Source organism: Limanda limanda, chromosome 1 (genome assembly GCF_963576545.1).
Source record: "Limanda limanda chromosome 1, fLimLim1.1, whole genome shotgun sequence".
Classification (NCBI taxonomy): Eukaryota; Metazoa; Chordata; class Actinopteri; order Pleuronectiformes; family Pleuronectidae; genus Limanda; species Limanda limanda.
The window spans coordinates 36656108-36782866 of NC_083636.1; the positions used below are offsets into that span (position 1 = coordinate 36656108).

Here is a 126759-nt window from a genome sequence, read left to right on the forward strand (position 1 = left end):
TTTGGTGCGCATGTGCACTGATGTCAGAAGAGGAAGTGAGATGGATTTGACATGAAGATCGCAGTAGTTACTCTGGGGTAAATCCCACAGCAGTGACTCACATCAGTGAAACTGCTGTTATTCTTCAGGTCTTATGCAATAAAAACACTGAAAGCTCAGTTAGGTTGTCAGTAAAAAACATAATTTTATCATTTTTTTATTTAGAATGTTTGTGTATTGACACACTTGACTGAGTATCACAGTAAACACGAACAATGAAGCCTTAAGTGTCTCATGAGCACTACAGTAACAAGCAGAAGTATCAGCAGCAGGAAGAGGAAAAACAAACTTCATGGTCAAATAACTCATTGTGAAATGTTGATGTTAACCTTTTATCCCACGAAGGCATCACAGACAGGACTCCTAATGTTTTAAATATAGTTTTATCTGTCATCTTTGAGAACTATTTAGTATCCTCCAGCTTTTGAGTTATACTGTTACAAAATGTGAAATGTTTAGAAGAAGAGAAGAGAAGAGAAGAGAAGAGAAGAGAAGAGAAGAGAAGAGAAGAGAAGAGAAGAGAAGAGAAGAGAAGAGAAGAGAAGAGAAGAGAAGAGAAGAGAAGAGAAGAGAAGAGGAGGGGTTGAAGTTGTTATGGACAGAACAGTTCATACTGTAAATACTAAAGCACTCAAGGACCAACAATGCCCTTAAATGGAATCAAGCTAAGACATTCCAGTCCGTACAACCAAAATTGAATGAGTCCTTCCTCAACCCATACTCCATCCTTTCACCAAGTTTAGTGGTAATAAAGCCTCTTTTTGGGGAATTGTGTGAAAGAAATAATGCAGATATAATGCTGAAAAAGAATCTGACATATTTAGGAAGCTGGTTTCAATGAGTGTGTGCAGATTGATTTAATTTACATGGACCATTGGGCCTTGACAGGATATGAGTCAACTCAAACAATGGTGAAGCAAAGTAAAGATAATTAAGACATGCAGTCATCTCGGTGCATCTTGTTTTCTTGGGACATTCGGACAAGATGATTCATCTAGAAACTATTTTTGCGTCACCGGTGATGTTTAAAATCAGAGAAGGGAGAAACACCGTTCATTGAGATATAAAACAAAATAAAAACAATTATAAAGTCAATTACTTTACATTAATTTACAAAGAACAATCTCTTAATCCAAATAAAGGATTCCACAGCACAAGGTCATTGATGACTGACGGTCACACCCTTTATGGTTTTCTCTCTTGTGCGTGGCCAGAGCCATATCTCCACCGATCTGTCTCTGTGTGCTGCGGGATTTTTATCTCCTTCCTCTCAGCTTGCTACCTCCTTTTGTTTTTATGTCGGCTCGCTTGGGGGCGGTTCTTCCTCCTTGTCTCCCAGGTCACAGATACCTCAGTAAATACCTGCTACATGAGAGCATTTTACTGCCAGCCATGAATGCTGATCGACAACTGACAGTAGGCTGAGGGATGAACGCATCAGACTGAGGGGAAGACGGGGAACGAGCCAAATGCAGCAAAACACAGAAAACACTGTTGACACCAGGAAGAGAGACAAAGAGAGAGAGAGAGTGACAGGGAGAAATGAAGGCAGGTTACATCAGGTGTCAGAATGATGAATATTGTGTCCCATGACCATTCTCAATTCCTCATGTGGTCAAAAGTATGTGGACACTTATTTCCGGGGGGCTAGTTTTGACTCATCCCCTTAGTTCAAATTAGGTAATAGCTGAATATTTGTTCTGACTAAAAGTCTGACTTCCTACTTTGTGTCAGCAGTTTGACGTGGCCCCTTTGTGGTTTCATCTTTCCGACCCCGTGCACAAAGCCGTATCCATAAAGAAACAATCAAAGAAATGTTCCATCTTCATCATACTTTTAGCCAAATAAACTTAAAAGTAACTGACTATAATAGTTGAGGGAAATAAACTTGTAAAATATGACTTTCCGGTAGTTTGTTGTTTTGCAGGATTACCTAAAAACTACTCAACCAGTCTCCTTGAAACTTGACTTCTTTTTTTTTTCATTTTCTTTAGGATTGCAAGTTGGGTGTTTTTCAACGTTTTGAGTCTTGATGATACAAATGTTTAGAGGACTAATATTTATGAGTGTGTGTAATTTGGCGCAGATTCAAATCTGGATCTAGTGAATTTAAATGTAGTTTCACCAGGAGACTGTTGGATTTATGAACTCTCTGAGTTATTGGGTCAGGCCATTGAGTTTTTTTGAGTTTTTTTTCTGAACATTAGGTTTTTCTAGTTACACAAAGTGGCTGAAAGCGGCTGAACGAAAGGCAGATTTAGACCAAAGGGGACGGACTCAGACAGTGGGATATAGAGTGAGACACTTTTATTTTATAGAATTTTCTGGAACGCTGACAGGTTGAGAGAAGAGATCCAGATTTGCTGGTTGGACTGGAAAGGCCGGAGGGGGCGTCGGCTGCCTCGCAAAGCTCGACAGGTGTGGTGAGAGACAAACAAAGAGCAGACAGACTCAGCGGAGAGAAGAGGCTTGACTGCTGTGTCTGAAGAGGGAGAGGTATTGAAAATACGCACTACAGTTGGAGTGACGACAAAGCCAGAGTGACCACCACTCCTGTGTGAGTATGGCCAGTTTCATCAAACCCTGGAGGGAGTGACGTGTGTGGAGAGAAAGCACGAGGCTGCAAAAAGTTAAGGATCTAAACTTTACATTTACAGTCAAAATCTTTGCATCAACAGTGTCAGAAACAAATCCGGGAGAGGAGAGGTGGACGTTACCAGGCAGAGAGGAAAAGACAGAAACAGAGAAAGAAAGATGGCCGAGGCCCCGAAGATTGAACTCTTCGTTAAGGTAAGAACCGAAGTACTTGATATGTGACATGCGTTTAAAAGAACTTGCTTTAAATACGCACAACAGAGCAGAATAGGGTAGTTTAGATGCAGTAATTGTATTACTTGTATTATGTATTAATTTCTGATTATCACTCATCATTATCTCAAATATATGTCTTGATATTGTGCGAGACTTTAAAAAAAGTGTGTTTAATAAATAATCAGTGCCTAGAAACTCATAACACATATTTCGCAGTACACAGGTGTAGGCAGCTGAGCGCTGTGGCCTCTGTATTGAGTGCAATTTTAAAGTGTCCTGTTTCAGAATGCATCAGCTTTCAAAGTCCATAATATGCACTGTATATATACACATATCCATAAGTACATATACAGGTGATCTGATATGACGTAGCTGAGGAAGCAAACACCATGTAAATACTGAGATTCTTAATCTGGGTGGAAAAGCAGCCTCAACCCTCCATTTAAAATTCCTGTCAGAGCAGAGCAGGCTTGACAAGAATACCTGTGCAGGCATACGCAGTTTGGTTAGATGCGTTACACCACTGAAACCAACCAGTGGGCCATGTTTAACATGTGTTTCCCTTGTTTGCGAGGAATGCAACCGGTTTCATTTTGGTTCCTTGTCTGTTATTGTGTTTTTCTAGCCAGTTTCCTCTTTCACGTGCATTCTTTCAATCCCTAAGTTGCCAGAATGTTGTTCGATGAACGCATGTTTCTTTGCATTCATCTCTCCCTTATGTGCAAGTTGAACTTTGTTGCCACTTTGCTGTGTTTTTGGATTCTGCTTACACCCGACTGCCACGTCCGGCCTCGGCACTCTGCCAACCCCGTCCCCTTTCTCCCGCCTTGGGGTCCTTCACCTGTGTTTTGCAGTGGTTGTAATTCTTCATCATCTGTTTTTCCATCAGGCCAGTGTGGACGCGGAGAGTGTGGGCAACTGCCCTTTCTGTCAGAGACTCTTCATGATTCTTTGGATGAAAGGGGCCCAATTCACCATCACCACCGTGGACATGAAGAGGTGAGAGCACTAACTTCCCTCCTTCCCTTCATGGCACATATACAGTATAATAAAAATCATTATTTTACCATGGACCTAACTTTCTTTCTGATGAGATCTCAGCAAACTTTTGAAGCTTCTCGGTTGCATTCATGGCCGTACATGTTCTACTGGGGTTCATCTTATTGGCCCCGACCCTTGCATGACATAACAAAGAGTTGTGGGTGTGAAGGAAAGAACCTGAGGTTTAGACATTTTTGTCATAACCTCAGTGTTGCTCAATGCAGGGCTGCAAGGGGAAGCCATATGAAAGAATGCTTTGACTGCAGCGCATCGACAGACAGCCGCTTCATCAGTGATACAGTTTCCATTCAGATAAACTTACCCACAGGCCTTTTTAGACTGAGGAAGATAAGAGGCATTCCTGTCCAGCAAGATCAAACCCTACAGGAACTACCGGCTCTCTATCACCACGCATAAGACAAAAGAGTAATGACAAAATGATAATAATGATACTAATCATCATCAGTAAATAGAATCTACAGGTGATGGAAATGGTGAAAAATATGCTTTTAACAAAACGTCTTCCTACTCACAGTCCTATGGGAAAGTAAATTATAAATGGATTGTATTCATTTAGATTTTTTCTTACAAGCCACATGCACACACACATTCATACAGTGCTACTATTTACTGTGCGTCTGTCACACACCACCTGCAAAGCCTTCATGCACAATTTGTGGTCGGTTTCTTGCCCAACAACACTTTGGCATGTGGACGGGAGGAGCCAGGGATTCAACTATCAATCTTCTGCCACAGCCAGCACCGCAAGTGGCAGCTGGAAAAAAAAATGAATCCACTGGGGTTTGAGAAAGTTATGATTCATGTACTCATAGACATAATTTGACTTATTGGAGTTGGATTTGGGAACAGATTTCCATCAGAGTTATTTGGCAGGAAACTTTAAATGACATTTGAGAGCCAGAGGTCAATTGGCTGGGTCATCATGGAATTAGGTTTTTGGATTTGAAGAGTCTTGACCATCTGGAGAACCATCATGATGAGTGTTCTGGGAGGACGGGTCAGGCCGGATTTATTTGGTGATTGTTTTGTTCCTTTAGAGAGGTAAGTAAAATACATGACTTGGACACTGTGTTGTGTGTAACTGTACTCTCTCTCTCTGCTTGTACAAAAAGAAAAAAAGTCCCTTTCATTATTTATTGATTAATATTAGGGGGTAAGATTATTTATTAACCTCCTGTACTTGGGAATGAGGAAGTGAAACTAAAAAACAAAAGGGGAAGTTTCAGGTAGTGGTTCTTGAAGTACAGCGTCAGGGTTGTTTTGTTGGTTTTGGCTTCCGTTTGGTTAAAGGTCAGGACGTTTGTTGTTATCTGATGGATGCTGATGAGTTAAACCTGGTTTGTTTCCTGTTTCCAGGACACCTGAGGCGCTGAAGGCTCTGGCTCCAGGCTCTCAGCCTCCATTCCTCATCTACAACGACGAGGTCAAAACGGACAACAACAAGATTGAGGAGTTCCTGGAGGCGACGTTGGCTCCACCAGAGTGAGTGGACTGCATCCGGTTCATTCAAGCACATTGATGATTGCTAAATACATTAGTCCATCTCCGGGGGTTTTCAACCGGGGGTCCGCGGCCCCCTGGTGGTCCTCGACAGTATTGCAGGGGGTCTGCGAAATTCGCTTTGACATTTCAACACATTTCCAGATTACTCTTGAATATCGTGAATAATATCTAAAATAAGAAAAATGTCTAAAACAATATAAAGGTCATCATGAGGTTAAACTTAAGTAGGCCTCAATTGTTTGTGTGATATTGTATGATTTTCATTTGTGACATATTCTGCATTACTTTGTCATCTTCCCTCTTCAGTTGTAGCCCCAGTTTATGTTGATTGTTATTGATCAACGTTACTTTAACGTTCTCTCAACATGTCAGTTACATGTCTGTACATTTAAGTCATGAACGTTATATATTGATGTACATATGGTGCTGAGATGCAGTACAACTACAAAATACATTATTTTTGTTTTCAATTCTTAAGCCCTGAAAATCAACCATTTTTGTTGTTTTTTCACAGATTTTTCTAGATTTGTTTGAGGTTAAGTAGATATATCTAGATTTGTTTGAGGTTTTTAAATAAAACCAACATGGAAAACCAAATGTTAAAACTTCTTTCTATCCACACGCACGCACGCACACACACACGTAGGCACATCAATGGGCCGCGGATTACTTTCTAGTCAGAATGGTGGTCCCTGGGACAAAACCAGTTGAAAACCCGTGGTCTATCTGGTATTCTTCAGTTCTTTGAAACGCATTGACTATTCCATCTGCTTTTCTCTAAACGGCAGGTTTCCAAAATTGTGCTGTCGATACAAGGAGTCCAACGGCGCTGGAGAGGACATCTTCCTAAAATTCTCAGCATATATAAAGAATGCTGATCCTGGAAAAAATGACTGTGAGGGCATTAGTTCAAAGATGGATTTGTTGAATTTATTGTGTTTTTTTTTATATGCAGGAGATTTGAACACTTGACTTTCTTTCAGCACTAGAGAAGAAATTTCTATCGACTCTGGTGAAGCTGAACATGAACCTGGAGACGCCTCTTCCTCATGAGCTGCAACAGAACCCGGATGCCACTGAGTCGACCCGTCTCTACCTGGATGGCGACTCCCTCACCTTGGCGGACTGTAACCTGCTCCCCAAACTCAACATTGTGAAGGTGAGCAGAGTTCAACGGTGCTCTGTGTATAAAAAAAACATTATTTACACAATCTCCATTATTATCGCAATGGTAAAGATTAGTTCAAAGAGTTAATGAGCCATTCCTGGTTTTAAAGATTTAAAGTTCCTTCTAGTTATGTATTGAAATTCCTCTGTTTTTACAAATAATAAAATCAGAAAACCCTTCTTCCTCCAGGCAGTGTGTAAGAAGTACCGTGATTTTGCCATCCCCACGGCACTGAAAGGTCTGACACGTTACCTGGAAAACGCCTACAAACAGGATGTGTTTCGTTACACCTGCCCAAACGACACAGAGATCCTCCTCGCCTACAAGTCTGTGGCCAAGTACCTGAAAAAATAGATCAAGAGGGGGAAAACGAATGAAAATGAAAACCAACGACAGAGAAAAGGCGACAAAAAGCCTCAAAACTGCACATGATTTAAGTTTTTTGCCAAAATAATGGAAAAGATAATATTTTCTTGCATTGACATGTTCAATAATTAGCTGCTGTTGTTACTCTAAAGTTGCTTAAAATTTGTATTTGTAGATATTGTCTGTTCTGTTGCATTCTCTTGTACTGATGTGGATTTCTTCTTAAGCCCCTGTAGAGTGAGAAAGCACTGTAAATCCCATCGAATGTTTGTGTAATGTCTTATAGTGCATGCATCTATTATGTCTAAGAATTTATTCGATGCCGATTGCATTATAATCATATACAATTTTATGCAAAAAAACTCAAATTTTAGTCGATTTTAAATATTCATGAAGTTTAAATCAACTAAATAAGCCCGATACAGAGTTTAACGTTTTTAAACTGTCAACATGATATAGAGATAAGAGTATATATAAAAAACCATGATGCAAATAATGATAGAATAATTGAGTACCGTCCGATTGTAACGTTATTTTTGCATGGTGGAATAAAATAAAAAAGGAAGTACAAACATCTTATTGTTGTTTTTATAATATCTAGTTTGTTGCAAGAAAAGGAGCAACACTGTATATTTGAGTGATTGCCAATGTGTATATTTATAGGCTGTATTATATTATTGGATTATCATAACAGGTTTAAGCAGCATTGTTACTGGTCATGGTGGCGCTAATCTAAACTACGTTATATATGCTGTTGGGTAGTTTGTTTTACTGTATAATGTAAATAAAACATTTTATTGTTGACATGATTGTTTGTTTTTTTTAAGCAAAAAAGTTATAATAAATAAAATAACGATACAACTTTGTATAGCAGTGTGCTTCACAATGTGCTTTACAAATCACATTGGGAATAAAACAACACAGAAGAAAACAAGACAAGAGAACAAAAGTGACTTTTATTATTCAGACTCAGGGTCCAGATCAAAGACATCAAAGATTAAATCATATACAAAAGCATAAACTATGATTATAGGAATAATACTCTCATAACATAAAGACAACTATGACATTGTCCCAACAGTTTGGATTGTTAGCATATGCTAACCTCCTAACATTCAGGTGAAATTAGCCTAAAATGCCCGTCTAAGGCATAACACCCAATGTAAGTTGAAAGCTGTTCTTGAAATATTTGGAGTACATACTAACATTTTGAAAGGTAACATTCTAAATTCTTTCCCCCAACAGTCAGAATCACTGTAGGTACTACTGCCATTGAGTAGATAGATAGATAGATAGATAGATAGATAGATAGATAGATAGATAGATAGATAGATAGATAGATAGATAGATAGATAGATAGATAGATAGATAGATAGATAGATAGATAGATAGATAGATAGATAGATAGATAGATAGATAGATAGATAGATAGATAGATAGATAGATAGATAGAGTACTTTATTCATCCCCGAAGGGAAATTAAGTTGTCATAGCAGCCGGTATATTTGAATACAATAAAATACAATACAATAGAATAAAATAAAAAATATTGAGGTAGAAAGAATAAAAAACAGAAGCACAAGATAAAATAAAATAGGCAGATAAAGTGCAGTGGCAAGATGATGTTAATAGTACTGATGATATGATGGTAATGTTATTGTTAGACAGTATATAAGAATAGTACAGTATATATAGTATATATAAAAAACAAATAGAAGGTTTTCATTTCCGCCTGAATATTTCTTTGGTAAACAGATGCCTGCAGATGACTCTAGCTGGGACTTATGAGCTGCACCATAGCATGAAGTCTTTACCTAGCCCAAGTTCAAATTCGTATACCAACAATACCACCGAAAATGAATAGTTTACACATGTTTTTCTAAGGGTATGTCTAAGTGTTTTCCAAAAAAGGCCATGTGGAGACTCCAAAGGACCCTTGGAAACCATGGTCACACACATATACAGTGAAAGAAAAGGGGGGCACACACACACACACACACACACACACACACACACACACACACACACACACACACACACACACACACACACACATACACACACACACACATACACACACACACACGAGATGATACCATTTTTAGATTCAATAAAAGTTGTAGAGCTAGAATCACATGTCGAGTAGCAGAGGTATAAAGTGCTACAGATGCACCTCAGTATTTTACTCAGTACTCCAGGAAGTCCAGGAAGCGCCTAGCCGGCTCCTGATTGGACGAATGCTCTGAGCGCTACCAAGGCAACAACAGAAATCAAGCACCCCATTGGCGGACGGCGGGGGGTAGTGGGCGGGACCTAGCGAGTGGCAGCACACAGAAAACTTTGTTAGCTTCTTCGCTAACATCACAACATCGTCTTCTGAGACATGACGGCAGCGTGAAGCGACATGTCAAGAACCATGGAGAGGTCAGACCTGCGTGCTCGGTCCCGTACGCATGCCATTACGCTTTTTAACGTGAAGCTGACGTCGGTTGTTTTACGTTTAACTGGCAAAGACGGCTAGCTAGTGTAGCCGAGGCTAATGTGATGCTATGGCTAACGTTGAGAGAGTGTTGACTAACCAATTGAATTCAACGCCAGCTGATGATGTTACTGTGTCGTGGGCTAAACACCGTAGCTCGACTTGTTGTGTCGTGTTGTTTGACTCAGACAGGAAGTCAGAATATGAAGGTGTTTGTCGTAATGCTGCTAATTTACTGAGTTCTTGTTTTCAGAGTTTCCTCTTTTCCCTACAACCCCCCTCCTCCTCCTCCTCCTCATCCTCCTCCATCTCCTCCATGAAATGCTACCCTCAGTTGTATACCTGTATAAAAAAGCAGTGTCCTATTTCAGGATGGGCTGCCAAGGCGACGATGATGGAGACATGTGCAAATGGGCCACTTCAGTAAGTCAATCCTGTGAGAACCAGCAGACAATGAATACAGAACCCTGTGGTGCCTCACAGCTTTTAAATCTCTGTTAAATCACACATTTCACTTGATAACACTCAATACGTTAATGCTTTCCACTTGAGATGATGATAATAGTTCAATAACTTGCTTGAATGAAATATGAGTTTTACATTTCACATTTTATCTGTAGAGCCCATATCCCCAAATCACAACTTGTCTCACAGGGCTTAAAGTGTGACATCCTCTGTTCTTAACCCTCAGTAAGAGAAAGGAAAAACTACCAAAATAACTATTAACAGGGATAACAAACATAGAAACCTCAGAAAGGGTCACGTGGGAGGGATCCCTCTCCCAGGATGGACAGAAGTGAAGTAGATACAACTGAGAACATCAAGATAAAAGTTATTGACCACATTGATTAGAAGAAACAGTTTGTAACATAATGGAAAAGTGTGTCAATGTTTGAAGTATTTCTACATAAGAAAATTTCCAGTAGAGATGAAGGGAGCAGCAATGACAAATTCATTGAAGGCCTTTGTACACAGAATGCAAACTAAATGTTTCACATAATGTGACCTTCAGCAGCAACTTAATCAGAATGCTGACGAGGGCTATTGTACATGTCCTGAATGAACAATTGCTTTGTTAGTAAAGTCAATAACAATTAGCTTTAGGAAATGTCTAAGGAGGCCACTACAATTAGTATGGGCTGTCTCGATATTTAACTAAATGTTCTTGAAGGCTGATGTGTTCCTTTGGAAAAAGAAAGCTGTTTTTATGACTTTTCTTTTGAGATATGTGCTTCTCAAAGACAGCCATGCTACAAACATATGATAGAATACAGAATAGGATGCAATTAACACAACCTCTACAGCAGTTAAATGCAACACACACATTCATGCAGCTGTGATATTAATCCAAACACAACATAAAACCCTGACTAGGACCATTTGTCTGCATAACCAATACTGTTTGTTTTTATACTATAAGGATATAATGTATTGTAATGCTATACTGCTTGAGCACCCATAAAAGGGCCTCAAATTATTGTTTGGATTCAAGAAATTGTGCCAACCCAACCTTGTGTTTGTAGGTGCTACTGAACAGCAAACATGAAATCAGCGCTCGAGTGCAGCAGTTTGTGGAAGAGAGGATGCAGACTACCATGGTATGGAATACTCTAATTATTGAATGTTTGTTTTCAGTCAGCTGGAGTGTGACCTGAGGGGTGAGGAAAGGATGGTCGATTAGTAAAGACGCATTATATCCCCTGTACAGTTTGCTGTGTGGCACATGTTGACTGATCCAACATATTGGCCCATGCCTCTGATTAGTTAGAGTCAAGCAGGTTTTATTGTTCTATGACTGATAGCTGAAGACCGTCAAGATCAAGTTTCATTTTATTGCACGACCGACTATTGTGTTTTACTATTTTTCAAATTCAAACAAGCCTTTGGCATAACCCAGAGGTAAAATGTGATCTGTTCATATTTTGTAAGTGAGGACTTTAAACATTGATAATATGTTTTTCAGTGTTGTAACTATGGTTTTGAGTTTCAGTCGACTTTGGCAAAGCAGCCTGCGTTTGTCTTTTAAATAGAGCAGGAGAAGTGGTTTCCTGTCAAGGGCCTTTACAAGTTTTTATAACATCCTTTAAGGGCCATACTCTCATACTAGAAATAATTTATCACACTCACTTCTCTAATGTGTTTACTGGAACTGCTTCTCTTCTGGTCATTAAGGACATTGCTGCTGTTGGTTGTTCTTAGTACGGAGCTTTTTGTGCTTTGCAGCTCAGAGGTTTTGTGTTGAAAGTTTTCTGGCAAATCAGCGGTTTTCACATGAAACGGCTTAATAAACAGATTCAGTTCCTTTTGTGTACTTTTCATGTCCTGATCGCTCTCGAGAAGTGGTTAAGGGTGTACTGTGATTTTTGTCATCATTTGTAAACCTACAACTTGCACAAAACCTGCTTAGAATTATTACATCATATCTAACAGGGACCCAGCTTTGGATGTTGAATGATTATTAAACCAGCAGCTCTAATGTTCTGTGTGCAACTCCACTGCATTCCCCTATCATGTGACCATACTGTGGTTGTGATGCTCTTATCTGTCTTTTAGCTCACTGGTGTGCTGATAGGAGCTGCAGTTGCCGTCTCAATGATTGGCATCGTGGTCCTCTTCCTGTACAGGAGATACAAGCTTGGCCGTGAGTCTTTCAAACTAATTGTTCGTTTCTAAGCCTGGTAAAACTGAAACTCCTCCACCCTTATTGTGATGTTTTGCTGTATCATCAAATGCCAATTTGGTGGCTGGACATCTCCCCACCCTAGCTGCTATATTTATTTTGTGTCTTTTGTACTTCAAGTGATGAGACTCTTTAGGGAAATGTGTGTGTGTGTGTATCTATATCGTCTTCAGTTTTCTTCAAAATGTGATCTTAACACATCTATATGCATTTTCCGTCACAAGGTAAACAACAGCCTGGTGTTCCTCAGTATCGCTTCAGGAAACGAGATAAAGTGCTCTTCTATGGAAGGAAGATCATACGAAAGGTTTTCTCCATTTCCTTTTTTGGCTTACACACACTCACAAACACTTGCAGTCTGATAGATTCACATTTTATGTAAATACAGTCGACCTTTATGGTCACTAGACGTGCTGTATGAATCCAAATTTTCTCTCCATAAAACTAAATGTAATGTTTTTTTCCCCCATGGCAGAGTAGTGTTATCTTGCATGAAATTAAGTCTCCTTTCTCCACCGGCCCTATTTCAATATTTAACATAAATGTCATTCACACTAATACAGAAAGACGGACCATCTAAGCGTAGTATTGAGCACAGATCCTCATATTAACATTATCTTCCTTAAATCAAGTTTTCTATATACCCAAAATGTTTGTTTGTCTGCAATAAATGTGATTTTAAATGTTTGTTTTTGTTTGTAAGGTCCAGACGTTGTCGTTGATTCCCCCCCCCACCTCCACCTCAGTATCAAAGCAGCCGCAGCGCATTCGCAAACGAACCAAAGTCCTAAGCATAGCTCGCAAGTATGTATATCAATCCTTATTTAAAATTGTCCACGTGCAACTAAAGAAAATTTAGCATTTTGATTATTGGAATTAATTTTTTATTTTTTTTTTCATTTCAACAGAATCCTTCGGATCCGTAAAGACCCTCCCATCCTGCAGCCCAAGGAACCCCCTCCCTCACTGCTGGAGGCTGATCTCACAGAGTTTGATGTGCAGAGCTCCAACCTGCCCTCTGAGGTCCTCTACATGCTGAAGAATGTCAGGTAGAGTAACAAAACCTTTGCCACAGATTTAGCCTCTTCAGAGGGTTTTTCATAACCTTTTTTTTTTCTACAACTTGCTGTAGGGTCTTGGGACATTTTGAGAAGCCCCTGTTCCTGGAGCTGTGTCGACACATGGTGTCAATCGAGCTGCAGGAAGGCGAAGGTCTGTTCAGGCCGGGAGACGATGACGACAGCATCTACGTGGTGCAGAATGGACGACTCGAGCTCTGTATCCAGGAGAGCGTATGTACATCGCATGCTTTTCAGTTAACCTTATCAAACCAAATTCATTGGGTTTTGGGTCATATTGTGGTTCTTTCACTTTATACATTGGGTCCCATTGTGTATGATAAGAATGTATAACTGAGACATGTTTAATAGTTTGTTGTTGTACACTAGGATGATCAGTAGTGAGAAGGATAGACATGCAGGAAGTACAGAATTTAAGAATCCAGTGTGTGCAGTCTTTTTAATGGTGGGATTTATATGCTGTACATGTTGCTGCTGATTGGGCAAAACCAAACGAGAGAAAACATACTTGGAAGCTTGTTGTACAACTGACCCAGATGTCACCAAGAAGAAGACTCAGGTGACATCAATCTCTGCTCCTTGAAGGAACTCTCAATTGAACTTGTAGAAAACTATTAATCAAATGCACCCTCTCAAAAGGCATAAAAATGAAAACACAAAGATTGATAGCAGAGTTGAAGAAAAGGTAAACGTTCCTCCTCTTTGGAACTGACTCTATTACAGCAGAAAACATTATCCTTCTTAAAGGGTCACGCAGGTCAGGGAGTTAAAGTCTCCTACAGAAGAAAAACTGTGTGGACACAAAGACACAAGCGTTTCTCCGACACTAAGATCATGGCTGATGATAAAAGCTAATCGGGTTAGTGAGAGGAATGTGAACCTTCCTCTCAGCATACATACCAACACTGACTCAACATAGTTACATAATGGGATTCGAGGAAGTTGGGCCCCATGAACTTAAGTTTGGATCAATCCTGTTGTTGGTGTAATTTCTTGTATTTGTGTATTTTCTTCAGGATGGTACAGAGCCAGTTGTGAAGGATGTGCATCCAGGAGACAGTGTCCACAGCCTGCTCAGCATCCTGGACATCATCACTGTGAGCTCTTTATTTCTCCTCCATCTTCACATCCGGCAACTTCATCTCCTTCCGTCATCTGATCTGTCTTGCGTCACTACTCCGTCTCTTCTCTCCACAGCTTATACTTCCACCCATGCATCTCAATCGGATTAATTTGAATTCTTTTGTTTATGTATTGCCCTCACATTCTGCTCAGGGGCTGCATTGTTAGGTTTCAATTTCCTGTTCAGTCACACTGTCCTTTGTTCAGCCATTTCGATGACAAGTTTTGAAGCTGCCTCTTTCAGGAACAGAACAGACACACGTTTTGCTGACATCGTACTTCACTCTAATAATTCCATTTTTATATATATGATTAAATTTGAGAGGTAAAACTGTCTCAGTCCAAATGATTACTCCATGTGCAAATCCAATAAGGTGTTGATCAACAGTTACAAAGTTTAAGTGACTGTGCTTATTTTCGAACTGTTTTTCTCTTGTGTTTTTTCAGGGTTATCCAGCTCCATATAAGACTGTGTCAGCCCGAGCTGCAACCCACTCCACCATATTACGTTTACCTGCGTCTGCCTTTGAGTCAGTTTTCAAGAAATACCCAGAGACGCTCGTGCGCGTCATTCAGGTAACTGGTTGCATTAACATGGATGACCAGTGTGCAGCATTTTATTTTGCACTGAGACGAAACTCTCTTTAACCTGTCGCTAAATAAAACACCAATATTTTAATCTCATTTAGATGTAACCACAGTTTGATGTATATGTTCTGCTCTGTTTATCTGGGTGTGTTGCAGATAATAATGGTGCGCCTGCAGAGAGTCACCTTCTTGGCGTTGCATAACTATCTGGGCCTGACAACTGAGCTCTTCAATCCGGTAGGAGGGAAGTTAATTAGTACACAGGAATTTGTGGGTATTCGCACACTGTCACACAGAGAGGCTCTTGTTGAATACCAAAGCACCAGTCATTATAAATTTGTACATAAACAAGCACAGGAGGACACAAACACTTGGCCACACACATGCAAGCTAATTTCACACAACATTAAGCACAGCATCATAACTCAGTCCTTCATAAAGACTCAGTGAAAATTAATATAAATGATTAGAACCCCTCCACAGAAAACAGGAGGACAGCAGCTTTCTCTGACTTTATTATCAGCAAAAATATTCTTTCATGTTGTCATTTTTGGGAAAATGTCAAACTTCACTTTTCCTTTTTTTTGAGGCTTTACAATTATTCATTTTGAATGTTTGTAGTTATAAGTTTCCTAACATCCTGAAATATGTAATACATTAAATACCATTTAATGTTAACATGAATGTAATGTCATCATCTGGAGGGTATCACTGATCTGTTGTTATGAGCACAACTGGCACCAATTTATTTATTTTATTCAAACCAAACCACCATCTCCCATACCTATTCTTTCTAGAAATGTGTAATGTGGCCAAAACCCAGTGAACTTAATGTTTCGGCCTCCTTATGATTCTGTTCTATTGCCTTTATTGTGTATATACATATGTATTGTTTGACTGCAAATGTAACTGTAGGCCAGAACTAACTGAAATGTGGACCTTTAACTGATTTGTTTTGTTGCCTAATCAACAGGACAACCAGGCAGTGCCCTTATGCAACATAAACAGTGTTATGGCTGAGGCAAATTCTGGGAAGATGACTCGTCGGGTTCACATTCAGGACGAGTTACCTGCTGGGACCATGGAAGGCACTGCAGAATCAGGTCCTGCAGTCACACACACGCATATCATTTAAAACGTATACTAAACGCACACCTAAAGCTGTGCTCTGTGTTGTGCTGAAATTGATCCAATGTTGGTGTGTCACTTAACATTAAACAGATGGTGGGAAAGAAAGCCCATCAAACAGCTACAGGAGGCAGCGGGCCATCAGCATGCCCACCGACTGCACAGGTGAGACACTGTCTGGGGCAGAAACAATCACTAAATGTCATCTGTGTTCATTTCCTGCACAAATGTATCACCGTCGCTGATCTGAAAATAAGGACCCACACAGATATGCTTACTCATAACCCTCCTGCTCACAGGCAATGACCTGAACATGGCTTGTGAACGAGCTCGAGTCACGATAGATGAGCCTCCATCCAGTCCTGTGACTCAGAAGGTAAGTCCCGCTGCCATGACGGCAGAGTTTAGAATTGAAGATGGAACATCATATCCCAGCATGCACTGCATCCTGTGCTGCTTGTCTTGTTCATCTTCATTAGTCTCGCTCCTATGTCTGTGTCTCTAGTCCAGTCTGAAGAAGAGGGTGACGATGCTGCCCACGCCCTCTGCAGTGTTTCACTACACAGACAGTGGGGGGCAGTCTGATGCCATCCACCTCAGTAAGAGCAGCACAATCCTCCAGGCCGCTAAGAGAGACCTGCTGGGAATCATGCAGCTGCAGGTGGGAGGTTGATCGCAGAGAATTCATATCAACTGGTATAAATATGCCAGGGATTACATCATTGCAAAAACAAAGATCATATTCATTCTGCTTGTACAGTATGTTGAGCAATGTGACACATTCCGATGGCAGCGCTACACCAATAGAGAGCAGTGTATTTTTGCCAATAAGAAGCACATATTCTGAATATATTTTTCCTTTTGCAGGATCCGACTCTGCTCGAGGGCAGAGTCACGCTTCAACAAGTCAAAGCAGGTTCTGTGGTGGCTCGTCAGGGAGACCAGGTCAGAACCACGTCAAGAGTGTTTCAGTTGTTTCTCAACACATTTTTCGCTATTGGTTATTGATACTTGTTAGTACTGACGGCAGGCTTTGATAATGATTGTTTATTACATTTGACGTTTCTCTCCTCTGCGCTTTAGGAGGTGAGCATCCAGTTTGTGATTTCCGGAATGCTCCACGTTTACCAGCGGATGATTGACCGCGAAGAAGAGACGTGTCTGTTTGTGACGCACCCTGGGGAGCTTGTTGGCCAACTAGCTGTCCTGACAGGAGAGCCCCTCATATTCACTGTCAAAACTCAGCGAGACTGCAGCTTCCTCTCCATTTCCAAAACCCACTTCTATGAGTCAGTCGGGCCCACACTCATCCATGCAAAACACTGTCGGATTAAGATGACAAAACCGTAAAAGAACAATTATAACGGTCTGTTGGGTTTCTTTTACCCCCTTTTTACTCTTGACTCTTGTCTCTTCCTCAGGATAATGCGTGTGGAGCCAAAAGTTGTGCTGAATGTTGCTCACACAGTGGTGAAGAGGATGTCGTCTTTTGTCAGACAAATAGATTTCGCTCTCGACTGGATGGCCGTGGAGGCTGGCAGGGCTGTCTACAGGTATTCTGCTGATGGCGTTGTAAAAATGTTCTTTCACAAAACACGGACAACTTTAAAAACACTACTGCATTCATGTAGGAGCAGGAGTTTTTTATTATATCCATTCTAAATGGGTCAACAGTGGAGGCAGCTAAAGTCTGGTTTTGGGTCACAAGCTTGTTTACAGATATACGGTGGATTCAAGTTGTCTTTTTTTTCAGGCAGGGAGAGAAATCCGACAGTACGTTCATAGTACTGAGTGGCCGACTTCGCTCTGTAATCATGAAAGAGGACGGCAAGAAGGAGCTGATACAAGAGTATGGACGCGGTGACCTTTTTGGAGAGGTAAGGACCATGGAGGGCAAAGGACAGATGGTGGAAAGCGGGTGGAAGACTATGAATATCTACCTCTAGTATCCTCATAAATGTTGATGACAGATCAGCAATAACAGTGCTGACTTTTGATTGTGTATAACAGAAGGTTTTTTAATTAACAGTAGTTGGTCATTACTTTCAAAGCATTTGCTACTGCCAGTAAATAAATCATCCATCCATTATCTGAGGCCCTTATTCTGTGAGCGTCGCAGGGGTGAGCTTGAGCCAATCCCAGCTGACATGAGGAGGGGTACATCCTGGAAAGGTCACCAGCGTATCGCAGGGCCGAACCTACAGGAACAACAATTCATGGTCACACTCACACCTACAGGCAATTTAGAGTCTCCAATTAACCGAACCCCAGTCTGCATGTGCTTGGACTGTGGAAGGAAGCGGGAATTTCCGGAGTAGACCAGCACAGACAGGAGCAGTAAATGAAACACATTGAATGAAACACCTACATAAGACTGCATTAACAAAGTCACCTTACATATATTATTCTTAAATAATGTTTTTACATTCCAGTCTGTTAGAGGGAGTGTGAGTTTGCAAACAGCAGCGGTCTCCTCATTTCTGGTCTTTCGTCTTGTAAGACGAAATTCTGTTTATCTGTCTGTTTCTGTTATAACATATTTAACACTTGAACATATACTTCCCAATGCTGGTCCTTAAAGGGTTTACATCTAAAAATACCTACTGGTTTGCCAGTTTGAATAAACCACGTGAAACAGTCACTGTTGCTCTTCCTCCACCGGCTGGTCTCTGCCACAACGTCTGCAATAAAAGCGAGGTTGCTGGATGCTATGGTTACTGTTACCTGGAGAAGGGAACCAGTCGTCGTGACTTCTGTGGGAGAAAGGTTGTTAGAAAGGTGTCTCATATGCAGAGACATATTTTTAGTACTTCTGCGTTGACGTCAAGTGTTGATGATGAGATTTTATTTATAGCGTCTTGATGAATTAATTTCTTTTGACTTGAAGTTAACTCTGAAATGTTTGCAAGTGGCAAAGCGAGGCTCAGCAAATGACGGACAGAAAACGGAATGACATTTTTTTTATGAAATGGGGTTTGTTATCTTTATGTGAAGCTTTTTTTTTTGAAAATACATCATTACATGTTGCAATCACAGTCTTTAAGAAAGACTTTAGAGATTTATTTTCCGCCCTTTTGTTTTCTGACTATATAAACAACGTAATGTGTCCCTCTTTTGTCTGCAGGTCGAAGCCCTGACCCATCAGAACCGAGCCACCACCGTGCACGCTGTACGGGACTCTGAGCTGGCCAAGCTACCGGAGGGCGCTCTCAGCTCCATCAAGAGGAAGTTCCCACAGGCAGGGCCAACCTCCAGTATTTCATTTAATTCGGACACAACCCATTTAATTTTTTTCTTAATAGATCAAGTCTGTGTAGTAATTTACAATAGCTTGGAAAATGGCCTTGATTAATTATCAGCCCAAGGTTATTTGTGTAACTCCCTACAATTTCTATCAAAAAAATATTTTTTTCAAAATGTAATTTGCTGCACAAAAGGAAGCATGGCTGTGTGTCTGATGAATAACACAGAGCTGCTTCCTCAGGTTGTCACCAGGTTGATCCACCTACTGGGACAGAAGATCCTCCACCAGCAGGTCAACGGTCCTCTGACAAGTGTGTGCCTCTGCATGTGGAATGTTTTGTATATTATGTCATTATATCTGTCAACACACCGTGTCTCATCCAACACTTAAAATTGTCCCACTGGTTATGTTGGGCGAGGTTTGTCTTATATTGTTCTTCATGTCTCCAGCTCGCAGTTTGGCGGTCCACACTCCCGGCAGTAAATGGGACGCAGGGAACCAAGCATCCAACCTCTCAACTGTGACCGTCCTTCCTGTTTCAGAGGAGGTCCCTCTGACTGCCTTCACCCTGGAGCTGCAGCATGCGCTCATCGCAATAGGTACAAATTAAGACGGTGATCATTTTCCATCTCTCAATGACGACGTTTCATCCTGTTTTTATTGCAACAATGAACTCATTAAAACCAAACCTACGGGAAATATGAACACGTGAAAAAACATCAGTGTGATAGGAACTACCTAAAATGACAGAAACCATCTTTGAGACATGTATGTATTTTGACTTGGTTTCGTCCATGTCCCTTTTACTAACGAGGAGGAGGTATTTATGGTTTCACTTTTGGAGAGGCGTCTTGTTCTCAATCTTTAGAAATAGTTTATGTCATAGATCAAAAAACCGAATGGAACAATCAAAGAAGCTACTTTGAGAATATTAGGCTGTTTTGTATTTATTTGAACAAATCCAATTTTTTCATAGCATCTTAGACACGTCACCTGTTTTAAGTCAAATGGATTAAAGTGATTGACAATAACGGCTTTGATCTTCACCATACAGGCCCCACTCTTCTGCTGACGAGTGAAGTCATCAAACAGCAACTTGGAGTTGCAGCACTCGACAGGTATGTTTGTGGCAGAGGTTCTCTTCAGCAGTGGTTATGGTACTGAACAAACATGTAAACATCTTTTCATCTGTCCTACTGCTGTTTGGAACACTTTATTTTCTTTGGCCTTTGTGACTCATTGATTAAATTGTGTTCAAGTATGCTTTATTGGCACAACAGCAATATTGATCTGTGTGCTGCCAGCAACCAATGCCTCCAGGCTTTAATAGACTCTGTTTCCTCTTCAGCGTCCATGAGTACCGTCTGTCCAGCTGGCTGGGCCAACAGGAAGACCTCCATCGTATAGTTCTTTACCAGACTGACTACACTCTGACGCCGTGGACACAGCGGTGCATCCGTCAGGCCGACTGCATCATCATTGTGGGAATCGGGGAGCAGGACCCTGCTGTCGGGGAGGTGAGGTGTTGAACAAGTCATTTATAATTATAACAAAGATCTAAAAAAAAATTGTGCATCAGAGGAAAGGAGCCAATCCTCAAATTTGAGTAACTAGAACCACGTTTTTTTTGTTTTAAAATACCATAAGAAGACCAAAACCACCAATGCGGACGATTGTTGGGAGAGCAGGTCTGTCTGCTCTGATTAAAAGTCATTTCCCTCATGAATAATGGTTAAACCCAGAGGTTAACCAACATGCTGGTCGCACGGGCGGTTAATGGTTTATATTTGACCTTTTGGCGTGGGGAGGAATGAGCTGAAGGGTGGGTGGATGTTGTGAAAGAGTGGCGGGCGGGGCTGCAGAGAAAGTGAGTGCATGTCTAGCTGTTGAAAGACAGGTAATTGCCTTCATGTGGAGAAATGGGTGCAGTGGAAGGAAAGGGATGGGTGCCTGTATAATGGGAGATGGTGGGAAAAATGGAAAGATGGATCAATATTAGGTTAGGCACAGAATGAGTCATTGCTCAGGGTTGATTTTATCTTTCAGGGCACACAGACGCACACCACACACCACACACCACACACACACACACACACACACACACACACACACACACACACACACACACACACACACACACACACACACATACACACACACATCGCCACACCTTTCACATACACTACACCTCTAGCAGAGGGCAAGTTCACTGTGTGGCAGATGTGACCTTTTAACCTTTTTTATATTACTGTGCTCATTCAAGAGCCTTGTATAATAAAATCACCCGCTGGGGAATTGCAACAGAAAAAATAAAATGAATGAAATTACAAATATAATAAAATGTATTGAGAATTAATCAACCAAGTAATCTTCATATTTTTGCTATTATCACTCATCGTGCTTCTTAAGATTCTGAAATATAATTACATGTAGCTGTTCAGGTATAATTGTAACTTTCATTATAACTTCTGGAATTACTCCCTCTTCTTTGATAGAACAGCTTAAATTATTACTCAGCATAAACATGAAATTGATATCACACGTCACTGCTGATGTGGCCCCACACTTATACTCAGTGTGGTCTGGAGTTTTCATTATTTTTTGGGGGCTGGTGCTCATTATTTCATCTGTGCAAGCAGGAGTCCCTCTATAGAGAAGTGTGGAGAATAAACGTTGTCAAAAATCTGTGCCCGATGCCTTTTCCTCCAGCTGGAGCGCATGTTAGAGGGAAGTGCAGTACGTGCTCAGAAGCAGCTGGTGCTGTTGCACAGAGAAGACGGCCCCCAGCCCAAAGGAACTGTGGACTGGCTGAACATGCGAAGCTGGATCTCCAGACACCTTCACCTCTCCTGTCCCCGAAGGGTCTTCTCTAAGAGGAGTCTGCCCAAACTGGTAGGAATGAAACATGGTGTTTCTGATCTCTATCCCCTTCTGGCCGTCCCCCTCTGAGCCTCTTGGCATCTTATTTAACATCTTCATATTTGTTTTGTCATTAATTTTATTCCTACCTGTTTTTCCACTCCTCCTCCCTACTTTTATGACAGTAATTTCCTTTTTTTCCCAGTTGGAGCTGTATCAGCGTGTGTTTGAGAAGCCAGCAGACCGACACTCTGACTTCTCCCGCCTGGCTCGCGTCCTCACGGGCAATGCCATCGCCCTTGTTCTAGGAGGAGGAGGAGCAAGGTAACAAAGGCCTAATGGGTGTTTTAAATGTCACTGTCATTCTATCTCCTTAATGTTATTGCTCGCTGGTACATCTCAGGCTTTTTGGTCAAAACCTTAAATTCTCTCTTTTCTTCCCCGTGTTTTTCTCCACTCTCCTGCTCAGGGGCTGTGCCCAAGTGGGGGTCATGCGAGCTCTCAGCGAGGCCGGCATCCCGATAGACCTCATTGGCGGCACTTCCATCGGGTCCCTAATGGGGGCACTATATGCTGAGGACCGCAGCCACAGCCGCATGAGGATGAGGGCCAAAGAATGGGCAATGGTGAGAGTCAACGCAGCTGACACAGCACGACTCTAGTCTTGTAATAGACCCAACATTAAGAGTCAAGGGCAGTTTGATATGCATCTCATATTGCATCTCTTCTCGTCACTGTTTAAACTCAGTATTTTGGGGGGAGTTTTTCCAGAAAGACAGGGGCTGTTAACACTTATTGACCTTGACCAAACATTTTCAGGATATTGCACAGCATCATGCATCCTCGACAGACGAGCTACAAGCATTTTCTCCTTACGTGTCATTTTCTAATTAACTCTAAAATCCCTCAAACTAATTGTGACAAATTTAATTTTGGAGATTAGCAGAATTCAGTTTTTGGGGAAGAGGAGCAGAGTTCAACAGCTCCTTCTCCACACGCCCCAGCCTCTCTTAGGGAGGAATATTTTGAAGCTAACTCTGCTGTATAATGAACCGTGCTGTGCTGATTAACCATCAAATGTGATGAGTTAGTGTTGTTCATTCAGCGCTTGATGATTTTCTCATTAAAACTCAAGAATAGAGCCTTTTTAGTTTTTTAGTTGTGATGCTCTTCAGGTTTTGTAATACTGTGACCATCCATGGAGCCATGTGAGACACCTGCTCTGTGTGCAGGTCTGCAGGCAGAGCAGAGTCGGATTCGTCCTCCCTCAGTGTACCCAGCCCCTCCTCCTCCGGCCTTGTCCTTGGTTCTGAACAGTCCCTGTAGAAGCAGCCGGCTGAGTCGCTGCTCCTTTTAATATTAAATTAGGAGAGCCACTGTTGCAATAAAGAATGGGCTCTGTTTTAATGACCTAAACGCATGGTCCAAAGCACATGGCACAAGTGCTTTAAGGCCGAGTGCAAATCCACTTTCACTAGTTTAACAGGAAAAGAAAGTTTGATGCGTCAGGCGCATGTTTCAGAAGGGTTTTACTAAGAATCTTAAATAATCATTATTGTGTTTTGGATGAAACATGCGATAAAACTATCTGAGTTATCTTCTGTTCACTTTAAAAGCAAAATAAGTGAGTCTGCTGAAAAACTAATAAAAGCATGTGTACACACCAGGAGGTTGTTGTTATAATGAAAACAACTCGTACAAGGCCCTTAAAAACAATGTCACAGACCATCAGATCTTCTTTTGCATCAAATTACGTTTTGAATGACTAAATGTGCTTTGTAGATGATGAAACGGGACATTCTGCAGTTGTGTGGAACAATGAAAACAAAACATTTGACCTTTCATTTCTCTCCCCTGCAGGAAATGACATCAGTGTATAAGAAGATTCTGGATTTAACATACCCGGTCACCTCCATGTTTTCCGGAGCTGCCTTCAACACCAGCATCAGCAACGTCTTCAAGAGTAAACAGATCGAGGTGAGAGAGCTTTGACTAGGGACCTGACAGAATCGGAGTGAATGTTTCAGGAGATAACGATGTGAAGAAGGGACTAGTGAACGTATCGTCCACTTATTATGTTGATCTGTTTGGATGTAACCTTTTGTGTACGCAGGACCTTTGGATCCCGTATTTCAACATCACCACTGACATCACTGCCTCGACCATGAGGGTCCACACTGACGGTAGGTCACCCAAAAAGAAGATATTTAAAACTCAAGTGGTATTTGGCCCTGCAGATAGTTTCTGTTATTATTTCAGATATCTTCTGTCCCCTCAGATAAACTTACCCTCTCTTTAGTCCCATTCATGTTTAATTATTATTAGAATTATCAGTTAAGTATGTATTGCTGAATAGGTATATAACTGTTTGCTGTTTCAGGCTCTTTGTGGCGATACGTCCGCTCCAGCATGTCTCTCTCTGGGTATCTCCCTCCTCTCTGCGACCCCAAAGATGGACACTTGCTGATGGACGGAGGCTACATCAACAACCTGCCCGGTTGGTTACACTGAAGCTTTTTGCAGACATGAATTCTGGAAAATGTATTGGCCCAAACGCACCAACACAGGGCTCACTCGGACATTTTCCAGATATTTTACCAGGGGTCGCAGGAGACGTTTCTGGAAAATGTCTTGAACAACTGACTAGGACACACAAATACAATGTCCAGACTTTTGGGCATGTCTGAAAGCTGCTTCAGTCTTTTTACTCATCGTACTTCATATCTCGTTTACCATTTTTTTCCCTATATACTTAAAATTATTTTATATTCATATGTTTATTTGATTGATTACATTTTTTAACAACACATTCCTTGTTTCCCCGTCCTGCCATCTGTCTCTTCTCCTCTCAGCTGATGTGGCGTGCTCCATGGGGGCCAAAGTGGTGATTGCTATTGACGTGGGCAGCAGGGATGAAACCAACCTCACTAATTATGGCGACTCACTCTCAGGCTGGTGGCTGCTATGGAAACGCCTCAACCCCCTAGCTGAGAGAGTAAAGGTAATGGATTGATTAAATACAAAGATGCAACATACTGTGCAGGGATGTGTCTTACAGATAAATGAGTCCCATGAATAACAATGAGGATATCTTTGGAGGTGTGTGTATTTAAATCGGTGATACGTTTGTTCATCCCTACACTCGTGGTCTCAGGTGTTGAACATGGCAGAGATTCAGACGCGGCTGGCTTACGTGTGTTGCGTGAGGCAGCTGGAGTTGGTGAAGAACAGCGACTACTGCGAGTACATCAGGCCGCCAATCGACAGATACCGCACTCTGGAGTTTGGAAAGTTTGATGAGATTTCGGTAAGTTTGAGAACACTTGTGATTCTTCTTTTTTGTTTCCTCCTCAGCTGAAAGCTCTTTTGTTCCGTTTCCTAACTTTGTTATGATAAAATGTATTTCACTCCCACAATATACTCGGAATTCATTATATTTTCAAAATCTCTGGTGTAGAACAGGATACTGATGTGTGAGTGTTTTTGTTTGTCTGGGCGACGTAGGAGGTGGGATACCAGCACGGCAAGACTGTGTTTGATGTTTGGATTCGCAGCGGAGTGGTGGAGAAAATGTTGAAAGACAGACACCAGGAGGACTTCCACAACACCCAAAGCAAGAACAGTGTAAGGATGAAGGGGAATGCTGTAGAACATGTGATAAGAAAGTCATTAAGGTTAATTCAATGTGAAGCAACGATAGAGCCCTGGCCATACTTTAGTATTTAGATTTGCCGAAATGTCTCTGAATAATGAACAAAACAAACAAAAAATATCACCAGATTTCGAGGCTGAATATCAGAGGTTCAGCCTGTAGCCTGTGTTAAAATTAGGAATATGGAACATTTGGTGAACTTGTACTCAATAAATGTCTTTTTTAAAAGATTCTGCAAGAAACTGGCTATTTCAAAGAAAGAATTTTACAGACTATTTTTGCTAGTGGTGGATTGTGAGGCTGCCGTTTAAAACAGGGTTTCCTAGTTTTCTCTGTCAATCGAGACTATATCCTATATCCATTTTCTCATTAAATGTTAATTTCAAGTTAGACCTAAGATGGAAATGTCGCCTCCATGTTTTCCTGTGTCGCCTTTGACTCCAGCAAGTTTTGGAGAGTGAGATGTAACTTAAGACCCATGACTAAAGAAGAGTGAATCAGTTTCAGCTGCACTCAAAGAAAACTGGAAATGATTTCAAGAAAAACCAGCAAGTTAAGCATTATAATAACATTTCTATACACCAGATGTCGCATCATCACCAGAAATCACGATATTCTGCAAGACGTTCAATTCATTATCAATAATTACCCTTAATTTAAAAGTTATGTATCCCCAGCAATAACCCTTGCTTACATTATTACAACCAATGAAAAAAGTACATTGAAGAGAAATGAAAGTGTTCTTGCAGGCTTAATGTAATATGAGGTTGAACAGACTACTAAAGTAAAATGTCCCACATCCTCCAGACAGATTCCACATTCTCTCTCATTTCCTCATGATCCGTCTTCTCATTGGCATTCTCTGCATGTGTAGTCGACCAAATGGTTTCACTACACTGGTACCATTTTTATCTCAGTGCTACCTTCTCTAAAATATATCCTCACAGTCGACCACAGTGTGTTGTTCACATCCTCATATTTCATTTCCACACTGCTGATAAAGTTACAACAATAAAGCTATGAATCCGTCAGCTCTTTAAATACAGGGAAATTCACCGTAGAGCAGATTTGTCCCTCAGCAATGTCAAAGAAAAACAAAAAGGACTAACTAAACAAGACAAAAGACAGAATGATGAAGACTTGGGAAACATTTGCCCCCAATTTAAACAAAAATAGAAAGAGGATGATGTTGGAATCCAGACAAAGGAATCTTGACAAGAAACTAACAGATGCACCTAAACAACAGTGGAGAGAAGAGTGGAGCTGCAGTTATAGTCGCAGATTGGAAACGAAAAGACTGTTTTATAAATAAATCGTCTCATTCTTTAAAACAATAGCCATCCCACATAGGCGGATAATGAGTGTTCGTCTATTTTCAGATGCCACCGACTGTAGGGTACAACTCTCAGGGGAGATAATGCATCGCTTCCCCGTGAGGGATGTTTCCCAGCTCTGTATGTTCAACAGTGTCGCACAAAATCAAGAGATTTGCATACAAAAAGGGCGAGTTTGTTGTGATCAAGTGACAAAATGCAACAAACCCAATGGCTGGTATTTTGTCGTGCTGTCCCAGTGAAAGGTGTGTACAGCTGACTGTCACTATCCGAGCAATATATACCATCATGCATTGAGTTGCATTGCAAGTCTTGGTCTTTAACTTTAAAATGTAACTTGTTGAAACCTGCAGAAACCCGGACATGAAACTCACTAAAGAGTCAAAGTAATGGAACCAGTCCAGTTCAGATCAGACGTGCTCGACAGGAAATGACTTTATCACAACTTTGTCTGTTTTACTCTTTCTTTTAATGATCGGTATAATAGTGTTTTACATTTTGTAGACGCAGCTCATCGTGCTGTGGAAGAAATTTGTACGGTCTTGTTTTTCATATCCTGACTGAAACTGGTATAGGTTTCACATCAGAGCAGTTAAAAAATGTGCGAGACATCTGCACCAAGCTGCTGAAACTGAGACTAAAAGATTTCATTCAAATAATCCGCTTCTGTCACTTCGTCCTAGAGAAAATTCTATTTATACTTTCATCATATGATTTCAGTGTCATGAACAGTTCCAACAGACGAGGTGTTGACACCTGGCAGCCGTTGCATCACAATGGAACCAGTTCATTAGCTTATACCCACAGATTCAGAGTTCCTCAAACAGTGTTTTTCTAATGAATGTGTGTTTGTGTTTGACTTTCAGGTGGTGACGTGTCCCAACGCTTCCTTCACTGACCTGGCAGAAATCGTGTCTCGCATCGAGCCAGTAAAACCTGCTGTGGTGGATGATAAACGTACTGACACACACTCCAACATTCTGTATCTCAGCCACACCGTTCATTTTTTATCTCAAACATGTACACAGTGTTTTTGAGATACTATCACCACTTCCCCCCCATGTTTGTCTTTCCACTGCTCGCTCCCATTTGTTCTTCGATGCCTTTTTTTGTTTTCCTGTCACACTCTATTAGCAAACGCATCAGTTTCACATGGAAGAGGAAATGGATTGCTGCAGCCTCACTGCAGAGAAAGAATTAGAATATCAATTATGTGCGTACACTGAACACACACAAAGGATGTAACACACGCGGACGGAAAGTGGCACCTGTGCAAATGTAACAACTCAAATTACGCACTTACCCTCAAATAGAAACAGTTTTCATACATACATGAATTATATTTAGAAACCAAGTTGAAGGGAAACATAATGAGACATCCAGTCATGATATCCTCTTCTTTCCTATTGTCGGCTCCACGTATTCACAGAAGAACATGTTCACCTACATTGTTCTGTTTTCTCCTTCTCCTGATCAGAGGAGTCCGACTACCACACCGACTATGATGAGGAGGCGATGGAGAGCGCTCCGTCCGACATGGAGCTGTACAGTCGATCCGGCGAGCACACTGATTGGGAGGAGACTGGTGACACAGTGAGAAACCCCACTTGTACATGTGGTCACTACGGGAGCTAATAATCACAGCGCTTACAATGTGTTTGTCTAAAACAAGCATCATCTCAGGTTAAACTGTAAATGTTAACCTCTAATGTGCTTCTATAATAGATTGAATGTTAAGCTTCTTATTTTTTTAGTCTCCACATCACAGTTTCAGATACCTGGCACATGTTTGTCCTGGAGCCAGTTCAACTGCTGCTTTAAAAAATTATCAATAACATCATAAAATCTATTCTAAAATTAGTTGGAAGACACTGCACACCCTCGTAATTTAACTAAAATGTTGGTTCTGGTAAAGAGGCCGGGCTCAGGAGAGTTGTACGGCTACGTGTAAGAAATAGATGTATTTTCTGGAGTTAAGCCAAACTCAATTAAACCTTGAATAATGTTCCTCAACCCTCCCCAAAAACAACAATCACACAAGTTTTTTATACACACCCGGTTATACACACCAGCCTCTAGTACTTCAGACACAAACTGGAGTAAAGAGATAATTAGAGAAAACAGTTTGGAGGCGTCCAGTCCAGAGAATTGAAGATGGAGTATGGTGCCTGCAGCCAATTATCTGATTGTAATTAAGACAATTGAAGGATGAATGGTTATAAATGATCGGATCTAAAGAGCAATAATCATTTCTGATGGATTTGTATATGGGTCCATGATAAAATGGAGAAAACAATTAATTAAACACAATATATTGGCTGATGATGCTGTTATCGAACCCTTATGACAAAGAAACGTTATTGAGGTTTGATATTTGACAGTTTAACCTCTTTTTTAAAACTAAATAGCAAGAAAATACAAACATACAACCAAATTTATAGAATTTGAATCGAGGAAAATACAGGTATATCAAGCAGGATAGTGCTGAAAATGCATTCACGAATCTACTTGTAGAAAACCTAAGATATGTACCGCAGTAGCAAATGTGCCATTGAGTAGAAGTCTTTAAGCACTTTTCTTTATAACCTGATTAAATGTTATTCTATACATATTATTATTCTGATTATTCGTCCCCTAACTGATGTCCCACCTTCCGATCAGCAGGATGAAGATCTGGATATGAGTCGCAAACGTCGCATAACCAAATTCACTGCCAGCGAGTAGGAGGAAGTGGCCCGGACACTCCACTGGATGTGCCGTCAAACCAGGAAGTCCTTTCCAGTCCATGAAGTGAAGACAGCACCAACGACCTCTGAAGGAGCAGGTCATCACGATTTAACCTGCCTCTCGTCGCCTTACATTCCCCTCCACTTTGTCCCACGTCACTCAAAACCTCCTCCTCCCTCCCCTGAGACTATTACTGGACCGTGATTCCCAGTGCGCCCACTGTACTGGGCCTCGTTAGCCGTGTGGCTCACAAGCTCAATGCTCAGCCCCTGAAACAACTTCCCACGGGCGTCAAGAACAAGGTTTACTCACATTCACATCTTAGTCTAAACAGGAGCAGCTGAAAGCTTCATTATTTCTCATGTTGAGAGTCGAGATTACTTCCTGTAGCTTTACATGCATTAAACAAGTCCGATGGAAGATGAGAAGAAGATAGAAAACACCCCTGAAATATTTATCACATGAAACCTATGAGTCTTTGTTGATTACATTCGGAAAACAGAAGTTACAGAGTCAGTTCACTAAAATAGAAGAAAAGTTTTTAGTCATCTAGACATGTAGATCGCTTTTACATCAACATCAGTGAGATTAAACTCACTAGGGATTCCAATATTAGATAAAAAACAGAAACCTAGATGATTAAATATGTTACTCCGAGTCCCTGGAATTATTCCTCCTCATCCGTGCTGACTGCATATTGATGCCTTTAGTGTTTTAGGAGCTTAAATTGAGCCTGAACCAAGAAGTGCATGATTAGTGAGCCCCGGTGAACTGTGTCTTGTAATCTTAGCTGTCTTTGCAGAGTGTATGGGGATCGGGGTGGGAAGAGGATCGCTTCATTCACCGAGTGTGCCACAGATTCTGTCAAATACGCATGAAATGTCGGATTTTACCGGGAGACGAGGGACGAACTGCACACTCTTCATTCTGACAGAGAACACGTACCTCCGCCAAGGCTCAACAATCCCACATTTAGATTCTTCTGGATTCGACCCTTGATCTGAATCCACGCCACATTGTATTGGGTTCTCTCTCCTCACCCAGACCACATCCTCTCACCAAGCTCCGTGGTAACCGTTCAGTACAGAATTAGGTTTAAGTTCAAATGACTCTTTAAAAGTCTGATTTTATTTCTTTCAAGGATATGGAAAGAGTTGAAAAAGTGCGAATCTAAATCCTCTCATTTCCTTGTTTTTGCCTTTCTGTCCTTGTTTTGTAGACGCAGTTTAAGTTGTGATCATCAACTGTCTCTCTGCAATCAACACCAATTAAAAAAAAATTATGCACAGCGGCTATATTGCATCAGCGGGACAGTTCTTCACTTCTTCACAGGGACATCCTGTCGCGTTATTGTCCAAAACGTCTCTCAGCTGCTTCTCACTGATTTGGATCTAATTCAGTTTTTGTTAAAACGGCAAATGAAGAAAACCCAGATGTTGATACGTACATGTTTTATGGTCAAAGTAGTGAATAATTCACTATGTTTAATATTTAAAGCAAGAATGTATACAGCCTCAGCGGTACATACATTTGTGCACTAGTCACAACAGTTGGACAATCATTCCACAAACGCAATGCAATGCACAATTAAACTAACTGTTCTATAGCCTTGATTTAACATGAGTCTCTGTCATTCTATAGCATTTAATATAACCAACTATAATAATGAAAGATCTATGTGATTGTAATTAATTTAACAGATTAATCTTTAAGTCTATAACATGTAAAAAAAACAATATATAAATTAATGTCAAAATTTTGTTCAGATCACACTGATGCTCAGTTTCATATAATGTGCAACAAATGTGTAAAAACGTCTGAGAATCTGGAATCGTCAAATAAAAAAACCACCTAAAAGTTGGATAAATGTGATTTTCAAAACAGTTGGATTAGTTTCCTCTCATTTTAAACAGAGATCCTGTTATATTGCCTTTGAGGAGACCCGTCCTTGGGGCATGGTCCCACTCATGAATGTAGCAGTGGAGAAACTCCCCCACCCACGTTCACGTCCAATCTGTGCGACCGAGGACGTGAATAAAACATTTGCTGCCCTTGGCAAAGCCATTCCACAGCATGGCTCAGTGGAGATTTCCACTTTGAACTTTGACCTGCAGCGTTCTCCTCATCCAGGGACGTGTGATCGTTCTCCTCTGCAGCTTCTGCTCGTTTACACTGAACCAAAAGAACCAAGACATAGATTTAATTCAACTTCCTCCTTTTACACAGACATGGATCTTACTCTGACTACCTCCACTGCCGACACCAAGGCAGAGCAAAGCCCCCTGACTCGTGTGTCTTTACCTTTTATACTGCCCCCCCCCCCCCCCCCCCCACCTCCCTCCCTTGAACAGGCTGTAAAAGAGGCCTCGGTATAGTTTACAAGTCGGACAACAAAAAGCTAAATATTCTAATGCAAGACTGAGCAAAACATTTAGCAGTAAAACGATAATCTTGTTATCTATCAGCCGACAGATACTGTGTGTCACAGTAAACCGTGCAACAAGCTAATATCAACTGGACCAATTTACTGGTTCCAATTATCGGTTTATCAATGCAACGTTTCTTCTTCTCTTCCCACTTGCGACTGAACGAAAATGCGATCTTTGTGAATCCGGCTGCTGCCTCCTGGACAGTCGCAGGAAGCCTGTGATAAACACTGTGGGGCGTCCACACGGTGTTGGCTCAACACAGCCTGGACACAGAAAGTGTGAGGACAATATTTTGCTGTTTTTACGAATAGGGTGATGGTGTTGTGTGTTTTTATTTTTTCTTTCTTCGAGCTTTGGGTGGTTTCCAAAAAACCGAGCACAATGAATTTATGTCGTCCGGCTGATTCGAGTTTCTCTAGTTTATGAAATGGGACGTGGTAATGGATGAAGTGATGTAATGTGTGGAACTGTGCCAAGGAGTTAATGCAACACAGCCTTAAATGACCCATATTGAAAACAACCACTCGTGCCCTCATTTGGCATTGATTTATTTTTGTCTTCAATAATATTCAATAGTAATTTAACTGTACCTGTGAGCCTGTACTGTATGACGTTGTCTTTATTTATGTTATTTGATAAATATTGCTATTGATAACAATTGTTACTAATAAACCGTTTATTGTTGTACTTTTGTGTCTTTCATTTTTCAATTAGTTTGACTGTAGAATAAAATTTTTTTAGGTTAAACTGCAAATTATTTTTCAAGTGAATCAGTTGATCCAACAGTTGTGGAAAAAAACTTCTTGAACTTGCTTTATCAGATGAACACTTTAAAAACAGAAAGAGTAATTATCTCTTATTAAACGAATTAAAGTCCTTTCTGCAATAATACCATTTGTATATTTATCTTTACTTGAAAAAGAAAACTAGTTTGGGAAAATTATTCTCTGACAGAGGAGTGACACGTCGACAAATTCCGAAGATTTACTCAATTATTGCTCAGTGCAAACATCTGCAAATAAGATTGTATGTTAATGAGAGTCACCTGAGTAAATTACACATCGAGAAGATGAATAAAACTCAACTAATGAGGAGATGTCTCCGCTGAGAGGCTCGGCTGTTCAGTGAGAGCAGGACTCAACACTGGAGCTGATGATTATCTGTCCTGCAGAATAATAATTCATCCGACCTGCAGTAAATCACTGCTTCAATAATAGTTGGATTCAACCTGTTCCCTATGGTTCCCCTCCAGTCTGGAGGCTATAGGTGGTTTGTGGGCCCGCGGACATTCATTAGATTACACTGAGCAGCTTTGACCTGTGACAAGTTAAAACGATCACATGTCTCAGTGTATTTTCAGGATATTCTCCTTCCCAAATGTTTTATTCTGAAGGATTTTCTCTCCAAGTTGACATCTTCTTCCCTTTGTAAACTCTTTTTTCCTGCTGTATGCTCACATGTGTTCACTCGAACATTCCCCAGAGTTTTTACTTGGAGGCTGACAGGAGCGTACAGCCCCTCCGGATAATTTCAAGAACAAGAATCAGCCTGAAGAAAACAGAGATGATCATAAATAAAATGCAAACACACCTGTGAGCCTGTCAGCAACACACACACACTCACACACTCGCACACTCGCACACAATGGATTGCACATACCAATAGATTAATCCCACTTTATTGACGTGTCCTATAATGAGCTTTTTAATCTCCCACCCTCCCCGGGGAGAGCAGACTCGCATCAGCTAATTAATGAGCACACACAGGGGGAATTTAGGTCTCAGGAAGGAGCTGGGACACGAGGAATGAGAGAGGGAATAAGTGACGCTGCTTTCAATCAATACGTCATGGGGAAGAAAATCGGAGGGGCCAAAGGAAAAAGAAAAGAAAAACCCTGGGGTGATTGAGTCCAGGCTTCCAGGAAATGAGTCTTTTGACAGAAGAAGACGAGGGTGGCAGTGAACAAGAGGAGCCACAGAGCCGGAGTGTTGTCAGACAATGGTCCCAGTCTGGACTGAATCACTGGGACTGGAGGCGAGGGGATTGGAGAGACGTTTATGGACGATTGAGGAGACGAGGGGACGTTTCTGACCCCAGATGGACGAACAGTTTGATTTATTGGAGGTTAAGTGTGACGGACCAGGGCCGCATACAAACTGTACTTCCATCCATACAGTAGTGCTCCCCCCCCCCTGTGCCTCTCACTCCTCTTCTCTTGCCCACAGGCTTTCACAAAAATGGGGACAGAAGGGACTTAAACAGGGAAGTGGGTCACACTCTGTGGTTAAGGCACCTCCGTGACGGGTGAATGTAAAAATAGGTTAGAAAGGTTCCTCTCTGGAGTTATTGGATGCTTTGATACCTGGTTACAAATCGCAGGAAAACTCCAAATGCACAGCGCCTACTTTTGGCTTCATTTTTGTGCATTAAACATTTATACACAATCTATGATCCAAACTGGAATATCTCAACCTCTGTTCGATGTCTTTCCGTTAAGATTGGGAAAAACATTCGTGGTCCCCAGAGGATCTCGCCGACTTTGGTGATTCTCTAACTTTTCTTGAAGTGCTAACTTAAAGCAAATAAACTGAGTTGGTGATGATGATACAGCATTTAGCTTAAAGCACCAGTTTACAAACTTAGTCCTACCTTCACAGTTTTAAGACTAACCAGCTTCTCCCCCTAAATAATTCAGTAGATTAAATCGATGATGAAAAGGACAAAATATTCAATGCATCTATCAACTAATCACAATAAATGTAATTGTGTTTTTTCTGCTGCAGAGATCCCTGCTTTAAGACTCCAGTGTCCTACACTAACCCCAACATATGACAGCTATGACCTCTGGTGATTCCATGACTCCAACCATTGGATGACTTTCCTCAAGTTTAGGTCTTTTAATGAGATTCCTGGGGAACATGGAACCCCATCGATGAGTAATAGTAAATACAGAGCTGGGGAACATGGGGCCTTGAGGTAATAAGACTTATTATGGCCCATATTAATCTGAGGAACATTGGATGCCTTGAAGAAAAGAAGTTAGAATCTCTGAATTCTTTTCAGGTGCAGAAGCAATTAAATGCAGAAAAGGGCAAAAACAAATGACTTGCATGCTGCTTCCTCGCTCTCTGTTCTTTTATCCATCACGGACACAATGATGTTTAAACAACAAATGCAGCCGGACACAAATTAGAAGAGAGTCTGCAGAGTGCAGGTATTTCTTACGTCTTTTTCCTTCAGAGATATGACAAAATGAATCTGACTCGCACCGCCTCGTCTTTACACGTGTGTTCTGCTCGGTGACACTTCGTCCACCAGAGCAGAGGAATCATCTCCAACTGATCCTGAGCCGAGGCCTCGCAGGTGAAATCGCTCTGCTGCAGTGTCTTCTCTTCACTGCACCCTGGAGGTCGGAGCTCTGTCAGCGCGTCGCCACCCTTTGTGTAACCCCCCCCCCCCCAATATGTCTCTGCCATCCAGAACACGAGACTCTTAGTAGATTGCTCTTGATAGATGGGGTTCTTCCCTAAGTGCAGCACAGAGACTCATTTGGGACTGGATCTGTCTGGGCAGTGTTACATTGCACATCACCTGATTTACATGTGAGTCATCTATATTATGATCTACAGGCATAATAAACTAGTTCATTATATCTAAGACTGTATGGGGCTGTTATGTGGAATATGCATTAACGGAAAAAATACCTGCGGTCACTTTTACAGTTTCATAAAGAAAGCAGCAATCAGCTTCACCACAGGCCAAGCAAACTGGAACAGGAAGTCTAGAACTGCACTGGTCCACTTAGACGAATAACCGCAGTTATTAATACAGCGTTAATCAACAGATTTTAATCAACTGTTGATTAAATATAATTTACTGTACTTCTACATCACATCTGACTCTGTTCCTTCAGCAAAGACATATATTCAACATCAACTCTCCATGTACAGTAGAGAAGAAATATGTGATTAGTCATGTACTCAAATGGGAGTGTATGTGGGCCTGGACATGACTCTGCAGAAACCCAGAGAGGCTGGAGGTGTGTGTGTGTGTGTGTGTGTGTGTGTGTGTGTGTGTGTGTGTGTGTGTCTGTGTGTGTGTGTGTGTGTGTGTGTGTGTGTGTGTGTGTGTGTGTGTGTGTGTGTGTGTGTGTGTGTGTGTGTGTGTGTGTGTGTGCTCGTGTGTGTGTGTGGGACTGCAGCCCCTGTGTGATGCGTTAGCAGACACATTGCAGGTCAGTGTGGAAACAAAGATTGAGTCACAGCTGCTGGATGATCCAGTGTGAGAGCCGCTGCTCCTCTCAGGCTAATAATATCCTGCTGAAGCTGCTGATTGGGAACACGAGGTGAGACCCAAGTACGTCAGCAGGGTTTGCAGCAGCTAAAAGTGGAAGAACTTTTCCCAGGACACACACAGGCCCAAAGGTTGTGAATTGTCTCGGCAACACGGAAACACACCCACGTGCTCGCTGTGGTCTAAAAGCAGCCGACACAGAGTGCAGTGACGTGAATAATGTATTTTTACTGCAAGGTCTCTCAGGTTTGGTCAGATGTTTGTATTCTGAGGTTTGTTCTGTGGGAAAGGGGAATTTAAAACTCTTCTGATTTAGTGGAGTGAATATAAACCCACCCACTGCTGTTGAAAATGATGGATTCTGAATATAATAGAACAAGGCTACTAACACACAAACATTTCAGGGAAGTGGTGTTTTTATTGTTGTCGATGGCAGCAAAACGTTTCAGTGACATTTACATCGGACACTTTTGGTTTTATTTTATGTAAGATCGAAAATTGTCGTTTGACAAGACAAGCAGAAACAACTAAAATATGTTGAGGTTCTTCCTGACTAAATTAAAGTCGACAAGAACAAGAACCAACTTTTCTCAGAAGACAGTTTTGGTCTCAAATGTTGCAATACTAAACATAGTACGAGGGAATGCATAAGCAAACAATGGGAGAGGCGTTGGACTGGTGGCAGAAACTTGGACTTTGGGCAGTAAAGGTCTCTGGTTCGTCTCTGGTTCGACTCCACGGAGAAACAACAAAAAGACGAACCTGGATTGATCTGTCCAAAATCCAAGAGGATTCTCCCTTCCCTGTTTTACTCCCCCAACATCTGCTCCCTGGGCGCCGTACACGGCTGCCCACTGCTCTGTGTGTCCTGCACCAGATGGGTTAAAAGCAGAGGTTAAATTTCCCCTTGCATGAGTGTGCTTGTGCATGTCTGTGCATGTGTGTGGGATAAATAAATGTATCTTAATCTTAATTCTCGCCGTGACCTTTAGGGGGCTCTGCGCTGTGTATTTTGGTGGAAATATTTCTAAGCAGCTTGAGTATTTGGAAGATACTGTATTAAGTAATAACTCCAGAGATTCAAAAGGTCACTAATCTGTGATTCCGTTGACCAGTTGTTCCTCCAGAGCAAACACAGTCATCACTGTTCTGTTTCTCTTGTAGCATCATCAGAAACCCCTTGAAACCAGTACATGTCAGGGTCGGAGGCGAGGGTCTCCCATAGTTCACCCACCCGGCTCTCCGGTGATGACCACTCGTTCATCACTCTCTTCTCTCCATTCACTCGCATGTCCACTCAGTTCTGTTCTGGATTACCCGTCACCACCTGCCCTGCTCCCCTCCATCGCTCCCTTCTGTATGTCCATCTCTCGTTCCCTTCCTTTGTCCATTAGTGGAAACGTCTCTGCGTCCGACCGTTTTGTGATCTCATTCACGGGTTCACTCTCGGCCCGCTAATCCAGGCCGTTGTTTGCCGAACCCAAATATCCGAGGGGTTTTGTCCGGGCCGCCCCTCGGAGGCTTCAGGGCCACGGTGAGTGAGAAACCAAGTCGGAGTGAAATGACCTTTTCCGAGGCGAGCGGCAAGACGGAGCCGGGAGCTGGGGAAGCAAAGTGGTTTAATCAGATCAATGTGCCCTTTGTCATCTCACCGTCGGCCCTGTCAGTCTGTCCATCTGTCCGCTGTTTGTTGTCTGTTTGCTCCTCATCTATTTCCTGTGTGTCGGACATCTATCTGCCCATCTGTGGTTCTGCTTGTCTTTCAATATCAAACCACAGGTGTCTCGATAGCAACAGTCCCTTGAAATTGTATTGGTTTTCTCTGCACCTGAATTTCTTGTTCCTCTTCTATTTGGAGGTTTGAAGCCAGCCAGGACTTGTATTTAAATGAACAGTATTTGATTGGCTCGTGCCCCCTCTGCCCCTTGATGAATTTAATTTTCTCACACAAGTTAGGACAAGGACCTCGATGCAGTTTGGTGATGCAGGACAATCAAAGTGAATTTGGTTTTTAGTGTCATGTGAGGACTCTGTCAATCTGTCTCTGTCTGTGTTCGTTCACCAGGCTCCTCTCCACCTCTGCGTTGTCGTCGTCATGAACAGAAGTAAGACGTAACCTTGTGTACAATGGTCACACAGGTGTTCACCATAAGTTGTATAAAGACGGACAGCATGACAGCTCCTCAAAAGTGAAGCCAGAGCATCTTGAGCACAACCTGGTGGCCAGCTGCAGCATAGTTCATGAACCCTGCCTTCTCCATGCTAGTGGAAGGGACATGGACAAAACTAAAAAGTCAAAGATTGTAAAAAGTAAGAACACATTTTTCTCCACTGGTGGTTTCTCTCGTTTGAGTAAAAGATAATTTTTCAAGTTTTGAATTAACTAGTTTTCCAAATCTATAAAAACATGCTGAAACATCATGGTTGGTTGGGGGGGTTGTATCGTTGCGATGGCAGTGATCGTATCTGGAACATTTTGGCTTAATTTCTGGCTAGTGGGAGGAAGTGGAGCCATGTCGTCCATCTTTGTATACAGTCTGTGGTCTACACTCATACTGATCCATACGGATATAGCATTGTCACCATTAAAGCAAGGTCATTTACATTAGAAGAGCAATGTATGAACGCAGTAATAGATCATTCTTTATGTCTGTCATGTTCGTTACATTCCTCTACCTTAGTCTCCGTCCTGTGCTGCAGCTCCTCCCTGCTCAGCCACAAAGAGGCAGACGCTCTGTGGCTCTTCACATTAAGCTTCAGCCTCCCCAAGCAACAGTAAATCACCCCCCCACCCCCCTGTAGAGGACAATTTGTTCCTGCTGGGTTTTTAAGGGGCAGGTTGTTTGTGTTTGTCTGTTGTCGCCTGATATGAGGTGACATCACCGCGATTCAGTTTTTACAACCTCAGCAGCGTTTCTCTCTCCTTCTCTCTTTCACGTGCACACAGGACCTGAATGAACCGAGCAAGGGCTCGTTTGTCTGGGTAAACAGACACCAGCGGACTTCTGTGATTCATTGCTCCACCTCTGGGAGGACAGCCAGCGCTGACTCCAGCCTCTCATCCATCTGCAGGCTAACACCGCTGTAGTGGAGCCCCATTCACTTTAGGAAAACCTTAAACACACCCAGAGGACGCTCCCCGAACGAACCACTCAAATTAGTTTACATTCTAATTCCTGCTTCCTCTGCAGGAGTTACAGCAGAGGGAGTCCCACAGGGAAATGGAACTGCAAATATTCAGACTTTTTATGGCCTCCATGATTGTTTTGCAGTTTAATACGATGTAAAGAAACATCCAGAAGATCATATTACAGCTTAGCAGAGCTAAACGACTCCCTCTCGTACAGCTTAGTGAAACTGTTGCATGCAGCTTGTTACCTCAAGAGGGGAATTAGAGTCTCTGGAGGTTGAGTCACTGAGATCCAGGAACCTTCTCAAAGTATTCATGTCTTCTTTTCCATCAAGGATGAAAGATTTTTCCTGTTTAACATTTCCCGGATAGTAAATTCCCGAATGTATTATCTTTTTTAACTTTTCTCAGTCATCATGTAGGTTCATTCTCTTCCACTCTGTGTGATTTTCATAAGTGCAGAGCAACATCTGGCAGAGTTTGGTGACTCAAATATCAGTTGCGTTGTTAATTCAGCAAAAATAGTTTCAGCTTCTTGAATGTGAGGATCTGCAGCTTTTCTCTATTTTATAGATACAGAAATTCTTGGCCCCCAGAGGATGAATCCTACCAACTTTGATGAGGTTCACATTTTTTTTAGTGAAGTGTCTTGACACGTGTTGGATGGATTATTGTGAAATTTGCTACAAATTAGCTACAGACATTCATAATCCCAAGTGGATAAACCCTACTGACTTTAATGTGATGTGGATTTTTCTTTATCGGGAAGTTTTGGATGGATTGTCCTGAATTTTAGTTTTAGACCTTCATGGTGCTCTGAGGAGGAATAACAGAAGGTCATTGTTTCACTCATCCAGTAAAATATTTCGAAAAATGTTCCCAAAACTTTGCAGAAAACATTCATGGTTCCCTGACTCTGCATCTAGCGCCATCGTCAGGTTGAAATCACAACTGACATCTAAATCAGTGACTGTGTGTGTGTGAAGTCAATTTGAATCCAGCAGAGGTACGATGAAAGATTAGTATACAGGAAAGTATTTAAAAAATGTGAATCCATTTCATTTTGACCATTAATAACAGCTTTCTGTTCAACTCTTTTTTCATTATTACTTTCTTGTCATCTGTAGACTACACATCTTTCTAGCTGTAGCTACATTGGACAGTCAATGAAGCCAAACTAATTCAGTCTATGAATTTACACATTTCCTCTTTCATCTCGTTCCTCGACCGTGACTCTTATCTTCTCCTCCTCTTCTACGTCCTTTATTTTCCATTGCACATTAACCATTTCGGTTTCGTTAATTCTGCTCCCATTTCTTCACTTCCCTCTCTCCATCCCTCTTCATTTCACACGTCTCCTCCTACCATCAGCACCCCCCCCTCCCCCGTCTCTTTTTTTCTAACCATTCTCTCCTTTACCTCTCAGAGAGAATCAAACCACCGCTCCTCAGCCAACCGGAGAGCGCATGAATCCATTAAGCACCATAGTGGAAATATGTCACCTGGGAGCTGATGTTACGAGTGATTTAGTGAGGAGCTGAGGACGGTGAAGAGGAGGAATGGAAGAAGGGATGCCGCAGCATCAAGGTGAGACAAGGTGAGGATAGGCATGGCTGTCACGTAGGGAGAAGGCCTTCCCTCTTCTCTCTCTATCTTACTCTCACTCTCACACACACACACACACACACACACACACTGGTGGAATCGTAATAGCCAACACGGATGTCATTAGTCTCCGAGGTGATTCTGGACCAGTAATGAGATTGGAGGAATGCCCTGGTGGAGTTATATCCCCCTTTACTACACGGTTAATTCACCTGCTCACACTGCAGTGGGCAGACAGACACAACTCATCGGCTACAAGGGGGACTTCTTTTAAAACAGAATTATCTTAGACCTGCTTCCATGTGACATATACGCAGGGTTTCTGCAGGTTTCAACAAGTTATATTTAGACATTTTAGAACCATAGTAAATGATATTTGAGACCTATGCCAAGTAAAACAGATATGAGGGATTATCAGAGTCCCAGTATCACTTACATTTCCCTATAAAAGTACTAATACGTAGCTTTGAATGAACGTTAACATAATGAAGACCTACCTGGTACAAAAAATACTTTTAAGGCCTAAAATGGATATTTTCAAATTGTTAAGACATTTTAAGACCTTGTAGAACAGTGTACATAAACACTTTATACACTTTTACTTGTGCTCGAGAGTCAAAGTTTATTAAAATGACCCTTTGAGGCTTCGGTCCTCCTGCAGCGGCCGCAGGTTCGGTTCTGACTCGCCCCCTTTGCGTCTCTCTCTGGCTTTCAGGATTATTTGTACATTTCAGAGTGGATTATACATATATATCTGCAATACATTAACACAGCTGTTTGTATCATTCATTTTATTCCATCCGAATCATAAACAAAAAAATCACTTCTTCATAACACTGCTGCCAATCTTACCTGTTAAATGCAACTATCACTGGCTGAATGAATTTCCTACATGATTTCTCTCTTCACTCCCCCCCCGCGCTTATAATCTAATCACGTCTCACTGTACTTATCTCGCGCCCTTTGCGTTTTGAGCTTCACACATCTCAGTGATACTGCTGGAATCTGCTCTGTAGAGTCCTTCGGGGATTTATTCTGCCGTGGTTGAAGGCAGCGCAGCAGATTCAGTCAAATTAAACTTCTTATCCAATGATATCTCTTGAGTTTTGTTCTAACCTCTTTATGTAAAAGTCCTTGTCAGAAATGTGTGACGTGAGACATTTGCACGTCAGAGCTTCGTATAGATGTTCATCAGACCTAAGCTGAGAATGAAAGATAACTTTATACGATGTACAGTTTGGCCTCGGATATGAAATCGTAATTATATGATACATGAGATGTGTCACTTTATTTCCTCTGCAAAGGTGGTACTTTTTTGTTATTGCAGTTTTTCTGTCAGCAGGATTATACAGCTTGGTTACAATTTATGAAACTCAACCCATTAACTTTGGTGCATATCTGGATAAGGAGGTGGATCCACTTCCCTTACCACTTTCTTTAACGTGCCGAGATAGGGCATTGGCCTTGGTGAGTGATGCTTTCTCCGTGTGACCTTCATGAAACTCTTTTGTCCACTTCCACTACTGACAAATAATCACACATGAGAACGACTGCCTTTGTGTAGAGCAGAGGACCGTCTCATTGCTGTCAACACCATTTGGGGCAAGTTTTTTCTCTCCACAGCCGCCAAAGTGCTGCTCATTGTTGGGCTTCATTTCTAAGTTCTCGACAAATACAAATAAATTGGAATATATTGATAAAATAATAAAAGATTTCTGAAAAGGAGACTGGAGGAGCACTAGAGAGAGAAAAGGAGAAAAAGGGAAGGAAATAATGGAAGATGTGAGATGTGAGATAGATACATAGATAGAGAGAGAGAGAGAGAGAGAGAGAGAGAGAGAGAGAGAGAGATAGAGAGAGGCGTTGACACTCTTTGTGTGGTAGTCCCCTTCATCACGCGAATGAAATAAATAATCCTCCGCATCATATAAGAGATTCCACGCCTCGTTTACCGCTGCTGCCTGAATGTCACCGGGGCGTGGGTGGACATGGCCGCAGGGATTCCCGTTAACCAGGGAGAATGACAATTACCACCCTGACACCCTTGCGAGGCTGAGGAGAGCCTGGACGTGGAGCGATGCCGGATGAGTCACCAGGAGAAAGACCTCGGTTTAGCCTCTAATGAAGCTCATATCCACCGGTGATAAATAACGAGGGTTCTCCCAAGTCTCTGCGGGGGTGAGAGGGAAGTGGACTGTGTGACGCAGGTTCACTTCTTAGTCCCTGTATGGTGTACAGAGGTGTACAGAGGTTTACATGTGTTATTTTATTAGTCTGTTTCATTCCACCCCCCATCCCCATCCTCTTTCAATAAAATTTGTGTTTCCAATCTGCCCACTTACTGTTTTGACGTCTCTGTTCCCTCCTCTCTGGATCTCTCCTTGTGCTCATTTAGGGTCAACTATCTTTTTCCAAGTCTCTGCCAAATGCTTTGTTGCGGTCATTCCCAACATTAGTATTCAAAGCAGCTATTTGCCTCAGTGCCTTTGTTTTCTGGTTTCAGAACCACGGAGAGCGACACGCATGTTAACTTCTGTCTTCAGGACAACGGACAGAGAAATGCTTCTGTACATCATGAGGGAAGTTCACGTCTCCGCTTGTGGAGTTCTGATACATTTCAATATCTGGTTTAATAGTTGACTCCTGTGTTGACAGCCTTGCATCAAAGGTTTCTAGCAATGTGGCGTTTTCACGTGAGGACCACACCTGTGCTCCACTTTTAGATTAAACGCAATCCTCGTACGGTAATTCAAACTCACACTTTTGCAATTTGCTTCCCTGCTAGCGACGCTCTTCAGCCTTTCCAATTTACAGAATAGATTAGGCGTGGCACAGGGTGCACAGCTGGGGGTTTTCAACAAAGAGAGAGCGAAAGAAATAATACATAAAGCGGATTTTGTCAAAGGAAGACTAACAAGAAACAACAAATGACAACAGGGAAGACAGCTCCACAGAGGCAGCATGATTTATGTCTCACGACTGCAGGTGCATCTGTTCAAAAAACTGCAAAATCATTAAATGTATGAAAAAAGAGACAGTTTCACATCTGCCCAACAGAGGTACTCGGTAAACAAAGATGAGCAACAGTCAGAAATCAAAGAATAACTCATAAATACTGTATTGATCCAACCTAATAGCTTATTATAATGCATGCCACTTCATTATGTTGTTCATAACTGTGGTGTATTATGGGTCGACCCTATAGTCCATTCTGCTGTGTAAGTAAAAACTCAGAGTGCTCTGATCACCACTGGCCCCAGTGGAGCCTTCCTATACCACATCTTCTCTTTTTTTTCAAGCTTCTTGTTTTCCTTCTTTTTGATGTTGCTGTCACTTGTTATTTCTACATCTCTCACATCTGTCTTCTCCTGCTGTTTGTTGAGCACCATGATGCCCAGTTGTTAGCATCACCATTTTATCAATCTGGATCTGGAAGCCCCACAGGATTTGAGCTCAGTTATTAATGCTTTCAGCCTTCCTGTAATGGTAAATAGAAAGTGGCACTGGCTTGGATGTCGCTCGGGTTAAGAGTTGGGGAACCAGCCCAACCAGATGAGAAGTGGTCTACTGGAACTCAACACTCGTGGATAATAGGGCAGAGAGATACGCCTGTAGCAGGGAAAAGGTGTTTTAGCTTTGAGTCTTTTCTTGTTAAGTATCACATTATTTTCTCTACCCTACCTGCATGTAGAAGTTATTCTCAAAATCAAACCATTCTGATCAAAATTAACAGCACACCTTCCTCTGCCTGATGCTGAATATGAAATTATGTTTAAAAACGACAATGTCATTGTAAATTGGACAACTCGTCACAAGTCACATCAACCTAATTCCCAATTACTTATTTAGACGGAGCAAACAGCTCATTTTAAGCCTCTGCTGGCAGCTTGTCGGCTCCGTTTAGCCGACGAGTGTGAGGCACCGACATCAAGTGGAAATTTGGGTGCACGCTACAGTTACAGTCCTTGATAGGGATCTGCTTGTAACGCAGCTTATTCCGTGCACAGCCCGCCTGCCCGTGAAGTGCTCATGGTTCGTTTATCAGCCACATGAGTGTGTGCCACTGTAATTGCATTCACACAAGCTTCTTAAGGTGAGATTGATGTGGTGGCCAGTCCACGTATGCAGAGGGGATAAATGTCTCTTGGCTGACCTTGTTTGTTGGTTTATTTGCCACTAGCTCTGTTTTGCTGTGGCAAGCTGGAAAGAGAGAGAGAGGAAGAATGATAGAGAGAGAAGAGAAGCAGTGAGAGAGGAGGAAAAGAGATTCACTGTACCTGAAAAAATCTGTGGTTTGGACATTTTCTAAGATTTGTAAGGATGCCCGTTGTGGCGAGGAACAATATATCAGCGTTAGGTCAAGAATGGCAATCACTGCATTTCTGTCCTCTGGCTGTTTACAAGGACAAGTCCTGACATGAGCACTGTTTGTCTTTGGCAGGCAGCAGGATGGAAATGAAAACCCTGAACAACAGATTCAAAGTCATTGTCTCACTGTTGACTCTGACTACATCCACACTACTACATTTTCATTTGAAGACACATCACCTCTGCTGCGGATACGCCTGGCGTTCACACTACTCAGGAGTTTTGGAGCCGCTAAAACCTTAAAAGTTTGGAAAACGCTGCTGGCGTCGTTTTAGTTTGAAATCTTCAGGCTGAGCTTTGGAAATGAGAGATTGGAGACGATGGGGTGGCTGTGGCTCAGGAGACAGATTGAGATAGAGCGAGTTGTCCTGGAACCTGAGAGTCTGGACCTACTAGTACTGAACCTCAACTGCTGTTCTCATGAATAAAAGTGCCAATAGATGCACGATATGAATGTTTGTGTGAATGGCAAAAATAAATGAACTGCAGAGGGCTTTGAGTGGTCACCAAAACTAGAAAAGGGCCAAATATAATAGAAACCATTTTACCATGTTTGTATGATTATTGGTTTCTTGCCTTCACTGATTTGTCAGGCTTCCATCCCCATTAAAACAACCAGTATCTGCCTAGCCTACCAGTGCAGAACACAACATGGATAATCAATAACAAGCGCTGATGACCCTTTTGAGGACAGAGATCATTTTTTAGTTTGAAAACAGCATTTTTCAAACGACTACATTAGCTAGTACTATAGCTGTCGCCTTTAGGGAAGTTCTACATGTTGTTTGAAGTTGCAGTAATGAGCTTATTTTCTGATGAATCCTTATCACCCCTCAAAGCTGGGACTTGAGTCTTCTCAGTCTCACTGGATACTGCTTGTTAAATCTGACACACACACACACACACACACACACACACACACACACACACACACACACACACACACACTCAAACAAACTTTCTTTCCATTGGATTGCTCTATCCATCATCTGCCCATGAAAATCTCTCCACCTCCAGCAGCGCACTTCATTTCTGTGCCTCACTTTCTGTCACTGCACAGCTGCCATCCATCTCCTCTCAGCTCTGCCTGCTCTGTCAGGTGAGGGGGGGGGGTCCTCGCTCACCCAGATATGCAGCAGCTTTTTAATTCACCCCCCCCCCCCCTTTTGACTAGACAGTGATTTCAGCAAATGAAGCGATACATGGATGCAGATGTCAACCTTTAAAGCGAAAGGTGAAACAGAATTTTCTAACCCTCGTGGCTCGTTTTAACTGTCATCTGCTCTCAAAAGTGTTTTCATTCACACTTCCCCCCCCCGCTATCGTGGTTATAATCCCTCACCTCCAGACAGCCTGTCTTCCTCCAGGGAACAGGGTTTACAGCAAGAGGCCTTGATGTTATTATGAAGAAACTAAAGTGCTGCACTCCACTGTGGAACAAATCAGCAGCATGTTTTCGTAAACATTTAGAAAGGTCTCTGTGTTGATTCATGACTTTATAGTGAGTGGTGGTGTCACTGGTAATGGTGGGAAAAGCAGCATCAACAGTTCTGTGAGGTTGTACTTCACCAGGGCTGAGGGGAATGAATGTATGAACCAAAGTTCAGGACAGTTGTCATTAGGACTCATCCTCTGGGGACCAGTAAGCTTCTAAGTTACTGAGCTATTTTACAGGATAATTGGAAAATCTGACCTGCTGTCTAGATTAAAAGTCAGACGACCGCATAGGTCTTTAAGATTCATCCTCTGGGGACATTAAATACCTGTATGACAATCCATTTCCCCTCAGCTACAAAACTCTTGATCCCATTGCAACACTGAAGGAAAGTGAGGAGGACCATGAATGTCTGCATAAGCTCCAATGGCAAAAACACCCAATATTCTTTAGCCATGATAATAATTTGCAAGTAATGCTAAAATGTTTGCCAATACATATATTTCTTGTATGTCTTCCCAGAAACAGATCTTATTGGTGACTGTATTTGAAGAGTATGCTTTGCCAGTAGATATTATACATGTAAAACATACAATAATTAGAATGTTTCAAAATTAAAAGAGATATAAATATCAATACAAATACAGTTTATGTATATTTCAGTTATAGAGAATATGTGCAACTTCCCTTGTCAGTAGAATTAACAACCAACACAACAGTTGAATATCTTCATCCTGAGCCTCATAACATAGATTGTTGCTCTGAAGAAATAAGGTCGTCCTCTCTAATGACCACAAGTGTGCGACGCAATCAAATGGTCAAATGAGATTATAATGCACAATCAAAGTCCATTAGAACCCATTTAAAAAAAATTACCCATCCTACACCTTTATCCAAAGTAACCTCATTGTCTCCAAGAGTAGGAAATAGGCAAAGTCATTATCACAGAATCTCACTTCTTCTTTGGTCTTGTCACCTAAGATGATATTTCTGTCATCTGCTTTGCAAACATGTTCTCGTGTCAGATGGACTGATTAGGTTTCAGAGAGAAGGGCTGATAGTGTTTTGGCAGCTGAATGTGTTGGAACTGTACAAGTTTGTTCGCAGGAATAAATCGGATCTGAAATTTAGGTTTGGATAATCAATGAAATTATGTTTTATGATCTCTTACAGGGAGGTTATGTTTTCCCCTCTGTCCATTTGTTGGTTTGTACGTTTGAATTATGCAAAAACTACCGAACAAATTCCCACGGAAAGAGCCCATTCAATTTGACTGCAGAACTCAACAAAGGAACGGATCAATAAATAAATAAATGTCTGCATCCAGTGGGTTTGCATGTGGTTTCCTCAGGGGGCTGTTGGGTCTGGGCGGAGGTCAGAGGTCAGAGCTCACCTGGTCGTTGAGTAAAAGGAATGGATTGTTTTTACCTAAACTCAGAAGAATCAGATTTGGGAATCAGAGTGTTAATGTTTCTCCCTCGGAGTTACTCTTTGGCTTCTTGGCTGCTGTTGTAACCGTCGCAGACTCACATATCGACCTGCTTTCAAACACTCAACTGGTCAGTGCTGGTCAGGGTCGGGGGAGACACGCACATCTACGGCAGATGTGGATTTATGTCTCCACGATGTGTCTTTTATTCCTTCGGTCCCATTTTCACTGCCTGGCATCTATTTTGTTCCTCCTTTCCTCTCCTTCTTCAGCAAAGGCTACTTTCAGCACGATGGTATCCCAGTGTGTTTGCTCATAGTGGACGAATAGCTGCACTCGTTTAACAGAATGACAATCTCATCTCTCGTCTTTCAATCATCCTTTTACCGCCCTTTCTGTTACTCATTCATCTGCGACCAGCCCCCTGGTCTGCTCGGGATTCCAGCTGCTCATTCATGCCTCCGTTCATCCCCTCGCTTTCCATCATCTTTCTCATGCGAGCAGCTCCGTCGTCCTGTCCTCTGTCCAATTCATTCATCCCTCACTCCTCCGTCCTGATCTACAGTCAGTCCACACACACTCCCTCGGTCTGGCCTGGAATTATTTACTGCTTAATGGCCTAAAGCAGCTCACACCGGCCCAGCGGTGCTTTGCTTTATTTATTGATTTTCATTCCTTTTGTCTTAGTGTTTGCGGTGTGTGTGTGCGTGTGTGTGTCACTGTGTGTGTGTGTGTGTGTGTGTGTGTGTGTGTGTGTATGCAGGAGAGGCACCTACCAAAAGATATAAAAGCCCAAGGACGTCCTGCACACTGCAGCTGCAGGTGATGTGACCGGTGGACGGACAGATTGATGGATTTGGGGTTTGAGGGATGATCGGCCTGAACTGGGAGATGAGCCTGCGGCCTCAGTTGGTCTGTTTGTGTGATATGTGCATCACATCATAGGTGAAACAATTCTGAAACCAAGATCAAAAGCGCACTACAAACTCCCACATCCTCCAATCATGATGACGTAACCCAATGGATCACACTGCAGGTGCGGCCAATGGAGCTTTCATTACCTTACTAAGGAAATAAAACTCATGTTTCACAGATAACACAAACACACATAAATTACAAAATTACTTCGCTATTTAAAGCGAGGCTGAATTGTCTCCTCTTATCAGCCTTGGTGTCCCTAACCATGACTCAGCGCTAAACAAGAAGAATTTAGGACTTTTATAACTAAGTTTGTAAATATTGAGTTTGTAATTTAATTTAACCGTTTGATTTCTGAAGATTACATTCATGTTAGACCCCATAGTGAGAGCTAAAGATGAAACGCTTACCAAGTTGATGAAAAGGCTAAATTAATACTTAACCTTTGAGAGTTTCAATGTGAAGCCAATCCCAGCCCATATTGGGCGAGAAGCGCCAGGACAGGTCGCCAGCGTATCACAGGGTCAACTAACCATTTACACTCCCATTCAACCACAGTCAATTTAGAGTTTCCAGTTAACCTAATACCAATCTGCATGTCCTTGGACTGTGGAAGGAAGCTGGAGCACCTGGAGAAACCAAAGAGTCTTTTTAGTTGATGTCCACAAATTTAGAAATACAAAAAACTGTTTCCATATAACAGAATTCACCCTGATATTCATTCAAACTTCAAAATAAAAGCAGCACACTTATAGCCATTGTTTTCCTGGCACAGTTTGAAGTGAGCACTGCAGTGTCTCAACCTCTCTGCTCCCATCGTCCTGGGCTGTGGACAAGAAAGAGTCTCTGCTTCTCACTGTGGAAGTTAACGAGAGGCTGGTTTTTACCGAAATGACCAATTACATAACGCCGGGTGATGGATGAATACAAAGATACACAGGTAATGGTCCAAAGAAGGGATGAGGTGAAGAGCAAAGGGTTCAGTGGCACCAACAGTGTCCAGAAATACCTAACACGCCCCCTCCCCTGGTGATGAAGATGATGATGAAGATGATGATGCAGCCATCCTTCTACCATTGCATTCTCACATCAATGAGAGAGACAGAGAGAGAAAGAGAGGGTGTGCATTTTCAGCCACACACTGCCTATATCCGGAGACACACACACACACACAGAAGGAGAGAGAGAGAGAGACACTTAGAGGGAGTGAGAGAGAGAGAGAGAGAGAGAGAGAGAGAGAGAGAGAGGGAGAGAGAGAGAGAGAGGCTGACGTCCTCTCCTCTTCTTCTTTTTGCATCATTTGCTCTGCAGAACGCGTGCGTAACGTGCCTGCTCCTGGATTTCCCATCACTTCAACTTTCTCTTTTTTTTTTGCAGCGGGTGGTTTTGATTTCTCTCTCTCAGTCTCTCACTCACTCACTCCACCGTCTTCCACCGTCTCTCTCATCCCTCCTTTCCACCCCCCTGACTCCTTTTGGAATGAGCCGCTTTCCTGCCTGCGTCGGCTCCATGTCAGCATGGGAACTGCCGTGTCCAAGAGGAAGAATCTGAGAAACGATGCGATATCTTCCGTGGCAGCAAAAGTTAGGTGAGTGCGATGGATGTGGTGGTCCAGAAGCTTCTTCCAGGGGGTCTGGACCTGGGGGAGGAGAGGGGGGGGGGGTTCAGTCTCTCCAGGTGGAGAGAGAGGCACGTGTGTTTTGGTGAATTCCGCCGCTGCGTTCTGTCTGTGTGTGTAATGCGGAGGAGCTCAGACTGTCCCATGGTCCTGAGCAAATGTGTGTTTAAAATCCCACTCTATTCCCCCCTGCACCCCCCCTGTAGTGAGCACATGTAGCTCCAGTCCCTCTCTCTCTCTCTCTCTCTCTCTCTCTCTCTCTCTCTCTCTCTCTCTCTCTCTCTCTCTCTCTCTCATGGGGATGGATGGATGTCTGCCTCGGAGCTGGGACTGTTGTTTTGAATGGAGCATCATCTCATTGTGTAATGAAAGTCATGAAGCCGAGGCAAAGCGACTCTGGCTGCTGTGACTCACACACACGGATCAACCCCCCCACCACCACCCCCCTTCCCTCCTGCACTGTCTCACCTCGGCCTCACCTGGAATAGATGTTTACCAAACAAAAAAAAAAATAATCCCCTGTCGTTTTGGGTTTTTTATAGTAATCTAAACAGAAACGATTTTGTTTTCCTTCTCTGCCCGGGACGCATCATCGACCCAAAGGGGGGAGGCTGGGGGGGGGGGGGGGGGGGGGGGGGGGGGATGCAGCTGCCGGCTTCACGCCCCAGCGGGCAAATTGATCCAGCTGTGTCAATTAATCAATCACGTTTAATAATCGATCGGGGTCGTTTTGCGGTGATCACGGTCCGTTACTGGGGGGGGGGGGGGGGGGGGGGAGGGGCTGGAGTCCAGACCCGTTACGAGCTGTTAACGACTCCCTCCGATCAGACACTCAGGGGTTTATATTATGGGCTGCATGGATTCTCATGTCTTTAAAGGGTCACACATCTGCATCCCCCCCCCACACCCCCATGCCCCGTCTGCAAGGGGGGGGGGGGGGGGGGCTGAGAGGAAGCTGCAGCTTGGTGAGGAGGAGCACGTGTGTCTGTGTGTGATCCCATGTCTGCATGTGAAGTGCACACAAGCTGCTCTTCCCTTCAGAGTCAGCCCCCCCCCCCTCTGACTTCAGATCAGTCAATGAATGACCTTGACTTTGAGTACAGAGAAACCCACAGATGTGCTATTACGTCATTCTCTCTCTGACTCTGAGTGTGTGTGTGTGTGTGTGTTGTGTTGCATTTCATAAGAATTCACATTTGCTTACATTACACAGCCTTGTACAGTATGTGGAACCTTGTGTGCAGGCAGAGCAGCGTGCGAGTGTGCCTCCTTGGAAGCCAGATGAGGATGTGATGCCCATGCTAAACAGAGAGTGACTCCAGAGGGTATCCTGAGCTGTAATCCTATGAGAGTGTGTGTGTGTAGTGCATGTATTACTCATGCTGTGGGGACCTGAATATGTTTACACAGTCCCTGCACAGAGACGTGTCGTCCTTATGGGAACTAAGAGGAAGTCCCCATCATGTAAATCATTGTATGTTAAGTTGAAGACGTGTTTGAAGGTTAAGTTTAAGGCTGAGGTTCAAGTTTAGCGTTAGGGAAGGTAGTAACTGTAAGTCTCCAGGAAATACATCTGCAATGTTCTTTGAAGTCATGGAGACATGTGTGTGTGTATGTGTGTGTGCGTGTGTGTGATACACCAGTGGTGTCAGATGTGGATGTAGCTCCATTTTAGACCAGAAGAAAAACAAATAATCCTTTAGACCAACTCTCTCTCTCTCTCTCTCTCTCTCTCTCTCTCTCTCTCTCTCTCTCTCTCTCTCTCTCTCTCTCTCTCTCTCTCTCTCTCTCTCTCTCTCTCTCTCTCTCTCTCTCTCTCTCTCACACACACAAACACACACACAGAGCATTACGCAGCTACCCTAATTAAGGCTTTGCATTGACTTCCATTTAACGACATTCTAAACAAAACCTTATTCCTAAACTTTAAGCATAACCGCTTCATATGTAACCACGATTCCTATCTCACCATTAATCTTAACCAGAACCCCAGAGGTTAAAGTGTTGCCTCATTAGAACCAGACTTTGGTCCCCATGAGGTCCACTGGTGTTGACAAGGTCAGTGTTTACACAAGAAAAGGTCCTACACCTACAAAAACGAGAACCCCATTATCGGTTTCACTCCCTCTCTCTTTCACACTCAAGCACAGGAGCGCAAACACACATTATCCAGAGTTAAATTTTTGGTGATTTAATGTCAGAATGAACTTTGCCTCCCATAGACGAGGAAATGTAGCTGACTCGCATCCAATATTTATCAGGTTTTCACTTGCACACAACCTCATGAATGTGGAGGCGGGCACCGAAAATTGTTTTCACTCCTCTTAACCTCACACACACACACACACACACACACACACACACAGACACAAACGGCACACACACATACTGTATCTACACGCATGCAGGCAGCGTTTCACTGAATTGCTCACTCCATCTCATTATGCCCGCTCCTCTCTTCTCCAGTGTGTCTGAAGGGCAGCCCGGACCCTGAATCCTCTGAATCTTAAATGTTAGAGCTCTGGCTCCAATGTCACATCAATGGAATTATGTGTAATATAATTATTATGTTTTCCCCTTAACAGATATCAAATTTTAAATGTCCCAAACACTTTTAAAACCCTTAAGTTCAACCTTTGATTTTAATTCTAACCCTTTAAAATACCCCTTTGAAGAATCAGGAGTAAATCTCAACTCACTCATCATTCCTCATAACTTTACGCTCTTGTCTTAGAGAGAGACAGAACGAGAGAGAGAGAGACAGAGAGAGAGAGAGAGAGAGAGAGAGAGAGAGAGAGAGAGAGAGAGAGAGAGAGAGAGAGAGAGAGAGAGTCTATAGAGAGTGTTCCACATTAATTGCTTTGGATGGCAATTAATCTCACGGCCATTAAGTGCAGTGCATATCAAGAAGTGACAAAGAATGTGCTCACCAGGAAAAAAAAATCCCTCTCGAAGCCCCAAATGTCTCTTTCTAGTTTTTCAATAGGAAATCACTGAGTCAATAGGGTTCATCCTCAGGGGACCATGAATGTCGGCACAGAATTGAATGGCAATGTGTAATAATTTTAACATTTTCACAAGAATGTAAACAGCCAAGTAGGGTAATTTTCTCAAGTTTAGAGTTCAGAGTTTGCACGTTCTCCCTGTGTTTTTGTGGATTTTCTCTGGCTTCCTCCCACAGTCCAAACACATGGAGATTGGGGATTTGCTGTAGGTGTGAATGTGTGTGTAAATGGTTGTTTGTCGCTGATGCTGTCCAGGAAGAACCCGCCTCTCACCCAATGTCATCTGGGATTGGCTCCTGTTCCTCCCACAATCCTCAAAAGGACGAGTGGTACAGATGATGGATGAATTGGGGGAAAAACTGATTATTTTTTACATTCTAACGCGATGATTTGCTTCATTTGTGGAAATGCAGCTAGCGTGATGTAAATCTGACCTGGTGTTGTATCAGAAAAACCCTCTGCGTCTTATTTTGAAAAGCCCCAACAGACGACCTGTGTCGTCACCACACCGGGCGGGTGAGCAGGTTCATATTGGAATACAGATAGAAAACATTAAGGAGACTCAGGTTCCCTCCTCATGCCCGATGTTAATCTGTGCGTATGTCATCTTATGTTTATGGATGACTGGTTATAAAACAGGTCACACTCTCTCCTCCAGCCGGCCATGAGAAGTAGCTAGCAGGAGAAAGAGAGAGAGAGAGAGAGAGAGAGAGAGAGAGTGAGGGGAGAGAGAGAGAGAGAAGGGGAGATTACCTCCAATTTACACACCAGTCCTCTGCGACACTGAGTGAAGGAGCGCCTGCTTTGATCATGCTGACAGCTGGAGCTGTGCTGCGGTTCGGCTGAAGGGCGTCGGACCACAGCCGTCCCAGGGTGGTGAACGATGGCGTGAGAGATCAAAGCCTTGGTGCTTACCGACGGATGCAGATGAAATATTGTGCTTGAGTTCATTCAGGACAGTCGACAGGTGCGACTGTCTCTGTCATTAAGCTGCTGTCACTCAGTCATGAGGTCAAAGGATGTTACGTAACCGTCTCTGGTGTCTTTTTTTTTTCCTAATTAGATTCAGTCAAGCTCAACAAAGTGACAAATTCCCTCAAGTTTTCTCTACTCTTTGCCGAATATCTTGCTTCCTCGTTTCCTTTTCATGTTTTAAATGTATAAACACAGTATATATTAGTCATATGTTCAGTATCCATATCCTTATCCTTCCCTCCTCTGTTCTTCAATCAGACGGTTACATTTTTGCTATAAATATGCTGAAGGAGGCAGATTTTACAGTCGGTGGAATGATTAGGACTCCAGCAGAGTTTTCTGATTGTTTATCCGTCTGCTATCGTGCACATTTGTTCTGCTCTTTATTTATCATTTGAAAAAACAATCCCAACTCAAGACTTCTCAGTTGTTTCAGAAATAGATGTTCAGACTTTCCAATTTTTCAAGCACTAGTTCCACAGCATGAGGGCAACTGAGCCAACTTATCTCATCTGCTGATTCACAGTTGAAAGCTCCAGAACAAGCTTGTAAGTGGACATTTACTTCGAATGTATTTTGACCTTTTTTTGACATTTCAAATAAACACATGCACTTAAAAAAGCAAATAATAGGCAAACTATTCAAATTTCAATAAAATTTTTGTCAATTTTATAACTGAATTTCCAGAAAATCTGCAACAGAAACAGTGAATTGAATTCACATTTCCATTAAGGGTTTGGCTGCAAGGAGGCGAGCAGCTGGAGGTGATAACTCTCCTGTCGGGAGCCATGACATCATTACAGAGGACGATTAAAAGAGCAAACCTCGAACAATGGAAAACCACGTGAACACAATGTAATTACATCAATCGGCCTCAGCATTAAAACAAGTAACTGCTTTTCACGTTGTGGTTGATCCCTGTATGATGTCATATTTGTTTCTTGGAATCATTTCAGCAACGTCTCTGCAGTTTTGATATTTTGTTTAGTTTTCTACAAGTCACAAGGTTTATAAGGTTTTATTAAGACTCTTTCCAATGCAGCTATTTGTCTTTCATTGGTACATACAGTGAATACACTTGTTTGCAATACGTCAGCCTTTTTACTGCCATTTATACTCAGGTTTCCTTTTGCGCTTATTGAAAAACCTGATGAATGGAAACACAAGTCTGCTGTGAAAAAAGCCCTGTATCCATTTACACGTTGGAAGTAAATAATGTCTAAGCTTCTGCGTAGAAACCAACAACTGCGTGTGTTGTGTTAGTGTGTGTGTGTGTGTGTGTCTAAACCAGCTGCACCACTCAGAGCTGCATGTGTAGGGGACCTTGTGGAGAGCCACTACTGTACTGACATTTTAATCAGCTCCCTGATCAGTTGCTTCGCTCCTGCAAGTCCCATAATGCACTGCACTTTCAAGACTGCAATTAAAGCACCGTACGTCCCCTCGGCCCTCAACCTGCACCGCAGTCCTCTCAACAGGTCCTCATCACTCCAGCTGTGAAGTTTTGTGTCTGTATGCGCCTCTGTGTGTGTGTGTGTGTGAATGTGTGTGTGTGTGTGTGTGTGTGTGTGTGTAAGGGGAACCCAATTCAATTAGTCCATGTGAGAGGAAGATTCGATTAAGGAGCGTTCAGAGTGAGGAATCTCTTTGCTTGGCAGCCCATTGTTTACGGTGCAGAGACACCCAGGGAGACATCGGCTCTGATGACATCCAGACCGGTGGGAGCACTGCCAGGGGAACGATTGCCCGGCTTCAGCCATGAGCTGCCTGTCCTCTGGAGATATACTGTCAAGAGATGTTTAACAGCACCAGGATCCACAGGGAAACGGCACATGATGATTGGATATGGATCAATAACGGAAATACTGCACGGGGCATTGAAATATTTGCCGCTCCATAACTACCTCTACACAAGTCAGCTGGTAAGTTGTAGCTTGAATTCAAAGAAAACTACAAAATAAGTGGATTTGTATTTAGAAGCAGATAAAAATAGAAGTATTCAATAAACAAATAATAATAATCATGCTCCCAGCTAATTTAGTAAAATAAACAAGAATACTGATTAAATAATTAGTGTTATCAACAATTTAACATTATCGTCCTCCACCTTGACATAGGGCTGCGTGAATTATTGTTTTAAAATTGCATTCTCGTTTTTAATTGACAATGATCCTGCAGCATTTTAATCAGGGACATCAGCTGCATCAAAACAAGCGCTCCTACTCCCTCCAAAGGAATCTTAAGTAAAACCCACTTATCTGTGGTCAATCTGGTTAATCTAGAAGAAAACTCAGGTGATAATAGGAGAGAATCTTTACAAGATAATTGTGATTCTTTTTCTCTCATACATTGTGTTTTGAATGATCAATTCATCTAATTATCTTATTAAAAGGGAACAACTGCATTAACTTTACCCTGAGTTAACATAATCCACCATTTACTTTCATTTCCCTCCAGTCTCCTGGAAGAAAACATAGTTGCTTGTTTTAATCTTTTAACAAACCGTGGTTTGGTTGCTTGGCGCATATTCAAGTGTGGGCGGACATGTTTCACCTGTAAAAGCAAAGCCAACTGGGAAGACTGCCCATTGATTGATGGGTAGCCATAAATGTGGGCGAAAAAGCACATTTAAAAAGAAACAAGACAATCAGAGAAAAAGAGTCAAAGATAAGTGTATAAAATTTAACCGGAATAAGTCACATTTCAACATCTACATACATTATTAAGCAGAATGAGAGAGAAGGAAAAAGAACATGTTTACAGTTTTGTAATGTTCCCATGAGTCACGTATCTAGATTTGCATTGTTCTGTCTGGGTCCATTTAAATAGTTGAAGTGCTGAGGTGCATCTTCCTGCCGTCAAGCAGCGTTTAATGCATCTGCAGAGTGCTTAGTGGAGTTTGTGTCGGAATGTGTTCACCAAGTGGAGTGTGTGTAATTGTGTCTGACTCATTCAGCTTGTGAAGACGCTAAGTACGCGGTGGGAACGGTTGAACCGTGGACCCAGACAAAGGCTCATGTTCACTCAGCAAGGAACAAAACAAATGACCATGGACAGCAGACGGTAGCTTCAGGTGAAACATTATACCCACTCAAAGTTTACATAACAGGATTAGAGCTACTTCTGGAATTCAGTTCCATCCCACACGATGGACCTTACAGCAGCCTTGTCATTTCATCAATTGGTAATGAGCAGCTTGTTTATGTCTCAGGTGAGATATCACCGGAGTATTTATATTTCAAATAGTGATTTGCAAGGGTTTTGAAAAGCACTGATAAATAATGTCATGTTGAAGTATATTCTGGGTAGCCGAGAGGTCGCTGTGGTTGTCGAAGTTTGATGGTGAAGGAAAGGAACGCGGACCCAGTACTTACAAGTATAATAATGTTTATTACACAGAAGTTTCACAGGTCAGGACGAGCTCTAGAACTCGGAGAAATCACCCAGGCCAAATAGTGAGATCTGACCATCCGTGGTCTCACACACATTATATAGAGAGGTTAGTTCCGCCCATGGCTTCGGGTACCATGTCACCCCACCTAGGCTCTTCTGCCTAATAAGGAAGTGTTTTTGTACGTGAAGATAAAAATACAATGGTCAAGGATCTTCCCTTCAACTCCATTTGCTGGTCAGAGGTCATTCCCTAGGTCAAAGGTCCTTCCAAAGAAGGAAAGACCTGCTTGAATAAACAGCTGAAGGAAAATAAGCATTTTTAAACACATGCTAAAATCATTAACTCTAGTGAATACACGACAATGTTAAAATGGAAATCACATCAGGAGACGCTTATGAAATAAAATCACAAAGTAGAATGGTAGCATACCACCGCCAAGCTCAACTATTCCCTTAAGATCGAACAAGCCGCACCACATAAAACACATTCATTTTTCAATAGGATCCATTGTCCCTTGGGAAACTGGTGAAAATGTGATCCACACCTTAATTTAATGGCTTCTTTCTTGGCTTAAGTCCCATCCTTCCACCAAGTATCGTGAAAATCCGTTCAGGAGTATTTGTGTTATTCTACTGACAAACAAACTGACAGGGGCAAAACCATAAGCTCCTTTGTGGAGGTAACAACATCTCTGGGACTTGTTGTTGTATTTGAGATCGAGGATTGTTTCCAGTGTTCCCAGTTGTTGTGTTCAAGGACACTGGGACGTTTCTCTTGGCAGCGGAAAAGCACTGCACCCACCAAGCAGACTGTCAGGTAATTTAACCCTCAAGTAAGACAAAGGACAAACTAAACATAGACATAGGGAATGGGGATTTGGTCATTGCACTTAATACTAGCACTTTGCTATGAAAAAGCACATGAATATGAATTATTCCAATATTGGAAACTGTGAACATTCCATGGTAAAAAAAAAACAAGGTGCAAGTTATACCTATAATGCTGTGAAAGTGTGAAAACATTTCTCTGTTTGATTAGTTGCCAAATCTCATTTACACCAAGCTCATGAACATAACATATTAGTTTTAACACTATAAGTCACTGAATATATGGGAATGAAATTATGTCTGAAATATTGAAAATCAATCTCATCATAAAGTCCATTTAGTAGCAGAAAATTGTATATCTTTTTTTTTTCTCTCAGCTCTTCCTACACTGAGGTTCAGAGTCGATTCTATGTGAATGGACACCGTACAGTTATACACTTATAGTTATGAAATAAAAAATGTATTTATTTAATATCTACAGTTCCATGACAACTGAACAAAAGACAATGTGATTTGATTATAGGCTCCAGAAAAGCTACTAAACAGACCTTTGAATCTGGAAAACATCATCAATAGAATATCTATTGGGGGGAAACATGCAACATCAGTGTACTACAGACCGAAAGGTTTCAGATTTCACTCTCACAGATTCAATTTCCTCCGCCTCCACGTCGCTATTTATCCATTATCTATACCACTCATCCTCTTGAGGGTCTCAGGGGGAGATGGAACTGACCCCAGCTCACATTGGGCAACAGGGTCAGAGAGTCAACATACAGAGACAGACAGTGGAAAGACTCCTATTGACCTAACCCATCAGCAAACTCCACACAGAGAGGCCACGGCCCAACCAGGATTCCTCCCAAGAAACTTCTAAATATCTATTTCCATCTGATCTTATCCACTTGAACTTGATCCTGCACCATCCTTCCTGCTCCTGTTTGACTCATGTGCTTCCTCTGCCCCACTCTAAAATAACACAACATCAAATTTTAATCAACAGCAACCTCCAGAGGCATTAAACTGCAGTTTTCATATTGTCCTTATCACACTCAATGAGCCCTTTGAGAGGTTAAATGAGGATTTTAAAGTTGAGTTAATTGTCAAGGGGATTTGTCACCTTGAGGAAACTGAACGTGCTGCCACTTGTGCTTCTTCCTCCCGCGCTCTCTCTGCCTGTTTCCTCAAGTTTACTCCGCTTTTCATTTTTAATATGCCCCCATTTCCCCCCCTCTCTGCTGCAACCCCATCTCCCTGCCTCTGACACTCCCCTCCTCCCCTCTTTCCCCAAACCCCCTGTCACATGTCTGAAAGCATGAACCAATTTCAAATCTGCCTGTGTGCGCACACAGCGTCTCCCTCTTCATCTCCACCTGCGCCTGTAGAGTATCTGTTCCCCTCTCGCCACCTCACACACCGGTGTCTCCCTGAGGTGCTCACATATCATGTACATGGAGTGGGCGCAGTAACATGAGAGAGCACAGCAGGGGGGCACGGGTTTTGTTTAGTGGACGGATCGAGACGCATTATGCTCTATTGGTTTCCAACGGTCATGCATAATGCACGACGCAAGTCTCTCGCAACATTGTGTGGTGATTCTAACCAGAGTGGCCGTCCTGTTGAATAATAAAGCAGCGGGACATGATGATGATGTCTGAGGGATACCTGCTGATAAGAGCGCAGACTGCATCGATCACTTCTGTCCTCAACTGGGAGTCTTACTTAAATGCAAAGACAAAGATTTATTTTCGGGGGTTTTGTGTCTTTTCTTTTTTTTTTGCCCTTGAATATTTAGAGAGGCTCACATGCACCAGCACAAGGATTTAAAGAGAGAAGATGCAGTTTACCAGAATCGCAGTGACATATGTGCTGAGCTATTAATAGAAGTATAGTGCTGGGTGATGTTGCAGCGGCACGTGCAGAACCTCTTAGTCCTCAATAACAACCCCCCCCCCCCCCCCCAAAAAAAAAAAAAAAACTCACTTTGGTTGAGGTCCTCAGCATCAGGAGTAAAAACGGAGGAGTCAGAGAGAAATTTGAATTTCTTAGTGTTCCCCCCGAATAATGAAATGCACGTAAGCTCTGGTAAGCCGGGTTTTCATGCAGCAAGGTTCCAGTTCTACCCGAGGATTTTCTGTAATTGAAAGTGTTACTGATTATGTTTGCAGTTCTAACGTGGCAAATAAGAACTGAGGCACTAACTTCATTAGGGTAATAAGTGTCTGCATTAAAGAGCACGGTCATTAGTGTTAGTTAATGAATACAGAACACTTCCAGAGAACACTCCTGCCACATGCACACGGCTGACAACTGACCACATGGCACAAATGCCCCCCGATCCCTGGACCCTCGAGGGGTCTGAGAGCCACTTGGCAGTTTCCTCTCAAGTCACAGTCAAGTGGTTTGTGCAAATCTGATCAGTTTTGTTTGGATATATCTACAAAACTGTTTACTAAACCCAACATTTACTAAGTGTTGAAGTTGGAATTCTAGTCCTGGTTTATCTGGCAGCAGTCGTGGTTACTAGGGGTTACAACAAGAACAGCAACAGCTTTATCTCTGTGCAGTGCAGCCAAATACATAGATTTTCTTTTAAGTTAATCAATTTTCTGCCATTTTTAACACGCTGTGAGCAACTGTGATCTGATTTCATGCTGTACACGGCACAAGCGGTTTCCCCTGCTGCAGCGGGACATAGTAAAAGCACCTGATGAGGATTCAGAGGTGCACAGCTCAGTGCCTGCAGCTTTTCAGACATGCACTGAAGTGATGTGAATTCAAATGTCTGAGTCTGTTGCTCCAGACATTTGCCAGAACGTTTCCTCCCGGTGTTGATGGCATTTCAATAACACGACTGACGGGAAACTGAGCTGTTACAAATATCTCAGGATGAAAAGATGTCAATGTGCTGTGAACCAATGCATGTGATTTATATACATCGTGTCCCGCCTCCTGCGTGCTCTACCCAGGCACCACCCCTCATCCCTCATCCCAATATCATGTCTGACCTGGACAATCTCCTGCTGCGTTTGTGAAAGGAAAACTCAATTTCCTGTCTAAAAACACGCCCAAATTGGGGTCCACTATAGCCTATTGTCGACCTCAGGCAGCTACATTCAATGAAGCATATTTTCAGCAGCTTAACGTTTAATTTATAGGACCTGCTCAGGTCACACATGTCTCACCATAGCTTTTAAGAAGGTCCTGTAGGTAAACTCTGCTTTCTGGGGCATAGGAACTAGAAATGAATAAATACGAAAAAAAGTGTAAGAAAGGAAAGGTGGTGCTTTAGAGCACTGTTGAAATGTGTGTGTGTGTGTGTGTGTGTGTGTGTGTGTGTGTGTGTGTGTGTGTCTGTCAGTGGGAGAGACAGAGAGACTGCCTGTGTCAATATGCCTGCTGCTTTGGACAGGCTTTAATAATTGAAAGAGCAGCGAGGGAGGAGGCGTACACCCACACATTCCCCCTGTATACAGGAGACTCTTCTGTACCACTCTCTCTTTCTTATCTGTGTATGTTTGTGTGTGTGTGTGTGTGTGTGTTTGTGTGTGTGTGTGTGTGTGTGTGTGTGTGAGTGTGTGTGTGTGTGTGTGTGCATCAGCAGTCACCTCTGACATCGACTACATTAGGGAAAACATAACCACTAGGAGCGGAGGGCTATTTTCCTGCGTAGAGTGAAAGATGTAAACACTTAATCAGCCCCTGATAGCAAAACAACCACTGTAAACACATCAGGTTATTTTTTGGGATCAAATCAATAAAAGCTCAGTAAACTGCACATAGTTATTTGTTCACCACGTTTCTAAAAACAGAAAAATCCAGACGGGTGTGTTAGACTTTTCATGGAGATGTTTAGCAATATCCTCATTGAAATCTCAGAGTTTAAGTCATTTGCGTACAGTATGTATCTTGTACTGCCACATTACAAGTAAGTACAGGAGTTAGTTGTTGAGTAATGGATAAAAGCTTCAGTTATAAAATAGTCGTTAGGGCCCAGTCTCTTTAATTCAGCTGGGGAAATGACAACCCCATCACAATGGTCATTGCTATAGTAAAGAATTCATATTAATCTCATAAAGAATTAAGAGTCGCTCACGTTTTCTAATTTCCTCTCCTCTTATTCTTAATTACTATCATGACTCGTTATGTCCAGAAGTCATTGCTGTAGCACATTTCCTCTCCTCAGTTCGGACCCAGATTAGGATGGACAGCGCATCTTCAGTTATCTGTCTCTCTTTCTCTCTCTGTCTTTGGTCCTTCTTCAATCCTGTCGCACACTGACAAGAGCAACATTAAGAGGTAAATAGCATTCGACTGCAGGACCTGGGGCCATTCTTTTTAAAGATGGAAGCCCTTAGTGACATAAAGCTCTATTTAAAGGCTGAATGGCTGTCTTCAGAGTGAAGACGGACCGATATGGACTTTGTGGGCCGATGCCGATTCCTATATTAGGGACTGAAAAATTCCGATGCTGAGTCAACCTGAAACCATCCCTCGCTCTATATCCTCCTGCTGTCTCCGTCCGTCTCTCAGCCTGTGGCCGCCTGAGGTGTGGAGATAAAACCGCTGCATCTTAATCTGTGGGTGGCACAAGTCTACAAAGAAAGCAATTAGGGTTTATAATTTACAATTCCCTTGCCCTTCCTTCTTCTCTCCTCTCCCCTTTCCTCTCCCCTCTCGCTCACCCCTCCTCTCCTCCCATGAATTAATGTCTTTATGTGTGTGTGTCATGTGTGTGTCCCCACAGAGCAGCGCGAGCATTTGGAGAGAACCTGTCCCACACACACTCTGAAAACCGAAACGGATCAGGTCAGCGTCTCTCTGCCATCATGCCATTTGTCCACCCCCCCTCTCTGCTGCTCTGCATATTCCTTTGTGGTCTTTAATCCTTCCTTCACCTGCTTCACCCTATCCTCTCCTGGGGCGGGGCACATTAGTTTGTACTACACTGGCTGATAACTGCACAAAGATGATGATAGTATCCTCTGTCATCCTCAACTTGTCTTCTTCTTTTTTTTCTTCCTTTCTCTCTTTTTTCTAATCTTGGTTTATTCCTCTGACACTCGTGTTTGTCCTTCTCTCCAACCCTCCAGCTCATCTTCTGTGTGAAACCTTGGTGGGTACTGACCCGGAGTCACCGAGTGACACGAGTGGCCCCAAAAACAACAACAACCACCTCCACCCCTGCGCCAACACCGCAAAGGGCTGTGAGGAGAACCCTGAGTCCAGCCTGGTGAAACAGCCACTGGGCCAGTTCCAGCCACCTCCTCCCTCCATCACCATTTCTACCAACCCAGCCCGGCTGTCCCTTGAGCGCAGCTTCTCGGCCGAGGAGGACCAGCTAAAGTGTGTGGAGTGCACCCTGCAGCCTGCCCGCGTGTACACCATCACCACCCAGCACGGTATGCTGATGAGCAGCGGCCGGGGCAGCAAGGAGAGCCTCGAGCTGGACGTCCTGAAGGAGAAGCCGGGGAGTGGCGGGCCGGGATCCAGAGGTGGCCTGATCCAGCCCTCCTCCTCCCCTTCCTCCACCTCTTCGTCTCCCACACAGCACCACCATGGCAGCAGCCGTGGGGCCAGCAACAGTGGTAGTAGCCACCACCACGGCAACCATCACCACGGGAACCATCACCACGGGATCCACCACCACGCCGTCGCAGGCACCAACACGCCGTCCGGCAGCGGGACGGGTGGCAGCAGCAGTAGCAACCAGCAGCAGCCTTCCCACCGCTCCCACCACCACCATCACCTGTCCCAACCCCCCCTGCAGACGTCTGTCAGCGCCCACAACATCCGCGGCTGGGGCGAGGGTGGGAAGGGCGATGGCGAGTGCAGCGGGCTGGCCTGTGGCGAGTGCAGCGGCGTCCCCTCGCGGAGCCAGGGCTCGCTGGACCTGGAGAGCGCGCCCCGAGAGGCAGGCAAGCATCACAGACGCCTAGAGCGGATGGGGAGTGTGGACCGGGTGACTGGGCTTGAGAGAGGTGAGGGGGGGGACGACACAGAGGAAGGGCGAGGAGCTGGAATCCAAACAGGGCTGGGAGGGGGGGGAGCAGGGCTGATCCCGAGGCCCTGTGGCTGGGATCAACAGGATTGGTATCAGACCAGAGATGAAATAGTATTTGACTAGTTTTAATTATAAGGAGGAAACATGCTCATTGTGATCAGAATAGACTGTAAATAACGATGGACCATGTTTCTCCACTTCCTCCAATTGTACAAAACTTTGAAACTCCTCTGAACTGCAATAACTCCACCAAACCAGCACCCTGGAATATTTGCATATTTGCACCAGCACCATAACAAGCATATTTGAATATTTTCACTACTGCACAAATTCAACATTCAAAGATATATATTTAGATGTATATATTTTATTTTCTATTTTAAATTTTTGATATTCTATTTCATTGTTATTCTATTTTATTCATTTTTATTCTATTTTATACTATTTCTATTTTTATTTTATTTTTTTGGGGTTGAAATTACTGAGCATTGCTCAAAGAGAGTGTGTGACTCAAGCATTTCATTGACAGTGACTACTTCATGTTATCTCTGTTCATTTGACAATAAAAATCTTGAATCTTGAATCCTGAAAACTGAAGTACAAAAAAGTCTGCACAGTAGTGATCAAAGTGTGGAGTTGCGGTATCAAGATCCTGCTGATTTATGGTCTTGACCAATCACGAGTCAGTCTCAGCTTCCAATCATGAACTTTGAAACCCAAATTACCAGAGAAATAAGCATTTGAACAAACATTTTAGGAGGTGGAGGTTATGATGTTAGCCACAAAGGGCTGATCCAGATGAGTTGGCTTCACTTTTGTGGAGATGTCTTGTCTACCATCGTTATATAAAGTCTATGATTAACATGCTGAAGGGCAATGAGATCTTGCTGACGACTATTTTCTAAAGAAACATAAAGGATCCATTTAATCTGTTTGTGATGGTTTGAACTGAAGTATTAACTCAAGGCTTCTTTTTCATTTTAAGGCCCATTCAGTGAAAAGGGAACTTATTTAAACCTTTAGTCCACATTTAGTAAAGAATAAGTAATACATGTTTAATTCTAAGTTGCTTTACTTTGAAATAGAAGTCAAATAAGCTCAATCACATATTGTTTGGAGTAACACAGATTAAAAGTGAGGTAGTATTAACATTTTTTTTCCGAGATACTTTTATCAAATCTATATCCTCTCCGGTCTGGTGGGGACTGAGGGCTTGATGTTGGATGGTACGTGGTGGTCTGTAGTTCTGACTCTCCGTCTCCCCATCTCTCTCCCCTGCTGTCTCTTCCTGTGTGTCTCCCTCTCGCCATTTGTGGAGTGGTGGACTGTCGAGTGCCGGTGCCGTCACTAGTTTTGTGCTTCCATATTTCTACTGTATGAATGACAAACATTCGCCAAATGTGGCAGATTTCTCTTTACTTTTTTCCACTTAACATCGGTATCATCATTTCTCTCTGTGATTGCAGAGGACACCAACTGGTTCCCCAAGGAAAACATGTTCTCCTTTCAAACGGCCACGACGACCATGCAGGCGTGAGTGTTTTCAAAATTACATGTACACAAACATACAAAGTTAATGTACCATACCTGAGTTTTTGCATCTTTAAGATCATTAACTGTAAATTGCATACTTTACACTAGCTCCCACCATTTTCTACGTCTTCTTAGAATTGACTTCCTTCCCGCCAGCATGACATTGATTTTCAGTTCACTCAACTATAAAATCAGCCTTCAGACCCGTGAGGCTTAATCCAACAGGACAGTCCATCATTGTCTCTCTTTTCTGGGGGGGGCTAATGTTAGATTATCGATCTGTGGTAATGCAGTAGAAGGCAGGATTGATTTTAAAGGTTTTCATGTTGGTGAATTCAAGGAGCATTTGACACCATCATTGTTTAACTTTAAGATTTGTTTTTCCAACAAATAGGCTATAGGCAGAAATCAATTATTTACTAATTAGTAATTAAACCCCCAAAATAGAGACTTTGAAAATGTCAAGGGAGTACATGCCTTTTGTATTACATGGGCTGAATCTAAAATTAGCTATTTTTATCTTTCGCCTTTTTTATTGATGGACTGACCAAGGTGTAGTGCTGTATCCCTCAGTGTCCGTGACTGACTGACTGAGTGAGGAGGTTACACAATTGGTTAACCAGCAGAGTGTAGGAGTTTTCCCATTAGCCGTTGCTTACAATCACATACTCATATTTTTGTGTGACAACAGAAACAGAAACATGTAAATGAGAAAAGCTAAATTGGCAATTTGTCTGTATATACTGTATATGTGTGCACAGAGAGATAGAGAAGTAAACAGAAGGGGCAGGAACCAGCTGACACTACGTAGATGGCAAATACGATGTGGGCAAAGTCATGAATATGCTAATTTGATTCCAGAACCGTTTTTAACTTCGCATATTGAGACCTATACCTAGTTCAGACTGAATCTTGTTATTCATGAGGGTAAAATAATGTAACCCTCTTTTTGTCTTTATCTCATTATCGCCCAGTTCGGTTTCTCGGACTCATTTTACACTGTTGCTTAAACTGCAATTTTTCTTTCTCTCCTCTCCTCCTGCTCTCTTATTATTCTTGGGACCGTCACACAGGATATCGTGAGTATTATTATTCCCAGCTTGCTTTTTATTATTTTATTTTTTTAACCTCGCTTTCCTCTTGTCCTTAACTGCTGTTCCCTAACTTAATAGCTACCATTTAACTTTCATCTTTGAGCTGGGTAAAGGACAGATAAAAGGGAGCTTTAAAGGTCTGAGGGTGTTTGTGTGTAGTAGGTGGATAGGTGGCTGTGAGTCTCCTACTATTATTGGGGAGGAAAAACCTTTGTTTCAAAATATGTGTTTTTCGAGAATAATCTTTCATCTAAACGTTACGGATTGTCGGGGTAAAAGCCTATTCAGCACAAACAACGTCTCAAATATCAAACAGCCAAAAGGGGGATAATTGAGTTTCAGGATTTTCAAGAGTAGGGGATCAAGTCCAGAGAAATACACTCTGCCAAGCTCAAGTCAGGAAACATGTCCATCTAAATGACGACTGACCTAAAGCCTGTAAGCTCACATGCGCCCAATCAGTTTGGCGCACACACAGACTCACAGACACACACAGGAAACAGCAATAACTAGAGGTTGGCCATTTAAGACTTTTGTGGCTGTCGTGCCTGTGCTGTAATCCCACTCCACAGACATCACTAATTATCACTGAATCTATGCTGGCAGAGTTTTAACCATGTTTGGCATCGACTGTGGCAACTGGCTATGGAGGGATTTGTGAAGAACAAGTATTTAAAGTGCCAACATGTGATCCTTAATGCCGTCTGGTAAATCCATTTCACCAATCGTACTTTCAGAAGAAATCAATGCAGCCAGTTTTCAGCCATGTATAAGTCCGATGAAACCTTGAAGCACACATATCGAGCATTAACTTCTGTGTATCGCCTTGCAGAGGAGTTCATTCAGCCATCAGATGAATGCTAACAATAGTGAATTGCCAAGCAAAGCCTTGACATTTCATTCTGCACATCCCCTCCTCCAACCGCACCTTGGCTAACCAAACCCAGCTAACCTACACTGCTCTAACCTCTAACCTCTGCAGACAAACTATGATTATTGGATTGTTATAATTATGAATCTGGGAATATTCTATAAATGGAGTTTGTTCACACTAAGAAAAATATGGAATAACACCAATACTTTTCATTAAGGGGAATAGCTTCTTTCTTTTGCTTACCCAGAGTCAAAGTACCCACAGTAAACCTGCTGAACACAGAACTCATTATGTTTAACCTGGTGGAAGATGCTGCTTCTCTAGCATTGTGTCTGCTTTGGACAATTGTTAACCGGCTTCACAGGGTTGTGGGTCTACACATTCCCTGGTCAACTGCAATTAAATCTGTTGAAGACATAACCACACATTTGAAAGTGCTGCCTTTCACACTGTGTTGGTACTTTGACACATGGGAGCCCAGTGTGAACCTTGAGGAATCACTTTCCACTTCCAAATTAACAGATCATGATTCTCCAAGTTTCACAGGAAATGAGTCAAACGCTTCTACTACCACTTTTCTGCCTTAGCAAGTGGATTATAGCTTTATCATATTAAATGCATCTTCGAAGTATTAACACCATGCTGTGAATGAGATGTATTAGACCCCCAGCTTTGGAGTTTAAGTACTTTTTTGAGTGGAGCTGCTAATTTAGCCCACAGACCCCCAGCTGCTGAATTAAGCTAGCGTAAGCTAAAAAAACTCAACATATTTAAGGTTGAACATGAGGATATAAAAATCAAGCATCCATGGGTGGCTCTTGGAAAGTATGAAGAAATATATGAACTCTCCCTTTGAGAAATAAAGCTAAGAAGCTACATGAGGTCACAAGATCCGTGCTTCTATTGGAAGATGGGCTATGCCACATGCATACTGACACATCTGTGAACAGAAAAGAAGATTTAGGCTGGTGATGTGATTTGACTCTCTGGTTTTTATGGTCAAAGCTAGCCACCTTCAGCAGCCCCCCCTTCACAGCCCAGCAAACCCTGCAGCTAAAAGGCCTGGCATCAGCCTCCCTGCACTGCCCTACCCATCGCTACGCTAGCATCCTCCCTCTCTCATCCCTTTAATACTGTGCCACGTCCTGGCAGGGCTTTCCGGGGATTTGTTCAGAGAAAAAGGAGAGAGAGGGAGCAGGATTCGGAAGAAGTCATCCAGAGGTACGGAGCGTCCCCTGCCAGCCTGTGTTCTGCTCGAGTGCTGGTTTCTGAGCCGGGTTACTGGCCACGGCTCCTTTGTCACTCATTTACAGCCGTGTCTAATCTGACTAAGCCAGAGAGTCAGAATGTGACACTCGAAGGTGCAAGCACATCAGCGGGTCTCATTAGGACCAAAGAGGATCTGCATACTGGTTGCCTTGCTACAGTGACCCGATGTGGGCCAAATTTGTTCTGCCAGCCCCAGTGAATTGGATTTTTATTCCTCGACAAAATTGAAAAGATCAACTGGAATGGCTCTCAGTGGAGCGCATACCTCCGCCAAGTCCGAACAATCCTACCCATGATTGTCTAGCTCTTATAGCAGAAGTATAAAGAAAAAAGGAAGTGGTCTGATAAATAGAAATAGAACAAGAATCCTAGATCTGCTCCTTAATCCACACCAGGGTTTTATAGGCCCCGTCCCTCTACTAAATTTGGAGCACTACAGTTTTAGGAGTTTAAAAAAAAAAAAAAACAGATCAATAAATCAACAGACAAAGATTAAAGCATAACCTCCTTGGTGGAGGTCAATGGACACATAGTGTATTTGTTGTTTAAAACATAAATATACTCATACTGGTTGATAATTTGCACCAAATCTGTATAAATGGCTTTGTACAAAGTTTTGAAAGTTGTGTTTCAGAACACGACATTCAAGTCAGAAAAATGTTTGACAGATGACAGAGTGAGATTCTCTAACAGGTTATGACGTCAATGACAAGTTCAGATCCCACTCAGACCCAGATGCCCTGACACCCAGGGGCAGATGGTGAATGTGACACTGAGCGGTACATCTCAACTCCTCTGACATCTCAGTGTCGTCCATCTGCAGTGTCAAAGTCATTAATGCTGTTTAGGTCAAAATCTGTGATTTGAACATTTGTGGGAAAAACAGCGAAACAACTTTTAAGAGCAGCAGTGGCTCATTGCACCAAATTCCACTGGAAAAATCTTGTAGTCAGCTGAAACCATCAAGAAAAGGTATCTCTTATCAGACTACATTTTTTATTATCACCTAAATAGCTCACTTTTTGCTTTTCATGCAGTTCCTCTTACTGTTATTTTCTATAAATACATTCTGCAGTGACCTGTTTACCAGGACAGAGATATTTTCTCAGACCTTCACTGTTTGACAAACTGAGCATCGACTGCATCACTATAATCAGTCATTAAATGGCCAGAAGTTTTTAAACTATTACTTCCACATTCACCCTTAATAAAAAAGCCTCCAACCTCAGACTGGGAGGTTGGAGGATGAAGAGAAAGTCCCCACATCATTAAAATAAAGAGCAGTAATAGACACTAATGACAGGATGGAAAATAGGAAACATCACATATAAAAGGTGGCAGAGGACCAGAAACAATTTATGTGATCTGTAAACATCCCTTTAAAAAATCCAATATTTGTGTCATTAGTAACATCAGGGGAAGCTTAACTTATTTCAAACTGTATGATAGTAAAAAAGCCCATGGCATAAATAAAAGAGGGAACAGGAGTAGGAAGTAAATGTGCTAATAATAATATTAATAATAGGATAAAATGTGGAACTAAACATGAAAAGCAAAAAAACTGATGGGAATTAGTTCCAGAAAGAGTTGAAAGCGGAGAAGAGGAGGACCTGTCAGATTGTCTTCAGCTGGATATGAAGGTGGACACGCTTTCTCTCACGTTTCCTCTCTTTATCTAAATCTCATTAACCGTCTCCGCACCTTTCATCTGTAGTTAACTGAGGCTGAAGGACTCGACCCTCGGGGTGAAACCTCCGTCTGATCAGTGTATCAGTCTGATTAAGATCTCTTTATCAAAGCACAGATTAAGTATCAGTGATGTCCCTTATCTCTCTCACTCCTATTTGCTTCTATTTTAAAGCATGAAGCGATTAGTATTTGCTCGTAAAATTAGCTTTTAAATTCGTTGTCTGATGGCCCATGTTAGCTCGAGAGGTAAATCAAGGACAAAGAGGCTCCAAAGACTATTTTTCTATCCCATTTTATGTTTCTTCTATTTTTATCTTGGTTCTCTCCCACCAGATAAACATGGATATATGCGTCTCGCACACACACACACACACACACCCCACATGCGGGGATCATTAATCATGAGCGTGTCGGTGAACCACAGATGTGTGTGGATGTGACATGGGAGGGAGGCAGAGAGATAAAAGGATGTTTATCTGGGACTCTTGCATAGAACATCATGTCAGGATTAGGCAGCTAGTCACACAGAAATAAAACTATGTAAACCCTCCTGCCTTGTTGGTAGTAAGACGCTATATTGAGTTCAGGTGGAAGATACAATAATATTGTGAGATGTGTAAAGTTATTAAAGGATAATACAAGACAGAAAATGTTGCAAACTCATGCTACCTCCACACTATGGCATGTTAGTCAGCAACAACAGTGTTTCCTTTGATAATGTAACACCTAACCCTAATTCTGATGAGGGTTATATCCCATGTTTCCAAATGTATCAGTTTAATCATTGCAAAAAAAGATAAATTAACGGTTCTGCTCCTTGGATAAATATATTGTAAATTACAGTTTATGCTTATACACATTTAGCAGGCTGCATTCTGGGAATATTGCCCCAGAGGCAAATGAAATAAATGCCTGTGATGATTTGATATCAGTGTAACATTAATCTCAGGAGCGATAAACAGATCTCACAATTACAATCTTGTTCCATCAGTCTGGGTTTTCTGATGAATATAAATATTTTTCATTAGCCGGTAATTAGCCTCGCTGAAATGTAGTAGTCAAGAGTCTTTTTAATATCTGAAATTGATTAAAAAGATAAGGCCTGTGCAGAGAGAATGAAAAGTTGGTGTAGAATCAAATTATTAATAGACTCAGTTAGAGGCTGAACATTGTTACTGGCTGATAATGTAACAGATGATTCATTGTCTGGTAATTGAAGGGATCCTTATCCAAAGTGATATTGTTACTCTTATCAGTCTCAATATCTTAAATATAACTTCTACTTATCACACCCATGTTGACTACACACCATCAACTACCCAACATCTCACCTACCTGGAAAAAGTAAAGAAACATATACACTCACAATTCTACTCAGAAAATAAAGTGTGATGTGGGTGTTCTCAGATCAGGACCCTCAGCTGAAGAGGGGTTCCCTTTGGCTCTTGTTACATGAATCCACTCTATAAAAGCAAATAAAAAGATATCTTTACAATGTGGAGCGTTACACCCCCACTGCTCCTGTGACCGGTGTTTTCCACTCACGTTGACGTGGAACTGGTATATTTAACCGTTATGTTCTCTTTTTAAAAAACAGTCTTTCGAAAATAGCAGCTTGACACTCCTCTCTTTTTGTCTCGTCTTGCTTTGTCATCTCCCGCCCACCCCCTCCCTCTTTCCTCTCCTTTACATTTTGGTTCTTCCCCGGCTCCCTTCGGTTATCCCTCCTCCACCCTCGTTTCTCTGCCCACAGGAACTTCCGGAAGCATCTTCGGATGGTGGGCAGCAGAAGGATTAAAGCACAGAGTGAGTCAGATGTTTCCGAGTGTGTGTGTGTGTGTGTGTGTGTGTGTGTGTGTGTGTGTGTGTGTGTGTGTGTGTGTGTGTGTGTGTGTGTGTGTGTGTGTGTGTGTTTTTGTGTGTGTTGCTACATCTGACTGTAATGTGGTTCACCCCGCTGTCATCCGTGTTTATCCTATTTCTTCATTCCTTTCTGGTATCCAATGGTTTTTTCTGCATGGCACAGAGCGCTGCTGCTTTGCTGGGCCTGGTGGGGGACACTCTGTTGCATTTCCCTTGAGGATTACATGTTTATCAGTGTGTTTTGTAAGCCAGAAATATGAGGATGTGCATGTGTGTGTGTGCATGTGTGTAGTGTATGAATGTGAAAGTGTGTATTTGGTCTTTTCCTGTTGCATTTTCAGCCTAGACAAGGACGCTGAATGATTTGTTTAAGAGGCAGAAAGAAAAGTGGTGATTGGTAATGATGGGAGAGTGCGAGTCTGTGTGAATGTCTGAAAGACTTTTCTACAGCAGCAGAGAACAGAAATCTGTAGTTTCACTGTATATAGATGTGTCTGTGTTTTTGTGACTGGTCTGTCATCTGTTAGTCTGTCCAGTGTTTTCACATTTTAATGGAAGGAAAATGGCAAATGATAGTAAGAAGGTTAAGAGGATAATTCAGGCCCCGATGGAGAAGAATTCGGGTTAAATTAACTTTTTTGTTTCTTTAAAAACTGGTAAATCAACACTTCTGATCTGTTCTTTCAATGTGGGCCATTGGTTTGCAAGAAGAAGCTTGCACTTGTAAAGAACAAGTTTGTATCAGCAGCAAAATGGAACAGAGAATCGTTCTTGAGGATAAAGGAGCCTGGAAAATGACAGAGGGCAAAAAGACTGGGGCCTTGAGGGACACTGTTGATCGACCGTGTCGAACACTTTTAAATAATCTAAAAATATTCAACGAGCACAGAGATTAGTGTTCAAAGCGAAGCTGATTTTATCGACGAGTTGTAGTTCCGTAAATCAAGAACAGTCCTTTAAATCTGTGCGGATGATCACACAGAGACGAATGAGCAGCAGCATGTTTCATAGAAGATACTTGTGTTAGCGTATTGTATATGTGTGTGTTTGTTGGACAGTGTATATATGAAGGTGTTTGTGCGTTTGCCTCCAGAGGGGATGGCCTGTATGTAAACTATTTGTGCACTTGTAGCTGCATCCGCATTTGCACTCTTCTGTGGTTTAGGTGGTGAGTGAATGGAGGAGACAGCCGGTTTGCGGGCTCGTTAGTGTGAGTACGTCAGTGTGTGTGTGTGTGTGTGAGAGAAAGTGTGTGTGAGAGAAAGTGTGTGTGTGACCCTCTCTCCCCCGCCTGCACTAGCATTCGCTGAGCGTAGATCGAAGAGTTTCAGCCGCTCCTGGAGTGACCCCACCCCTGTCAAGACTGACTCTCCAAATGAACCCAGAGACAGTGAGTTGACACAGAGTTACGCACGTGCATGTACACACACAGACACACACAAACAAACACACACGCAGATGCTGACACATACACACTTTCTGACACCTGCAGCAGGTTGACATAAATGGTGCAAATTAAGGCTTTAACTGGGGCAAGCAAATCTACAAACATACACTTTGGTTATTAGTTTAGCAAAAGTTGCGTGAAAAGCAGAAAAGTAATTTAAATAGGAATGAAAAACATCCAGGGTAAGATTCACAAACAGAACAAATTTTGAAAGCTTGCAGGAGCGACCTGTTTTACAGGAAGAGGTTTAAGGTTTGCTACTCTATTTCTAGCACGTCCACTAAAAGGTGACCTGGACCTGTGAGAGCTGACCTGTTAAACATCCAACCCTGCCTCCAAATGTGAATCCAACATGAACTCAAAATCACCTCAACTGTGGTTAACAGTCCTGTTAAAGATCTTTCAAAGTCTATTTGGCATCTTCTCATGTGATCATAACCTGTGAACGCAGCCGTAGCGAGAGCTGTACGATCCCATTTTGAACTGTGCACAGTGTGGTCATAAATTACTGATGTGTCCCTGTGTGCACTCACATTTGGAAAGGCAGCTTCATTATAGCTCAAGTTTGCTTTGTGCTTAGTCAGTGTCATTCATTAATTTTACAAACACATGTGGCTCAGGAGGAGCTGAAAGCCACTTAGCAGCATTTGGCAGCCATAAAAAAAAAGCTCTTGTAATCAACACCTTCATAAGCATTAGTCTTAGAGCAGAGCTGAAATGAGGCGTTTGCATAACTTCCCATAATGAATGTGAATAAGAAAATAAAAAGCAGAGATATACCAATTCATTTTTTGACCTGAACCTGGATATCAGCAGATACCAATACTGATACCAGAGCTCTTTCCACTGGAGTATTCATATTATTTATTTTTTTTGTAGTTTTTTTTGAGTGTGTAGGATTGTGTAGGATTACATGAATACTGCACTTGTTGTTAAAAATGTATTATCAACTACAAAATGTCTACACATGAGGTCATCAGTAATAAGAGAATGGGGACTATTGGGTATCTGAGCTGTTTATATACTAAATAATATATTAATTTGTACAATATGTCAGCTATAGACTTAAAATTACATTATTCTATATCAATAATTTCTAAAAAAAACATCAGAACTATTAAATCTGGATGGATACATGAATTGGTGATGTACGATAAATAAATGAAAACAAAATAATTCTAGTGGATACAGACACGTATCCACTAGCACGGATGATATCACAGAAAACTGTCATGTATGTCCTGTAGACCTCTCTGCTCTGAAGAGGTGACCTTTCAGCTTCACAGTTTTCCAGCTCAGTTCCTGGCTTTGACACACTTTGACACATGAAGACCCACTAACATGAAACACAACCTCACACACTCACAAACTGACCGTCTCTGCTGTTGACTCTGACCCTGTCCATCTGTCTCCACATGACCGTGGGTCTTTCTTCAACTTTGTGGTGCTCTCTTTCTCTCTGTGAGTATGTCTTCCAAACTGGTGTGCGTGTGTGGCGTGTGTGTGTGTGTGTGTGTGTGTCAGTCCGACTGTGTCAGCTGTTACAGATGTTAATGTGGAACCTGGTGTATTATGTATCTCTGTGTCTCTACAAGGCTTGGAGCACACACACTGTTTGCATGTGCCGTTTGTCCGTGTCCATGTCTGACTTGGTAGTTTTATGTTTTTTCTTCACTTCCATCTTCAGTGTTTCTTTTAATCAGAATGTGATGGGAAAATAAATAACCTGTTGATGACAGACTAATGGTGATGTTGATGCCTCTCCCTCCTTCCTGAGGGAAAGGTGTTGTTCCGCAGAGGAGTGCCATTCATTTCATTCCCTGTCTATCATTTCCCCTGCATCCCCCCACCCCCCCCCCCCCCCCGGGAACATGCAGTTTTTTTTTTTAATAGAATGTTCACCTATGTCTTTGAAATAGAGAACTTAGACATTTGTGAGTTTAAAATTGCGATATCGTCCTATATATTAAAAAACATTTTGCAATGAGTCTAAAGTTATCGACGTTATAGAGCCTTAATAAAAATGAAATGTAATTTAGCATTAAAGTTTAAAACTTGATTATGAATCCCTATTAAACATAAATGACAATATTGTCTAGGAAATGGTCATATTTGGTGATTTATTGTGGACCAACCCATAAATCAGTCGAGCTCTAGTCGTTTTCTGAGTTTGAAAATGGAAAACTAAGAGATTTAATGTTGAAAAAACAAACATCTGGACAGACATGGGTTTCCTTTTTATATTTTCTAAGTTTTAAAGAATTGATTCATCATTTGACATTTAAGGCTGCGGCTGTTGAAGCCATTTTGTAGCCGAGTCCGTACAGAGACAACAGACACGGCTCACTATTCACTGTGACTTTTATAAATGACAATAATGACCTTCGTCTTGATAAGCATGGTTTTCAATGCTGATTTATTTGATCACAGGTCTCATTTAGTTAACTTTCTCCTTCAGTGTGTCATATACATTATGATTATCAGAGAAGCATGACTTGATGCTAAATAGCACTTTCTCTTCCGAACAGCCGATCTCTGATCCCAGTTTTTTTTTTAATAACGTTCCTTATTAGTTCATGCCAGGAATCTCTGACTATCAGTCACTTTCATCTCCCTCTGCCAGCTGCCTCTGCTTTTTCTTCTCCCATCCGTCATTTTCTTATGTCACCAACATTATTAACGGCTCCATCTGTTTTTCTCTCCTCCACTCTCGCCTCTCTCCAATTCCTGAAAACATCCTCCCTTCACTCTCTCCCTTTTCTCTCTCGTGTCACCTTCTCCGCCTCCCACTCCAATCCAATCCCAACACTTCTGCCCACACGCTATTATCTCAAGTCACGTTCCCTCACTTGTGGGTTATATTCTCCTCCAGGTGGAGACCTCCAGGCCTCCTGTGGCACCCTGGATGAAGGAGGCCTTGATGACACTTCAGACTGGGAGGAGGAGAGAGAGATGGAGCGGCTCGCCTGCGAGGGAGATGACTTCATTCCTCCCAAAATCATGGTAGGAGGCCAAGATTGTAACAAGATCTGCAGATTATTGAATCAAATACAAAGGTCTATGATTGAGGCATTGGAGTATGAGTAGGGACACAGCAGGGACCTTACAGTATTACACAAAATCGTCCATCCCCGAGAACAATTATGTGACTTTTTAGTTTGGTGCATGGCCCATGAGGAGGAGGGGGTTTGTGACCTGTAATGCATCCAGCCACTAGGGGGCAATCAAGAGGATTCGAGTGTTAGCCTTACTTTTTGTGTTGTTTTACACATATTACAGAAAATAACCCACCATTTAAGTAAATTTAGAAAATTATTATTTCAGGATTGCATATTGATGACTGGTCTCGCTTTAATAGACCAACTCTTCACACTGTAACTTGATATTCACGTCATTCCCTGAAATCAAAGGTGTTATCCACTGTGCATTTTATATAGAGCTGCACTTTCCCCTGTGGGCACGAGGATGTGACAGAGTTTGTTCTCTTCTCCTTTCCTCCTTTGTTTAGCTGAAACTCTTCCATCCCTTTATTACCCCCCCCCCTTTCCCCCTTTTCCCCTCACATCCAACTTAACAGATCTTTTCTCTGCCTCTTCTGTTTCTCCTTCACCTTTAGCTGATCTCCTCTAAGGTCCCCAAGGCGGAGTACGTTCCCACTATAATCCGCAGGGATGACCCCTCCATCATCCCCATCCTCTATGTGAGTCCTACACAACATAGAAACATAGATAAGCTGCACAGAATGACGTGCATACATGACAACTCTGTCTCAGGGGCATACAGGGGCATACCAAGAATAATGTATTCATTTAGACTTTGGTCTTCGTACTGCATCGTCCGAATTGCAGTGTAGGTTTCAGGGTTTTCATTTTAAATAATCATGTTTTTTTGTGAATGCCTTTTTTCAGGACCATGAACATGCAACTTTTGATGATATTTTGGGTGAGTGTCTTCTGCATTTTCAACTGTGTTTATAAAGATCCTTGGTTGAGTGCTATTTGCGTAATCCTGCTAATTAACAAACGAGGAAACTAACACTTGTGAAAACATAAGCTCCTTGGTGGAGGTAATTAAAATAGTGACTAAAATAGGAAAAAATACATGAATATATATGAAGCTAAAAATATCACATATAAAAACAGTAACAACTGTTCACTTTTTTGAGGCAGTAATTTAATGCACACTTTGGTCCATCAGATTGAAGTTGTGTCACAAAGAAAATATAAGATGAACTGGTTAATAGTAGAAGACACATTGTTTAATATAAAAAAATGGAACCATACATACACAGAATGGGTTATTCAGTGTATAAAAGAGAATTGAAGGATGAAACCACTATGAATGGGAAATCTGTTGCCTTAAAATATGAACCTGAACCGTGGCTCAGTTTGCCTGAGGGGTGGAGTCTGAACTCTGAATCATACTCCAGGTGTAAAAGGTCAGAAAAACAGCTCGAGGCAAAACCTAACCTGCAATCTAATCAGAAGAAAAGCACAAAAAATTGCTGAGATCTGGATAATACGGTCTGTTGATTTTCAAACTGATTAAATCCTGCAAAACAACCTAAAAATTTAATAAAAAAATGTTTCTGCCTTCTGAAAATGAATAGTAAAAGGTCAGAGAAGATGAACTCAACTCTGCATGGAACAAAACTCACACAGAGTAACTGAAAGGATGTAAATGAATAATTTACATTCCAACTTTCCATTTGACTGCACGTCTTTCACGGACCCATTTTATTGTGAGGTGACATTTCTTGCAGCCTAAAGTACACACTGTTGAATTTAATATAAACTACATCTCCCGTTAATGTCTCTGACGTCTATTATTACACCTGCACTTGAACTCGGCCTCCGGGGATTTCCCTTTGTGTTCTGTCTCTCTCTCTGTCATCAATCCAAATCTCTTCTCTCCCTCTCTCAGAGGAAATAGAGAAGAAACTCACAGCTTACAGGAGAGGAAGCAAGTTCTGGAGGATGGTCATCTTTTGTCAGGTGAGAACCAAGGAGACGGAGGTTAACATCAATGTATTCCTTGCAGAATATGCTTTATTTGGGATATTTGGCGTGATTACTTCATATGGAATTCCCTGAAGTGTTTTACTCGTGTGTGTTTGTTAGGGAGGCCCCGGTCATCTGTATTTTCTGAAGAACAAAGTGGCAACATTCGCTAAGGTGGAAAAGGAGGAGGACATGAGCCAGTGAGTTATGTTCTATGTAGTTTGTCATGTTGTAAATCCCTTTCATACTTTCTGTCTCTTATATTTTCTTATATTTATATTTACTGAGACTTTTATTTCATCAATAATCACAATAATTACAACTACAAAAATTACAGAGTTGGAAGAGGGAGTCACTATTCAGCGAAGTAAAACAATAAAACATGTATTGGTGCTGGATAAACAAAATATGAAAGAACTTTTGAAAATATAAACCTCATTTTACAGATTCCATAGAGTCATGCATTTGCCTGAAATCCCAACCACTGTGGTTCTTTGAAAAAAAAAAAATGGCCGATGTTGAGTTAAGCCTTTTGTCTTTGTTCAGATTCTGGAAAAGACTCAGTCGCTTCATGAGTAAAGTCAACCCGGAGCCAAACCTCATCAGCATTATGGGATGCTACGTCCTGGGCAACCCCAATGGAGAGAAGGTATGTACACATAATCGCACGAGCCGTTTCCCATATTCTGGAGTTTTCCCTGGTGTGAGCGGGTTTTGGGGTTGGTCGCTTGACAAAAGCTTCAGTCATCATTGCATTTGTTAGTCCAAGGTTTATAATATGACCTCTGAACAGCCACCTCTTTGGGGAAGATCAGACGCTGCAGTAACTAATTTCAACTGAACAAAACAAGAGTAAAACAATTGTGTGGTAAGTAAACAGCTGTTAGTGCCAACGATAGCTTACCACCAAACCAAGGTACAGCAGAGGCACCAGAAACAAGTAGATCTGAACAACCTTGGCCGACTGCACACTCTTGACGCTCATTAAAAGCCCATCACAACAGTGGGAAAGCAAAAACTGAAGAAATAACACTGTTTCCAAAGACAGCAGGAATTGCTGTTGACACGAAAAAGGCTGAGCAACCTTCTCATTTTCAATTGCACACATGCTCGCAGCTCTGTAGCAGAATAAATACAAGAACACCAATATAATCAATGTCTACACAAAATATATAATGTCCATACATGTCAAATCTATTGAGGTTTCTACAATTCTGCCCCATTTAAAGGGGTTTTTGGGAGAATCTGAGGGTGTGTGGATTGTTAGGGCTTCTCGAAGCAAATGTGATGTCTGATATTCATTTAAACAAAGAGAATTTGACTTGATATGACTTCCTAGTTTCATAGTGGTAAATCTTCCCTTTGTTCCGTTATATCACAAAGTGGCTAAATGAGTTTTCTTATTATTACAATGTGATACCATCTGATAACATGCATCACATTTGCTTTGTTTTGTGGTTATATCAAGGGGTGAAATCTAGGTGAACCTTAAATCCGTTCAGTGTATGACAGAGTATAATGGCACCTTAATTTATGACATGTTAATCTTTTAGGCTTGATGTGCCACAGAGTTTCATTTTTAACCAGATGCCCCAGGTTTATTGCGTTTTGCTTCCCTATCTCATCTTTACACATATTCATGATTCCACCATTTCTCTCTCTGCCTCCTTTTGTCCTCGTTTCATTGTTCGCTGCCCTCTGCTCTCATATTTATGCTCTCTGCGTCTATTTGATTGATAATCTGCACACAATCCTCCGGGTTTTCTCCTTCCTCCACCTGTGTGACCATTATCTCTCTCTGAGTAATATTGTTGCTGGAAGTAGCTGCAGGGCACACATGTTGAGTGATGCTGCACCTCTATATAACTTGGCATGAGGAGACAAACCACATGGACAAAAAAACTCATTTAAAATCAAAACACAAACACACAAGCTGGCAGACACACAAAGACACAGGGTTTGTTCGACACAACTGTCTGTTCCAGTCATGTCTGCCAAAATGCTTAGTTATATAAAGTGGATCTCTCCGGGGCGGATGGGACAGTCTGCAGAACAGACTGCACATCAGTGATATCTCCGCCCCTGCAGACAGACACAATTGCAGTCGTTTCAAGAAAGCTTGATTCAAAAGCTACAAAATTGGTGTGTTTCACATTTTTTGTGGGGTTGTGGACTGTACGGACCGAGCGTCTCCTCTTCCTCTCACTACCCAGAAACAAAGCAAAAATATCCAGGACACAAAAGCTGCCATCTTGCAGCGATGACATCATTTGGACCCAGAGTCTGGCGCAGCAGCAATCCGGGCACGTAGCCGTGTGACTGAGGTCCTGCTAAGATGCATGCTCGACCAATCGCAAGTCTGTCTGTGGCTGCCATTAGGGGGCGATCAAAACTTTTGGGCTTCACTTTTGAGGAGCTGCCATGTCGTCCATCTTTACAGTCCGTGGTCTAGAGTGTTGTTCTTCTTCTGGGAAACAACAAACTTGTTTTCCACTCACCACTAGCATGTGGACACAAATTCAAAATATCTATTTGCATATTCCTCCACCAAACAATCTAACACATCATCACCAGCACAGAAACAACGAAGACATACAGGTCTTCAATTAAGCTTCACACAACTTCCTAAATGCAAATTTGGAAGTGAGCCATACATACAGAGTGTCTCAAGCTGCATCTTCATACACAAACACACTAATGTACATTCATATCTTGCATACCAAAAGTGCAGTTGTGCCCGGGGGCACTTGAATCCAGATATCATGCAGTAAATGTATATTTAAGATTATAAATATTGAGCCTGCAGCCAGACTGGTGTGGGCTGAAATCAACAGAGAGATAAGTGAAACCACCCCCTCTCTGTTTGAAAAGTAAAATCAAAATGGTTAATGCACGGTTAATAAAAGCACTTCACTAATATCAAAAGGGAGCTCATTTGCAATGCAAAACAGGAGATGATTTTGTCATGTTAATTCCCTGTTTCATATCATTGTAATGCATGTGTCGTCAAGTCAGAACTTCTTGCATTTCTCAGTTTGGGCTAAGAAATGGGTTTATTGGGTAAAATAAACTGGCTGATAAAAGTAGAACTACCACTCATGGGTGTACGCTGCTGATAAACATAAGTTGCAGGAAATTGGGTCAGAATATTTCCTTCTGTTCGTGAAACATGGCCAGTTATCAATAAACGCTGGCTGTCGGCCGGATGGACGGACATTAAAACATTTGCAGCACACTTCACAGTTTCAAGTCACGTCAGCGCCACTTTTTATAGCCTCATAACTATATAACCTTAACCCCGGATGAGGGATCTAAGCCATCAGACGTCTGGATCTTAAGTTATCAGAGAAACAAGCTCAGCGGCATAAAAATGTTGCTGCTGCTCTGTGATAAACTGGAAAGTAATGCTCACACTGAAATGAGGACAAAGAGGTTGCTCACAAGAGTGCAGCACTCAAATATTGAAATGTTCTAGTTAGTCTGAAGCACAGCTTGGATGCTGAAAAATGGAAACAAGGCTGGGGACGGAGAACAGCAGGTGAGCAGGTCAGAGAGGCGGCGCAGCCCAGCTCCCAACCAGAGACTTTCAAGCACGTTTTTAGTTTCATCAGCAACAAATCCTAATCTGTCTTGGCAGCAAGACGGAAGCCACTGAGAGCTTATATGAAGCCACCAGAGACAGGAGGAAATCTACAGTGTTATTATCACATTATTTGAGATTTGTTATTTTGCCTGCAGCTCTCGTCTGCGTTATAGACAAGCCCTGGCAACTCGCCACCTTCTTTTATCTTCTTTCAAAGGACTGCAAACACACGGAATGAAAGCAGCTTCTTCTTTACCCCCCACCCCCCCAGTTTAACATCAAGTGACAAACAAAAGGTGAATTTGGGTTTTTTGATATTTCCAGACAGGGAGGTACGGAGATCCCACAAGACTGAATCAAAGCGAGAAATCACTGAGGTTCAGTTTTTAATGTGCAACGCGACACATCAGTCACTGCAAGAGAGAGAATGGGAAAAAAAGCTCTACAATCTCTGGAAAGCTGAAATCAAACAGTGATTATGTCATTACAGCTCAAACTAATGACTATTTTGACAGTTAATTAATGCCCCTTTTTTTTTGTCTAAAAAATTATCTCATCTACAATGATATAATACTGAAGAAAAATTCATTTTAAAGGCGGGAACCTGACCGATTACTCTAGGTTTTAATCTCATATTAGCATAAATTTAGTTCTTGATGTTTTGTTGTATGAGAAAATAAAAACACTTACACGACCACAAATGCAAGATGCCAGGTTTACGGATCAGTATGTCATATACTTTATAGACTTGTTTTGTACTTATATTATATCAAACATTTAATTTTGGTTGCCTTTTAGTTGCATTATATCTTCTTTACCTTTAGTGGTGGTGGGTAGATTCTCATAGGCAATAGTGGTGAAGACTCTGACGCTGCTTCACAATGTCGTCTAACTATGTTTTTTTTGTTGCTGTATCGATTTAATGAGAGACCCAGAGGGGCCAGAGTTGTATGATATACGTATGTTTTCCTGTAATTTCCTGAGCAAGATTGTCTTTATAAAAAAAACGATATCCTGCTCTTTTGACAAGTTGTTTCATGCGAGTACAAAGAGGTCATATGGAGCCGAGCAGAAAACCTGTGCACCTCCTCTTATTTCTTCACCTGCTCCTAAATAGGAAGAATGTACATTCTCTTTGGCAGTAACGAGTCAGCTTCGTTGCCATTCCTGCTTCTGATTCTATATTTGTGTATTCATGAGCCTGTTGTGTCTGCAGGGGCGCCCCCCTCCCCCCCGCTGTGAGCATTTCCTAGTGCTGTAGGATTAATTGGACTTTGCTTTCTTATCTCGGCCCAACAGCTGTTCCAGAAACTGAAGAATCTGATGAGGCCTTATTCTGTGGAGTTCGAGTCACCGCTGGAGCTGTCTGCTCAGGGTGGGTCGGATTAAACATGCACACACACTCAAACATGGAGGTCACAAGGACACATGCACACAAAGTGACGCAACTAAACACCATATGTCCGGCGTGAACATCCGCAGTGAGGAAAGTACTCAAACAGCTGTTTCCTTATTGAACAATACGGAGAAAACTAATGACCCAATTAATTTAAGACTGTTTCAATTGCTGTTTTCTTCTCATTACAAACATGTTCATTCTGTTCTTATACACTTGTTCTCTGTCCTGATTTCAGTGGGTATTTGCCAAACACCCACCAGGAGAAAGTCTTGTTAATGTGCTCTACCTTTAAACCCACTCCTCTCCTCCTACCGGGTGGGAGCAGGGACATACTGTACGCTCTGGCCAACACTTTATAACTAAAGCATCCTCATTGTCCACCCAGATCCACACTACCTCCTCTGCAGTCCTTCACTTTCAGCAGAAGTTTTCCACAGAGAAATGTTTTCTCTCCCTTCCTGAACTCTTTTATAACAACAGTATCGAAAGAGAGCCTTCATCTGCACCCCTGAGGATTTAAAGATTACACGATATGGGCATTAATAGTATAACAAACAGAAAAATCTATTTACTCTGGTCAACATATAAACACAATTAAAAAGGAACCAATTAGGAGTTGATCAAATCAAACCAACATTTTGTCCCATACATAAGAACATTGACACCGTAAGTTTCAGGAAATCTCTGAAAATATTCAATAACAAAGATTTTAACATTGTCGCTTTCAAAATTTGCATATGCCAACAACCGCATGTACTCCAGAGATTTAACGTTCAACTATCTAAAAAGATGGGGGAAGCAAAGCAGGAGGGGAGACATTTTGACTCTTGCTCCCCAGTGGTCAAGCTCAAAGTTAGTCCAGGTCCGATCAGCTGCATGAATGTGAGAGCCGCCATATGTCAACCCAACCTCCTCCCCTTTACTTTCACAAGTGTGACATATATATAGAACACACTACTTCCTGCTTTGATGAAGAACATTTGCACTGAACAATATGCAAGAACTAAATTATCTAATTTTAATGCAATTACTACGATACTATAGTAATACAGCTACCAGCATGAGGAAATAAATGTAATTTGGCAGAGAGCAGAGATAGATGTATTTTTTTTTAAGCATAACACATTCACACACACACACACACACTGTACACATCTAATGCTAATGAGAAAACCTCATACTACTGTTTTCACATTATCTGTTGTGTTGTGTTTTTGCTGGTAAAATAGAATCATAACATCCTGCCCACATATTGTTCTTGGATAACAATGTTTTTCTTCTTCCTAAAAGCATAATTAAAACTTTTCTTGTCTCATTTACCGATCAAGGCAAAGAGATGATTGAGAAGTACTTTGACTTCCGCCTCTACCGCCTCTGGAAGACGCGCCAGCACTCCAAAGTCTTGGAGTATGAGGAGTTTTTGTGACGAAGACCCCAGGATAACAGGTGCAGGCCCCCCCTGCAGTGCCACGAGGAACCTGTTATAAAAAAAACTGATCCATTGACTGAACATCGCTCCACGTGTAGTGCTCCACCCATCAGCTCGATATAAACCAGTCACACACCTGCTTTCATCCCGGAAAGAGGGCTGGGGGAGGACGGAGAGGGAGGCTGGAGATAAACTCAACAATGCCTCTGTTCTTCATCACCTCCCGAGTCAAAGACAGACAAAAAAGGGCAGAGACTTTACAAATAAAAGAAAGAAAAAAAATGAGGAGAAAGCAGAGGACTGAACTCGCAAATCAACTCTCTCTGCTGCTCGAGTGAACGCAAGAGGAGAATCAAACATTCAAGCGTGTACAAAGAAGAAATATCATTTTCATCACACCTCTGTTGTACTTTTTGAAGCCTAAGTGCTTCAAGAAGAATCGCTGAAAGTCATTCTATCATATTATGGTTCTGTGTTTCAACTGGCCCCTCTCAGATAACCTGGAGACATGCATACATATGAATAACCCACATGCCAATGTGTGTGTATAAACAGCATTGAATATATTAGCATAGCTTTAGTCATGCAAATAATCCTCTATACGAAGATGATGATGCATCATTTATTTTTGATGTGCATTGTTGTGCAGTTTCATATGAAAAATACTTTGGAATAACTCAGGTTTTAGCCATGAAGTAATTAATCTGTTTGTCTATTCTATCAAGATATTGTAATCTTCATCTCCATCGCTTGGAACGAATGTATTATCCCTCTAGAAAATATCTTTTGTTTGAGGAATTGACTTTTATGTTTTTGGTTTTAAAAAAAAAAAGAAAAGAAAAGAAAAGTACAATGTGCAGATTTTGTGTGTATGTGTGCGTGCGTGTGTTTTCCATGTAAAAAAACAAACAAACATGCTGATATGTTGTGTGTATTTTTCTCTATCTGCTCCTCTGCTGAAGCAAAAAGAATCATCATCACCTCCATCTTCCATCTCCACACAATTATCTTTCCGCGGCGTTCGAGTTGACAGTATACTTCATGATGTCAAGTGGGATGTAACAGCCATCCAAGTGCTCCTGCCCCTGTAGTGTAGGAGTTGCGCCCATGATCCCCCCTGCTCCTCAGCGGAAGGTTCAGGCCACATAGCCAGTCCTTGTCAACAGTGTCAGCTGGTCTCACCTCTGCCAAACCCTCTTTGGCTCCTCTTAGCGGCAGCCAAAAACCAGCTTCTGCCATCCCTCTCTCTCTCCTGGGTGTGATCCAGTCAGAGGGCAGGAGCTCTCCGAATTTAAACAGATCTGCCAGAAGTTTAAGCTGTTAACAGCCATCTGCTGCCCCTGCCAGGTGTCAGCTAGTTAAAAGGCCAGAAAAGATGTGCTGAGTGCTTGAGATCGTCGCACGATGGACCTGCTGAAGCTTTCTCAAACCCATTAAGACTACAAATACTAGGGCTGGGACAAACAGATATTTACAATAAATATAATCGTGAAAAATCAGTTATGAAATGATTTTTTTCCAGAAGCAAGACAGGTGCACACCTACCGCTGAAGTCACAGCACCCATATTTCCTATAATTCAAGTGAATATAAAATGAACTTGCTCCGATGATGAAAATCCACTGTTTCCATCAACTGAGTTAGAGTTAGTTAACTAGTCTGCAAAGTGTCGTCAGAAGACCCTGATCTGCGATGATGCTCCTGGCTGTAATAAACAGAATAGAAGAATCAAAAGCTCAAGAACCAGAAACAAAATAAGTTGTTTGATCCCCGCCAGAAAACATTGAGGAAGAAACTAAACCATTTCCCGTAACCATCTAGAAGAAAAACATTGAGAAAGGGCTAAAGGAAAAGTTTTTAATTGGGCAAGTTGTTACTATTCTTTAATGTCAGAAACCTCAAACAACACCTCCTCTTCCTTTTCCTTTTTTCTCCTTTTAAAGCAGAAACCTCTGATCTGCCGTGTGAGTTAAATGTTTGCTATGTGCAATCATATTCGTAAAGAGGTGTTTCCACACATAAACTCTTTTTTGAAACAGGCAAAAAAAACACCTCAGGCAAGCGTAAAAACTTTTTGTGCAAATGAGTACGTTCTTTTTTTACTTTGCAGTTTCCATCAACCTTTTCACTGACACTCAAAGCACAGAAAGTCGACCCTGATTTGTAAAGGCTTAATTAACCATAAAATAAAGTAGACTTTAGACTGTTTTGTTCAACCAAACCTGGTCGGTCCTTGTCTACGGTGCAGTGAACAGGCTGTGATGGTGAAAAGGGGCAGGACATGATGAAAAGTGACATAAGAAAGGAGTTGAAGTCCTGCTTCATGCACCAACTGCGTACAGTGAATTATTTTTTTCAAGATCACTGGTGCAAATGGATTCTGACATCGATACAGTTTGAGGATATTCAGATTGTGAGATGATCTAACTGAGAAATGTAACCCGTCTCATTTAAATAAAGACCCTGATGATGGCTTGTTTCTCTAAAATATGAAACTGAGGTTTGTGCTTTTAAAAAAACGAATATTCCTCTTTTTATGTGCCCATAGTTTTTTGCTAAATCTAATGTAAAAGCATTCCCTTGAGAGGATTATGAGTGGTACCATCTTTTCAAATGATATTAAAAGGTACCGGCATTATCTGATAACAGCATTTCACAAACATTGCATTTGTTTTCCTGCTTTTTCTCAGAACACTGCGACGTCCCACAACACAACTCACTCACTGCTCAGACAATCCCAGCAGTGTACAGCCCCAAATAACAACAGGTCCTGAAGGTCCCATAGAATCGCTGCTATTACTAACCAATTATCAGACGGTGCAGGAGAGAGTTTACAGAGTGGTCCCAGCTCTAACATGAACACACACACACAAACAAATTCCAATACATGCAGTCAGAGGTTTTCTCCTTCTGTGTGTGGTAAGTGACAAATGCAAAGTTGCATTTGTCATTATTTGTGTGGATGTTTTAACATTTGACGCTTTGAGTGCAGATATTATTTGTGTTTAGCGTCTCACTGGAGTGTTTCTCCATTTCCCTGCGAGCAGAACTCTGGTTTTCATTCGCTCTCGCCCTCTCTCTGACATTGCAGCGCTGGCCTTCAGTTTGTCTGGCACAGACAAGTGTTCTCTCAGCCTGAGTCACGCATTACATGTTTTCACTACAGATTTAAAATTCAACACAAGCCATCATTGAGCCATTTTAATTCCAGCAGAAGCGCTAAGCTGCCAGATTCTTCAAAGATGTTGCCCTGAACAGCTGCTGGGTTGTAATGGAATATTTTTACTGGCATGATTTTCTGACCAGAGAAATGATCACAGGTCAGTTAAAGCAAAGCAGCGATTGGGTGGATTCTGTCGATTCTGGAACTTCTTCTTTGAAAAGGAAACGTCTTGCCATACAGAAAACAGAAGAACACCTCATGCAGCCTATCCAGAAATCAATGGCTATTATATGTTTCTTAGAATTATTGTGCTGAAATGACCATGATGTGAAGAGCACCCTGACTCAGGAGTTTGAGAGAGCTTTGTTGTTTTCTTCTTCACCCAAAACCTAATTAAAGATGCAAACATGCCTCAGTCTATGTTGCTTTATTTGCCGTTTCAAATATTGGTAAAATCAAAGAGAATACAAGAAAAGTGCAGATTGTTTGAAGAAATTATTTTTGCATCAATTTTGGATTAGAGAGCGAATTAAATATGCAAAGCGAGTTCTCTGACACCTCAAGCCTATCGTCGAAATAAGAATTAGCTTCTCAGGGCAAAGGCCAGTATTTGGAGTCAAATGTTTCTTGGCACAAAACACAACCAGGAAGGATCTGGTCCCCTGATCTTGTTCCTTGCCAACATATTCTGCATATTTACATCCATATTCTATTCATAGAGATTATATATCCGATATCTGACTTTTGTTTGATGAAAATGTGTAAAACTGAATTAAAGTCAAAGCCATGGAGACAGAAATGCTGTAGTTTGATAGGACTTAAGAGAAAAAAATACTGTTCCTGCACATTTCAATGACTCACACTCCCAATTATCATCATCATCATCATCCATCACCGCTACCCTGTTTACATGACTGGGCAGTAAACCCAACAACGTAGCGTAGTTCCTCATGTCAAACATAAGAGATGTAAACCCAGACAACTAGCATGGTCTTTTAAAACACCCACACTGGAATCAAACTGCTTTTTACTGCTCCCAACCAATTTAAAATGGCATGAATACAGATCACGTCATGTAAAACCGCAGAAGATGACATTGCCACAGCAGAGCTACAAAGGGAAATTCTGATTGGATGCATTTGTGTGTTACGATTTCTCCTTAAAATGAACTGGTGCTTGACAGGCTGTTGTATAAGTAGCTTTATATTGTATGGAGATTATGCAAAGCCATAGCAGAAGGGAGAAAGGTGGATAGTTTGAAATGAAGAAGAGAGGTGGTTAAATGCAGATTTCTCAGCGCTCGACTAGGAACCAAAACTCACAGTGCCGTCTCAGCGCCAGAAATGAACTGGAAACCCAAGGAGAAAGAGAGAGGGATACTATGCAAAAACAGTGTTTTTCTTTTTATGATTTTGTCTCAGGTGAAACTTAGGATGCAAAAATAAAGATAAGAAAGTCCTTTCACTGAAGAGGTACTTTTAAGGTGCCTTATCTCCTTGTCCCAGAAACGTCTTTATCCCTAATCTGCTGTGACTCTGCATCCTCCCGTGCACTGCGTTTCACCTCCATCTCCATTTCGCTCTCCTCCATCTGAATTAAAGTGGGGAATTAAGACATGCAAAATGGAGTTTGCAAACATCTCACACGATTAGTTAATATTCTGCTGCAATCCGCTTTATCCTTTATCCAATTTTGATCCCATCCATTTTATCTTAAGCCGTTCTCAAGGTTTTCAAGGTCAAAAAGCATCTCCGCATTGCACCTCCGCAGAGTGTACGAGGAGGCCATGCCTGGTTTAGCATTGATGAATATGGTGCTGTAGGACACATCCGTTATTAAGATGACTGGATTTGGATGGGGACACCACTGACAGCAACAATACTCAGACAGGCTGCTGCATCCAAACACTGATTGATTGGTATTGATAAGGGACCAGAAGGGTGCCAAGAAAACAATTCCCCGCGTCACCAAAGTGGTCTTTTGGCAGCGCAGGAAGAGCGTCGAGAAAAACAACACGGTGACCTGGCAAAAAGAAGTTTAACCAGCCGCAGCACAAGGTCATCAAGAGGATCCTCCTCGGCGTGAGAGTAAATGAGAAAAGACTAAGATGGCCACTTTATAGCTTTAATAGCCAATCTGGAAAATGTATTCCTGTGTGATCTCACATTAGAGACCACATTAGTATGAATGCATTTTGGGAAAGTCGGAAAGGTCATCATTTGCTCTTCTTCTCTTTCTTTTCGTATTTTTCTTACTGTCCTCATTACCTTCAGGTTTAGTCACACATAGCATGTTGTCCTTCTGTGGTAAATGGTTGTTGACAGATGAAAAGGGCAGCGTGGTAACAATAGACCTCTGAGAAAACACATTTCTCTTAAATTAAGAATGTTTTTATGGTTTTATAAATTGTTTCATAATAATATAGTTGTTAATGTTATCTTATATGAAAAATGAAGAATGTATTCATATTATTACTGATTTCATAATGCATTTCTCCTTCCTTGTTATCATTTGACGCAGTTGACACTTGTGAAGTGGTGATGTCGGTGAGTCCTTCACTTTGGGTCCAGAGAGAAATGTCTCACACATTCATGGTATCCATATGAATTCCTATGGACTTTTGCAGTGGCATGAAATCTGTATTAAGAACTTGTCGATGAAGCAAAATAAAACTTCAGCTTTTACGTTTTTTTCTTACTAAGCTACTATTAGAATATTACTACAGCACTGGAGGCACAGGGGACACCTGCTGGGAACTTGATGACAAGTAGAAAGTGAAACTTCACAGGACTGAGTGTAGTACTCACGTAGTAGAGTTGATAGTTTTGCTTCTGGGCTCTGACCTCGTCTCTTTACACAGCCATAGTGCCGGAGTGTGACGATAATTAAATTCCTCTCTCAAAAGAGCAGCAGAGTCTGACACCAGCTCTTCTGTGATATGTGCAAAGCACAGAGAAGCACAATGAGGGGATTATACTGATGCATTCATATCTAGACCGAGCAATCTGCCTGAGACATACTGGTCATTCTTATTGTGAGAAAGCTATGTGGTGTGATGCAGCAGTATGTGCACCATCAGTGGCTTAAAGGGACAGAGAATGATAAATTCACTCATTATCTACTCACTACTGTGAGATGGAGGGTGGGTGAAGTGTTCCAGTCCACAAAACACTGCAGGAGTTTCAGGGGTAAACAGTGTTGCAGCCAAATCCAATACAATTGAAGTAAATGACCCCTTCTGCAGATGTAAAAAAAACAATGGTCCACAAGCCCTGATAATCGACTCGAAACGGCCTCATTTACAACATGTCCCAAGCCTTAATGTTCTCTGATATAACCCTTATAGGTGCTTTCATGTTTCACGGACACACTGGAAAAGCCGCACATACTCTTGCTCCAAGTGCACATGCTACGTTAGTGGTAGTGGAAAACACGGTGTAAATGACTCAATTTTCGAGTGGAATTTGAATCTCTGGGCTTGTGAACACTTGGATGATGCCACACAAGCAGTACGGAGGCACGTCGTGTTGTTTTTCTGTTGTTTTATTACGTCTGAAGAAGGAGTCACTTTGGCTGCAACACTGTTTATCCCTGAGACTCCGAAAGTGTTTTGTGGACTCCTCACCCATCCCTCCATCCTCAAACCGGTGAGGAGACAATGAGGGAATTTCAATTTTTCGGTGAACTATCCCTTTACTCCTGACGATCAGTGCAGCTCAGTGAAGACGAAGAAATAAATAACCAAACCACAGATCAGCTGTTTGGATATTATGGCAGAAAGCAAGCATGAAGTTAACCAAAAAATTATGGAGCCTTTATCTAAATATGCATTTCCTCTGAAATCAAAGGGAGCAACCACAGGGGGGAAAACTTGCCACGAAGCTAATTCAGGTCATGACAATCCAAAATACTCGGATCATGAATATTCCTACTTCTCCACGATGGAAATGAGCAACATGAAAGCAGCACACGCCGAACAACAATCCCGACAAATCATTACAAATGCTAATATCGCACACAGCCAAAAGTTCACAGGAGGAAAAAAGGCAGAAAAATGATCCACACTAGTAAACAAACAACAACGGAGACGTTCGCTCACATGTGCTTACCTGGTTAGCAGGAAGTGGTCATTGAAGTATCCCGCCCAATCATGAGGGGTGCGTTTGATTTAGGCGCAGAGGTCACTTGTTGTTATTAGAGCACCACAGTATTAACTGGGTGGAGCTTCTCTTAGCTGGGAAAACAACCTCAGCCCCGTGTGTTTCCTAGTTTTACACACAATATTTTCCTTTGAGGTAAGAATACTAATACAAATACTAAGAAGAAGAAAAATAACGTAATTTCTATGTAAGTAAAAACAGTGCTTTACAAAAAAACAAAATTAAATTCACAAACAATTATAATAAGATACAGATTTTTAAAGTCATAGACGATAAGTTTATATAAGATTATGTCACATAATTTCTGCAGATTTTTTTTTTTTTTAATTATTTATGTTTTGTTCCTGTCCTCTCTGAAAGTGACTAAATATCTTTCCCTACAATCTTGAGTTTATAATGAACTTTAAAAATTCCCTGGTATTTTCTGAGATTTCTTGCTTTCTGCTCTTAGAAGTTTAACCGAGTCTAAGGAAGTGATGGTGATTCGAGTCGTTCATTCCTATTCAGCAGCAGCTTGCAGACTGAGATCCCATCTGCATAAATGCATCTTTGATTTTCATGACTGATGTCAAGTTCTTGAGTTCAGTCTCACTTTCTCTGCAGCATTTTTCACATTGTTCTTTAATCTTCCCAAGTGCAGCATTGACAGCAGCTTCATTTAGTTCTGTGTGTTTCCCAAACTTTCCCTCGGCAGCCAGAGTTTGCAGCTTTAATTGGGGAGACTGCATGTACAGTTTACTGAAGTGGGTTAATGGAGAAAAAGGGAAAACCACTGAACTATAACATCTCACCTCCAGGAGGAGATCTAAGCATGCAATTTTACAGAGTGCTGAACAAGCCCTTTATTGTGTTGGTAAATTGCATTTTTTTTGTTCTTCTATTACCCCGAGCAGCCTCCAGCAGGTAAACAATAAAACAAGCGAGACACGTGAAGGCTCCAATTCTGTCAAACTCAGCACTTCTCAGTTGCTGACGTTGGGTTTCAGGGTCTCTTATGTTCCCAGTGGGGGCAGAACCCACAAGTTCAGGACCCGGAACGGCCTCTGAGCTGCATTTGCACTGAGTCTCACATGACATTGTGTATCGTGTATTACATTGTTCTGCAGTGAGCCCCAATTTGTGATTGGCTCTATCCACGGAGACCTGGCCAATTTTAAACCTGCCCTTTGAATTCTTTTTATGCTGATGTTTTCGTGTTCATGCTGCTTGTGAATGAATGATGCTTTTGTTAAGGTCAGTCTATTTTCTGCAGTTCTTCATTAAATATAATAGATCAAGCAGAAATGTTCCCCTGCAAATTCATTTTCTTTGGATTTAGATTTGAGCATTGGGATTTAGACGTTTTTCCAAAGCACCTACACCATTTTTACCATTTCCAGGTTTAAATTCAGTTGATATTGACGTAATATTCTTCTGTGGTTTGGAGGTTTATCAAATGCTCCTCTGATGAATCTTTAACCTAAAACCACCTGCACTGAATCCAGAAGCTAAATAAACATTTCATATTTCAAAAATTATGGAGAACCTGAAACTAATCATTTATTTCTGCCAGTATGTGTTTGATAGTAGGCTTTAAACCAGATATTGTAATTACTGGTGTGTACTTGCCAATTATATATATATATTTTTTACATTTTAATAGGACCTGTCTTTTTAGATGAGATGTCATGTAAATAAATTGCATCATTGCTTCTGCAGCATCCAGTGGCCATAAGAGAAACTGCGGTTCAAATCATTAAGGTTTTATCCTCCACATTCTCAAACAAAAGATTTCCTCTTGAATAAATATAAAATTACAAACAAGCAACTTCTTCTCAAAACACTTCACAGAGCACATGAATACAGTTATATTACAGAACCCTGCTCCAGTTATGTATGTATGTATGCTACAGTCAGGAAAACAATGGCAGACGTAGAAAATGCGTCATCATGTCAAAGAAAAGGAACAAAATGTGATATTCAGTGAATCCCACAGCTTCTGACATGTTGTGGGACACAGCACCCACTGGTGGTGTGTCTGTGGAAGCTCATAAACAAAGCCCAATAATATCACATCCAGACCCAAACATTACAAAGGCAATAATATTTTATTCAAATGATGATCGAGATACAGTATTTATGGAATAATTTATTTAAATGTCCAGTCTTGTTGCCGAGGACCTCACATGCTATGACAATACAGTGTGATAGTATGTTGGCATGCATTCAGGGGGAAGAACCTCCCCCCCACAGCTCTTTAGCAAAATGAATTACACCACAGAATTCAAAACCATCTGAATAATAAATGTTAATCACATACTGTAGCCTTTTTCAAAAACTGTGTTAACTACAAGTTTAAATATTTAAATAGTATGTATAAAATACCTATCACACCGCATTTTTTTGTGTCTTGCACCGTCACCCTGCATTTAGAGGTCAACTGTCCTTCACTCAATTCCTGTTGGTCATGGACGGAAATTACTCCCATCAGAGGTAAACTTGCCTTATTTCACTCAAATTAAAAGCTTAATCTGAATCTGAAGGAACTTCCAGAATGTCAGAATGTGTAATTATGAGTAGAAGGCGTATTTAAATGAGGTGGCATTGCAAAGTCTGAAATACATTTTTGGCTATTCTGCAATAATTGAGTTAATGACAGGCTTAAAAATATTGTTAGCTATCGTTGTTTATCATGCAAATATAATAAACACAAAGGGTTTGTGTGTGTTTTAAAAAGTCCAGTTTGGCAATTTAAATCTTTCATCTCTATTTGCAGCATGAATTAAATATCCGGTAAAGAAAAGTGAGGAGAATGATTCAAACTCGAACAGCCGTCCCGATCCAGCCAAGTGAGTTTGCATGTGACAACCTGACAGGGCGACACCACTGCACCACACAGAGAAAGACACATCATATGCATAGTACTAGTCATACAACAGACACACACTTGGTACAGTTCAGAGTGACATGCAAGTAGTAAGGTAAAAAATAAATGAATCCAAAGTCCCTTTTCATATACATTCAACACTTAAGTGCCGAAGTTATTCATGTGTGGAAGCATTGAAATGTTACAAACAATATTCTGTCGTTATTCTATGTTAACATCCAGTGACTATCTCTACTTTTACACTAATGCCAGAGAAAATGAAGAAAAACAAAGAGGAAACACAAGGAGCAAAAGTGGAAATGTGCTAATTTTACTGCTTTGGGATCATCAAAAATGAAAAAAACATGAGAATAAATAAAAAATATTTTATAGTTAGCTTATATATAAATATGTGCAGACTGGCCCAGTCCTTCAATCAACGATGACAAAGAGTTTCTTTATAACAGTTCAATAGATATGCATAGATTTGTACAAGACACATCTGCAGCTGCACTATGCTGTCCCATCTCAAAACTGAAATGCTGCAGCAGCTCTGGTAATTTTACACGAACAAATAGTTTAAAGGTTTGTCTGTTAATGTTACTGCACTTTACAACATTATATATAATTAAAGTTTTTTGGTGTCCGTAAAATGTGCGTTTAAATAAAAAAAACAGTGATTCTTACGATACAAAACAAAACAAGTGAGAAGCTTCCCAATTTGAACATGAGGTTGGAGAGCCACGATTTTCCCTTTTCAGTGTGAAACCGCAAACGAGCGCATGTTTGTCCAATTAATAGCAGAGAAATAATTTTGTGTCTAAATGTTTAGGCCTACAGAATAATTTTGCTCCAACACATTCTGTTTTTGTCAAGCTTAAAAATATCAAGCATAAACCAACAAATATTCAACTGCTCACTTGAGAAAAGTCTCACTGAAGCAAAAGCTCTAAATCTAAGCTCTTGAAAAGCAATGATGAATTTGCAAATCAACATATCAACAGTTTTTAAAGCTTTCTACTGATTGTAGTAAATGAGACTCAATTAAGAGCCAGTGGTAAGACTGACATAGGAAAGAATTGCATCAAACAAAGTGTGTCCTGTGCGTGCCAGTGCTCAGAAATAGCTTATACCGTGTTGCATTGGGAAAGTAAACACATGCATTCAGTGACGTAAACATTATATCGCTGCCCTTTTTTTTTTACATTTTTTAGGGGAAAACTGTCCGGATGATTCACACAAATTTGACCGAACTGGGCCCTGCCGCTCTGAAGCACAGCTAGCCAGACATTCATCGTCAATAAAAACCTGCTCCAATGGAGAGCAGGTCGAGGTGATTGCGAATACAACCATCCCCCCCCCATGAACCGTCATCCACGGCCACCCGTTACCTGAAAGTATCGTCACGTGAGGACAAGGAGAAACACGAGTGGCTAAATTACAAGTAAAACACAAAGCTGTACAGTTGAAGCCTGAGACGAAGCATGCACAGACTATACATGCATGCAGGGTGAGAAGAGAGGAGACTGGTTTGGGGGATGAGAGCTGCAGACAAGTGCAATGTTCAGGAGGATCCTCTCTAGGAGTTTTGACAAGTTTCCCTTTAAAGCCTCGGAAAATGGAGAACAAGCAAATGGTCGTCAAAGTGCCTCAGATCCTTTACTTTCTCTCTGTTCTCTGCGTCCGCTCCACCTCCACCAGGAAACGCATGTGGGCGTAGGCTGCCAGTATAAAAGCGTGAGTAAAGGGGTGTGGTGCAGCGGGGGTGGATTTTGGACCCTGGTCATCAGGAGAGAGCCTCGTCTTCTCCCACGTAGGGAAGGTCCATGGTCCTCATGCCATCACCACTCTCCTGCTTCCTGAAGGACACATCAGAGACACTGCTTTAACTACAGCAACTGACTCCAATTACAGACTGTAGTATATAAAGATGGACAACATGTCGGCTCGTAGAACGTGAAGCTTACGTGTCTTGATTGCCCCCTGGTGGCTATCTACAGTATAGGTCATAAGCTCTGCCTCCTCCATATTAGCAGATGGGAAATGGATCAAACCAGAAAGTCACTGATGTTTGTTCCATTGTTAATTTGTCACGTCAGTTTGGTTTTTAGTTATGTTTAATTATTTGTTGATGGGGTGAAAGGTCATGATTGACGGCTGAGACTGACTTGTGATTGTTGGAACATGTGTACTAACAGGAGCTCACAGTGTGTCTATCTATCTCTTCATATCTGGGGTATTTTACCTTCATTTCTGAATATGGAGAGAGAGAGTAAAGACACGTTGTCCATCTTTATATAGATGTTATGAAACCAACCATGTCATTGTGACAAAATGCAGGGCAGCAGGCACAAAGGAAACCTGGCAAGCTGTTAACTAGGATCGTTCATACACGACGGGGGAGAATCAGCAAAATCAAGCTGGGATAAGTTTCTTTCCAAGGACACACATGAGGACACAAAGTCCCAGATATGTGCTTTTGGAAAAGTTAGGACTCTTCATGCAAGGAATGAATATCAAATTATCATGATAAAAAGCTGCTCTGGGCTTTTTATGAATTTAGTACAAATTACACTGCAAATACTAATATTTTAAGGTCATAGTTTGTCTGCAAGAACACATTAATACTTAATAATGTAACACAAGTCAACTCAACAACAGTGTTCGTACAATTCATATAATGGGAGTAAAATTTCGCTTTGACCATCCTAAATTAAATTAAGAAATAGAAGAATAGAAGAAAAACTAAATACAGAAGTATAAAGTAAATATTCTGGCAGATGCTAGAGGATAATTACACGCTTCGAAACAGGAGAAATGTTTCCCACCAAAGGCACATTGGGAAATGCAGCTGCTTCTACCATGCCAGGGGTGTTAAAGTACAGTCGCTACCACTTTACTAAAATAATACTATATTTTCCTCCAGGTATTTACCTTCTTTGTTTACAGTGTATGTAGCAGTATCTCACTTTGCCTGCTCTGCCTTTCCTGCAGGCCAGGAGAGGGAGGAGACAAATAATAACTGTTTACCTGACAAACAGCAGGTAACAGCTCTTAGTGAGTTTAAGTTTGTGACAGCACACTGCTCAGAGAACTCTGACTCCTAATAATACTTCAAAACCTTTGTTAGAGTTCAAAGTTTTTGTTTAAAGCTGTAAACAATCCTTACATGAGCGTCTGCCCTGGAGCACACAAGCTGCCGCGGTCCTCTTTGCGGCCCAAGTCGAACGGGTTCCCAAAAGAACGCTTCCTCAGCATAGTTCTCACCATGATCTGATGAAGAACAACACACACATTAATACAGCATGCTTCACTTCCTCTCTGTCTGGTTTCAGAACAATGGGGTTGGGCTAACATGAATATGTATATTTTATTACTTTGGGGAATTCATAGGCTTATTATAGCTTTCTATGCAAACAGTACCTAAAAAAACAGAGACAAAAAACAGTTCTTGAACTCACCACTGTAGCCAGGCTGGGGATGTGTTTAACAGAATTCTCCACCTCCTCCTCCGTGACCTCGATCAGCAGACAGCAGTTGTCGTCCTCTGGAGGAAGCGGCTCCGCACCGTGCCTTGTTACCCACGGGTGCACCTGGACACAGGCACGAGACAAGATAAGATATACGTTTATAAATCCACCAGACACAGCGGTATTTTAAAATGTTTGTATTAGGTGACTTCCTTCATTCTATGTGTGAATCTCAAACTTGGTTAAATCCCAAATATTGGACACAACCAGCTGAACCGAAAAGGAGAGTTCACCTTCATCTGTGTGACTGATATCCTGGTCTCTGGATTCTTATCCAACATTTTGAGCAACAAATCTTTGAGATCATCTGATATGTCAGCTCTGTTGAAACAGTGAAAATAAAATGTTAATCATATTCATAATTTATTTTAAAAATGCATATTGTATATTTAATTTATAGCTTTAACAAGCAGCTATTCAATCAATAAACGCAACACAAATTGAGGAGGAGGAGCAGAACTGACTGTTCAGGTAACACTACAGGCTGTGTCTTGATTTTCTGATGAAGACTGATGATGCGCTCATCCATAAAAGGACACTGTGGATGACAGAGCAGTATATTTTAATGGGGGATCAGCAGACTGTAATTGAGGAGTAACTCAGCAATAGCAACCAGTATCACACACTCACCACTCCAAAGACGAAACAATAAAGGGTCACTCCCATGGCCCAAACATCCAAAGCCTTAATGGGGAAAAAAACATGTTATAAAATATATATTGTGAGAACCTATCAGTGCATAGTTAGTGCTTTAGTGCATCATTATACATAATAAAAAAGTATTTGGTATCATGTAAAACATAGATATGTCCCTGCATTTCTGAAAGTCATCAACAGAGGGCGTTAGTGAGCTCAGTACCTTTCCAGAGAAGTTCGTCCTGGTTTCTGACAGAGTTTCAGGGGCCAGGAAAGCAGGAGTTCCCACTGTGCTGGTCAGAAGAGCATCGGTTCCCTCAAACTGGTTACTGACTCCAAAGTCTGCTATCTTGATGTGTCCGTCTTCTCCCACCAACAGGTTGGAGGGTTTGACGTCTCTGTGGATGATCCTCTGGTAATGTACTGATGAAACAGAAAACAAGGTCCCATTCGTAAAAAACTGATTATGGCAGGATGTTAAACATTCTCTGTCAGGACCTAGTCTGGGATGTAAGGGGGATCTTAAGATGATACTTTTATTTGAATTTGACGGCTTGGACCCATGCAAAGTAATCTTGAATTAGCAGGAAGTTGGATACACATGACAGCAGTTAGGGTTAGGGTTATGATAAAAATAAACAAACATGAACACCGGTAATTATTTCTTAAGATATGTAAATCTGCCTTAAATCATCTTGTACATACTAATGGTACTAATGGAATTTATGTTTTAACTAAACTGCCTTAATCTTGACACCACCATTATATAATTTTAATTTTGTCATCTACAACTCTGTGTCTTTGCTGTATGAAAATACAGAATATTTCTGCAAATCGAATGAAATCGGAATCTGAGCTGAATCGATCATATTGCAGCTGCCTCAATACTGACTCACCATTGAATGATAGTGTTTTGTCTTTTAAAGATTAAATTGTTTTTGTAATTCACCCGATTATGGAGAGTGTGTGACGTAAAATAACAAGTCATCTAAGAAAGAAAGACAGATACACAACCTCAATCACCAGATTCTTGGCTTTATACAACGTTGTCACAGGCTGGTAGGGAAGAATAACAGGAGGTTTGATTTGGACGACTCACAATACTCAATTCCCCTGAGCAGATCCTGGAAGTAGAAGCGTGCCTGGTCCTCGCTGAAAGGTTTATCTGTTGGTACCTCCATCACAGCCCTGAATACGTGAACACATGACAGGCACACATACACACACAGACACACACACAATTAGCAATCATAACTAATGGATTGAGCTCATTCCAGTGCCAAAATCATCACCATAAAAGAGGCTTAGCTTACCCTTTCTTCACCAGCTCAAACACTGCGACAGAAGAACACATGAGGTTAGTGATGAAAGCTTTTCAGTTACCAAGACACAGAAAACTAAAAACAACATCTTTTCAAATGACCTTGTATTGTATTTGCTTTATGCATGACTGTGCGTGTGTGTGTGTGTTTGTGTGTAATGTTCCAAAGGCTGGAGGACTGGCCCGAACGTACCCATGTACAGATGGTCCTCGCTGGGGTCGTCCAAAACCTGGCACCGATGCAAAGAGGAGGAAAAATGAGAGTAAATTCAAGCACACACTCACACACATTCATCTTTTGTGTCTGGTAAAAATTAATTTGTTTGTATAATGAAGTTTAGTTGTATTTTAGTGTTTTCAAAAAGCTGCAGGTTTTTAAGTCAGTCCTGTGTAGATGTGTTAGAATCTGTTAGTTTACTACTCCATTCCAAATTTAAATATTTCTCAATAGATTTAGTTGTGTTGATTTGTATCTTTCTTTCTTTCAATGACACTCCACTGAGGCCACTCTTCAAATTGTTCCATTAGCAAAATGGTAGTATACCTCTGTTGCTCCTTGGAGAGAAGAGAAGCAATAACAAGCCAGTTTGTATTTTGCCAGTTTGTATTTGTTTGAGTTTTTGCTTCTTAAAAAAAATTTCTTGAATTTTGTATTTTATGAATCTACTTTAACACCTGAACTTCTCCTCTCTCTATAAACACATTTTAACAGACCTCACCTCCACTAGTTTTACTACATTGGAATGGTCCAGCTTTTTCAGGATGGCAATCTCTTGATAGACCCGCTCGAGGGGTCCTTTGAGATGGGGGGGGCCCTCAGGGACTGCTTTGGCTCCACGAGGGGGAGGTCTTCCTGTTGGGAGGACAGAAACAACGTAGGTGAGGAAGGCTGGAGACTTTTGATAGGACAGTGTTAATGCACCTCTGTAGCATTATAAGTGACTGTGCTCTCTGCTGTTAACCATCTGCCGCTGGCTCTAGACTTACGTGGGAAACCTGCCTGCCTCATCAGCCTCCTCTTGGACAACACCTTCATCGCCTACAGGAGCGTGAGGGGGAGAGATAGAATTGGAGAGAGGAGAGGATAAGAGAGAGGAGGTGGGAGAGACATTGGGGAAGAGATCCAGAGGGAAGACAAAGAGAGAGGAATACAAAAAGAGTAAGATACAGCCGAGCGAGGTGATGCATATCCGACAGTGCACCCACTCACACCCACAGATTAAGATTTATCTTTTCACCTTGAACATCGTTTGTGTTTATGTGGCTTTGTGCACTGACCAGGGTCATCTGTGAAAAAGATTCTAAAAGCTATAAAAGCATTGAATCGTTTCTGGCCTGTAAACAAAGTGCTTCAGAAAATGTCAACATAATTATGTTTGTGAAATATCTTGAGACAATATGAACTCTGAGAGATGGACTATATATTAAAATGTCTGCATCTGAAAATCGTGCCCACACCACTTGTTTGATTTTTAAATTAAGATTTAAAATATAAGTACAATTTGGGCAGATTTTCTGGATGAACATATACACTTTAAAAGGGTTGCAAAAACTAGTATTTCCTGTTATCTTAGTAATTATTGTTACTAACTAATAATTACATAAATATCCTTTTAAAACACCAATAATCTTGAGATAAAGAATATAAAATTTGCTATTTTTTAGATGCCAGATCACTGACAACTGAAGCTTTTCTCACTAGTCTAGCTCAGATGTGGCTGCTTTCAACGCATGACTGCACAACATCTCAAATTGATTGTAATACCTCGTGAAAGCAGATGGTATTCTGCAACTACCTGGAACGCCCTCACTCATGCCCTGCAGATCTGTTTGGTCAGATCAAAGGTCTTTCTGACCATTTTTGAAAAAACTACGCGAGCTGACAACCATTGAAGCCGTCGTGACACAGCAGGATTGTTTGAAGGATATTTCAACTCTTGGGGGCAGATTTTCTGAATACCTAAAAATTTCTAATTTAAATGTAATTTTCTTGATAGCCTCAGTACCCTCAGTTATTACAGCAATAATATTATCGCTGATTGGGACATGTGGGGCTTTGTCACTTGGGAGGAATATTAAAATAATCCCCATGTCATTATCTGTCAATATCACGCGGCTTTATGAGAACTGCAGCAACAATCACGAGCAGCAAACAGAAAAGCTTGAGCTGATTTGTTGTTACAGCTCAGCAGAGAGAGGCACAATTAACCAGAGACATAGTCAAATGTGGAGGTTTCACTTGAAATCACACCAGTGCTCGTGAAGAGGGGGGGGGGGCAGACACAATGCCTCTCGCTTTGTCTGCGTGTGTGTGAGTAGTGATAGGGAAGGAGAGAGAAGTGAGAGAATTCACATCTGTGTGTATATGTGCATGAAGAACTCACATAGTATGTGTTGTCGTCCTCGTTGTACGCCAGCTTCACAACACCATAGGAGCCCTGGTCCGGGAGAGAGTAATTAACAGAGAGTAGAAACCGATGAAGAGACATTGAGCATCTGTCAATTCTTTATGTTTAAACAAAATAAATATCACACTATGTGCAAAGCAAATGTTCTAAATACACACGGGAATAAATATATAAAAAACCCATGGAGAGAGACCGGAAGTGAGTGGGCTGACAGTGAACACTGAAAGAGTACCAGCTGCTTCAAAGTGAGAACACACAAATTCAAATCATCTCTCCCTCTCTCTTTCATTTTGGATTTCAGGCTAATTAAGGAAGCTGGATCTGGTTTGTGTTCCCCTGCCCACACACAGACACACAAACACTCACGCAATTCTGGATAAAAACTAGGTCCAATTAGTAGCCTGTGTGCAAAGATTCATGCACAAAACAAACACAGAGAGGAGGAGGAGGAGGGGGGGTTGGCAGGATCATTTCCTGCTGGGGGAGCAGATTGGAGAAGCAGCACAGAGCTGATCCTAGAGTCCCAGAGATGATCTGATAACAGAAACCTCTCCAACAAGCCTGGAAAGGCTTGTTGGTCTCAGTTGAACAAGAAAACAAACACGTTAACATGCCTACCTACCTACACACACGGGGGAAACACACACATATCAACATGATGTCTTATTAAACCCACAATCTAAACCTACAGCTACACACTCCCACTTGCTCACACACACTCGTATCCACTAGGCCGTGCACAACCCTTAGAGAGCGCTATTTATACCAGCCTCTCATCCATCTTCCAACTCTCCCATCGCCTGGTATTTTGCAAAGAGTTTGGGAAATGAGGACAAGCGCGAGAGAGGATATCAGGGACTGTGCCTGCGTGTCCTCGGTGATGTGCGCTACTTGACAGACATGGAGTGGGCGGCAGGGAGAGGGAAATGGAAGAGTCAGTGAAAGGGACCAATCTGTGTGTTGTCTGTGATGGTACCTTTCCAATCTCGTCCTTCAGCTTATACTGGTTAAGTTGAACACAGTCCTTGAAGAGAGAGAGAGAGAGGAGGAAAGAGAAAAGAGAGGAGGAGAAAATGGTTTCCTTTTAAAAATTGAATCATATTTTAGCACCTAGATGCATTTAAATCTGAACCAGAATCCCACTTCTGGTTCATTTAACTTCCCTTCAACCAACAGCTGTTTGCTTATCACGGCCCCAAGGATTGTGACTCAAGACAAATTGCATGTTCTGTCCCCTTTTCTATTCCTGATTTTTTAAGATTTATTTGAAGCAGAAACTCCACCTTGAAAAAAGTATTCCTGTATTTTTTTACTTGGGCCCAATGTTAATAAATGTGGTTGTGTAAATCAATGATATTTACAAAAACTTTCGGTATCGGTTCAGCAGCCACACCACAGCATTATTGGTGTAATATGATCGGGCAACTACGACATTGCAAGTACCATTAATTTACATACACACATTTGTAATCATAGAGCCATAGGGCAGAACTCCTCTTTAATAAATCCAGATTGAATCAGAGACCATCTCATCAACAGTGACAGTAAAGACTAATCTAATCCTGCAGTGTGTCTGGGATTCCAGAGGCAGGATGTGCTGCATGGACCTAATAGATTTGTGATATATTTTGTAGTGATCAGAGGAAACTATCCGGTCAAGCACCAGTGTATTCTACCATCATTCAATGGTGAAGAGTGGTGATGATTTGAAACACTAAGTGCTGAGAACACACAGAACCCATCCTGCAGAGAATGACTCATACAAAATAGAAATGCGGTGACTAAACCATTTCCTCATTTAAAGCCCATGTCTAAATGTCATTTATTTGACTGTTGGTCTCCAGAGGATTACAATATTTTTAAGTGTCGAGGAGGATGGTAAGATGAAGTGAGTATAGAGAATTTCAATTTTCAAGACTTGATATGACACATTCATTACATTCATTTCAGAGAATTACAGTCATTTCACCTAATTAACCTTCATGTGCATTTTTCACTCCTACATCAAGTGATTAGGTGAATTCCATCTACAGTAGCAGACTAATCTATAAGATTCTGCACCTACAGTACATACAACAGGGATCACAGCTACAGTCATACCTACATCTAGTGAGACTGTAAAACCTTACCTTCATATCAGTTCAGTCTTTAACCACTGTGCTGCTGCTTTCGAGACAAATGCACACGCAGTCCTGTTTACTTTCAGACAAGAGCGATACTGATATTTAGATAAACTAACAGATGTTCAGGTGGAGCGCCTCTGGAGGAGCCTGGCTCTGTGTGAACAGTTTGTTCATTCATGTGTAATGCATTAAGCAGAGTAAAGACCTGAGGGGATACACAGGTCAGATGATTCAGGGACAATACATTATATAATTACAACTACAGTCATACTGGATGCAACTATATTTGAGTTATTTTTGAGGATTTCTAGCAGATATCAAAGTAAACTGCTGATATTGGATGAGAAATGTTGACTTGCAAACAGTAAAATCAACTTAAACATCAAATGCATACCACAGGAACCCTGTAAGCCCCAAGTCTGGATCATACCTGGAGGTCTGTGATAGAAACACTGTGCGACTCCACAGTGGGTCGGCGGAGAAACCGTGGAGAAGAGTGGGGTGATGTGATGGGTGAGTACGGTAGCGATGGGTAAATGTAGCGCCCGTTGAGTCCTGGGGAGCTGCAGGGCGACGCCACGCTTTGCGAGCGCTCCTGCAGAGAGAGTTTCCTGTCTGACATGTTCAGTCTTCCCCTTTGCTCATGGCTCTGGGGGAGCAGGGACGCCGACCGGCAAACTGTGTGGGACAGCAGGTCGCAGGACGAGGTCGGGAAGGGCGCCGCCACAGAGGAGGCCGGCTCGGGCGTCTCAGAACTGTCCATATCTTCTACCTGAGACGTAAAGAACTTTCCAGTTGGTATTTTTCATTATTGAATTAACAAACTGCAGCATCAAGATATACAAAGCCTCTGTATTTGGTCTACATGGTCTAAAAATCATATCCGCAAAGTGTCGACCTACTTAGGATTATCTGATATTAGGTCAACAGAAATACGACCACAAACCCAGAAGTCCAAAGAGACACATCTCTGGGAGACGAGGTGTAACAAGGCGTGCTTCCTCTTACCTCCTCCTCCCCAGTCGGCCTGCTGGGTTCGTACTCCGTGATCACTATGAGGGACTCCATGGGGTCCGGGGAAGGCGTCTGAGGGGTGGTGTTCAAAGGTGGAGCGGGACAGCTGCACAGCAGGTCAGGGAGGGGCTGTGAGGGCTGCGCCGGGGTTGCATGGCTGCCGCAGGAGGCCGGGGGCTCAGCAGAGGGCCAGGGGCTTACGTGACAAGGAAACATGGTGGGCCGACAAGCACTGCTCCATCAGATGGGAACCCCCAGGAGAGTGGTTCCTGAGACACATGAGCAGACATCGAAAAGTAAGGAAAAAAATCTGGTATTTCAGGCATTTACTGCTTTATTAACAAGACGTACAAAGGCCTGGGACACAGCAAACTGAATAATGTAGCTTCCTGATTTATTAGTCTTCTTTAAATGAACCTTCAGTACATCTTCATATAAACAGTCTATATTTATTCTAACTCTTTCATTTGTCTACATGTTAAAACTGTGTAATCCAAATGGATGGAAATCTTACGTAAAATCAAAGCAAATACATGCATCTTAAATAAAAGGCTAAATATTTTATTCTCTAACGGTTCCATTTGAAGCGTCTGTGGAGTCTGGGCTTTTTCCACACGCTCTGTAAAGTGCTAATTAATGCATGGAAACACATCGAGTAACACAAAGTTCAGCTCTAAGTGGACAGATTTGACGCGTCGGTAGAAGCAGCGGTTCAGTCCGCGTTTGACGTCACTTATGCAACATGGGTAATTATTATCTGAGCAGCATCTAAACAAAACCCTTTTTGTATAATTCCAGGAGGGCCATTTCCATCTCCGAGTTCATTCAGCTTATTATCTGCCCATTATTTTCAAGAAATGGAGAGAGTGGAGGAAGAGATGAAAAACAGAAAGAGACGGAGACATTTTCCTTGATTTTTGTCACGGTGGTGGTGACAGGATTGCGGCGGAGGCGGAGGCAGTGTGTGGGAGCTGAGCAAATCTCACAGATGCCGGAAAAAAACAAATGGAAGCATTAAGAAAAATAAGACTCCAGCAGGGTTCAGGACAAGGACAGTGCGTGGGAAGAGACACCCACTCCAGGTGACCTCGCTTCCTCCATCGACTGCTTACGATATAAATGGTGATGTAAGAGAAGCGAGAGGGAAGAATCACCACTACACACAAAGAGACTCGCATCGAGCACAACTGTCTCCTGGGCACAGAGCTGCTTCTTTATCTTCTTCACTGACTCGTCCATTTCACATATACTGTACATTTCACATATACTTGTATAGAAGTACTGCACAGCATATCACAGCCTACGTGCTCATCACTGGCAGAGATGAAATATTCTCTTCCTCAAGGTCCAAACATATCTGAAATTTAAGAGTTTCCCTGTTTAATCTTAAAAACACACAATATCCTTTAGAAAACTAGTTAGCTAGCTGCTACTGAAGCAGCAACACAATATGTGTAAGTGAACTTGGCGAGTTCAGAAACAACACACGTGCATGACCGTGGTTAAAACTGGCTACACACCGGCGACAACAGGTTTTTTATACCCACTGAGGAGACCAAGCTTGTCCTACTTCGATCTAAGATAAATGGTTCGACCTGTTTCCTGACACATTGAGGTGCTTCAGGGAAGCTCCTACATTGGTAATGGTGTAAAGATATTACATTATATTATCAGTGCAAATCTCATTCTACAGGGTATGGTATGGGTCAGTTTAGTCTTTGGTTGTGTAATGACAACAATCATTGTCTGGCCAGCAGGTTTAAAAGAAGCTACCGGTATAAATGGTTTCGGTTGATGATTCGGTGTCGAGACATTCATTTGGTAGGAGTTTTTAAAACTTCAAACCAGTGGTAGCCTAACAACTACAACCACTTGTTACGTATGAGCTGAGACATTTCATCATAAGCTAAAACCTGAGCTTTCTGCGAAATATTTGAAATATTAAATTCATAGATCCTGGGCGCTGAAAATCTAAAAGCCTTTGTGCAGTGAAACTATGTATTGTGTGATGTCTGTAAAGTTCCTAGACAAAGACACTGTAGATCAGGGATAAACAAACGGCTAAAGCGCTGAACTTCCCTGATCCCTTGTGATCGCAGCAGCTCAATGAAGAACAGGCATTTAGATTTGAGCCGGACGATACATCAACAGATGCTGCCCGGCTCCAGATGCCATACTGCGCCTCTTATGATAACAAAAGTCACATGATCTGACCTTCACTATCTGCGCAGGAGGAGGAGGAGGGAGGACTTATCAGAGCTTGCGGGGGTCCAAGCCATGTAGAGCATTAATAACAACACAGACACGGTTCTACAGACGTACAAGTACGACACAGGGCCATCTGGAGCAGAGGAGGATCCCCGGCTTCATTAAAAGATCAACAGGGCAACCCTGTCAGCGATCTGCGGAGCCGCGGCAAGAGATAAGCTGCTGTAAATGGAGGGATGAGCCTCCTTGACTAACTAGACTGCTGTGTTGTCGCACAATCACGGCTGGATTTTTACAGAGAATCTGACATATTTCACTGGTAGTCATAGTATATATAACAAAGCAGGGTTTAGCATTCTCAAGAAACCCTGTTTGGACTTGTTGTTCTCGTTGTGAACTCCGTGACAGACACAGACACAGTTGATGTCAGGGCTGCATACTGGGGCTCGGCATTAAATCAATCAGAATATAACTTTCATCAATAGAAATGTAACAACGGTTCAATACATTTCCCGTTACTGCTTACTTCCTGAGTTGTGTAAGCACAGTGAGGAGAATCAGCACATTATTGATCGCAACTGTTTTTCATTGACTGCTTTTACAGAAGAGTTTAAAACCACAACCTTCAGCCAGGAGCAAAAAAACAAAGCTATAAAATGAAAAGAAATATGTGATGATATTAATATCGACTGATATGAAAACGATTACATGTTTGGCCATATCGTCCAGACCTAGCTGCAACTTATTCTCTTGATTTAATCTGAAAATAGTAACAAATATAATCCTGATATCCCACAACTCAAGGTCACCTTTTCAGATTTCATTCTAAACCCAAAAATATTTAACTATTTTCTTTGACAATTATTATTGAGTGATTTTTGTTTTCTAAACCAACAGATCAACTAATCATTACCTCGAAAACTAAACTAAAGGATATATGATTTTGATTTCTTCTTTTTCTTTTTCAGGTCTTTTATAAACTGGTACATCTCAATCAGCTGTCAGTGTGTGTTTTACCAAATTCATCTCTCTGGCTCAAACCTCTGTATAGAGACAAATTGGACAAATCCACAAAAACAGAAGAGGCTTGAGTCCAACGAGAGATCAAGTAAACCACAATATTGTGTTAAGACATTTTATAATAATTAACCAGTCGGTGTTTGAGCTCCTGTTGAAGATAAATAGTGAATTCCATGATGGTGAGAACACATTTTAAAAAGGGGGAAACACAAGGTGAGGTCAGGAGGTAAAGGAAAGTAAACGACCCAGTGTTGACAAATAAAATTAAGTTTAAATCGCGAACACACAACAAACACAAGCGACTATTTGGTTCCCTCTCACATTTTGGAGGTTTGGCTCTAACGAGGCTGTAATGGCGGGTTCTCATTTTCATCACATTAAAGCGAACAGTTGTCAACGATGATCCAGGAACTACCGAGGAGGAGGAGAAGAAGGAGAAGCCCACTGTGGAGAGGAGGTGCAGGCTAACTTAATGCTAAGCTAACGTTAGCCGCTGCCTCATCTGTCAAGATGCAGATGTTGTCGGGCAGGAGTCAGAGATGTTGGAGGCTGGGAAACGGTTTTATTTCTTTTTAAAAAGACAATAAACCTCCCAACAGCTGCAGTGAGATATTAAAATCTTACCTTAGCGTGTTTATGAAGAAGTCAAGTCCTGAGTAAGAGGCAGGTTGTTCCCTCTCCGCTGCGGGGCGAGCAGCCGCTGTGGCACCGCGGGGAAGCTAGCTGCTGTGCGGGGGAGGGATGCAGGAACCCGGGCTGGGAACACGGGTCGACTCCCTCCTCACACGGAGCGACAGAACCAATATGAAGTAAAAACCCTGGATCCAGACAGGAAGTGTTAGAGGCGGCTGCTTGTTCTTCTCCTGCTCGTTCAGATCACGACCTCAGAATAAAAACGTTTCTTCTTTATGATTACTGCCACAGGCACTTTGTGGGAGACTGGCTCCCCCTGCTGCCCGGTCTGGGAGTTGCTGCGGCTTCGGTTTGTTTTTCCTCAAGGCTTATTAGGGATTTAGAGGAAATAGAAATCAGCGGGATACCCCATGATTAACAACAATATACACAAGAGATGTGAATCACATCATGGGTATAGTATAATTATTACTATGTACATATATTTTTTTTAAATAGGTGGTATATATATATTTCCATTATTACTTTGTGCTATGTTTAATCAGTTCACCTTTAAATGTCCACCCACCTGTTTGGGCTGAAGCTTATTTGTTATTGCAGTTATTTTCTAACATTATACAAGTTGTTTGTTGCAGTTCTATAATTTATTCCATTGTATTTGATATGGCACTAGTTTGGTGAATTTGTTTTACTTGAGTTATTATAGTGGTGTCTTTAATGTTGAAATGTACACTGTTTATCTAGTATTTTATTTATAGTGGGTTTTTTTTAACATTGCAGTTTGTTCCAGCTTTGTACTCTGGCCTCCCATTCGGCTTTATAGCCATTAAGTGGTTGAGGTGACACTGAAGTCACAGTGGTCAAATGACTAACTATTAATATGGATAAACAGGTCAACTGTATTGAGGCCAGTTAAGAGCCATTGCAAAATTCTGAGTCTTGTTTGCCTTCGTTCAGCTCCTATGTTTTAATGTGTTATATCAATACATCAAATCAAAAAAAAAGAGCAACACATCAAATTGACAGGTTTATTTTCATTAAAAAAAAAATGTAATCAAAGCAGTAATCTGCAAACAGGACTGCAACAATATCCAAGATATCCAATCCAAAGAAGACAACAAGCAAAAAGGCTATACATGTAAAAATCTTAAACACAGATGTCGCAATTATCGCCTCTTCTGGAAGATGTTTCCTCTTCCCATTCCACCACGGCCTCTGCCTCGAGCTGCCACTGCGGACAAAAAGACAAGACACCACACTTCAATACAAACTAAAATCATTTAAATAGACAGTGCATCTGTCATCGAGGAAAGTGTTCACATAAATAGGCTTATAAATTAAAGCTAGTGAGGATAAGTGGTACATTTATTAAATACTTTTTGAACCCAACTGGTATTCTTCAGATGTTGAGACACGCCAGATTTTATAGGATTGTTACCCAGACACCCGGAGAGCCGTGCACAGCTCCACTAAGGCTCCTTACAGTGTTCATATGGAGGCTGGTCATACACAGGAATGGTAAAGAGGATGTTTTCCAGTTTTTAACCGGCTCTGTCAATAATCTACTGCTCCTCTCTGCGTCTCATTCCTGCTGCGCACTGCCAACTCAGCTCGAGCCAAGCAGAGCACTCGTTGCCGTCTCATCCAGCTCTCCATACAGATCTACGTTTACAAATTGTTGTTTTTACCCAATTACACTGTGTGTCTGGCTGAGAGAGAGAAGTGAGCAGTGGCGTCAGTGTGTGTCACCTTTCCCTCTAGTTACGATAAATCATTGAGAAGCTACGCAATCGTTTAGTTATCAACCTCTTACAGTGATGAATTTGGCTCTTTACAAACACGGTCACTATAAGTGGTTTACACTGGGCTAGAAATTTGACGGAGGTGGTCTTCTCGGAATTTTCTATGAAGGATAAACCCTGGCTTAAACTATGTAAACTGTAGCAGGCCAGAATATCGCCATGAGTCTGATAAATAAATCTTTCCACTCACCTTGTGCTTTGAGAATAGCCGCCTTTCCCCTTCCTGCACCAGATCCTTGGTTCTTGTTCTTCATACTCTTTAACATCGGTGCATTCTTTAACATGTCTGGTAAAATCAGGAAGCGGATTTTGCTGCCACGAATGTAGACTTGCTCCAACTGTGCCACCCGGCCATCACGGTAGGTCACTGTGATATTTGACATCTGTAGCAATGGAACAAAGATTATATTTTAGTGAACCAAAATACACAAGATAAATTAAGTTTGTATAAAATAGTAATAAAGATTTAGGCCATTATGTTGAATTAGTGGTTCCCAATTCTAGTCTTTCACAGCTCTGCTCATTTATTCCCAACCATCTGAACTGGTTTAGCAATTTAGATTCTGGAATACAACAAATACAGCCAAAATGCTGTCACTCATTTTTTATTAATCTTGCGTCAAAGACAAGAGTAAAACACAGACGTAATATCTTAAAGATATCACCCACAGAAAAGTTCAAAGGAAATGGGGTACAGCGCAAATTTCCACCTTAAAAACATTACGTGAAATGATCACCTTTATGGGTATTACTTTCTGTAAAGACGGGACTGAATAGTGAGACTGCTGTTGCAAAACCCAAATTTAACTTGTAATCAATAAAGTATCTCAGATTCTGACACTAGTGATCACTGTCTGAACCAGCTTACTTCCCAAAAGGCACAGAACATAAGGAAAAATAAGTCACTGTGGCTGTGTCCTTATTTATTCTTTATTTATTGTGTTCAGGACCGACCTGGCAGTTCATGTTGTCCTCGGCCTCGATCAGCTTGCCCCTGTACACCTCTCCAGTGTTGGTCTCACAGGTCACGATGTGGCCCTCTGCTTCATGAAGAACCTTGATTGGTACGCCGATAGACATTTTTCAAGTGTTCCTGAAACATAACAAGTTTGAAAGAGCCTGTTAGAAATGTGCTGTTCCCATTATAATCCCACCAATACTAAGATGTCAACTCCTACCAACCCATCCACTCCAATGTACAACTATTTAGAATGATAAGTTGTTGTTGGAATGAAACAGTTTCTTGTTTCTAGTTTTAATTTTACAGCAATACATCACTTTTATTTTTGTTATGTTTAAAAGCTAAGAAACAAGGAACTGTCTCCGTCAGAATGTGTTTGCGACTCCATTAGTAGCATTAGCATCTCTAGAGCTGCGACTACAAATCAAACCCTGCGAAATTAGGACCAGGGTTTCAAACATTCAAGTGAAATGGTTCATATTATTGTTTAAAGCAGTTTAAAAACAATTAACTTCAAGTTAAATAACAATAAGACGTGTGTAATGGCAGAGGCTAGGGGGAGTTGCCTACTAGCTAAATTAGCCGCGTTAGCCGGCTAGGCTAACTTACAAAAAACGAAGAGTACCGAACCAGAGGGAAGATCTACACATATTATATGAAGCTAGTTTCTGCTACAACCTGCAAACCAACATTCAACAGGAGTTAAGTTTCATTGTAAACAGTTGAATTTTCAAACGTACACTCGGAGCTCAGATAATAGCCAGAGCCATGATGGCTACGTGAATGAATAAAGTGCAATGCGTCACAAGGCGAAACACCACTGTTGGCTAAGCTAAGCTAAGCAAAGCGATTACACCGATTTATAAAAGCCAATAAAACGTTTACCTGGATTCTGCTCTGGAAACCGATTTTCTTTGTGGTTTAATTATTGTCTGTGCAACGTGCTCTTGTCGCTTTCGCGTCTCTTTTTGAGCCTTCTTCCGCTTACCCACAATGCAACACAAGGCAAGCGAAGTGCTTCCGGTGGAATGGAACCCGCGGTGCATCATGGGACATGTATTTTTGAGCTCGAGAAAATCAAAGGAGCAACGTTTGTCTTACTTTGATGATTCCTTTGACATCTGTCGTCACAACTGCAGTTTTTTACAAAGCAGCAAATACGAACTATTTAGTAGTTTCTAAATTAAATGGTGTCCTAGAAAAAGGCCAGTTGGAGTGGTGGGATTAAACTATGTACATTTACTTTTTTAATGTGCCTAAGTATATTTTTCATGTATATGTACTTTACTTAAGTGGATTCATTTTCAGGTATAAGATACTTTCCACTTTTACCCATCTACATACCAGCAAATGTCTGTACTTTCTACTCCAACTTCATTTTTACAAAGCATATAATTCTTTATTAATGAGTGTGAACTATTCTTGTATCAAACTGAATATACAGTAGGCAAAGTTAATGATGTAGGTTTCACTCGGCAAGTACACTTAAAAAATAGAAAAGTTAATGTACTTTAACTTTTCTACATTTTTGTCTATTTCTTTGTACTTTTTAAGTAAAATGTTTGAGTACTTCCTCCCCTACTGTTTGATTGTATTTCTACTGGACATAATCCTCTCATGAAACCTGCTGGAGCCTGTAATCACATGACAAATATTGCGGTCTGTGATACAGGACAGTGCTTTGTGTATTATTCACTTTTATTTTATACAAAACAACTGACTCAGATTTGAATAAATGGTAAATGGTAAATGGATTTGTATTTATATAGCGCTTTTCTAGTCTGATGAAGACCACTCAAAGCATCGTTATGTGTGCTCACAGATGACAGCAAACTCAAAGCGCTTTACAGTACAGTTTCACATTCACCCATTCATACACACATTCATACAGTGCATCTATTTGCAGCACTTAGTTATTCTATGGGGGGCCATTCAGGGTTCAGCATCTTGCCCAAGGACACTTCGGCATGCAGATGGTTCAGACTGGGGATCGAACCGCCGACCTTCGGGTTGGAGGACGACCACTCTACCCCTCAGCCACAGCCGAATAGTACAAAAAACTATGCATACAACATCAACGGGAGATGGCTTTATTGATTTGCATACTGCTGTAGAATGCCACAAAGTGTAATAAACAACTGATATTTTTATATTTAAAAATAAATAAATACACAGCGCGTGAGCTAGAAACATACCCATGTATGCCTCTTCCTGGATTTCTGTAAAGCACACAAGTGTTGCTTAATGCCCCGCAGTGAAAGGGCCTCTAAATGAGGAGAGCGAGGGCATAATGGCATAATAAAAGACATCATCAAATGAACCTTCATTTGATTTCCATTGCATTAGGCCCATTGACTGGCGTCAGCAGCCGGGCCGCTCTGTAAACACCTCCTGCAGAGTCGTCTGTGGCCGTGCGTATGTGTGTGTGTTACAAGCATATGGGCTGATATTTGGATAGACGGCAAGCTTTGTTTTGGGCGTGTGGTAACTGGCTCGTTGACATCAGTGCCTTTGAATCATCTGTCACTTAGTTGTTGTTGAGGCAGCAACAGACACGTGTTGCCGGGCAGTTATCAAACCAGCATCGTCAGGTGTTCTGTGGCCATCCAGCAGTTTGAGAAATGACTTTCCAACAGATCTATAAACAAGAGATAGTGCTCGCCTTTAAATACCTGTCAAACATCATTGTTTCCCGCAGGCACGCCTCGTATCACTCAGTCCAATAGTCACAATTATCTTGAAAAAACCTCATTAAAAAGTGAACTACTGAGATATTTAATTCACCAGTGGGTAAAAGTAACACAGATGACCATGTAGAAAATAATGCAACATTATCATATGAGTGTTTTAAAAACCCGTACACAGTGAATCCAGGGCAGTTGAAAGTACTTTTATGCAATCCAAGATGCAAATTGTTTAAAAGACACCTAAAAAAAACGTAGGAGAATTTAAGCATTAGCACGTTTCTTTGTTTTCTTGTAGATTTGATCCAAATCAGAGATCGGTGCTGAGAACAAAGTCACAAAGCAAAACAAGATATTACAACAAAAAGAGGAAACACAGCTCTACTGCTGCTATCGATCTGCTTTGTTCATCCTTCGTGTTATTTGCAGAATGTTGTGTATTTGAAGGCAGTAAATCTCTTTGTCATGAGACTTGTGTAAGCTCTGCAGAGCAGGTGCAGTCCGTCTGTTTTAAGAAGCCGGCATGAACATTCACAAAAGTAATACCACTGCCATTGTTTTTCAGTTCCGAAGCATCTGTTGTTCCCCCAAAATATGTGTCTGACTCTTTTCCTTCCTGCGCAGCAAATCCCATGATGCACGGCAACTGCTGTGTAAGTGAACTGCTTCTTATTTGGTGAAAGTTGGGTGTTTGGCCACCTGGTGCAGAGTCTAACTTTGCGGTCCAGTGGCAAGAGGTCTCCTGGTTAGCTATGGTTTGCTTTGAACCAGGGTCTACGATGTAACTGTTTACTACAGTGCCACACGATGACTCTTTACTGGTGCGGGAAGAGGAAGAAGTCCTGACGATGCTGCTCCTGCTGCTACCAGCACCTCTGCCATCGCCGAGCCCATGCATATCCCCATGCCCCAGGATGTGCTGGGACAGGATCCTCCGGAAGGTCTCCCTGAACTCCCGAATGCGATAGGCATAGATGAAGGGATTCATGACGGAGTTAGCATGGGAGAGGATGATGGCGATGTTCATCACCCAGATGTGTGGGCGTTCGCAGTCGGGACACATGTGGTTGAAACAGTTGATGATGTGCACTGGAAGCCAGCAAAAGGCAAACATCCCCACAATGATGGACAGTGACTTGGCGGCATGCACCTCCTTCTGCAGGGTGGAGCGAGGTGAGCTGGAAGCTGCTGAGGTTATCACTGCAAGAGCGGGCATGTGCGAAGCTTTGAAACCAATCATTCTGAGCTGGTGCTGCGCCGCCAGGAAGATGTTGGCATATATGACCAGCATGACCAGCAGAGGCACCAGCACACAGCAGAAGAAGTTGAAATAGACCATGTAGTCCATGGTGACCACTCCTTCGAACAGACACTCGCACAGGCTGTTTGGGCAGCTGCTGTTTGTTCTGCCGGCGGCTTTGGAGTCCGAACCTGTGCAACAGAGAGAGGGGGGATTCTTTGTTTGATTATGGCAACAGTGACCAAGCACGGTTTGGGATTTAGACCCCAAATTCAACTGTTTACTTGTGTTCTCCTCAGCAATCATCAGTGATGTGAGTTAGAAAGATTGACACTAGTAGGAAAATGCCGACTTCATTTCTGAACTCGAGCCCTTTTCTCTAGTAATTCAATACTATTAATGCATTTTTGCAGTTTTACTCAAGTGTCTAGTTCATGCTTTTCTCCCTCATCCAGTGTGTCTGTTCATTCTGAAAACAATGATTCTAGAAATTAGGTTTCGTAGCTTAAAAGAGGATGTGGTTAGAATTAAAACCACAGATTTCATTGCTTTGAACAACCGAAATGAAACAAACACAAGTCAAAAATCAGACATTAAACTATCTTCTCAGAAACCGGCTTAGCAGTGTTTGACTTCAGATCTTATCTACAATGTATGGTAAGAAGGTTTCTGAGGCATTGGAATCATGCGTTTACATTGTTCTAAATGAATGGCCCACCTGTGTTCCAGCCCAGCATTGGAGTCAGGCCGATGCCCACGGAGAGGACCCAGCACAGGGTGATGATGCCCTTCGCCCTCTGCCCTGTCACCAGGCTGTTGTACCTGAGAGGAGAACCCAATAATACATGAGGGCCGGCTGCCTGATCTACACGTAACTTCATTATGATCGTATCTGCATCAATATGAGTAGATTCAAATGAGGATAAAATGATTGTGCATTCAAGCGTGGGGGAATTATTAATTTAATAAACCTAAGAAAGATATTAGTTGTCCTTCTTTTCTTTCTTTATTTACTGTTTTTTAGATAAAGAAGACAGTGTATGGGAGTGGTGCCATTACTGGAAAATCGACATTAGCTGAGTTTAATTTGAATTAGTTAGTTGATGCTATTCAAATGGGACTGGAATGTCATTAAGGAAAGATACAACTGAAGCGTTTATCGACTGTCCCAGATTGTTATTGTGCTGAATCCAAATGGGCAAGACGGCGGCCGGATATTATAGCTTCATTTCAGGATAGTGGGAGGAAGTAAAGAAGCGTATATAATATATATATATAAAGCTATGTCAACTTCTGATGCATGATTGGTTTGCTGTCATCTGTGAGCACACATAACGATGCAGGAGCTGTTATGCAACTGCTGATGCAAATGTATCACCTGCTGTGTTTTACTCAATGAAATATCCTCTCATGCCCGAAGTAACACAGCGGTGACTAAACAGCCGTGCGAATTGGTTTTGTTATTTGCTGCAAAAGCGATCGGGCTATCTTACAATGTTATTTGAATGGTGATGATTTACATGGAGGAAAGTTAGTCTTCAGCTGGTTTAAATATTTTCAACAGCATGAAAACAGGAACCCGGTAAGGTCACTGGAGATACGTATCTCTGTCTGAACACTGGGTTTGCTTGATACGTAGAAGGATGACGCAAGATCTACTAAACTGATTTCCATGAAATTTGTAAAGTGCCTTGATTATGAATAATGTGACACTGTGGAAGTCTCTGTTTCAGGTTTCAGTGGAGTGGACCTTTAACTTCTCCCCTCACCTGAGTGGGTTCTTGATGGCGATGCAGCGGTCCACAGCGATGGCCAGAAGGCTGAAGATGGAGCTCTGGGTGAGCACGAGCACGAAGCAGGCGATGAACAAGCAGCCGTAGAAGTTTGCACAGAAGCCGGTACTGCAAGAAAATATCACAGGCTTAAGTATTAAAATCTAATGAATTATTGGCCCAAATCAGTCCCAGGCTTTTGGTGTGGAATTTAATGCTTTGATTTAGGATTACACTGATTTTTAGTCAAAACAAATTACAATTAAGAGGTGTACAAATCGAATGGTACCTGATGCTGATGGCGAAGGGAATTGCCAGCAGCCCTACAGCGATATCAGCCACAGCCAGTGACACCAAAAAGAAGTTGGTGATAGTCTGCAGGTTGGAGTTGAGGCAGACGGCCCAGCACACCAGGATGTTTCCAGCCACAGCCAGGCAGGCGATCACCAGCTCCAGGACAATGTAGACCAGCTGGTCAGTCTTCAGCATGGTGAGTTCTTCGTCTTCTCTGCTTTCTTGGCGCTGTCATCCCACTCACTAAGCTGTTTGCCAAACCACTCAATGGAAGAGTGAATGTGTCACAGGGGCACGGCCAAGGCAGGAAGTTCCCACCACAAACATCACGTCTGAGGTCTGACTTCACTCGTACCTTGTATCGTCCCACGCCCGTCTGTCAGCCTGCCTCTTAGAGCTCGGTTGACTTTGTCACAGATGGTGGCGAGAACGTTGACGACACAGCGTCCGGGACTTTTGCACAGCAGCTCCAGCGAATTAAGAGCGGTGGCCTGTCGAGAAACGAGAGGAAGAGGGAGAACACAATCTCAGTGGTGGAGCCTGAACAAACAGATTGCAGGTCACCACACACCAGGTCAGGAGAGCCATCTATCTCCGCTGGACAGCAGGGGACAATTTATTCTCCGCACAGGGCCAAAGCAGACAATCCAACAATGCACCTTTTATTCCAGTTTCCCGAAACCCTTCCACACACTAATCATTCCCACCACTGACATCATATTCTTCCCAAAATCACTGATAATTGCACAAAGTGAGGCACCTCTGAATTTGAGGAGCCATTGCACCATTACAGGAAAGCTGTAAAACTATCCCTGCTGTGTTTTCTCAGGGTATTTAGCTGAATTCCTCTGCACTGTAAGCAGATTAGTGTGTTATCACAAACAGGGGCTCAACCCCCGAGAGCCTTCGCAGAGATGAAGAGTTTGAATGAGATGTAGGTCAAGTTGTTCAGTTCATGAGTACACAACAGCTGAGGGGAGTAAGTGAGACCGATGTGTTATCATAATAATATTATTATTACGATTGTTATTATTATATAAGTTCTCTCTAGTAGTTTGAATTGATAAAAATGATCTTTGAACACTTAATAACATTTTAGTTGAAAAATGTGCCAGTTAGTTTAGTTTGGGTCCAGATGATGTGATCTGACACAATATTTGATTTCTCATAACAAAATGTTGTTAATGCACATCATCATCTAAAAAACTACTACTACTAATATTAATAATAATAATAACTAGTAAAAAATGCTCAACTTTTATTTTCTTATCCACTTAAGTTTGAAAAATTTACTTCCTACTATTACTATAATATAATAAAGGATACCTTTTATAAATAGACATTTTTCAAGACAGTCAAGACAAACTTTAAATATATGACAACAATCAACTAACAGATACAATATGAGGGTGTCAATAAAACAATCTACAACGATAGGCTCATGAAATAAGTACATAATTAGCAATATAGTAAAAGATCTATAATAGATGTAACAAACAATCTATCTTTTTGTTAATGTTATAAGCAGATTTGAAAAAGATATGGATATATTGGTTTTGCTCAAGCTATGACGGCGGTGAAATAAATAACAATCTGCAAACATGAGACAAAGTTCCTGCTAATGCCTGCGGTCCGAAACATTTGACAAGATAACACTCAACAAGACTAAATGTTATTGATCTATTTTGGTGCCTCACGTTAGCATATGTCACAGAAGAGGAATTCCCAATCCAATGTTTATTCAGTCCCCACGCTACCGTAGATCAAGGTGGTGATGATGAGGATCCTGTGATATGCTGGTGAGCCGGGTGCATCCCCGCCTCTCGCCCAAAGACCCTCAAAGGATAGGCGGTACAAATAATGGACAGAGGGATGGATGGATAATGAGGCACACAACTTTTATGCAACTGCACAAGCTAGTTTGACTTGTCTTCACATGGATTATCCTGAGGCCTGAAGATGCTCAGACGTTTCTTCCTGCTGCTCGATGGCTGAACACCGATGGACTCGCTTCCAGTGGATGTCTGACAAGTTCTACTCTAAGTCACTATGACTGATGAAAAGTTGTAGTGTTAATATATCGGCCAAATTCAGTTTCAATTCAGTTATATTCAGTTATTCTAATATAAAACCACAAAACGTGAGGGATGGAAACTCTCATTTCCTCTCTCAGACTCTCACATGATCAAAGCTTGTTAAAAGTACTTTCTTAGTTTCTTGTCACTTATCATGTATTGTTCAAATCGACCTCTTTTGATGCCATTTAACCGTGTGACTCACTGCTCTGGTCCTGATTGGCCAAAGTCCCACTTTTCTTGTTTCCTCTATTGTTTTCGGCTGAGACCTGCTCACATCAGCCCGGAGGAATTCAGGGTTTATCCAGCAGGTTTTTAAAAGCTACTGCGACTGAAAATCATCAACACTCTGAAAACCTGAACTAGGATGTGGTTTATATATTTGGTGAAACATTTTGACAATACTGAGTAAACTGAATTTAGAACTTGTGAACTTGGTTAAATATACCTTTCGAATTGAGGAAATGAAAATGACAAGAAAGACGTTTATCAGAATAGCTGTGACACATGAAAAAAAGTAGCTTAAATAGAAATTTGAAGTTAATGCTAAAAAATTTGCAGATGTAATTGAAATAGGCAGATTTGACTACAAATACGAATATTGTGAAACTTAACAATAAACTAAGAAATAAATGTAGTACATTGAATTATGTGTGTATTTGTCTGTTTTACTCTTCGCCCCCGAAAGTGAAAGACAAATGTAAAAATAAAGCAGTTGTGCACAAATCGACACTTTGCAGTTTGTAGGATGAAAACATTTCTGAACCTGCACAGGAAACGAAACAAAACAAAGGGAATCACAGTGCTGCAGGTTTACAGGTCATCACCCGCACTTTAAGCCATCACATGCTCAGCGTTCTTGTTTGACCTTCTTCCAGTTGGCTGCTTTGAATACAACTGCCCCCCCCCCCCCTCTCCATTTATATGAGGATTGATATACAGTATGTGCTCAGAGGCCTTGGAGGAAGTGATAAGAAAATAAACATCCTGCAGGAGGGGACCTGTCACTACCCTGTCAATCAATGGAGCAGCTCAGCTTCACCGAAATCACAAAGACATGCGTATGTGTAGTTATTAGTATCATTGTTATTACTGGAGAAAGCCCTGTGTGTATAAGGTAAAATAATAACAAATGTAAGAATAACAATACATTGAAATAGTTCTTTTTAGTAGATATGTTGCTTTGAATCTGTTTCCCCTCATGTTAGAAGATGATCCAAAGCTGATCTGACATATTTTAAACATTATAAACGAGCTATAACAACTAGATTGATCTCCTTACCTGGTTGTTGGGGTGAAAACAAAAGTCTTTCCATCCAGATAATGATAAAAAACTTCAATGTTTGGAAACAAAGTGAATATAAGAAATAGCAAAAAGCTGTAAATCCTCTGACACGCTGCTGCTGCTGCTGGTCTGTGAAGTTTGAAGGTGCACACCAGGGAAACACGCCCCTCTCTCTCTCTCTCTCTCTCTCTCTCTCTCTCTCTCTCTCTCTCGCTCTCTCTCTCGCCCTCAGTGTGTGTTTATCGGGTGTGTATGAGTGAGTGGAGGAGGGCGGGGGGGTTGCTTCTCGTAAACAGTGGCGTATGAAGATATGGAAATGACCAGTGACTCAAACGTTGACTAGTTGAGGGATGACAGATGAAGTAAAAAAAAGAAAAGAAATACAATAAATTGAATTCAGTTCAAATAAATTTATTACTGGAACCTTATCCATAGTTTTTACTTGTGTAACCCTGACCCTTAACCTTAACCCAAGCCTAGCCTTAACCTTCACCCAAGCCTATACTTAACCTTAACCTTAACCCAAGCCTATCCTTAAACTTAACCCAAGCCTACCCTTAACCCTCACCCAAGCCTACCCTTAACCTTAACCTTAACCCAAGCCTACCCTTAACCTCTAAACATGTCTTCACCTTAAACTGAATAACTTACCTTACTTTTTGGCCCCAATGTAAAGAGATGTAGGTCCCGACAACATGAGTAATACTTGAAACACACACACACACACACACACACGCACACACACACACACACACACACACACACACACACACACACACACACACACACACACACACACACGCACACACACACCCACACACCCACACATACACTCAGAGCCCTTCACCCTCGACCACGTGGCGGTGGCTGCATGTTCCTTATTTCAGATAATCATCTAATCATACATTTGTTGGCATTTCCCACTTCCCCCATGATATGATTTTATATTTAGTGTGTCTTCAGAGCGTTGGAGCTGAGTGATCACTCTCACCCTTTTGTGATGCGAGTGTTTTTATATTACAGCTCTCTGGTTTAATAAGCCCTATAAAAACCATTGAAATTAGTTCCATGTGCTTTTAGTGTCTTGAGTTTCACATGGACCATTACAGGATCCACGTCCAAATGTTGACTCATGTCTTTAAGCTGTGTAAAGAAGCTGGATCCAGTGTAATGTGCAGGTGCTGCCTGAGGTGACTCCTATAGGACTAGATTTACCCACAAGGCCCTCTGCCAGTAGCCCCCCGCATCACATCTGTCGTCACAACTTCATATTGTCGTGATGATTAAGAAAGTCCATTCGTCATTCTTACCCAGTGCTTGCATGACTCAGTTTAGCGTGAAGGAAATTTCCATGGGAGATATGTTGGGTGTGATTTTAATGTTATAAGTTAACATCAAATTATGTGAAAAAGGTAAATACATACATTTTATTAGTGTCTTAATCTGAATGTTCTGAGTATTTTTATTTATATAACAAACAGGTAAAAATAAAACATTTCCGGCCAATAATTTCAATTTGTTATTATTAGCTTTCATTTCAAATTTGTTTTCTTTGCTCAGCCACAGCTCTGCACTGTTGTGTGAAAGACAGAACAGCTCATTGTGAATATTTGGACCAGTCCCTGTCTGCTCCAGCTTCAGCTTTAGTCGTTCTCTCTCTAAAGAAAATTAAGAAAATGAAAACATGCCATTTGATCTTGATACAGGAGATTTTATTTAACATTTTTGTGTACAAACATAGGCTGCAAATGCCTTCCAAACATGTTTGCCCTCAGAATACAGTTTTCCTTTTTACAGTTCTACAAGCAGAACATTGAATATTCAACAGAGAACAAGAGTTTGTGGTTGGTCGGCAAGTCTCGTCCTCAGCTTTTACAGTTCAAAGTTGAACAGAAGAGAAACAAGCATTTCCCCCCCAGAGGTCAACGTATCAGAGTATGGTGGCTGCACAGGGTCATTTCAAATTATTAGCATTAATTGTATGAAAAGGTTGTGATCATTTCCGGTTGCCATGTACAATAAACGCAAAATCTTTGTAACTTTCATATAGAGCAATATGTTCCATAGTTTCAGGCCATTGCACAGAAAAACTAAACCTTTCTTTTGCCATGTGGACTTTGTACAGAACTGAGGTTATGGAGGGAACCGTGTTATGGAGGGTACATGCAGATACACCGACAAGCAACAGACCAAAAAATTAAACAAAATCAGATTTTAGAGTAATATAGGACTTTTTTTTCTGACAGTTTGGCTTTTCAAAGAGACTAGAGGTTTACCAGCTCGATCAACTTTAACATCTTCATCAAAAGCCAAAGGACGCCACAATAAATAAAAGCCAAAAACCCAATTATGTACTCTCTAGTATAATACATATTATACAACGCTGTGGAGAAGAAGGAGAAGTTTTTAATCTACCGTTTTTTGAATCGACAGGAACTTGCACCTGCTGTTCTCTAAAAGCCAGATAGCTAAACAATCACAGTGGCCCGTCTGTTGTACGACACAAATCACCACAGAGAGGACGATGTGGAATGATGCAGGAGTAGGGGGGAGTTAGAAAAGGTTGTGATTCCGACATAACTTTTAACAGGATGTTCGATAAGCAGACTGTAACATAAGACTTTTTTCCCCCTGACATAAAAGACAATTTTTTCTAACATTAATTCAGTTTCCCATGACATAATATCATAAATAAATAGATCCAGTAGACCTTCTTATAGCAAACTAGGTTAATAAATAAAAATAAAAGGCATTAAAGGAGCTGACACTTTTTAAGAGCTAAAAGAAATCTACTGTAAAGGGCAGGAGGTTCTGTCCCTCGCCCCTTTCAGACTGACACGGTTTGTGTTATACAGCATCACAGTCACACGAGGGTGGCAGGCGTTTACAATACGAGCTAAGACCGTGCTTAAGCTTAAGGTCCTGTCTTAGCTCCTTGTTTAAGAAGTGAGAGGTGTGTGGCCGCCCTCAGCAAAGGCAACGGGAGACCGAGCGGCGTCTTTCCTTTGACCACAGGCGCTCAAACCAAAGGAGGAGTGTCGAGGCACGATAGGGCAGACGAGTGTAGGCAATTGGGACTCGTTTCTAAAGGTGATGCACGGACGGAGGAACTGATGAGCGGTGGATTTGTCCCTC

General features: G+C 41.7%; 6 protein-coding genes across 6 annotated transcripts; 3 read left to right on the plus strand and 3 right to left on the minus strand.

Moving 5' to 3' along the window:
• The first annotated feature begins 686 nt into the window (after window positions 1-686).
• On the plus strand, window positions 687-6937 carry clic3 (chloride intracellular channel 3). Its single transcript, XM_061070618.1, has 7 exons — window positions 687-703; window positions 2790-2829; window positions 3740-3849; window positions 5269-5394; window positions 6204-6310; window positions 6399-6574; window positions 6773-6937. The coding sequence occupies exons 2-7, from the start codon at window positions 2794-2796 to the stop codon at window positions 6935-6937; spliced, it is 720 nt and encodes a 239-aa protein (XP_060926601.1). The 5' UTR covers window positions 687-703; window positions 2790-2793.
• A 2330-nt stretch (window positions 6938-9267) lies between these two features.
• On the plus strand, window positions 9268-32149 carry pnpla7a (patatin-like phospholipase domain containing 7a). The gene is made up of 36 exons (XM_061070739.1): window positions 9268-9373; window positions 9800-9851; window positions 10952-11026; window positions 11982-12069; window positions 12333-12415; window positions 12812-12912; window positions 13017-13157; window positions 13241-13400; window positions 14204-14284; window positions 14757-14885; window positions 15054-15134; window positions 15871-16000; window positions 16119-16190; window positions 16325-16401; window positions 16531-16686; window positions 16893-16970; window positions 17109-17314; window positions 17447-17578; window positions 17779-17902; window positions 19150-19263; window positions 19510-19579; window positions 19719-19868; window positions 20324-20387; window positions 20618-20786; window positions 21979-22161; window positions 22334-22452; window positions 22598-22754; window positions 23989-24105; window positions 24242-24311; window positions 24509-24625; window positions 24981-25129; window positions 25283-25435; window positions 25633-25752; window positions 27981-28071; window positions 28592-28707; window positions 29779-32149. Exons 1-36 carry the CDS (start codon window positions 9354-9356, stop codon window positions 29836-29838), a joined length of 4005 nt encoding a protein of 1334 aa, XP_060926722.1. The 5' UTR covers window positions 9268-9353; the 3' UTR covers window positions 29839-32149.
• Window positions 32150-50965: 18816 nt separating this feature from the next.
• Window positions 50966-86448, plus strand: nsmfa (NMDA receptor synaptonuclear signaling and neuronal migration factor a). The gene is given in 15 exon segments (XM_061080349.1): window positions 50966-51036; window positions 64015-64076; window positions 64361-65248; window positions 66738-66810; window positions 69925-69993; window positions 73484-73536; window positions 74894-74983; window positions 77913-78043; window positions 78657-78740; window positions 78949-78982; window positions 79964-80034; window positions 80161-80240; window positions 80587-80689; window positions 84923-84998; window positions 86351-86448. Coding segments are annotated over 15 exon segments (1983 nt in total).
• Window positions 86449-95841: 9393 nt separating this feature from the next.
• LOC133012476 (calcium/calmodulin-dependent protein kinase kinase 2) lies at window positions 95842-111733 on the minus strand. Its single transcript, XM_061080324.1, has 17 exons — window positions 111503-111733; window positions 107645-107919; window positions 107067-107408; window positions 105490-105537; window positions 104490-104543; window positions 103093-103144; window positions 102825-102958; window positions 102299-102335; window positions 102098-102119; window positions 101884-101972; window positions 101008-101207; window positions 100779-100832; window positions 100613-100686; window positions 100382-100469; window positions 100080-100211; window positions 99788-99891; window positions 95842-98477 (listed from the first exon to the last, which is right to left on the minus strand). Exons 2-17 carry the CDS (start codon window positions 107864-107866, stop codon window positions 98405-98407), a joined length of 1725 nt encoding a protein of 574 aa, XP_060936307.1. The 5' UTR covers window positions 107867-107919; window positions 111503-111733; the 3' UTR covers window positions 95842-98404.
• A 792-nt stretch (window positions 111734-112525) lies between these two features.
• On the minus strand, window positions 112526-115256 carry snrpd3l (small nuclear ribonucleoprotein D3 polypeptide, like). The gene is made up of 4 exons (XM_061073786.1): window positions 115160-115256; window positions 114268-114406; window positions 113504-113696; window positions 112526-112742 (listed from the first exon to the last, which is right to left on the minus strand). Exons 2-4 carry the CDS (start codon window positions 114391-114393, stop codon window positions 112678-112680), a joined length of 384 nt encoding a protein of 127 aa, XP_060929769.1. The 5' UTR covers window positions 114394-114406; window positions 115160-115256; the 3' UTR covers window positions 112526-112677.
• A 2165-nt stretch (window positions 115257-117421) lies between these two features.
• adora2ab (adenosine A2a receptor b) lies at window positions 117422-120459 on the minus strand. The gene is made up of 4 exons (XM_061077929.1): window positions 120260-120459; window positions 119968-120099; window positions 118917-119020; window positions 117422-118389 (listed from the first exon to the last, which is right to left on the minus strand). The coding sequence occupies exons 1-4, from the start codon at window positions 120457-120459 to the stop codon at window positions 117422-117424; spliced, it is 1404 nt and encodes a 467-aa protein (XP_060933912.1).
• Between the last annotated feature and the right edge of the window lie 6300 nt (window positions 120460-126759).

Excerpts from the sequence above, each read along its gene's own strand:
- snrpd3l (XM_061073786.1), bottom strand. The coding sequence starts at position 114,393 with ATGTCTATCGGCGTACCAATCAAGGTTCTTCATGAAGCAGAGGGCCAC. Across the intron at positions 113,697-114,267 it reads AGGACAACATGAACTGCCAG|ATGTCAAATATCACAGTGAC; the intron begins GTCGGTCCTGAA and ends CCATTGCTACAG. Across the intron at positions 112,743-113,503 it reads GGCTATTCTCAAAGCACAAG|TGGCAGCTCGAGGCAGAGGC; the intron begins GTGAGTGGAAAG and ends TTTTGTCCGCAG.
- adora2ab (XM_061077929.1), bottom strand. The coding sequence starts at position 120,459 with ATGCTGAAGACTGACCAGCTGGTCTACATTGTCCTGGAGCTGGTGATC. Across the intron at positions 120,100-120,259 it reads CCCTTCGCCATCAGCATCAG|TACCGGCTTCTGTGCAAACT; the intron begins GTACCATTCGAT and ends ATTTTCTTGCAG. Across the intron at positions 118,390-118,916 it reads AATGCTGGGCTGGAACACAG|GTTCGGACTCCAAAGCCGCC; the intron begins GTGGGCCATTCA and ends TCTGTTGCACAG.
- LOC133012476 (XM_061080324.1), bottom strand. The coding sequence starts at position 107,866 with ATGTTTCCTTGTCACGTAAGCCCCTGGCCCTCTGCTGAGCCCCCGGCC. Across the intron at positions 105,538-107,066 it reads TTTCTATCACAGACCTCCAG|GACTGTGTTCAACTTAACCA; the intron begins GTATGATCCAGA and ends TCTCTCTTCAAG. Across the intron at positions 100,833-101,007 it reads GGACGAACTTCTCTGGAAAG|GCTTTGGATGTTTGGGCCAT; the intron begins GTACTGAGCTCA and ends TTCCCCATTAAG.
- clic3 (XM_061070618.1), top strand. The coding sequence starts at position 2,794 with ATGGCCGAGGCCCCGAAGATTGAACTCTTCGTTAAG. Across the intron at positions 2,830-3,739 it reads AGATTGAACTCTTCGTTAAG|GCCAGTGTGGACGCGGAGAG; the intron begins GTAAGAACCGAA and ends TTTTTCCATCAG. Across the intron at positions 3,850-5,268 it reads ACCACCGTGGACATGAAGAG|GACACCTGAGGCGCTGAAGG; the intron begins GTGAGAGCACTA and ends TCCTGTTTCCAG.
- pnpla7a (XM_061070739.1), top strand. The coding sequence starts at position 9,354 with ATGTCAAGAACCATGGAGAG. Across the intron at positions 20,388-20,617 it reads GGAGTTGCAGCACTCGACAG|CGTCCATGAGTACCGTCTGT; the intron begins GTATGTTTGTGG and ends TTTCCTCTTCAG. Across the intron at positions 24,312-24,508 it reads CATGAGGGTCCACACTGACG|GCTCTTTGTGGCGATACGTC; the intron begins GTAGGTCACCCA and ends TTGCTGTTTCAG.